Here is a 144,179-nt window from a genome sequence, read left to right on the forward strand (position 1 = left end):
AACATGGACAAACCTAGAAACTGTCATACCTGAGTGAAGTCAGACAAAGAGAAATACCATGTAACATATCTTATAAGTGGAATCTAAAAAGAAATGTTACAAATAAACTTACAAAACAGAAACAGATTTATAGAGAACAAACTTACAGTTACCAGTGGGGAAAAGTGGAAGGAAGTGATAATTAGGAAGTGTGGGACTGACATAACCAACAATTACCTACTGTATAGTACAGGGAACTCTGCTCAATATTATGTAACAACCTAAATGGGAAAAGAGTTTGGAAAAGAATAAATACATGTATAAGCATAACTGAGTCGCTTTGCTGTACACCTGAAAGTAACACAACATTGTCAATCAGCTATACTCCAATATAAAATAAACAGTTAAAAAAAAAAAAACAGTGACATACCATTACACATGCACTAGAATGGCCAAAATCCAGAACACTATGATAACATCAAATGCTGACAAGGGTATAGAGCAACTGGAACTCTCATTCATTGCCATAGGAATACAAAATGGCACAGCTACCCTGGAAGACAGTTTGGAGGTTCCTTACAAAACTAAGCATACTTTTAACATACAATTCAGCAGTCATGCTCTTTGGTATTTACCCAAAGATGTTGAAAAGACTCATGTCCACACAAAAACCTGCACATGGATGTTTATAGCAGCTTTATTCATAAGTCACAAAACCTGGAAGCAACCAAGATGTAGGTGAACAGATAAATAAACTGTGGTCTATCTAAACAATGAAACATTATTTATCTATTTATTTTTTTTAAAAAGCTATCAAGCTATGAAAAGACACAGAGGAAACAAATGTATATAAGTGAAAGAAGCCAGTCTGAAAAGGATACGTATATTATGATTCCAACTGTATCTAGAAAAGGCAGCAAAAGATTCATGGTTGCTAGAAGCCAAGGGGTAGGGAAGGATGAACAGATGGTCACAAAGGGCAGTGAAACTAGACTGCATGACACTATCATGGTAAATACATGTTATTATTAATTTTCCCAAACCTATAGAATGTACAACACCAGCAATGAATTCTAATGTAAACTATGGACTCTTGGGGTAATGATGCCTCAATGTAGGCTCATCAGGGTAACAAATTTACCACTCTGGTAGGAATGTTAATAAAGGGGGGAGGAGGCTGTGTGTGGATGGAGGCAGGGGTTATATAGGAAAACTCTGTACTTTCTGCTCAATTTTGCTCGGAACCTAAAACTGCTTTAAAAAATAAAGTCTAAGTGTTTTTGGCCACATCATGTGGCTTGTGGGGTCTTAGTTCCCAGACCAGGGATTGAACCCAGGCCCTCGGCAGTGAAAGCACAGAGTCCTAACCACTGGACCACCAGGGAATTCCAAATTTTTTAAAAAAATATATAATCATCATTTTCCCTTCCCTAACCCACACCACATATTTAAAAATCTGATCTTTTACTAAGTCCTTGGTTCAAACAATAAGATTCATTTGGGCTTACTGAAGCAGAAAGAAAATTTTTATTTAAATAACTCTTAGCTCATCTACTTCAGTTTTGTAACACTCCAATCAACCCTCTCCATTAAGCTAAAGTGAGCTTTCTAAAATGCGTCCCTGGCACTTCTCTGCTGGTCCAGTGGCTAAGACTCCACGCTCCCAATGCAAGGGGCCTAGGTTTGAGCCCTTGTCAGGGAATTCGATCCCACATGCTGCAACTAAGACCTGGCACAGCCAGATAAATAAATGTTTTAAGTGCATTATTAAAACCCTGCAATAGGTTTCATTTGTTCTTGGGGCAAAGTTTAGACAGTTAGGAGATGCTGTGAGTGCCCTGCTTACCATTGGCTCATCCTGGATATCACCTACAAGCCACTCCCAAACAGGCAATGATTTTATGTCTCTCAGCCTGCCTGAGGATATTCTCAGAGAAGCTAGAGCAGGTCCTCAGGAACAACCTCCAGCCCACAAAGGACAAGAGTGCTGGATAAATGGCCCTTCTTCCTTGCATCATTGTGACAACTAAGGGGCATGCCCTACATGGTCTCTCAGGGGTCTCCAGAGGCCATGAGCTTCAACTGCCCAGAGTAGTACCCTGCAGGTTAACACAACCTTTATAGGCTTTCTTCCTTCTTTGTTTTACTTCCCCATTGCTTTACCATGCTTTTTGGAACCACTTTCCAAATAAACTACTTCCACCCAAACCCTTGCCCCAGTTCCTGCTTTGGGGGCACCCCAACCTAAGATAGTGTCCTTACACTATCTAAAATTCCCTTCATCATTGGGCCCCTGCTTCCTCTTCCAACATTACCCTTTACCACTTCTCAATCCGCACGGTGTTCTCAGGATGCATATAACTTCTTTCAGTTCACTTCATGCTATCACTCTTCTAGGCCTTTACATGTTCGTTCTTCTCCTAGAACACTCTATCTTCTACTCTTCATCTGACTACTACTCAACCCTGAAATATCTGCTTAAATGTCACTTAGTCTAGGAAGCCTTCCTGAGTTTTCAAGTTCATGTTTTGTGTTCCTTCTATCTGCTCCCAAGTCATCCTATTCTTCCCAAATATAGCATTTATTGTATGATTTTGTAAGTTTCCTTAATTTTTCTGCCTCTACCAGAACTCACGACATTTCAGAAGTACTTGCTCCTTACTGCACCAGAACAAACTACCACAGTTCTAGATCCAAAGCAAAACTTTATGATTGGGCCCAGCACATGATAGTTGCCAAAAAATATCTGTGGAAACGGAAAGAATTTGAAACAGTGCTCAAAACAAGTTACAGGGTAACTTAGCCAAACTGTCAGAATACAGTTCAGAGAAGCAGCACAAGGTGCTGTAGCTCAACTTCCTCCTGATTGTCATCTGAGTCCCTCTGAGGAACACAGGATAGACCAACCTCCAACCCCAGAAGTCACAGAAACAGCTTTCAATAACTATGACACAAATTACGTAGATCTATGGATAGCATCACTGTCAAAATAATTTATAATTCATAAACTGATTTACAGTGAGCCTTAATAAGTTAGCAGCAGGCCCTGAAAATCCAATAACAAATTTCTGTAATTTACAACAGATCAAACAGGCTGTATCAGAATAGGTTAACTGCAGCGTCAAACAGCAAAATAAAGTCCACTCAGGCCTGGCAGCTCTCCTTCAAGTGGTGACTCAGTGACTTCAGTCAGCAAGGCAGAGGAGGGAAGAGGGAAGACAGAGAGTGTGAAGGAGCTCATGTCTGATACTTAACTGCCTTTGCCCTGAAGTAAGCACATTCCCTTCCACTTACATTCCTCTGCAAGTACCAGTCACATGTCCCCACCAAGATACAAGCTTAGAGACTTGCTAACGTAGCTCCTGGCTGGGCACCTGCTTTCCAACAACTGTCCTAGGCCACGGAAGAGGAACGCAGAACTTCGGTGGTCACCCAGCTGCCTCTGCCACCTACCACAGGAAACTGAGCTGTAGCTACCGTACCTTCATCATATTAAATGGAGACAGAGTCAAAGATGGACACTGCTAGCTTCTCTCGCAAGGACTCTCACAATATTCTCTACTCTTGTAGATTTCCCTGCCTCTAGTTTCACTCTGTTCTACCCCCACCTCCACTTTCCATTGATCATACAGTTTCCTTTCAGAGTAGTTGCTCTAAATTCAAACCTGCCCCATTTAAATCACACCAATGGCTCTGAAATACTTTTAGGATGAAGTGTACCTTCCTCAGCATGACATCAAAGGCCCACCAAGGACTGGCTTCAGCCTACTCCTCCAATCTTGTCCCCTGCCACCCCCTCTCTCATGCGAGGCTCCAAACCACCTGCAGTTCCCCCAAAGCATCAGGCAACTTCGTGCCTTCGTGCTTGTGCGTCTATCTGAAATGCCCTCTCCCCTTCTCCCAGAGCACACTTATGTTACTCTTCAAGATTCTTCCTCTGTGAATCCACATTCTCCACCCCACCCCAACTATAGTTAACCATTTTTTCCTTTGAGCCACCACTTTTCTTGGCACATATATTAACCATCACTACACTACAACTACTTGCTTTAAACATCTATCCTACCTACTAGACTGTGAACTTCTTAACTTCAGGGCCCAAGTCTTTTCATGTGTTTTCAGAGCCTACAAAATACCCAATATGTACCAGGAGCTCCATAAATGTTTGACTAATGTGTTAATGCACATATACACACGTGAAGGAATCACAAGTCATGCAGAGTGAATCTTGAGGGGTGACATTGTTTTGCTGCTTATAGAAGCCAACAGATGAAGATATTATTTCCAAGCCCATAACTATGCCTCTGGGGCCTCTAATTTCAATGAAGCTTGTGGACTAGCTGCATGAACAATTTCATTCTGATTTCAAATTCAGCTGGGAAGTCAAAACAATATTTTCTCATTTTCACTAACCCTTTTGTACATATTCATAAATTTAAACCAAACATGCAAAACAAACTCAGACACCCAGATGGAACAGCAAGCAGGAGGGGGTTCCTGTCCAGTGAGACACCAGCACAACAGAAAATCTATGTCCAGCCTCAGCAGCTTTCTGTGGATGAAGATGGATTCAAAGTTTGTTTAACTTTTTTATTTTTTTTAATAATTAGAACCAGATGAAAATAGGTGAGGTGGTTTTATTAAAGAACTTTTTATGGAAAAAATGAATATAGTTGGCCATCTGGTATTCACAGGCTCCACATCTTCGGCTAAGGAGGGCCAACAATACTACGTCATTTTATACCAGAGACTTGAACATCCTCAAATTTTGGTATCACTGAGGGTCCTGGGACCATCCCCCCATGGATGATGAGGGACTACTATATTCACACTTTTCCTCAATTAAAATGTCAATATTTATACCAAAAATAGAAGTGTTCTAAGTATCAGAAGACAATGACTTAATATAACCTCTCCTAACCTGCCTATCAAACTTTGATATAAATCATACATCATAGTTTCAATGCTTGAGTCTAACTATATATTCACAGTCCCATCCTACATGGCTCAGTCTGGTTAATTTTATTCACCAGGGAGATGCTAGGAAATAACATTGACCGAGATGTAATATATACCAGGTATTATGTTAGGTGTTTTATATTTATTATATTTTTTTCAATCTCCCCGTGTGTTAGTTGCTCAGTAATGTCCGACTCTTTGCAACCCCGTGGACTGTAGCCTGCCAGGGTCCTCTGTCCATGAAATTCTTTAGGCCAGAATACTGGAGTAGGTTGCCATTTCCTTCTCCAGAGGATCTTCCTGACCCAGGGATGAAACCCAGGGCTCCTGCATTGCAGGCAGATGCTTTACCACCTGAGCTACTAGAACCTGTGAATACCAGATGGCCGACTATATTCATCTTTTCCATAAAATGTTCTTTAATAAAACTACCTCACCTATTTTCATCCGGTTCTTATTATTTAAAAAATTTAAAAATTAAACAAAATTTGAATCTGTCTTCATCCACAGAAAGCTGTTGAGACTGGACATAGTCTACCTTGTTCTATATTTACTATCTTTTTTATCTCCCTAACAACGTCACAAAGAATTCCAGTAAATCTCAGACAGGTTTTAGGCTGCCCAGCACCTGAGCTTGCAAACGTTTGAGGAATTCCCTATCTTAGGAGTCTTGCTGGAGGCAGCTTGACTTCCTCTAAAATGATGGAAAGCCAGTTACTCACTTTCTAAGACTCCCTTACAGCCAGGAAGTTAGCAGGAGACCTATGTCACCAATACAGGAGATGTAAGAGACACAGATTTGATCCCTGGGTCAAGGAGATCCCCTGGAGGAGGGCATGGCAACCCACTCCAGTATTCTTGTCTGGAGAATTCCATGGACAGAGGAGTCTGGCAGCCTACAGTCCATAGCGTCACAGGGAGTCAGACATGACCAAAGTGACTTGGCACGCACGCATGTACCACCTATCAGATAGAGTGATCCAGACTAGAATCAGAAGTTAGTGACCCAGAGAAACAGGAACAATGAAGAATCTCTGCTAATTAAATCCTTACCTGTGGTCACATTGAATAAAGAACCAATAAAGGGATGATATGACAGCCAAAACAATCATCGACCAACACGAACAGTATAGGGAAATCCATTCCAAGGACTGCATAAAAGAGTGGTTTCTTCTCATGTCACTAAACAGGATGAAGACAGTAATAAGCACAAATTCTTACATTTTACCCACACAACATACACTGAAATCCAAAACTATATAACTTGAAAAATAAAGCTCTCATGTGTTTTACCACCATTTAAAAATGTTTTAAAAAATAAATATAAAACTCATATCTCTTACTGCCACAATACTGAGATAGTCAAAAAACACACAAAGTTTGATTCTGTGGGTCACCAAATTACATGTTTAATTCATGGCCTTGCAAGACCTTTTGTGTGATATTCAGGGTACTCTGCATAAAGAATTTAACCCTAAGTACAGGCATACCTCATTCTATTGCACTTTGCTTATTACACTTCACAGATATTATATATATACATATATTTTACAAATTGAAGGTTTGTGGCAACCTGCAATGTCAGAGGATAGTTAAAATTTTTTAGCAATGAAGCATTTTTAATTAAGATATATATAGTGTTTTTAGACATAATGCTATTACATACAATATAGTGTAAATATAACTTTTATATGTACTGAGAAACCAAAAAATGTGTGTGACTCAATTTATTGTGATATCTGCTTTATTGTGGTGGTCTGAAACTGAACCTACAATATCTCCAAGGTATACTGTACTGGAATTGGGAAATATGGTATCATTTGGTCATCTCAGAGCACTCAAAAACCCCATTCACTGAATCCTCCTCATCAACCAAAGCTGCCCTCCCTCTTTGTCCAGTCAGACTTGTTGCAGCCTCTCCTGATGATTCTGTCATTTGAGTGAGGCACTGTGCAAGGAGAAGCATAATCAAATCACACTGTCCCAGGCCTTTGATCAGAAAAGAACACAACATGTGCTGAAAAGCCAACTACAAGGTCAGACTCTGATGCCACTGGTGAAACAGGCTTTGTGCCTGTTATTCAGTTCTTAGAGATGGTTGACTCTGAATATTAGGAGGAAATAGGGATGCTGCTACATAATGAGGCTGGAAAGGGGACTGCTGGATCCAGGAGATCCTTGGGGATAACTCCTAATACTGCCATGATCTCCAACGACCAGAATGAAAAGATACAGATAGGACTGCCGAGGGCTTGGATCCCCAGGAGTGGAGGTCTGGGTCACACCACCACTGTCTGAAGAACATCAGGGGACTTCCCTGGCAGTCCAGCAGTTAAAACTCCGCACTTGGACTGCATGGGGCATGGATTCGATCTCTGGTCAGGGAACTAAGATTCTACATACCATGTAGCCAAAAATTAAAAAAAAAAAAAAAAGAACATCAGTTTGCCAAGATAAAAGGATGTGGAATAGGGGAATGATGAAGTCAAATATTTACTTTGGCCTTGTGACTTGATGCAGCATGTGGAATATAGCATTTATTCACACCTTCTTTCTTGCAATGATATGTGTATATATACATATACATCAGTTCAGTTCAGTTCAGTTCAGTCGCTCAGTCGTGTCCAACTCTTTGTGACCCCATGAATTGCAGCATGCCAGGCTTCTCTGTCCACCACCAACTCCCGGAGTCTACTCAAACCCATGTTCATCGAGTCGGTGATGCCATCCAACCATCTCATCCTCTGTCGTCCCCTTCTCCTCCCGCCACCAATCCTACCCAGCATTAGGGTCTTTTCCAATGAGTCAACCCTTCGCATGAGGTGGCCAAAGTATTGGAGTTTCAGCTTCAACATCAGACCTTCCAATGAACACCCAGGATTGATCTCTTTTAGGGTGGATTGATTGGATCTCCTTGCAGTCCAAGGGACTCTCAAGAGTCTTCTCCAACACCACAGTTCAAAAGCATCAATTCTGCGGCGCTCAGCTTTCTTCACCATCCAACTCTCACATCCATACATGACCACTGGAAAAACCATATGTAAATACATATTTAAATTAATTTTCTCTTTCTCTCTTACTTAGGATATGCTGTTGATGATTAACTTTACAACTCAGCCTATAACATTAAGGAACATTGAGATGGGATCTTGCCAGACCTGAAGAAGGAATGGACATCACCTAGAGATCTTGAATGCGGAGATGAGCAGATGAGACTTTTGCATGAGACTTTGCAGATGAGACTTCCCTTGGGGAAGAAGTGAGAGCATTTTAAATTATACAAATTATAGCTGCATTCAGCTGAATAAGAGAAATTTTTTCTTTTGGAATATAAATGTAGGGAAAAGGAGGTAGGTCACTGTTGGGCTACCAAAGGGATGGACTCCAGTAGGGGATATTTTGGGGATTTTGTTTTTTGAGATTTTTGGTTGTTTTGTTGTTGGGGGGGGGGAGGGTTGTTTGTGGGCTTTTTGTGGGGTCTTTTTTTTTTTTTTTTGGCCATGTGGCATCCGGATCCTCTTCCTATATTTGGAAATTCTCCACTCTTGGGAGTTTGGCTGAATGGGCAGAGCCCACCTCCTACTGCTGACACTGAAAATTACATACTTGATTTCTCAGATTCCTTTACTGCTACAGAGTAGCAGATGACCTAAGTTCTCCAAGCAGACGTGCCTTGCCCCAAACATTAATTTGGAAGTTAGTGACACTAGTTAGAGACTGCAGAGAATCCACTGAATCGGTGCCAGGGCAGGAGGGCAGCAGTCCTGAGAGATGCCACCTAACATTCAGTGTCAGCAGCATCAGTGTCTGGACACTGCTGTCTCCGCTGGACCAGTTCTGTAACATACTTCCCCTGAAGTCCTGGCCCCTGCCTGGCCTCCCCTGTTCCTATGGATTTTCATTTCTCTAGATTTCATGAGTTATCCAATACCATTTTAATAAATCCCTATGGGCTTAACTGTGCAATTAAATATGTAGTTTGTTTCTGTTGTTATAAACTAAGAACTCTGGCTGATACAGGTGGATATTATCTCATTTCCCCCATGTGGAAATCAAAACTTTAGAGAAGCTAAGTGACTTACAAAATAAGATATAACCCAGGAGTGGCAGGGCTGGGTTTGAATCCAGGTGAACTGGTCTCTCTCATCTGTGCTCTTCCCACTGTGGCACACTTTAATATGCAGAACTGAAATATTTCAAATCAAAGACACTGTTAAGTTAATGCAGAGAAAGTCATGCACAATATTTTAAAGGAAGATCAGGAAAAATTACTGTTTTCCAGCAACGTTTTCCAAATTCCACTTATCAGTATCAACCACCAGAGTGGAAAGCCACTGGAATGCAATATTTCCATCCTCTTCAAAACAAACCTGTTTCCTTTCCCTGCCAGAGTGTGCCAGAAAAAAAAAAATGTTCCAAGAAGGCCAAGAAAAAGTCAAAATACAGTATCTTTTTTTCTTCTTGCTATAAAGTAGAAACCATCTTTGAATAATTAATTAATTAATATATAATTAAGGGACATAACTCCAAGGAGACTCAGATTCCTCTCTGCCATTAAACAATTGTGTGAGTTGTACACACTCCAAGTCAACAAGGCCAGCCCTTTCACAAGAACACGGAATTGGCTCCATGCCTGTTTTGATTAGAACAATACCCTGCTTCTTCCTCCCAGAGATCTTTGGACTGGTCGTGTCTCATACAGTGGGCACCCAATAAATGCTTATTGAACAAATACATCTTCGCCATCTGTATATTAAGAGTTCAAAGCCTTGTAACCTGGAGTTCAGTTTTTAAGTACATGGAGGATCTGAAAAATAGAAATTATTTTCACCTCTTTTTGAAGCTTCTTTCATTCACTTTTGTCAATGCCCCAAATTCCATTTCTTTATGTTGTTAGTGCTTAAGAAGATGAACTGGAGGCAAATTAAGCATAACCAACAGGGTCAGACCTTCCTTCTAAAAAGGATTCTAGAAAAGCAGAGAATTCCATGGGACAGGGATGAAAAGCTCTGCCCAGAAGGGAGGGTGTTTTCAGCCTCTATTGCTTGCTCTCAAAGAATATACACTAATAGAATGAGACATGCTATTTTCTTATTTTGTTGTTGCTCTTCAGTCACTATGTTGTATCCTACTCTTTGTGACCCTATGAACTGCAGCATGCCAGGCTCCTCTGTCCTTCACTGTCTGCTGGAGTTTGTTCAAATTCATGTCCATTGAATCAGTGATGCTATCTAACCATCTCATCCTCTGCCACCTACCCTCTTCTCCTTTCGCCTTCAGTCTTTCCCAGCTTCAGGGTCTTTTCCAATTAGTCAGCTCTTTGCATCAGGTGGCCAAAGTACTGGAGCTTCAGTTTCAGCATCAAAAGAAAGACAATGACCTTTCACTCTCAGAGTCTGGGATTCCCTTCTACCTACTCTGGGAAATCATTTAGATCAGATAGACATTTTCATCCCCTCCAGGATCAGTATGCAGTGATTCTGAAAATAAACCTTAGAACTACCCTGTACCACAAACTCCCACTCCTGTTTCTTATCTTTTTAAAAAATCTTCACCTGGAGGCAGAGTGTGGGCAGAATAATGCCTTATTCCTCACATGCTCCCCCACCCCATTTCCTCATCCCAGCGCTTGCAACCTATGAATATGTCACTTCACACAGAAAAAGAGACCTTGAAGATGTGATTATGGTTAAGGATCTTAAAATAGGGAAATTATCCTGGATTATCTGGGTGGGCTCCATTCTATCACAGTAGTCCTTAGAAGTGAGAAATTTTCTTGGCTGTGTTAGAAAGAAGAAAGGGAAGAAGGAGAGATTGGAAGGGTAAGGGAGACTCAGCCTACCATTCCTGGCTTTGAACAGAGAGGTCTCTGGAATAGCCCTCAGCTGACAGTCAGCAAGGATTCAGGGATCACAGTCCTACAACAGCAAGGAACTAAATTCTGCCAACAATCCAAATGAGGAAGGAAACAAGTCCCCCCTTAGTGCCTCTAGAAAGGAACGCAGCCTGTGGACACAAGGATTTTAGCCTGGTGAGAACATGTCAGACTTCTAGAGAACCATAAGATAATGCATCTGTGTTGTTTAAACTGCTAAGTTTGTGGTAATTGGTTACAGCAACGATGGAAAATGAATACAAGACATAAGCCACCACCTGAGATCTAATTGTTCTTTGCCTGTTCAAGTTCACTTTATTTTTATTTTTTTTTTAATAAATTTATTTATTTTAGTTGGGGGCTAATTACTTTACAATATTGTAGTAGTTTTTGCCATACATTGACATGAATCAGCCATGGGTTTACATGTGTTCCCCACCCTGAACCCCCCTCCCACCTCCCTCCCCATCCCATCCCTCTGGGTCATCCCATTGCCCCAGCCCTGAGCATTTGTCTCATGCCTCGAACATGGTATGGTGTTCTGTTTCACATATGATAATTTACATGTTTCAATGCTATTGTCCCGGAACATCCCACCCTCACCTTCTCCCTCAGAGTCCATAAGACTGTTCTATGCATCTGTGTCTCTTATTCTGTCTCGCATATAGGGTTATCGTTACCATCTTTCAAATTCCATATATATGCATTAGTATGCTGTATTGGTGTTTTTCTTTCTGGCTTACTTCACTCTGTATAATGGGCTCCAGTTTCATCCATCTCAATAGAACCGATCCAAATGTATTTTTTTTTAATGGCTGAGTAATATTCCACTGTGTATATGTACCACAGCTTCCTTATCCATTCGTCTGCTGATGGACATCTAGGTTGCTTCCATGTCCTGGCTATTGTAAACAGTGCTGCAATGAACATTGGGGTACACGCGTCTCTTTCAATTCTGGTTTCCTTGGTGTGTATGCCCAGCAGTGGGATTGCTGGGTCATATGGCAGTTCTATTCCCAGTTTTTTAAGGAATCTCCACACTGTTCTCCATAGTGGCTGTCCTAGTTTGCATTCCCACCAAAAGTGTAAGAGGGTTCCCTTTTCTCCACACCCTCTCCAGCATTTATTGCTTGTAGACTTTTGGATAGCAGCCATTCTGACTGGTGTAAAATGGTACCTCATTGTAGTTTTGATTTGCATTTTTCTAATAATGAGTGATGTTGAGCATCTTTTCATGTGTTTGTTAGCCATCTGTATGTCTTCTTTGGAGAAATGTCTGTTTAGTTCTTTGGCCCATTTTTTGATTGGGTCGTTTATTTTTCTGGAATTCAGCTGCAGGAGTTGCTTGTATATTTTTGAGATTAATTGTTTGTCTGTTGCTTTGTTTGCTATTATTTTCTCCCATTCTGAAGGCTGTCTTTTCACCTTGCTTATAGTTTCCTTTGTTGTGCAAAAGCTTTTAATTTTAATTAGGTCCCATTTGTTTATTTTTGCTTTTATTTCCAATATTCTGGGAGGTGGGTCATGGAGGATCCTGCTGTGATTTATGTCGGAGAGTGTTTTGCCTATGTTGTCCTGTAGGAGTTTTATAGTTTCTGGTCTTACATTTATATCTTTAATCCATTTTGAGTTTATTTTTGTGTACGGTGTTAGGAAGTGTTCTAGTTTCATTCTTTTACAAGTGGTTGACCAGTTTTCCCAGCACCACTTGTTAAAGAGATTGTCTTTTCTCCATTGTATATTTTTGCCTCCTTTGTCAAAGATAAGGTGTCCATAGGTGCGTGGATGTATCTCTGGGCTTTCTATTTTGTTCCATTGATCTATATTTCTATCTTTGTGCCAGTACCATACTGTCTTGATGACTGTGGCTTTGTAGTAGAGCCTGAAGTCAGGCAGGTTGATTCCTCCAGTTCCATTCTTCTTTCTCAAGATTGCTTTGGCTATTCGAGGTTTCTTATATTTCCATACAAATTGTGAAATGATTTGTTCTAGTTCTGTGAAAAATATCGTTGGTAGCTTGATAGGGATTGCATTGAATGTATAGATTGCTTTGGGTAGTATACTCATTTTCACTATATTAATTCTTCCAATCCATGAACACAGTATATTTCTCCATCTGTTTGTGTCCTCTTTGATTTCTTTCATCAGTGTTTTATAGTTTTCTATTAAAAAGATCATACATCATGACCAAGTGGGCTTTATCCCAGGAATGCAAGGTTTCTTTAACATCTGCAAATCAATCAATGTAATACACCACATTAACAAATTGAAAGATAAAAACCATATGATTATCTCAATAGATGCAGAAAAAGCCTTTGACAAAATTCAACATCCATTTATGATAAAAACCCTCCAGAAAGCAGGAATAGAAGGAACATACCTCAACATAATAAAAGCTATATATGACAAACCCACAGCAAACATTATCCTCAATGGTGAAAAATTGAAAGCATTTCCCCTAAAGTCAGGAACAAGGCAAGGATGCCCACTTTCACCACTACTATTCAACATAGTTTTGGAAGTTTTGGCCACAGCAATCAGAGCGGAAAAAGAAATAAAAGGAATACAGATAGGAAAAGAAGAAGTAAAACTCTCAGTTTGCAGATGACATGATCCTCTACATAGAAAACCCTAAAGATTCTACCACAAAATTACTAGAGCTAATCAATGAATATAGTAAAGTTGCAGGATATAAAATTAACACACAGAAATCCCTTGCATTCCTATACTCCAATAATGAGAAAACAGAAAGAGAAATTAAGGAAACAATACCATTCACCATTGCCACAAAAAGAATAAAATACTTAGGAATATATCTACCTAAAGAAACAAAAGACTTATATATAGAAAACTATAAAACACTGATGAAAGAAATCAAGTTCACTTTAGAAACAAGGATTCAAGCAAGCCAAGGGAAGTGAGTCAGCTTTTGTTGTTGCTATTATTTGCTTCTTTTCTCATTTGTTTGCCTGACCAGCCCTGCCTGCCTCTGCAGTGAGTGCTAGCATCTTCTTTCCTGTGTGAAATTCCTCCAGAATGAGTGAGCCACCAGGTTGTGGACTGATTAGTATCTGAGCTAACAAAGAAGGCAGTTTCTCCTCAGTGAATTACAGAATGTTGGAACTAGTTAGGGGACAATCCTATTTAGTGAAGTAAACAGATGCCCAGTTAAAATGATTTCCTTGGGGGAATACCTGGTGAGCTATTTCAGACCTGGGACTCTGAAACTAGTCTTCTGGCTTCCAGTTTGGATCATGGTTTCCATCACACTGGTGGTTCAAAGAATCAGCCCTGGATGTGCATAAAATCATGAGGCAGCTTTTAGAAAAAAACAGGGATGCCAGGTCCCCACCTAGGGGATTCTGATTCAATTGGTCAGCAGCAGGGCCTAAATCAGTATTATTTTTTAAAAGCTCCCCTGTTCTAACGTGCTTTACATCAGGCCTCGGAATTTTGGCCCCATCTCAGTGCACACTGAATTCTACTTAAAGGTCCAGATTAATGATAATTAATGTCCAATGTAAGAAAGAGACCAGTACCAGTGTTATTCCTGGTTACATAGGGTTTCACTAGATACAAAGCAAAAGCAAAATGCTTAATTGGATTTCCACATGTTCTTCTCTAAAAGTTCTCTCTTTCCCTGTGCTCATTTACCTTGTGAGAGAGGACTTTGTGCCACCTAGAATGTTTGACAGCTGACTCCATTTCCTGCCTGGGATCCTATGCTATCACTGTATCTTACGCCTCTCCGCGTCTCCCAGAACTAAACTCCCTCCTCAAACCTCAGTCCCAAGGGTTGACAGCCCTCTCCTGATGCTCACCACCTGGCTGCCTGAACCACCTATAACCAACAGAGGACCTTTCCACACTGTGCTGGGCCTGCAGCCAGCCCTCCTCCTCCTCCCCAGAAGGTCTGCTACTGAAACTTGGCCCACGCCAAGATCAGGTTATTGGTGTTCACCAAAGTGGTGGTTGTACACAGATAAAGATTATTAGCAGATGCTTTGATTTTTAAGATTAACATTTGGTTTATCAAAGCTAAATTTTAAAGCCCAGTATTTCTAGTATAAGTCTTGATATTCTAGTTATTAATCAAGCAAAATTCAACAATCATTTTTAAGATGTGCCTTCACAAATTAATTAAATGCCGTTAAAAAGTTTAAAACTGACTTTGTAGATTTAGTATATTCTACTTTTAATTTTTTTTTCTATTAATGAGACCTTCCATTTGGCTCTCAAGTCACTATAATATAATGCCAATTCATCAGATCTTTTGAACCTAATAGAATTATGTTGTAAACTTTTGCACTTTATTGCTTGATTTGAGTTGAGCAAATTCTGTCCACTCTTCTCAGCAAGGCCATAACTCACACATTTTTAAATAGCCTCCTTTGGATTCTACACGGCTCTCCTGGTTTTGTTTGACTCTGTAGTCTTTAGGCTCTGGGCTGACCACCCCACCACCACCACCACCATCATAGGCTAACAGCACCCACACCAATGCCTTGTCTTGTCCTCAATTTTTGACCCTCCTTTAGTGTTAGTTGCTCAGTCATGTCTGACTCTTTGTGACCCCATGCACTGTAGCCCACCAGCTTCCTCTGTCCATGGGATTTTCCAGGCAAGAATACTGGAGTGGGTTGCCATTTCCTTCTCCAGGGGATCTTCACGATCAAGGGATTGAACCCAGGTCACCCATATTGCAGGTAGATTCTTCACCATCTGAGCCACCAGGCTGATGCTAACACCCCTTCCTAGACCAAGTTCCAGTGCTGGGACCCGACCTCTGCATGTTGCTCTTCTTTCCCTGTCTTTATTGCCCTCTCCCTGTTCTTTACCCACACATCAAGTCTCATCTCAGATCCCACCTGCCTTCACCACAGTCCAGGGCGATTCCTCTCTCTTCCACACATGTGCCACCATTGCTGATACTATTCATTTTATGTTACCTTGCACCTCATATTATTGCTAGATAATTTTTCCTGCTTTTTTTTTTTTCCTGTCTTTTCTTACCTAGATTAGAAACTCTTAGAAGGTAACAGCTGTGTTTCAGAGCATTTATATCTCTGCTTCTGGCCTAGCACGGTACCTTGGGCATGACAACAGCTGAGTAAGACCAAGAGAGCATGTGTAAATTCTGCTCCTGCCCAATATGCTATGGATGGTCAATGACAGCTAAGCAGTATTAATTTAAACAAACCCATGGCACGTGAGACCCATGACACATTCTTATCAGGGGATAGCATGTCACTCTGCTTCTCAGATTTCTGGATGCTGATTTACTGACTTCAGCCAGCTAGTAAATTCCAGACAAGCCATATCTGGTACCGATTTTCCATCCTGAAATTACAATGCCTGTAGTTGTTGCAAGCACTTCTGTCTGAGAAATCTCCTGTGTGATTTACTCCTACTGAGCAGAAAATGCTGAATAACATATTTCAGCATGCCTTACTTATGGACAATGAGTATGTGTGGAGAGGCAGGAAATGAGAGAAACAGCTCACAATTCTAGGTTTAGTTTTGTCAGGACTACATGGGAAAACAGACCATATTTTTATCAAAACTAAGTTTGCTGTTCCTTGAAATATGCAGAGGAGCAAAAAATTATCAATAGTTCTGTTTACCTAGAGGAAGAAAATAGGAGAAAACACTCACACGACAAATGAACCACATGTACAACCCAATCCCCAGACCTGAGATGTCTCTGATTTACTGCAGGAAACAGGGGAGTCTCTCAATTCAACTATCGGTCTGGCTGGCTTGGTTTTAATTGAAAGCAGTTGCCCTCTCCCCACCCAGCCCCAAGAATGACTCATCACCTGCCCCCCAGGCCAAGTGTTTTACAAAATATTCTGCATCACCATGGCAACAGTCAAATATCTGCCCTCACTTGGGTGTGGTTAGACTGAATACTACTGCCTTTTTTTTTTTTTTTTTTGGTATCTGTTTGAGTAGTTATAGATTTGAAATAATAATCACAGGAAGAGGCCATTTGGTACAAGAGAACTGTCACCATAGCAGAGCAAGAAGCAAAAAGAAAAGAAGGAGACCCAAAACAACACAATTTTTTATTACCAAAAATAAATAGATAATAACTTTTTAACTTTGTTAACAAAATGTATGTCTCTCCTGTGACATTAGCCACACATAACACTGAACCACCTAAGGAAGATGGGAAATAGAAATAATGATAGTTACTGAGGTTTTACTATGAGGTGCCCTAATCCTCACAGCATCACTTATTTTTATTCCTGTTTTACAGATGCAGAATCTGAGACACTCGGAGATTAAGGTTATACAACAGGTAAGTTACAGAGCAAGGATTCAAACTCGGGAAGTCTGATCTAAGGACCCACCCTCATAACCACTACATCTGATTACCACAGGTTACAGGAGAGGAAGATCCTCACATGTCATCTGGTTGTGTTATTTGTTGGTTTCTTTTGCCAACTAAAGTCAAATTATATCAAGGCTTTGAAGACTAAAACAGGGTGGATTTCTAATTTGTCAGTTAACTGATAAACAAGCAAAAACTGAGGAAGTGGTAGAGTAGAGACCCAGCTGGTAGGATGGACATGTTCCACTCACAGATGCATGGAGAAAGTTCTGTTTGCTGCCAGTCAACCTAAATTCCTCCTTATGCTCCTCCTTATGCTTGGTGTTACCTGCCACAACCAAGGACTCCACCCAGTTTGACCAGGCATCTTACAACCCCCAGCCCACATCACAAGGGGGCTTCTGCTGGGGACGGATCGGCACAACTCCACCGCCATGACTGGAAACACAACCCACAGAACCTATCCTACCAACAGAGAGCCATCAGGGACACACATGACAACCTAATGCCCTGAAGTAACGTCCTCATTTGCCGGGACACCCCGCTCGCTGCTTGAATTGCTTGAACTCAAGAAAGGGCTACTAGCTTTGGGTTCAGAGCCATTATTTGAGAAGATAAAAAGGGAGACAATGACCACATTCATTTAATGCTCAACTAAGAGATCTGGTTGAACCTAAATTCAAATGCCAACTGAGGATTACATGGAATCACTTTTTTTAGGCATTGAAGTAATTTAAGCATTTTGTCATCGTTGGCTAGCAGTTTTGTTAGACCTAATTCAGGTCATTAAAGGTAACATGAAGTTAACTATGGGCTTAATGCTTTATGCTGTGTCATAATGCAAAATGACTATGCCACAGAAGCAGGGGCACTAACCTATTACTGTGAGACCTGTCCTGGGGAGGTCAGCAACCTGTGATTGCCAGAAATTCATCTCACCATCACAGTGCACACCCTACAGCGGGACTGTCCAAGCTCATTACCCATCTCTGCAGTTGACTGCCTCTGGGACTCGGTAAGTTACTTTATTCTCTGTCCCTCAGTTTCATTACTCAAAATAGGGGGATAGTAATAGCTCCTACTTTTTTAAGATGGTTCTGAGGATCAAGGACACTAACTCACACCAGGTGCTTCCTGGACACCCTGCCACATGTTTCAATCTTAGATTTAAGAACTTTGTCGTTCAGTTGAGCTTACTTATTTCCATCTAAGCTCAGTCTGACCCCTGAAATATGCTTTGTTTGGAAGGTCAGTTTGTCTGCTAACTGGGAGTGTGTGCGCACCGGCTCAGTCACTCAGTTGTGTCCAACTCTTTGCTATTCTATGGACGGTAGACTGAGAGGCTTCTCTGTCCATGGGATTCACCAGGCAAGAATACTGGAGTGGGTTGCTATGCCCTCCTCCAGGGGATCTTCCCAACTCAGGGATGGAACCCTCGTCTCCTGCGTCTTCTGCACTGGCAGGCGGATTCTTTACCATTGTGCAACCTGTGAAGCCTATGAACTGGGACGACACTGTATAAGAAGTGGTCTTTCAAATTTTATCAATTTGTCTCTCTTTTGCTCATGTTCAGTTTTTCTAAAGTATTTACAGCCAAAGGGGCCTCCCCAGAATATCGGAGCCCTAACAGGGCAATGCAAGAGCTGCAAGAGATGTGGATTTGATCCCTGGGTTGGGAAGATTCCCTGTAAAAGGAAATGGCAACCCACTCCAGTATTCTTTCTGGGAAAATCCCATGGACACAGGCTCTTGGCAGGCTACAGTCCGTGGGGTCACAAAGAGTCAGACACAGCTGAGCACACACATACATACATTAACAGGGCAAAGTCAAGCACAGTTTCTTTTTAAAATCCTGTAATTCTGATTACAGTCCCAACCAAGCACCTGGATCAAGTTCAAAGGGCAGTGGAGCAGGGCAGGAACAGAGGGGTCAGACGAATTTCATAAAAACAAACCATAAAGCTTCTTTGCTGTGAATCCACTAATGCAAGCATGGCCAGCTCTAAGGAATGGGGCCCAATCCCCATTGTGTTAACTCACAATACACTTCAGTGAGAGGGGTGCAAGCTGCCATCAACATTCCCACATTTCTTCAGAATTCCTACAAAGAATGGATCTAATGATAACGGTCTGGGGGACAGTGTGGGAGGGCATGGGTACCTGCCTGCAGTTTCATTTACAATAGCAAAAAGATTTGTTTTACTTAGTGGCATATTTACTTATTTACTTGCAGGGCCACATTGCAGGTACTCATGAGGACAATGAGGGGCCAATGTCCCCCAAATTGCTCCTTGCTTACTGTCACTTCTCTCATTTCCCACTCTATGGCAAAGTGGCAAATTATTAACACATTAAGAATGTGCATCAATTATGCTTTAAGGGTATTTTGAGAATTTCCTATATTCCCACTCTCCCCTTCCCCACCAAGATCAATGAGGCATCCTGGAATATTTCGAAATTAGGTTTTGTCTAGATGTATTAGAAAAGGGAAAAGGCAGGCCACAGAAATGCTATTTGACCAGAGCCATTCTCCTGATTTTAAGAACTTCCTTTTGAATTTTCAGCTAAATACCCCAATATAACAGGCATGTCTCATCCACTAGCTTGAAATGTTTCTTAAGAATGGCCTAAAACTGCTAAAACTAGTGAGATTATGTATGCTCCAGTTCAGTTACAGGAGTTCTTGGGTGATGGGACTTCTAGTAACTTTGCTTTACTGGGCTTTTGCTTCCCAGCTCCTCTACACAGGAAGGGCTGGACACACAATGACTGTTACTGTTTCTAGGTACGGGTGCTGGTTAAGATGTTCTGCATACCAGGTAGTGGCTAACTCAAATGCCTTGGAGCTGGTAGATGACAAGACAGAGTCCCTGGGGTACATCCCCAACTCAGTTCTGCTTTATTGCTGCTGTGTAGGAAAGGCAGGAGATTTTTAGACATTCCCACATTTTCACAAGAAGCCAGAAATTCAGAGTGTTGTACAAAATCTCCTGATTTTTAAAGTTGGCAAATTACTAAAATGTTTTTCAAGGACAGCATGGATGACCAAAGAGGTAATTCACAATCTCCGACCATAGAAGACACCCTGGAACATTTGCACTTGACCTTTCAAGGTTTGGTGACCCTGGAGCACTCATGATATTATTTTAGTGTCCCATGTTATTATTTGCTTAGGTACCTAAAGACTTGGCTATTGTACATCCATTATCTCATTTCATCCCTCACAATAACACTGATTTAAGGACTAGTACTATTTCCATCCTCAGATGAGAAAACCTAGTCTCAAAGAGTCTGAGTAACTTACCCAAGGTCCCAAAGCAAGTCCACCTTGGGGATCTGTCACGGGGCAGTCATGCCCTCCAGCATGAGGCTCTACTGCACCTTGTGCCTAAAGTTCTTGGAATTCCGCTGAGCCCACTCTCAGACTGGGAGTATTACTACATTCAAATCCCATGTGGCAGGATGTTGACCACTCCAGATACAAAATTTATTTAATTCTTCCCCTTTAGTGAAAGAGTGTTACAGTTTTGCAGTGTTATAGTTTTGCCAACAAATATCTAAAACTAGTCAGTCAAAAAGCTACTGTGAAGCAATTGCATGCTATGCATTCAAATGTCTGAACTTGCAAAATTTGGCACACAGAGTGCTGTGAGAGGCTGCCAAACACAAGGGAGGAATAAGAGGAAAGGTAAACCATGGAGCACTACTGGATTTTTGTTTTCCCATGACAGTAGTGAGAACTGGAGACTGTAAAGGGGGTGGAAAAATCTGTGTGGGATTTTACCAGAGCCAGTTTCCACTTTTTTTTAATTACTTATAACAGTAAATAGTTACCAAGCAACTGTAACCAAGTTACTACATCAGTGGTGAAAATACAATACACACACACACACACACACACACACACATCATCTTTCCAATGAAAGTCCCCTGATTCATTTTCTCCAATCCTTACTATCATCATTCACAGATCTGCAGTAGCTTTGATATCATCATTCCTTCCAGTGAACCAGAGGGAAAGAAACAGTGGTGTGACTGTGGTATGTGTGTGTGTGTGTGAGAGAGAGAGATAAATGGAGCAAGACAGTTAGAAAGGGAGTCAAATATTTTGATCAATTACCGCAGCAGCAGGCTTAGTCACATTAGTTTAGGACAGTCTGATAAATTTTAATAGGATCACTATTATTTGGGGGAAAGTAATTAAAGACTGAGCAGCCTCTGCCATAAAGCAGTGGGGTGAAATGGTTACTCACGAGGGGCTCTAGCACCAGACTGCCAGATTTGGATTCCAATTTCTTTACTTACTAGCTAGGTTTTCCTTTCTTCTTTCATTCTTCCTTTCTTTTTTTTTTTTTGCCTTTTGGTCATGCCACAGGCTTATGGGATCTTAGTTCTCCGACCAGGGATTATACCAGGGCCCTCAGCAGTGAAAGCATGGGGTCCTAACCTCTAGGCCACCAAGGAATTCCCTAGCTAGGTTTTCTTGAATGCATTGCCTAAACTTGATAAGTTTTAGTTCCCTATCTATAAATTGGGAGTAATAGTACACTCTGCATCATAGGGTTGTTGTGAGGATTAAACAAGTTTAAATAGATTAAAAATTTAGAACAGTGGATGGCACATAATTCAGTTCAGTTCAGTCGCTCAGTCGTGTCCGACTCTTTGCAACCCCATGAATTGCAGCACGCCAGGCCTCTCTGTCCATCACCAACTACCGGAGTCTACCCAAACCCATGTTCATTGAGTCGGTGATGCCATCCAACCATCTCATCCTCTGTCGTCCGCTTCTCCTCCCGCCACCAATCCTACCCAGCATTAGGGTCTTTTCCAATGAGTCAACCCTTCGCATGAGGTGGCCAAAGTATTGGAGTTTCAGCTTCAACATCAGACATTCCAATGAACACCCAGGATTGATCTCTTTGAGGATGGATTGATTGGATCTCCTTGCAGTCCAAGGGACTCTCAAGAGTCTTCTCCAACACCACAGTTCAAAAGCATCAATTCTGCGGTGCTCAGCTTTCTTCACCGTCCAACTCTCACATCCATACATGACGACGGGAAAAACCATAGCCTTGACTAGACGGACTTTTGTTGGCAAAGTAATGTCTCTGCTTTTAAATATGCTATCTAGGTTGGCCACAACCTTCCTTCCAAGGAGTAAGCGTCTTTTAATTTCATGGCTGCAGTCACCACCAGCAGTGATTCTGGAGCCCAAAAAATAGTCTGACACTGTTTCCACTGTTTACCCATCTATTTCCCATGGAGTGATGGGACCAGATGCCATGATCTTAGTTTTCTAAACGTTGAGCTTTAAGCCAACTTTTTCACTCTCCTCCGTCACCTTCATCAAGAGGCTCTTTAGTTCTTCTTCACTCTCTGCCATAAGGGTGGTGTCATCCGCATATCTGAGGCTATTGATATTTCTCCCGGCAATCTTGATTCCAGCTTGTGTTTCTTCCAGCCCAGCGTTTCTCATGATGTACTCTGCATATAAGTTAAATAAGCAGGGTGACAATATACAGCCTTGATGTACTCCTTTTCCTATTTGGAACCAGTCTGTTGTTCCATGTCCAGTTCTAACTGTTGCTTCCTGACCTGCATACAGGTTTCTCAAGAGGCAGGTCAGATGGTCTGGTATTCCCATCTCTTTCAGAATTTTCCACAGTTTATTGTGATCCACACAGTCAAAGGCTTTGGCATAGTTAATAAAGCAGAAATAGATGTTTTTCTGGAACTTTCTTGCTTTTTCGATGATCCAGCGGATATTGGCAATTTGATCTCTGGTTCCTCTGCCTTTTCTAAAATCAGCTTGAACATCTGGAAGTTCACAGTTCACGTATTGCTGAAGCCTGGCTTGGAGAATTTTGAGCATTACTTTACTAGCATGTGAGATGAGTGCAATTGTGCGGTAGTTTGAGCATTCTTTGGCATTGCCTTTCTTTGGGATTGGAACGAAAACTGACCTTTTCCAGTCCTGGGGCCACTGCTGAGTTTTCCAAATTTGCTGGCATATCGAGTGCAGCACTTTCACAGCATCACCTTTGAGGATTCGAAATAGCTCAACTGGAATTCCATCACCTCCACTAGCTTTGTTCGTAGTGATGCTTTCTAAGGCCCACTTGACTTCACATTCCAGGATGTCTGGCTCTAGGTGAGTGATCACACCATCGTGATTATCTGGGTCATGAAGATCTTTTTTGTACAGTTCTTCTGTGTATTCTTGCCACCTCTTCTTAATATCTTCTGCTTCTGTTAGGTCCATACCATTTCTGTCCTTTATTGAGCCTATCTTTGCATGAAATGTTCCTTTGGTATCTCTAATTTTCTTGAAGAGATCTCTAGTCTTTCTCTTTCTGTTGTTTTCCTCTATTTCTTTGCACTGATCACTGAGTAAGGCTTTCTTATCTCTCCTTGCTATTCTTTGGAACTCTGCATTCAGATGGGACTATCTTTCCTTTTCTCCTTTGCTTTTCGCTTCTCTTCTCTTCCCAGCTATCTGTAAGGCCTCCTCAGACAGCCATTTTGCTTTTTTGCATTTCTTTTCCATGGGGATTTTCTTGATCCCTGTCTCCTGTACAATGTCACGAACCTCTGTCCATAGTTCATCAGGCACTCTGTCTATCAGGTCTAGTCCCTTAAATCTATTTGTCACTTCCACTGTATACTCATAAGGGATTTGATCTAGGTCATACCTGAATGGTCTAGTGGTTTTCCCTACTTTCTTCGATTTAAGTCTGAATTTGGCAATAAGCAGTTCATGATCTGAGACACAGTCTGCTCCTGGTCTTGTTTTTGCTGACTGTATAGAGCTTCTACATCTTTGGCTGCAAAGAATATAATCAATCTGATTTCGGTGTTGACCATCTGGTGATGTCCACATGTAGAGTCTTCTCTTGTGTTGTTGGAATAGGGTGTTTGCTATTACCAGTGCGTTCTTGTGGCAAAACTCTATTAGCCTTTGCCCTGCTTCATTCTGTACTCCAAGGCCAAACTTGCCTGTTATGCCAGGTGTTTCTTGACTTCCTACTTTTGCATTCCAGTCCCCTATAATGAAAAGGACATCTTTTTTGGGTGTTAGTTCTAGAAGGTCTTGTAGGTCTTCATAGAACCATTCAACTTCAGCTTCTTCGGCGTTACTGGTCAGGGCATAGACTTGGATTACCATGATATTGAATGGTTTGCCTTGGAAACGAACAGAGATCATTCTGTCGTTTTTGAGATGGCATCCAAGTACTGCATTTTGGACTCTTTTGTTGACCATGATGGCTACTCCATTTCTTCTAAGGGATTTTTGCCCACAGTAGTAGATATAATGGTCATCTGAGTTAAATTCACCCATTCCAGTCCATCTTAGTTCGCTGTTTCCTAGAATGTCGACGTTCACTCTTGCCATCTCCTGTTTGACCACTTCCAGTTTGCCTTGATTCATGGACCTAACATTCCAGGTTCCTATGCAATATTGCTCTTTACAGCATCGGACTTTGTGTCTATCACCAGTCACATCCACAGTTGGATATCGTTTTTGCTTTGGCTCCATCCCATCATTCTTTCTGGAGTTATTTCTCCACTGATCTCCATTAGCATATTGGGCACCTACTGACCTGGTGAGTTCATCTTTCAGTGTCCTATCCTTTTGCCTTTTCATACTGTTCATGGGGTTCTCAAGGCAAGAATACTGAAGTGGTTTGCCATGCCCTTCTCCAGTGGACCACAATCTGTCAGACCTCTCCACCATGACCCATCCGTCTTGGGTGGCCCCACTCGGCATGGCTTAGTTTCATTGAGATAGACAAGGCTGTGGTCCGTGTGATCAGATTAGCTAGTTTTCTGTAATTTTAGTTTTAGTGTGTCTGCCCTCTGATGCCCTCTCGCAACACTTACCGTCTTACTTGGGTTTCTCTTACCTTGGGCCTTGGGTAATTCCTCTCGCCGCCGCCCCCGCCGGCCCCAGCCCCCGGCCCGGCCTAGGCCTTGTCGGCCGCCGTCCCCGGTCCCCGGCCCGGCCTAGGCCCTGTCGGCCGCCGCCCCCGGCCCCTGGGTCCCGGCCCGGCCTAGGCCCTCTCGGCCGCCGCCCCCGGCCCCCGGCCCCCGGCCCGGCCCAGCCCCTCTCGGCCGCCGCTCCCGGCCCCCGACCCCCGGCCCCCGGCCGCCGCCCCCGGCCCCCGGCCCCCGGCCCCCGGCCCCCGGCCCGGCCTAGCCCCTCTCGGCCGCCGCCCCCTGCCCCCGGCCCCCGGCCCGGCCTAGGCCCTCTCGGCCGCCGCCCCCGGCCCCCGGCCCGGCCTAGCCCCTCTCGGCTGCGACAGCTCGGCGCAGAAGCGAGGCGGCTGCGACGACTCGGCGCAGAAGCGTGGCCGAGAGGAGCTAGGCCGGGCCGGGGGCCGGGAGCCGGGGGCGGCGGCCGAGAGGGGCTAGGCACATAATTAGAACTCAACAAATACCAACTTTAATGCTATCATCTCTCCCAGTGAAAAACACTGATAACTCAAAAATGCTGACCATTGGTGTTTCTCATCAAGGATGACGTCACCGCTAGTCTGGGAAATTCAAAAGTGAGATGTTCTGTTTTGTCAGGTTTTGGCTTGGTTGTCACAATGATTGGCAAGCACTGCCAACACTCAGTGGGTAGGGTTAGGGTTGAGGTTAGATACTAGATGTTCTACAATTGATGGGTCAGCACAATGGTGAACTGCCTCACATCCTACACAGCTTTATATATCCTCCCAGTCTTCACGTAGGTAAAAAAAAAACAAAAAACTTTGATTATCTGAAAATGAAGCCTAATTCCATTTTACATATAAATGCAAAATATTTTTTTGCACAGCTTAAATATTACTGAATTTTCCAGGAACACAACTATCATGTAAACCGAGTGAAGTTAAACTTCTTCTTGCTCAGACACTTCCCTAAGAATAGTTGTTCAGACCCTTCCAAAGAATAGTTCACATTTTGCAAAATTAGATGACCAACAACAATTTGAGTCATCAGCATACCTGTGTCAGCCAGTATGTGTAGCTATCGGAATCACAGGGCTCCTATGTGTACTTAGGAGATTCCAGCTCCATCATGATGTCTTCCAAGGGAGCTACGTCTGAGCAATTACCTATTGGAATTGATAGCGGGTTTTTTTTCAATTTTTTTGTTTTTTAGTGTGTTATTATAGATTACTTCCCTTTTATTTCTCTTCTACATGACTATTTGAATATCAGATTCTTTTTTTGAGGTTATGCATATAGATGTTATGCATGCATGCATGCTAAATCATTTCAGTCATGTCCAACTCTTTGTGACCCTATGGACTGTAGCCTGACAGGCTCCTCTGACCATGGGATTCTCCAGGCAAGAATACTGGAGTGGGTTGCTATGCCCCCCTCCAGGGGATCTTTCTGACCCAGGGACCAAACCCAACTCTCTTGTGTCTCCTGCATTGGTAGGCAAGTTCTGTACCACTAGTGCCACCTGAGAAGCCCCTAGATGTTATATTAGCTATGAATTTTGTTTCGGGAAAGTAAAGGGAGTAAAAGTATTTGTTATGAACGGGGATGTTGGACCATAAGTGATGGAAGAACCATACTCACAGAGCCCACAATTTAAAGAGAATTCATTAACTGACAGATTATGTAAATAACAAATTCTTTTAATTAGTTGATAGATGTTAAGTATGTCAACTATGTTGGTAATTGATGTAGCAGACAGAATAATGCCCCCTACCAAGATGTCCACATCCTAATCCCCAGAATCTATAAATATGTTAGATAACATAACCAAGGAGAATTAAGATTGCAGGTAGAATTAAGGTTACTAAGGTTACTTAGCTGACTTTAAGCTAGGAATTATTCAAGTGTGCCCAGTGTAGTCACAAAAATCCTTAAAAGTGGAAGAGGGAGGCAGAAGAGTGAGAGTCAAGGAAGATGTGATTATTAAAGAAAGGTACAGACAGATGCAACACTGCTGTCTTTGAAGATGGGAGAAAGGGGCCATGAGCCAAGGAATGCAAGTAGCCTCTAGAAGTTGAAAGGACAAATAAACACATTTTTCCCCTGAAGCCTCTTGAAAGGAACACAGTCCTGTCAACTGAGGAGCCTGCCAGACTACAGCCCAAAGGGTCATGAAGAATTGGAAACAACTGAAACAACTTAGTTCACACAGCTTGCAGGATCTTAGTTCCCTGACTAGGGATTGAACCTGGGCCCCCCACAGTGAAAGCACTGAGTCCTAACCACTGAACTGCTGGGGAATTCTCCATTTGATTTTAATTCAGTGTCCCTCACCAACCCCCACCGCCCCACCCCACCACCTGAAACCAAAACCAAAACCAACAAGCACCTCCTAGCACTTAGTACTCTTCTCTCTTGGTAGTAATTATTTATTTTAGAATATCGATGCTGCCATTGTATTACATTTAACTTACATGTATAGAGACAATTTTTGTACATATATCTCTTAAAATTTTATTTATTTATCTTTGGCTGCACGGGGCCTTCATTGCTGCATGGGCTTTCTCTAGTTGCAGTGAGTAGGGGCTATTCTCTACTTGTGATGTGGAGGTTTCTCATTGGAATAGCTTCTCTTGCTACAGAGCATGGGCTCTAGGGCACATGGGCTTCAGTAGTTGCAGCTCACCCGCTCCAGAGTATGGTTCAGAAGTGTGGCACACAGGTTTAGTTGCCTCTCGGCATGTGGGATCTTTCTGGACCAGGGATCAAACTGGTGTCCCCCGCATTGCAAGGCAGTTTCTTCACCACTGGACCACCAGGGAAGCCCAAGACAATTTTATTTTTTTTAATCAATTTATTTTAATTGGAGGATAATTACTTTACAATATTGTGATGATTTTTGCCATACATTGACATGAATCAGTCACAGGTACACATGTGTCCCTCCATCCTGAATCCCTCCCCCACTCCATCTGTCTGGGTTGTCCCAGAGCACCGACTTTGGGTGCCCTGCTTCATGCAATGAACTCGCACTGCTCATCTATTTTACATATGGTAATATACATGTTCAATGGTATTCTCTCAAATCATCCCACCCTCATCTTCTCCCACTGAGTTCAAAATCTGTTCTTTACAACTGTGTCTCTTTTGCTGCCCTGTATGAGGGCAAATTTTAAGACAAATCTGAAGTTCTTAAAAAGATGAGAAAGAGAATTCCCTGAGTGGTTGGAACTTGGTACTTTCACTGCTAGGGCGGATTCAGTCCATGGTTGGGGAACTAAGATCTTGCAAGTGTGTGGCACAGCCAAAAAAAGAAGAAAAAAGAGAGAGAGAGAGAGAAATAATCTAAAGGTAAGGGGGGAAAGGTAGGGAGAAGAGTAAAATGCAATTATGGTGAACAGGATTAGGAAGAAAGTTGAAAGAGCATGAAAACAAAACAAAAAATACAAAAAGAATAGGAAGAGACATGTGGTGGGAAAACAGCAGGGAGCAAAGTGAAATATCTCTTCCTTCCATCTGTAAGGCTCACTGCCTTTTATTTCTGCCCTTCATCTCCACACACAGAGCAACACTCCTGGTCACAGTGCCCTTTGGCTTCTTTCTGAATCGTGCTGAGTCTTAAGGTTCAATAGGGCTTCCCTGGTGGCTCACATGGTAAAGAATCTGCCTGCAGTGCAGGAGCCACAGTTTGATCCCTGGCTCAGGAAGATCCCTTGAAGAAGGGAATGGCAACCCACTCTAGTATTCTTGCCTGGAGAATCCCAAGGTCGGAGGTGCCTGGCAGGCTGCAATCCATAGGGTGGAAGACAGGGCTGAGTAACACTAATGCTCAGTGGGCCTCTGATGCCCCCTGCAGGTCATCAAGGCTAACTGCTCACTCTCTTCCTCTCTCCTTTAAGGTAATTTATCAAATGGTACTTAATCTTTACTGACAAGATTAAGCACCTGTATCCTGCAATGCAATAGAACAACTACAGGCTTCAAAAAGTGTATGTTTCCAGGAATGATATTGAGATCATGCCTTGGAATTACCCATGTTTATTAAATGAGAGATTTTACAATGATTTATATTGTCAGAACTGAGTTCAAATTCCTGCTCTATAACTGACTAACTGTATGATCCTGGGAAAGTTCATGAATCTCTTGAAGCTATTTCTTCACCTTTAAAGTGAAGATATCAAGACATACTTTATTGGTTGCTATGAGATAATTAAGTGAGATATTATGTACGTAAAGTGCCTCATTCAATATCTAGTACCTGGTAGCTCGCCAATAAGTGGTAGCTTTTATTACCTTATTTTAAAAACAAAAACAAACTTCCCTGGTGGCTCATCTGGTAAAGAATCCACCTGCGATGTGAGAGACCTGGGTTCCATCCCTGAGTTGGGAAGATCCCTTGGAGAAGGGACTAGCTACCCACTCTAGTATTCTGGTCTGGAGAATTCCATGGACTATATAGTCCTTGGGGTCTCAAAGAGTTGGACACAACTGAGCGAGTTTCACTTTCAAAAAGAAAAATAATATGTTAAGATCTCTACATCCATTGTGATGTTAGAAACCAAGGAAATGTAAACGAGAGTCTTAAGTTCTTTATTCTTCTTCCCTCTATCCTCCTCTCTCTCTCCCTCTCCCTGCCCTCTCTTTCTCTCTATGCTAGGGGCTTCCTTTGTGGCTGAGACAGTAAAGAATCTGCCTGCAATGCTGGAGACCCAGGTTCGATCCCTAGGTTGGAAAAATCTCCTGGAGGAGGTAATGGCAACCCACTCCAGTATTCTTGCCTGGAGAATTCCAAGGACAGAGGAGCCTGGAGGGCTACAGTCCATGGAGTCACAAACAGTCAGACACGAATGAGCGACTAACACATTCCATAATAAAGATGGTTATGGTTTCTGTGGTTTCTGCTCTGAAGTGAGAAATTCTACAGGTAGAGCCCTTGCTTCCTGCAGCTGTCAGCTCTCCTGTGAGAAAGCACTATCTTCACTGTGACTCATTTTTCTAGGAGGGCCCTTAGAACTCTAAGTACTTTTGTCTTGCAGCCCTAGAAACTTGGCAGGCCTACAGACTTTTCACACAATAGATTCCTATGCCTTGGAACCTACTTTCTCCGACCTTAATCCCACTGTGGGGTGGGTACAGATACTGCTAATTAGCTACTCTCAATATAGCCACTGGCAAAGTACCCCAAAAGCAACAATTCAGAAATCCATCCCCTCTGCTATTCCATGAGATTTGACGGGTACAAGCACTGCAGTCCAGGTTTCAAGGAGAGCTAGCTAGGATGGCATTTCTGAGCTAGTTTAAACTGCTAAACATACTCTACCATCCTTTAGCATATTTAGTCTTGCCATGGATATAAGAATTGGAGAAAGACAAGAGGAGCATCTTACTTCTCTTTTTTTTTTTTTAATTGGAGGATAATTGCTTTACAATGTTGTATGGGTTTCTGCCATACAACATGGTGAATCAGCCATAGTATACTTATGTTGCTCCCTCCTGAGCTTCCCTTGCACCCCGCACTCCATCCCACCCCTCTAGGTTGTCACAGGGAACTAGGTTGAGTTCCTTGTGTTATACAACAACTTCCCAGTAGCTATCTATTTTACATGTGGTAATGTATATGTTTCAATGCTACTCTCTCAATTTGTCCCACCATCTCCTTCCCCCACTGTGTCCACAAGTCTGTTTCTCAGGGTCTGCCTCTCTATTCCTGCCCTACAAACAGGTTCATCAGTACCATTTTTTCTAGATCCCATACGTGTTATTATACAATATTTATTTTTCTCTTTCTGACTTACTTCACTCTATAACAGGCTCTAGGTTCATCTACCTCACTAGAACTGACTCAAATTCATTCCTTTTTATGGCTAAGTAATATTCCATTGTATATATGTGCCACAACTTCTTTATCCATTCATCTGTTGATGGACATCTAGGTTGCTTCCATGTCCCAGCTATTGCAAATAATGCTGCAATAAATAGTGGGGCTCATGTGTCTTTTTCAGTTATGGTTTTTTCAAGGTATATGCCCAGTAGTGAGACTGCTGAGCCATACTCTTACCCCCCTTTTTACAGAAGAGGGCAGAATCCCCAAGATCTCATTTTATATATTAATATATGTTAGTTCTTATATACCCAATTTAGAAACCAAAAAGATTAAATAATGGAGCAATCTTTCTCTGTGTAAGGCCCAGTAGACTAAATTTTGAAGTTCTTCTAAGCCCCTAATAAGACAGTGGTCATCAGCTAAAGGTACAAACTATTAGGTATTGAGATAAGCATATCTCTTAGCTTACTGAGGAAAATTAGCCTTAAAGTATATTTGGAAATAATGGTGTATAAAATTTTCCTAATTCCTCAAAGGATGTTGCTAATAGACAAAAATTTTACCTACTGACCAGAAATTCAGAAGATTCAGAATGGAAGAATTAAATAGAGTATAATCTATAAACATATTAATCTCTATTTTGTATACTTGACACTAATATAATATTATAAATCAATTATGCTTCAATTTTTTAAAAGTAAATGGAAGAAATGGGTAATTATCTAACTATATTTGTGGCAGACAGAATAGTAGGTCCTGATAGATGTCTACATCTAGTCCCCAGAACCTATGAATATGTCACCCACATGGCAAAAGAAATTTTGTCAGAAGTGATTGCATTAGGGAACTTGAAATGAGACCCTCGGTTGTCTGCATGGGCTCAAGGTGATCACAACAGTCCTTAAGGGTGAAAGAGGCAAGCAGAAAAAGTTAAAGGAGTTGTGAAGACAGACAGGTTGGAATAAGTGAGTGAATAAGTTCAGTTGCTCAGTCATGTCCAATTCTTTGTGACCCCATGGACTGCAGCATGCCAGGCCTCCCTGTCCTTCACCAACTCCCAAAGTCCACTCAAACTCATGTCCATTGAGTCAGTGATGCCATCCAGCCATCTCATCCTCTGTCATCCCCTTTTCCTCCTGACTTCAATCTTTCCCAGCATCAGGTTCTTTTCAAATGATTGCGTTCTTCAAATCAGGTGGCCAAAGTATTGGAGTTTCAGATTCAACATCAGTCCTTCCAATGAATATTCAGGACTGATTTCCTTTAAGATGGACTGGTTTGATCTCCTTGCAGTCCGAGGGACTCTCAAGAGTCTTCTCCAACACCACAGTTCAAAAGCATCAATTCTTTGGTGTTCATCTTTCTTTATTCAACTCTCACATCCATATATAACCACTAGAAAAACCATAGCTTTGACTAGACAGACCTTTGTTGGCAAAGTAATGTCTCTGCTTTTTAATATGCTGTCTAGGTTGGTCATAGCTTTTCTTCTAAGGAGCAAGTGACTTTTAATTTCATGGCTGCAATCACCATCTGCAGTGATTTTGGAACCCCAAAAAATTAAGTCAGCCACTGTTTCCACTGTTTCTCCATCTATTTGCTATGAAGTGATGGGACCGGATGCCATGATCTTAGTTTTCTGAATGTTGAGTTTTAAGCCAACTTTTTCACTCTCCTCTTTCACTTTCATCAAGAGGCTCTTTAGTTCTTCTTCACTTTCTGCCATAAGGGTGGTGTCATCTGCGTATCAGAGGTTATTGATATTTCTCCTGGCAATCTTGATTCCAGCTTGTGCTTCATCCAGCCCGGCATTTTGCATGATATATTCTGCATATAAGTTAAATAAGCAGGGTGACAGTATACAGCCTTGGCGTACTCCTTTTCCTATTTAGAACAAGTCTGTTGTTCTATCTCCAGTTCTGACTGTTGCTTCTTGACTGGCATACAGATTTCTCAGGAGGCAGGTCAGGTGGTCTGGTATTCCCATCTCTTTAAGATTTTCCACAGTTTGTTGTGATCCACACAGTCAAAGGCTTTGGCATAGTCAATAAAGCAAAAGTAGATGTTTTTATGGAACTCTCTTGCTTTTTCAATGATCTAGCGGATGTTGGCAGTTTAGTCTCTGGTTCCTCTGCCTTTTCTAAATCCATCTTGAACATCTGGAAGTTTATGTTTCATGTACTGTTGAAGCCTGGCTTGGAGAATTTTGAATGATATACAGTTGCTGGCTGGGGGCCCAAACCAAGGAATGCAGGCACCCTCTAGAGGCTGGAAAAGGCAAGGAAACAGATTCTCCCCCCAAACCTCCTGTCCTGCTTACATCTCTATTTTAGCTCCATGAGACCCATTTCAAAGTTCTGACCTCCAGAACTACAAGATAATAAATTTATGTCATTTTAGGCCACTATGTTTGTTTGTTTGTTACAGCACCATAGGGACGTATTTTGGCTATTAAAGTTAATGTGCAGTTTGGGTGAGAAAATATTGATCAAGGTGAAAGTGTCAGTCTTTCAGTTGTGTCCAACTCTTTGCGATCCCATGAACTGTAGCCCTCCGGGCTCCTCTGTCCATGGAATTCTCCAGGCAAGAATACTGGATAGGATAGCCATTCCCATCTCCAGGGGATCTTTCCGACCCAGGGATTGAACCTGAGTCTCTTGCTTTGCAGGAGGATTCTTTACTGTGTGAGCCACCAGGGAAGCCCATATTGACCAAAACTGTCGGCAAATTCTGTGATGTTCTTTTTGTGTGTGCTCAGTGGTACTATAAGGGTTTCTTAGGTAGCTCAGTGGTAAAGAATCCTCCTGCCAATGCAGGAGAATCAGGAGATGAAGGTTCAGTCTCTGCATTGGGAAGATCCCCTGGGAAGGAAACGGCAACCCACTCCAGTTTTCTTGCATGGGAAATCCTGTGGACAGAGGAGCCTGGTTGGCTACAGTCCATGAGGTTGCAAGAGTCGGACACTATTTAATGACTAAACCACCACCACCACCGTAGAATTCCCTCCATGAGAACTTATGTACAAATCCATGTCTTAAGGTCTCAGTACCAGAAACAGGTAAGCTGTTTCTAAGCAGAGGGTTATTTTTTTTAACTCTTTTAGAAATACATAATATACATCACATGATACATTTGTCAAAAACCACAGAACTACACAACATAAAGAATGAACCCAAATGTAAATTATGGACTTTTGTTGATGTTAACACTACTGGTTCATCACTTATAACAAATGTACCACTAATGCAAGATGTTAGTAGTAGGAGAAACTGGAGGAGAGGGAGTGTATGGGAACTCTCTGTAGTTTTGGTTCAATTGTTCTGTGAATCTAAAACTTCTCTAAAAGCTAAAGGTCTTTTTTTAAAGTATACATACAATAAAGTGCACACAGAGGAGATTCTGGGAAGATAGCTGCAGCAGCATAGCTTTTCAATCTCTTTGAATCTTCACATTAAAAACAGATAAGCAACTAGAAAGCAAAACTAAACACTATGAATATTCACAATAAAACTTCAGTGGTAAATTATCCCTGTGAATCCCCAGATGAAGGCAAGTGGGGACAAATCAATAATCCAGTGCTGCACAGTATCAGCATCAATATAAGAACAAGGAAGAAATGGGGCAGTGTCTGATGCACTGGAGAACAGAGCTCCAAAACAGCAACAGGTACAGAAGGCACAGGTGAAATGGAGCGTGTAAGGAACACCCATAAAGACTGAGAGGGCTGGGGCAGTCTGGCTCCTATGAACTCTTGGAACTCATGTCCCAGGGCTTCGCTCCAGAAGAGGAGCCCCAGCTGGAGAGAAAATTCAGGGAGTAGAATCAAAATTGAGCAAGGACGAGAGAGAGAGAGAGAGAGAGAGAGAGGCAAGGTCCTGATCAAAGTCCAGGAGAACAGATACTGCAAATCTCAGAAAGCAGGCTTCCTATTTTAATATTATACCAAAACACAGAGGAAGCTCTGGAGGAGTTATAAAAGTGCCCCTGTCTCACTCTAAAGTCCAAGAAAAATACATTAAAGTCAGCAACAAAAAAGGATTTAGGTTGAATGCTCATGAAGTTATTATGTTAAAAAAAAAAAAGACTAAGGAGTAAAATAACACCCCTACAAACAATAGAGTGTCCAGAAAGACATACCCACAAAACATATCAAAACTGTAACCTATCATTTCAAAATGATCTGCAAGATGTTAAGAAGTGGAACATCACATGGAACACTACCAGCATCTTCATAGAGTCCCAAGTGTGCAGGGTGTGTGTGTGTGTGTGTGTGTGTGTGTGTCTCTGTGTGTGTGTTGTTAGACTGTCCTTCTTGGTGTGTAGGAGCTCTTCATACTTAAAATCCTTCATCAGATGTGTTTTTGCAAATACCTCCTTCCACTCTGAGGCTTGCCTTTTCATTATTACTACTGGGATCTTTCAGTTAATAAAAATTCTCAACTATAATGAAGTTCAACTTATCAATATATTTCCTTTATGGTTTGTGATTTTTGTATTTTGTCAAGGAATATTGCCTCTATGGTCATGAAGATCTTCCAGGTTATCTTCTCCGTGGGGAGTTGGGGTTATTCTGAGTGAGGAGATGGCAACCCACTCCAGTATTCTTGCATGGAAAATCCCATGGACAAAGGAGCATGGCAGGCTACAGTCTATGGGGTCATAAAGAGTTGGACACAACTGAGTGACTAAACAACAACAGTCATAAAGATCTTCCAGGCTGCCTTCTAGAAGTTTTACTGTTGTACCTTTCATGTTTATATCTACAATCCATCTGGAATTGATTTTTGTGCATGAGATATAACAGGGTCAAGGCTCTTTTATTTTTCCATCAGCTATCCAATGGATCTAGCACCCTTTGATAAAAAGATCATATTTTCTCTGCCAGGCTGCAGGGACACCTTCATTGTAAATCAGGTGTCCACTTATGTGTGGGTCTGTGTCTATGCACTCTATTTTACTGCATGAGTCTTTTTGTCTATCTCAAACCTAATACACCCAAAACTGAATTCCTGATCTTCTTCCCTAAGCCTGTTCCTCTTACTGTCTGCCCTGTCTCAGCTGTGGGCAATTCGATACTTCCAGTTGCTCAGGCTAAAACCCTTGGTATCACCCTGACTTCTTTCTCTTATATTCCACTTTTAATTCATCAGACCCTACTGCCTTTACGTGCAATTACATCTGGAATAACTACCTCTACCACTCCCACCCTGGTCCAAGCCAACATCACCCTCATCTAGACTACGGCAATAACTTCCTAACTGGTCACCCTGATAAATGGTACCTGATTGGATGTAAGGCATGGGAGAGAAGGAGGAGTCTGTTACCATCCAGGCTTCTGGGTTTGGATGGTGGAAACTGCTTTCCAAAGTGGGAAAGGAAAGAAATTGATTTGGGGGCAGAGGGAAGAAAATCACCCTTTCAGCCTCTTCTCTATCTAACAGAAAAAGTAATACTGTTAAGCTAGCTCATGTAAGTCAGATCATGTCCCTGCTCTACTCATAACCTTCCAATGGTGCCCCATCTCATTCAGTGTAAAAGCCAAAGTCCTTACAATGACCAACAAAGTTCTTTGTAATTTAGCCTTCTAGCCTTCACTGCTGCTGCTGCTAAGTCGCTTCAGTCGTGTCCAACTCTGTGCAACCCCATAGACGGCAGCCCACCAGGCTCCGCCGTCCCTGGGATTCTCCAGGCAAGAATACTGGAGTGGGTTGCCATTTCCTTCTCCAGTGCATGAAAGGGAAAAGTGAAAGTGAATTTGTTCAGTGCGTGTCTGACTCTTAGCGACCCCAGGGACTGTAGCCTACCAGGCTCCTCCGTCCATTTGGGATTTTCCAGGCAAGAGTACTGGAGTGGGGTGCCATTGCACTAGCTCTTTCTACATACTTCACTAACCCTGATGTAGCTACAATAGCCTCTTTGACATGCCTTGAAAAACCAAGCCTACTCCCACCTCAGCCTTTGCATTTGTCATCTTCCCAAATACCTAAATGGTTAGCTCCTTCATTTTCATCAAGTCTTTGTTAAAATATCATCTTTTTAGGGAGGTTTTACCCTGACTAGCCTATTTAATTGTAATCCAATCCCCATTCTGGTACTCCCTATCAGCTTTTTCTACTTTATCTTTTTCCTTAATTCTGATCACCTTCTAACTTTGAACTCAACAAAAGCAATGTTGAGAAAAACCAAGCCAGCATTTTATCATGAGAACCATACAACAGAATCTTCTGAGGAATGCATCATATTAATAACATCCATAAAAGACTTTAAAATATTTTTGTATATTTTTTTCACTGCTCTAAGCCTAGCGCTCAGAAGAGAACCTGATATATAGTAGATGTTTAATAAACACTTTATTGAGTAGACTCAATACATGAATGAATGAATGGACCAAGCACATCTTAAATATTGCCAACATTTAGAGGTTTAATAAAAGGGGATGAACTTTCAAAGGAGACAGAAGAAACAACCAGAGATGGAAAAAGACCTAAGTGAGTCTAATACCCAGACACAAAGGGTATTTCCTGAGTGACGGAGTATCTTTTGTTATTCATAACAAGCCCTTTTCAACCATACCTGAATTTATACTAATGAGGTTAGTGAAGAGTATTACTCAGGGTAGAGACCCTAAATGGCCACCCACTCCAGTATTCTTGCCTGGAGAATCCCAGGAACGGGGGAGCCTGGTAGGCTGTAGTCCATGGGGTCGCTAGGAGTCAGACACGACTGAGCAACTTCACTTTCACTTTTCACTTTCATGCATTGGAGAAGGAAATGGCAACCCACTTCAGTATTCTTGCCTAGAGAATCCCAGGGACAGGGGAGCCTGGTGGGCTGCCGTCTATGGGGTCACACAGAGTCGGACACGACTGAAGCGACTTAGCAGCAGCAGCAGAGACCCTAAATCATCTTTAGAATTGGGGAACCAACTATGTGATTAGAGTTTGGAACTTTCAGTCCACCTGCTGACCTCTTGGGAGGGAGAGGTATTACAGATTGAGTTCAATCACCAGCGACAAATGAGTTAATCAGTTGTGCCTACATAATGAAACCCCAAGTAAAAACTCTGACAGGGTTTGAAGGAGAGTTCAAGTTGGTGAACTTGATGTGCTGGGAGGGCATGGAAGTTCTGTGCCAACCCTCCTCCACCCTCTCATCTCTATCCCAGACCTTGCATTTGGTTGTCTCTGAGTTATATCCTTTATAATAAAATTGTTATGGAAAATATATGCTTTTCTGAGTTTTGTGAATTACTGGATTGCGGCAGGGTGCACAGGGAGAGGGGACCTGAGACTCTCTAAATTTATAATTCAGCCAAGCAGAAGTGGGCACCCCATTTGCAGCCGGTATCTGAAATGTGAGCAGTCTTGTAAGATTAAGCCCTTAATCCAAGGTGTGTACTGACTCCAAGCAGTTGGAGTTTTAATTGAATTAAATTATTGAACACCCAGTTGGTATCAGAAAATTGGAGTATTGATCATTATTTGAAAAAACGAAACAGCCAGTAGGGGACAGAGTCTATCTGAACTCAAACTTTGTACCACAATGTAGTTAAAGAGTAATTAAGTTTGCCAGATCATGCCACATGAAAAGAAAAGAGGGCAAAGGACAGATGTCCCAAAATTTAATGAGAAAGTAAATTATTCCAAGGACTTTCCTGGCAGTCCAGTGGTTAAGATACTGTGCTTCCACTGTACAAGGTGCAGGTTTGAACTCTGGCCAGGGAATTAAGAGCTTGCATGCCACGTGGCACAGCCAAAAAGGTTTAAAAAGAAAGTAAATGACTGCACAAAGAGGAAAATTTCCAGAGACATCCAAATTAAACTTGGATGAGATAATGTTGAGGAAATCAAGAGAAAAGGAAGTTTAAAGGAAAGTAATCAACACTGTTAACTGCTATGAAGAGATTAAATAAGATAAGGCTTGACAAATATCTACTGAATTTAGTAGCTGTGAATAACAATTCAAAGAGTACCTGGGGCCTGAACTTATAATGAGTTGAAAAGTGTGTTTGTTTCTCCCCTTGGGAACTTTGGCTGTGGTAGAAAGAGAAGGGGTAGCAATGGGATAGTGTTATAGGAATGAGGGTTTCTACTGTCATTATTGATTGTTCAATATTGGGTGAAACAGGCTTGAGCAGGTTTAAATGGAAATGGGCCAAAAGTCAGTTCAGTTCAGTTCAGTCTCTCAGTCGTGTCTGACTCTTTGTGACCCCATGGACTGTAGCATGGACTGCAGCACGCCAAGCCTCCCTGTCCATCACCAACTCCTGGAGTCCGCTCAAACTCATGTCCATTGAGTCAGTGATGCCATCCAGCCATCTCATCCTCTGTCATCCCCTTCTCCTCCTGACTTCAATCTTTCCCAGCATCAGGGTCTTTTCAAATGAGTCAGTTCTTCGCATCAGGTGGCCAAAGTATTGGAGTTTCACCTTCAGCATCAGTCCTTCCAGTGAATATTCAGGACTGATTTCCTCTAGGATGGACTGGTTGGATCAGCCAGAAGTGGAGAGTGCTTAATGGTAGGTGCCAGGCCCACAGCTCAAGAGTATGGTCAAAAAATAGGCTGACAAGTTTTTGCTTTTATTTTTATAATTTTTGTGTTGTTAAATTTTCTTAGCATGTACAGTTGATATTTTTCTCTGTATTAAAAAAAAAAAGGTGCCAAAAAAAAGAAAGATCCTTATTTTAAAAACAAACCTTCACCCCCTAGCTGCTGCCCTCTCTCCTACTCAGGGCAAGCTGTCTGAAGAACAGTTTGTTCCTGATTGTATGCATCTATTCACAAGGCTTCCCTGGTGGCTCAGTTGTAAAGAATCAACCTGCAATACAGGAGACTTGGGTTTGATTCCTGGACTGGGAAGATCCCCTGGAGAAGGGAACAGCTACCAACTTCAGTATTCTGGCCTGGAGAATTCCATGGACAGAGGAGCCTGGCGGGCTACAGTCCACGAGTTGCAAAGAGTCAGGCATAGCTGAGCAACTTTCATGTATACATACATTCACTTTCTACTCATCCTCCATGCCCTCCAGTCTAGCCTCCAGCCTCACTTCATCTAAATAGCATTTGTTGAGGTCTCTATGAAGACTTCAGAGAAGGCAATGGCAACCCACCCCAGTACTCTTGTCTGGAAAATCCCATGGATGGAGAAGCCTGGTAGGCTGCAGTCATGGGGTCACGAAGAGTCGGACACGACTGAGCGACTTCACTTTCACTTTTCACTTTCATGCATTGGAGAAGGAAATGGCAACCCACTCCAGTGTTCTTGCCTGGAGAATGCCAGGGACGGCGGAGCCTGGTGGGCTGCCATCTGTGGGGTCGCACAGAGTCGGACACGACTAAAGCAACTTCACGGCAGCAGCAGCTATGAAGACCTACAATAACTTCTAGAACTAACACCCAAAAATGATGTCCTTTTCATTACAGGGGACTGGAATGCAAAAGTAGGAAGTCAAGAAACACCTGGAGTAACAGGCAAATTTGGCCTTGGATTACAGAGTGTACCAGGGCAAAGGCTAATAGAGTTCTGCCAAGAGAACGCACTGGTCATAGCAAACACCCTCTTCCAACAACCCAAGAGAAGACTCTACACATGGACATCACCAGATGGTCAACACCGAAATCAGATTGAGTATATTCTTTGCAGCTAAAGATGGAGAAGCTCTATACAGTCAGCAAAAACAAGACCAGGAGCTGACTGTGGCTCAGATCATGAACTCCTTAGTGCCAAATTCAGACTGAAATTAAAGAAAGAGGGGAAAACCACTAGACCATTCAGGTATGACCTAAATCAAATCCCTTATGACTATACAGTGGAAGTGAGAAATAGATTTAAGGGACTAGATCTGATACACAGAGTGCCTGATGAACTATGGACGGAGGTTCGTGACATTGTACAGGAGACAGGGATCAAGACCATCCCCAAGAAAAAGAAATGCAAAAAAGCAAAATGGCTGTCTGAGGAGGCCTTACAGATAGCTGTGAAAAGAAGAGAAGTGAAAAGCAAAGGAGAAAAGGAAAGATATACCCATTTGAATGCAGAGTTCCAAAGAATAGCAAGGAGAGATAAGAAAGCCTTCCTCAGCGATCAATGCAAAGAAATAGAGGAAAACAATAGAATGGGAAAGTCCAGAGATCTCTTCAAGAAAACTAGAGATATCAAGGGAACATTTCATACAAAGATGGGCTCAATAAAGGACAGAAATGGTATGGAACTACAGAAGTAGAAGATATTAAGAAGAGGTGGCAAGAATACACAGAAGAACTATACAAAAAAGATCTTCATGACCCAGATAATCACGATGGTGTAATCACTCACCTAGAGCCAGACTTCCTGGAATGTGAAGTCAAATGGGCCTTAGGAAGCATCACTAAGAACAAAGCTGGTGGAGGTGATGGAATTCCAGTTGAGCTATTTCAAATCCTGAAACATGATGCTGTGAAAGTGCTTCACTCAATATGCCAGCAAATTTGGAAAACTCAGCAGTGGCCACAGGACTGGAAAATGTTGGTTTTCATTCCAATCCCAAAGAAAGGCAATGCCAAAGAATGCTCAAACTATTGCACAATTGCACTCATCTCACACTCTAGTAAAGTAATGCTCAAAATTCTCCAAGACAGGCTTCAGCAATATGTGAACTGTGAACTTCCAGATTTTCAAGCTGGTTTTAGAAAAGGCAGAGAAACCAGAGATCAAATTGCCAACATCTACTGGATCAACGAAAAAGCAAGAGAGTTCCAGAAAAACATCTATTTCTGCTTTATTGACTATGCCAAAGCCTTTGTGTGGATCACAATAAACTGTGGAAAATTCTGAAAGAGATGGGAATACCAGACCACCTGACCTGCCTCTTGAGAAACTTGTATGCAGGTCAGGAAGCAACAGTTAGAACTGGAAATGGAACAATAGACTGGTTCCAAATAGGAAAAGGAGTACGTCAAGGCTGTATGTTGTCACCCTGCTTATTTAACTTATATGCAGAGTACATCATGAGAAACACTGGGCTGGAAGAAGCACAAGCTGGAATCAAGATTGCCAGGAGAAATATCAATAACCTCAGATATGCAGATGACACCACCCTTGTAGTAGAAAATGAAGAAGAACTAAAGAGCCTCTTGATGAAAGTGAAAGAGGAGAGTGAAAAAGTTGGCTTAGAGCTCAACATTCAGAAAACTAAGATCATGGCATCTGGTCCCATCACTTCACAGCAAATAGATGGAGAAAGAGTGGAAACAGTGTCTGACTTTATTTTTTGGGGCTCCAAAATCACTGCAGATGGTGATTGCAGCAATGATATTAAAAGACGCTTACTCCTTGGAAGGAAAGTTATGACCAACCTAGACAGCATATTAAAAAGCAGAGACATTACTTTGCCAACAAAGGTCCGCTAGTCAAGGCTATGGTTTTTCCAGTAGTCATGTATGGATGTGAGAGTTGGACTATAAAGAAAGCTGAGTGCTGAAAAATTGATGCTTTTGAACTGTGATGTTGAAGAAGACTCTTGAGAGTCCCTTGGACTGCAAGGAGATCCAACCAGTCCATCCTAAAGGAGATCAGTCCTGGGTGTTCATTGGAAGGACTGATGTTGAAGCTGAAACTCCAATACTTTGGCCACCTGATGCTAAGCGCTGACTCATGTGAAAAGACCCTGATGCTGGGAAAAATTGAGGGCGGGAGGAGAAGGGGACAACAGAGGATGAGATGGTTGGATGGCATCACCGACTCAATGGACCTTGGTTTGGGTGGACTCTGGGAGTTAGTGTTGGACAGAGAAGGCTGGTGTGCTGCGGTTTATCAGGTCGCAAAGAGTCAGACATGATTGAGCAACTGAACTGAGTATGTATATAACATCCAGCTAAAGACTAGCAGGGGGGCACTCTTTCTGCCCGCTTCTGATGTCTATGTCAAAAGCTTTCTCTCTTTTGTACTCTAATAAAACTTTATTACACAATAGCTATGAGAAATCAAGCCTTGTCACTGGCCCCAGATTGAATTTTTCTCCTCCAGAGGCCAAGAATTCCGGCATCTTTCATGGCTCAGCAACAACCTTTCAATAGCTAGGAAACAATAGTTGGGAAATAATACTTTCTGGGCTTCCCAGGTGCTCAGAGGTAAAGAATTCGTGGAGACTTGAGTTCAATCCCTGGGTCAGGAAGATACCCTGGAGAAGGAAATGTCAACCCACTCCAGTATTCTTGCCTGGGAAATCCCATGGACAGAGGAGCCTGACGGCTACAGTCCATGGGGTCGCAAAAGAGTTGGACACGACTTAGCAACTGAACAAACAATACCACCTTCTACCCAGCCACCCAAGGTAGAAATCTCCCTTTCCCCCATATGATTAAAATCACTTTAAGAACCACACAACAGGGACTTCCCTGGTGGTTCCAGGTTAAGACTCTACACTCCAAAAGCTGGGGGTCCAGGGTTCAATCCCTGGTCAGGGAACTAGATCCCACATGCTGCAACTAAGAATCTACATTGCAAAAGACCACATGTGCTGCAACTAAGACCAGAAGAAACCAAAATAAATAAATATTAAAACAGACACACACACACACACACACACACAATTCTAGATACTGTATCAAAATAGTAACGATGCAAATGGATTGCATCTACCTGAAAATTAGCCTGCAGTCTGTTTCCAACCTCCCCTCTCACAGTCACCCTTCTCCTGCTATGTACTCTCACCCATCTAGCATCTCATTTTGGTGCACTGTCCTGGGGATAACAATTCAAGAATATATTCTTTCTGAGGAAGAGTCCTATAATAGCAAATCAGAGAGAAATTCAGCAAGAAATATTAAATAAGGCAGCATTTTTATTGTCATCCAGGATACATACGGGCTTCCCTTGTGGCTCAGTCAGTAAAGAATCTGCCTGCAGTGTGGGAGACCTGGGTTGAATCCCTCAGTCAGGAAAACCCCTGGAGGAGGGCATGGCAACCCACTACAGTACTCTTGCCTGAATAATGCCCATGGACAGAAGGAGCCTTGAGGGCTCCAGTCCATGGGGTGGCAAAGAGTCGGACACAACTGAGCGACTAAGCACAGGACACTTAGGCTACGTATAAATGCAAGGTTCAGAATTCAGTTTAAAATTCAAATGTGAAATGGCTATCTATCAGAAGGATACATATTAACATTATCTGAATTGAAAAATTACAGACTTTTTCTAATAGAAAGATTGATTTCCCTGACCGATTTTCCAATGAGGATTGACTTTACCAATTAGTTCATATGGCAAACATTTTCCAAAACTTAAGTGAGCTTAATCTGCAGCCCTAAGATTTTGACAAAAATATAAAGTACATATTCATTATGTAATACACAAAAAATTATAAACCTTACAACTATTTATGAGAAAAAAATTTAATATCAATTTTAAGATGTATGAGAATAAACAATTTTTCAAAATTATTTTAAGGTTATTTTAACAAAAAACAAAAATGTGAAGACAACTGGCTTACAAGATTAACTGAAGAGTATCTGCTAAGTGCATGGGGTATAGTGGTATGGAATAAGGAGAAGTCCAAGGTGATTCCTAGATTTATAACCAGGAAATATAAATTTGAGATTAATCCAAAATTCATGTATGGTCACATAGAGAATTGACAACAGTGCAAATAACTACTGATGAGGGAAATTAACTTTGTCTTCTGTATTTGCAATTGTCTTGTGTATTTGTAATAATTTGCAATTATTGCCTTGTGAATTTATATTTGTAGCAACAAATGCATTTTAGTGTATCTGATTTTACATTTATATATTTTCTCTTTGAATTCTACTTTAAAATTGTTATACATCTTATTGGTTCCCTCATTATATAATAAGTATAATAATAAAAAATTCATGTATGTTCATGGTTCATTAAGGTACCTCTTAAATATTTTCCATTATATTTTATTAATTTTTTTTCTGGCCACACCATGAGGCTTGTGGGATCTTAGTTCTCCAAGCAGGGATCAAACTCTAGGCCGCCAGCAGTGAGAACACTAAGTCCTAACCACTGAACCACCAGGAATTCCCTACTTCATTAAATTTTGGAGGAGATGGTATATATGGTATAGAGGTGGAAAACTTCTCCCTTCTTCCTTTCTGGCTAACCTAATAATTAAATTGACATAAAGCAGATTAACAGGAGAGAAACAAATTTCATGCATAAGAGAGCCCCAAAGATAGGAAACACAAAGATACTCAAGCAATTGAGGCTTATACACTACCCTCAGCTAAGGAGAAGGGGGAAGGGTCTGGGGTTTCAAAAGGGAGGAAGACAATTCACAGGAAGATAAGAGCAAGTGCTTGGTAAGCAACAGTTTGCCATACCATGTAGCTAAGTCTCTCTGATAAAAAGTTATCTTTGGTATTAGCTCTTTTTCTGCCATCAATCTAAATTCTTTTAGGCAGTTAAAGGGAAGGTAAATGCTCTTTCAGAGTCTGTTGGGCCTTATCAATTCAAAATAATTCACATGCCAAAGTGGTATATTTTGGAGTCACATATTCTGCTCCTCCTCAGTAGTGATATTGGAAATTTTGGAGCTCTGTAAAGGTCTTAAAATTTAACTTTCAACAATGTCTAAGGTCCACTATAGCTTACACATTCACATTAATCCTGACTTCTGTTTTATAAAGAGGTCTAAGTTGCAGTTTTTAAAAATGTAATATAAAAGTTAACCAGAGAGGGAGAAAAAAAGTTTACCAGGCAATAAGGCACCCAGTCTAAAGTTAAAAATTAAAGGACTGGCTTGTGGTCCAAGATGCAGTTTGTTAACTGGATTTACCCTTTTACCTTAAAGAACTCTGACCCCACCTCACTCCCTACGAAAATCACCACCAACCACCACAAAAAATATATGAAACAATTTTCAAGATACTGGACATCCACCAGTGAAGAACAGTGATCCCTGAGAGACTGGAAGCAATAAAGAGAGCTGTGCAATTAATTTCAGAGGGTTCCCAGGCTACTGCACAGGGGAGGGGAACTTGGGGAACCTGTTGGAGTCCCTGAGTTGAGGAAGTGCAGCCGAGAGTGTGGGGAACCCAACGTGGCTAGTGTCTGTGGGACAGAGTGCTAGAGAGGAGAGACCTGTACAGAGAAAGAACTCTGGAGATCTGCGGAGGGTATTCAGAGTACTGATTGGTGCCTTTGTGTGAGGAAACTATCGCACAAATGCTGGGGAGAGAACTATTGAGAGAACAAGAGTAAACAGCATTCAGCACTCACAGAGAGCTGGGAAGACAGCCTGTTCCCAACAGCTTATGCTGGGAAACCTCATGATTCATAGGGCATTGGGTAGAGTATTCAACAGTCTTTCTTCAGTAATGGGAAATAATTAGCCCTTGACTAATGGTTCTCAGTGAGGGGAAATTGTGCTCCACTCCCCCAGGCAACGATGTCTATAATATCTAGAGACGTTTTTGATTTGTAAGAACTAGGGGCATGGTGCTACTAGCATTTAGTGGGGAGCCAAGGGCGCTACTAAATATTTGCAGTGACCAGGACAGACCCCCTGACAACAAAGTATTACTTGGTCCAAAATGTCAACAGTGCTGAGGCTGAGAAACCTTGCTATAGACTCAGCACTGCTCTTGTCCTTCCTAACAAATCTTAAAAGCAAGACTCAAAAGGATCATACTGTTTCCAAGTAAATTAACTGCATCCCAGAACAAAGCTCAAGCTTTATAGAAATACAAAACTGTGGTACTTGACAGGGTGAAATTCACAATGTCTGGTATTCAGTTCTTCCTCATTTAACAAAGATTACCAGGCATGCAGAGGTGCAGGAAAAAACAGCCAATCGAAACCAGTCAGAACTGACACAGACATAAGAAGTGGCATAAAATGACATTAAAAGTTATTACACCTAAATTCTATAAATTCTATAGGTTAAGCAGAGATATGGCAGATATAAAAAAAGACCCAAATCAAATTCTTAGACATAAAAGTGACAGTGTCTTAGATGAAAAATACACTGGATGGATTTAATAGCAGATTACATATTTCAGAAGAAAAGATTCATTAACTTGAAAATATAGCAGTATAAACTATCCAAAATGAAACAGAGATAAGAGAATTTTTAATGACACTCAAAAAGAAAAATACATCAATGAGCTGTGAGACAATGTTAAATGGCCTAATATATAAGTACTTGGAGTCCTTAAAAGAAAGGGGAGAGAGGAGAGGACATAAAATATAGCTGAAGAAATAACAGCCAAAAATTTTCCAGATTTGATGAAAACTATTAATCCACAGAGGTAAGAATCCCAATGAGTCCCCAAACACCAGAAATATTAAAAATACATCGAGGTACATCATAACCAAATTGTTTTTTTAAAAAAGACAAGAAGAAAATCTTAGAAGCATCCAGAGAAAAAAAGGCATCTCATATATAGACAAAATTAAGAATAACATCAGATCTCTCATTGGGAATAATGCAAGCAACGCTCAATATTATGTGGCAGTCTGGATGGGAGGGGAGTTTGGGGAAGAATGTATGCATGTATATGTATGACTGAGTCTCTTCAATGTTCACCTGAAACTGTCAAAACATTGTTAATAAGCTATGTGAGTGCTGCTTGCTCATCATGTCCAGCTCTTTGTGACTCCATGGACTGTAGCCTGCCGGGCTCCTTTGTCCATGGGATTCTCCAGGCAAGAATACTGGAGTGGGTTGCCATTTCCTTCTCCAGGGGATCTTCCCAACCCAGGGATCAAACCCACATCTCCTGAGTCTCCTGCAATGGCAGGCAGAGTCTTTATCCAATACAAAATAAAAAGTTTTTTTAAAAAAAGAAATAATGCAAGTGAGAATATAGTAAAGCAGTACCTTAAAAATACTGGGGGGAAAAAAACTGTCAATGCAGAATTCTATACTCAGCAAAAATTTTTCAAAAGTAACAGCAAAATAAAGACATATTCAAACACATGAAAGCTGAAAGAATTCATTACCAAAGTACCCACTAGAAGACCCCCACACTACACACACAGATACATAGTACAAGAATATAAAGGAAGTCCTCAAGCAGAAGAAAATGATACCAGATGGAAATCTGGATCTTCACAAATGAATGAAGAATCCTGGAAATGACAACTACATTGGTAAATGAATAAGATTTTTTTCTTACTATTTAAAATTCTTTGAAAGACAAATGGCTGCCTAAACAAAATAGTAGCAATGTAATGTGAGGGTTTTTAACATTTAAAAAGGTAAAATGCATGATAAAAAAGAGCATAAATGTCATGAGAGAAGAAACAACACTATTGCAAGGCTCTTACAGTAGGAATGGTCCTGCATCTATCAAAGAAATTGAATGTATAGTTAAAAACTTTCCCACAAAGTAAATTCCATGCCCAGGAGGCTTCACTATTGAATTATACCCAACATTTTTGAAAAAAATGCCAATTCTACGCAAGCTCTTCCAGAAAATTGAAAAGGGTAATACTTCCCAACTCATTCTATAAAGCCAGCATTATTCTAATACCACAACTAGAAAAAGATACTATAAGAAAAGATCCTCATGTGGCTTATTCAGGAAAACAAGGTTAGTTTTACATTCAAAAATCAATCGGGGTAGACTTCCCTGGTGATCCAGTGGTTAAGAATCCCCCTGCCAATGCAGAGACACAGGTTTCATCCCTGGATCCCTAGTCTGGGAAGATCTCACATGCCGTGGGGCAACTAAGCCCGCTTGCCACAGCTACTGAAGCCTGTGCACTCTAAGGCCTCCATGCTGCAACTACTGAGCCTGCATGCTGCAACTACTGAAGCCCAAGTGCCTAGAGCCTGTGCTCTGCAACAAGAGAAGCCACTGAGATGAGAAACTCACACATACCACAACAAAGACCCAACGCAGACAAAAATTAATTAAAATTTAAAAATCAATCAAGGTAATTCACAATAATAAATTTAAAAAGAAAAAACACATGATCATCTTAATAGATGCAGAAAAAGCATTTGATTAAATCCAACATCCATTCCTAACAAAAACTCAGCACATGAGGAATTTTAGGTAGGATTTCTCCTTATGTTAATGAGCATCTACAACAAACACATAGCTAACATCATCCTTAATGGTGAAAGACTGAATACTCTCCCCCTAAGATCAGCAACAAGACAAGCATATCTGCTTTCATCACTACTATTCAACATTGTAGTGGAAATCCTAGACAGTGCAATAAAGCAAAAAAAAAAAAAAAAAAAAGAGCTGTCCGGATAGTAAAAGATGAAGTAAAACTCAGATAACATGATCATCTTTGTAAAAAATTTAAGGAATCTATTAAAAACTTACTAGAACTAGTAAATGAATTTAAAGTTTACAGATATAAGATCAATATATTAAAAAGTAATTGTATTTCTATATACAAGCAATGAACAATCAGGGATTGAAATTTTAAATGTTCTTGATAGCATCAATATATATAAACTTCCTTAAGATAAATATGACAAAAGATATATAAAACCTGTACTACAAATTGCAGCTGAGGGAAATTACAGAAGATTTAAATAAATGAAGAAAAATAACTTGTTCACGAGAAGACTCAATTTGCTAAGATATCAATTCAAAACCCCAGCAGATTTTTCATAGATATTGACAAACTTATTCTAAAATTTATATGGAAATGAAAAATATCTAGAATAGCCAAAACAACATTGATAAAGAACAAAGTTGAAAATAATTTCAAGACTAGTCACAACACTTCAGGAATCAAGATGGTATGATGTTAGTATTAAGAAAGGTAACTAGATCAAAGGTACAGAATAGAGAATCTAGACCAATACACAAAAGTGGATAACCAAGGAATTCCCTGGCAGTCCACTGGTTAGGATTCCATGCTTTTACTGTAGAGGGCAAGGGTACAATCCCTGGTCAGGGAACTAAGATTCCAAAAGTTTTCTAGTGTGGCAAAAAAAAATAAAAGGATAATCAATTTTTTGAGGCAGGAGCAAGGACAACTGAATTGAGAAAAGAATGCATTTATTCATATAAAGACTTACGCTCAGAGCAGTTTTATTTGTAATAGAGAAACACTGGAAACTACCTAAATGGTCATTGACAAGTGAATGGGAAAACTGTGGTACATTCAAACAATAAAATACTAATCAATAAAAAGGAATGAATTATTGATACAAGCAACAACATGGATGAATCTCAAAAAAAAAAGAGTATATACTACATGATTCTATTTAAAACTTGAGAAAATGCAAACTAAAGTGACAGCAGATTGGTGTTCACTTAGAGGGTAGGAGGAAGAGTTTACAAAGGACATGAGGAGGAAACTTGTGGGCGCAAGATAAGCTCATTATCTTGATTGCAGTGATGGTTCCATAGGTGTATGTGTTTGTACATGTTAAGTCTCTTCAGTCATGTCAGACTCTTGTGTGACCCTATGGACCATAGCCTGCTAGGCTCCTCTGTCCACGGGATTCCCTAGGCAAGAATACTGAAGTGGGTTGCCATACTCTCCTCCAAGGGATCTTCCCAAACAGTGATTGAACCCACGTCTCTTATGTCTCCTTCATCAGCAGGTGGGTTCTTTACCACCAAGGCCACCTGAGAAGCCCTCATAGGTGTATATGTGTATCAAAATTTACCAATTTGTATACTTTAAATACATGGGGTTTATTATATGTCCCCATTTAACCTCAATAAAGCTGCTTACGATATTAAAGGAGAATGGTGGAAATACTATTAAGTTTCATACAGTTGGCTTATTTCGTTATAGTTCTATCAAAAACAAGGAAGAAAATTTATTCTTTACGTAAGCCACACAAACACCAAAGAAAAACTTTTCCATATCCACAGGCTACCAATTCTATTGCTAGATTGTCACCTTCCCCATCTCCCTCCAAACTTGGCCAGACATTTCATATGTGTTGCCAACATGAATACCTCGGAAAAATACCTGATGAAGGCTCTAGGTCAGAGTGTGGGTGACCGGGCCAAATACATTCTGACTATCTGGCTACTATCTGACATATGCAGAAGTTATACTGAATGTAACTGACCTAGGAGAGCTGTTGGTACCTTTACAATCTTAACAGAGCTGGTCTATTTAGGGGTTTTGATGGATTCTAACTACACTGTAATTTATTTATATATATCCATATATATATATAAATATATATATATCCATATACACTTTTAAGTTATCTGTATAAACTATCTTATTTATTAAGAGAAATCATCTTGATTTATGGGTTTGATTTATAATGTGCCTCTATCTGCATGCACCATGTGGAAAGACAACAGGATACTTTGGGCTCTTGCTGCCAAACAAATATTGAAGCAATTTGTGAGAGTTATTAAAAGAAGTACTATAATTAACAGGACAATTTGGCACCATCCATGCCCTCAGGAAACTGGAGTACTATATTGAAAAGGAGACGACTTAGGCAGTCTGCTAAAATTACAGAACATCAACAGCCGCCCCTTATGTCGAATCATCTTTGGTTTGAGTCATTCTTACATGCTTTATTTCTCAAATTCCCTCTGTCTCATAATGGTATACCTTTGCTGCTACTGCTAAGTCACTTCAGTCGTGTCCAACTCTGTGCGACCCTATAGACAGCAGTCCACCAGACTCCACCGTCCCTAGGATTCTCCAGGCAAGAATACTGGAGTGGGTTGCCATTTCCTTCTCCACTGCATGAAAGGGAAAAGTGAAAGTGAAGTCGCTCAGTCGTGTCCGACTCTTAGCGACCCCATGGACTGTAGCCTACCAGGCTCCTCCGTCCAGGGATTTTCCAGGCAAGAGTACTGGAGTGGGGTGCCATTGCCTTCTCCAGGTATACCTTTACCCCCAGTTAATTTTGTGGGTTTAAAATACTGGACATTCTTCCCTACTGACAAACTGATAGGGAAGCTCACATAATCAAGGAAAACTCTTGTTGTTGTTAAATCACTCAGTCATGTCCAACTCTTTTGTGACCCCATGGACTGTAGCCTGCCTGACTCCTCTGACCATGGGATTTCCCAGGCAAGAATACTGGAGTGGGTTGCCATTTCTTTCAGGGATCTTCACAACCCAGGGATTGAACCCTAGTCTCCTGCATTGGCAGGCAGATTCTTTATCAACTGAGCCACCTGAGAAGCCCCAATCAAGGAAAATATCTGATTTTTATATAAAGATGCTTTAAATAAAAATACTAATTGCTCACAAAAAAAAGTAGACTGAGGATCTCTGAACTTAGACCCAAACCCAAAGCCAAGTTTGTTTATCTCTGATAAATCTCTCCTGATGATTCCTCCAGTCCCACCTTTACTGCCTGAGTAGGTACAGAGCTGTGTTGGCAGAAAAACATTGTGTACGGATGTTCTGGGGGTAAGCAATTCTAGTAACCCCTAAGACTTAAAACTAAGACTGGTATATTGGTAAATATTTAATAAGGTAAGAAAGGAAAGCCCTCAGTTGCAGTATCTGAATGAATACTCCCAATCAGTCAGTTTTAAGCTACCACTGTGATGTGACCAAATGCAATGTTTGGAAGGGGTGCCTAGTATTCCCACCATACAAATGCGACAGAGATAAATAACCTCAAGAGCACATACAACAGCAAAATGTAGTAAAAATAATTAAGCAGTTTTGTTTTTTACATTCTAAAAGAACTAATAATTTATTACAGAGCATAAATCAAACTATTGTTGGTATTTCATTATGTCCCTAAAGAAATATTTAAAAAGAAGTTTCATACACCAGAATTATAACAGCACTTATAATTGTTTGTGGCTATGAAAAGGCAGTCAACATCCACTTAAAACTGTAACCAGTGATGAAATATACTTCAAGAACATAAACAGTTTTTAGTATCTAATACTGTCAGCAGTGAAGCCCACGAACAATTCCCAGGAAATAAAATCCGGGTAATAAAATAAAATCTAACCTTTTTCTTTTCCTTTGTGTTTAGTCTAGTTTCAGTTGCTCACAGGGTGCCCATGTGCAGAGATTTGTACACCAGGCCCTTCAGACCAGAGTTCCTAGTGCAAAAAGGCTGTGCCCTCACACCTCAGCTCCAGAAACCATATTCAGAAGCACTGCAAGCAACACTGCAATTGAAGATAGCTATGGGGCCCAGGGCAGATATGCTGCCCCCTCCCCCACATTGCCTTGAGCAGCAATGAAAGCTTGAGCAGCAAAAGTGGGGGGAGGTGCTTGCCAAGAACCCGCCCCCTCCCTGCTGACAAGAACCCTATGAAGCAGCCAGGCCAAGCACCTATGAGGAAGACCCAAGTACTCTAGAGCTGGAGCTCACACCTCTTCATTTTTTGATTTCCTTTGATTCTGAACCAGGCTTGATCTCCTACTGGCTCCAAGATACCAGGCAGAAGGACCTTTATTGGGGACTGACTCAGGGGTGTTGTAACAATACCTTCATTTTTTAAATACAACTTATTAACTGTAAGTTTGTATCATTTACGTTTTAAATAATGGAAGTGTTTAAGAATTGGCCAGCCAAATTCTTACCATTTTAACGAGTCTGTATAAGCCCCGTTTCAACACATTACTAGTCTGGGGTCATTTTCTTTGTGAGCAGGATACAAGGTAGCCTCAAATAACTTCTAACTTCAGTGACTCCTACTGAAAGAGAAGGTCCTGGTGACAAGTAAAACTTGATACATTCTTTTTAATACAACAACGAGGAAATAAGAGGCCAGGTACAGTTAAAAAGTATACAAAGTGTTACAGGGCTTCCCCCTTGGCTTAGCAGTTAAAGAATCCACCTGTAATACAGGGGACACAGTATACGCAGCTGGATCCCTTGGTCAAGAAGACCCCCTGGAGGAGGAAATGGCAACCCACTCCAGTATTCTTGCCTGGAAAATTTCATGGATAGAGGAGCCTGGCAGGCTACAGTCTTCGGGGGTCACAAAGAGTCAGATAAGACTGAGTCACTAAGCGCAAACCCACCCACGGTGTTAGGTGGTGCGCTGGACTTTGAGCTCAGTTATGTCTCCAGAGCTAAGAGATGACTGCTTCCTTTAGGTGTTGCTACAATTTCTATTTTTGAAAAAGTCAGACTTAAAGACTTTTTTAGCTCTGCTCCCTTAAAGATGTGTGTGCAGGGGTGGGGGTGGGTGGGTAGTCTCCAAGAAAAATATTCTATTCCTACAATCTTCTGTGTGCGCTCCTACCCCCCTGAGGGCTTAAATCAGCTGCCGGCAGTGCAGTGCTAAGTCTCTTCGGTCGTGTCCAACTCTCCTGCGCCCCCATGGACTGTAGCCCACAAGGCTCCTCTGTCCATGGGATTCTTTCTCCAGGCAAGAATACTGGAGTGGGTTGCCTTGCCCTCCTTCAGGGGATCTTCCCAACCCAAGGATGGAACCTGCGTCTCTTACGTTTCCTGCACTGTCAGGCGGGTTCTTTACCACTAGCACCACCAACGGCGGGAGGGAGAGCTGTTAGGAAACAGCACAGAACTTGGCCCTCTAGCAAGAGGGGAGGAAAAGACCAGCGAACCCTCACCAGCAGCGCTTAGGTGCCGGGGCTGAGGGACTGAGCCATAGTCGCGGACCCGCACTTCTGGCCTCCTCGCCCTCCCCATGCCGCGCGGCCGCTGTTGCCGCTCGCCCCTCGCTCCAGTGGCCTTCACAAGTCTTGACAGTTTCCCCGGAAGTGGCTCAGGCGCGGGAGGACAGCTATAGGCTTTACCCGACGTCATGCCTGCCTTCATGCCCCTCCCTCCCACTGCCCCTTCCTCCCAGTGCCCCTCCGAGACACGCGTCCCCTCGCACCGGAGCGCCAGGCTCCGCCCCCACCTCGCCTCAGTTAAAGAGGAAGAGCATGCGTGTGGGTGTCAGCTGGCCCAAGCCAGCTCCCTCACTTCCGAGAGCCATGCTGAGGAGCTGCACCGCGGGACCTCGCTCGCTCTGGGCCCTGTGCGGCCGGCGGGGAGGCGCGCCCCGGCAGCCGACGGACCTGCAATCAGCGCCGGTGAGTCCGGGTAGCCGGAGAGCGAAAATGGGCAGAAGGGTAGGGCTTTTTCGTCAGGAACTAGCCTGTGATAAGGGATATGTTCAGCTGTTTATCCCTTTCCTCAGCCAACTGACCTCAGAATGAAAGCTAACATTAGCTCCAGAAGGTATCAGTATTAACAAGGTCACCGGATCTTTCAGTCTTGAGAGTCAAGCCATAAGAAACTGGACAGGAGGGTGACGCGGTTTTGAGGCAGCGTGCAGGATGCTTGAATCGGGTCAGCAAGTCAAAGTATACCACTACTACTAATAAAGAAGGATTATGACTTAAGCAAGGTCAGCTGCTTAAGAAAACACGTGGTAGAGTTGGATTCTGAACCTAAGTAGTCTGGCAAATAACCATTACCTTATACCCTCAGGAGGATCCGTTTTCTCACTTTTAATACTTGTTACAAGGTTTAAGTGAGACAAGGCAAGTATGTAACAGCGGCGTCTGGCGTTAGTATTAACTAAATATTGTTGTTGTTAAGTCGTTAAGTCCTGCCCAACTCTTGCGACCCCATGGACTATAGCCCGCCAGGCTCCTCTGGCCATGAGATTTCCCAGGCAAGAATACTGGAGTGAGTTGCCATTTCCTTCTCCAGGAGATCTTCCTGATCCAGGGATGGAGCCTGCATCTCCTGCATTGGCTTCTTTACCCCTGAGCCACCAGGGATGCCCTAAATAAATATTGCCTGTTGGAGAACAGTTTCCTCCTCTATATACCCTTAGTACTTTCCCATTGTTTTTGTTGTTCAGTCACTAAGTCGTATCTGACTCTTTGGGACCCCATGGACTGTAGTACACCAGGCTTCCTTGTCCTTCACAATCTCCCTCGGTTTGCTCAGACTCACGTCCATTGAGTCGATGATGCCATCCAACCATTTTATACTCTGTTGCCCCCTTCTCCTCCTGAATCTTTCCCGGGATCAGAGTCTTTTCCAGTGAGTTGACTCTTGCATCAGGTGGCCAAAGTATTGGAGCTTCAGCTTCAGCATCAGTCCTTCCAATGAATATTCAGGGTTAATTTCCTTTAGTATTGATTGGTTTAATCTCCTTGCTGACCAAGGGACTCTCAATAAATAAATATTGCCTGTTCTTATATCCCTGTTTTGATTTATTGATATATTCAATTAATATTAATCGAGCACTAACAATATGCCAGACATCAGTTTCTAATGCTGTAAAGATGAATAAGGAACAACCCTTTCAGAGAGCTCAAGTCTAATTTGGGAGAAAGGAATGCAAGTGCAAAATTTTAAAATATATATACTATGGGAAGTACTAAAGGTCCATAGAGGAGGGAACAACTCTGTTTTGAGCATGAACTAAAAGCTGTTGTACCTTGTTTTTATTTATTTATTGTTTCAACTAAGTCAACTTTTATTTAGGCATTAATATCATAAGTCATTCCCATGTTACAATCTGAAAACACCAATACTAAGAGAACAGAGCACTGGATTCAGATAAATAACTCTTTTAGTAATCATTAAGCACTTGAAAACTTTAAAAACAGGTGCAGGTGGGGGAGAGGCGACTCAGCAGGCTTCCTGAAAGGACAAAGACAAGAACAATATCATTTCACTTCAGTATAGCAACCCAAGATTTCTTTATCTACTACTTTATCTACTAGAAAAAATAAGATTTTCTTTCTTATCATTTTCCACTCAGCAATTAATACAAATATTTGCTGGCTCTCGCCAGCTATATCTAAGGAATATCTAAAGATAATAGTTCATAAGGATATTGAGTTAATTCTAGATAATTCAATTAAATTGTACTGCTTAAATTGTCCTCTCTGAACGAGATCAGTTCTGTGAAAATAATCATTTTAGGCTCTTATAGGACACGCACAAATGGATTCCATTCATGATAGTTAAAACCATTTTAACATCTCTGAAAATGTTAAGTTTAAGAATTTTGAAACAATTGCTATACAGCCACCAGGGAAGTCACTTATTATTTAAGCAGTCTACTTGAATTGAATAATGAAATAATGTTCACCTTGGAAGATTCAAGGTAATTAATAATAATTTACAATAAAATTAGCTTCCCCAATTATTTTGATATTAAAAATAATAAAGATAACTAACATATTAAAATATTCAAGTAATAGTAAATGGTGAAAAATTTCAAGATGAAGTTTTTAGCAAAAAGAAAGGAGAGCCTGGTACCTTTTTATTTATTTGTTTGTTTGTTTATTTTGGTTGCGCTGGGTCTTTGTTGCTGTGTCCGGGCTTTCTTGGGGTTTTTTTCTAGTTGTAGTGAGCAGGGGCTACTCTTGGTTGCAGAGCACATGCTTCTCATTGCAGTGGCTTCTTTTGTTGTGAAGCACAGGCTCTAGTGTATGTAGGCTTCAGTCATTGCAGCACACAGGCTCAGTAGTTGTGGCTCCCAGGCTCTAGCATGGGCTTAGTAGTTGTGATGCACAGGCTTAGTTGCTTCGCAGCATGTGGGATCTTTCTGGACCAGGAATCAAACCCGTGTCCCCTGCATTGACAGGCAGATTCTCATCCACTGTACCACCAGGGAAGTCCAAGGCTGATACTTTTAATCAAAACATTAATTAGTGTTATAATGGGATTCTAATGGTGTTAGCTGTAGGGAATAAATAATAATTGATAAAATGAGGATGTTTTTATTGGTATTATTTCCTTGATTACTTAAATTTTTCACTAGAAGTCTAAAAACTTGTGGTTGAGTATACAGAAGAGCATTAAGTATGGGCTATTTGTAAGAGCAAAGACATCAAAAGAGTATTTTGAAGTTATAGGCTCATTTCCAGGCTTGTGCAGAACATGCTTCTCTTTTCAACTTTGGGTTAAAAAATATCTGCAAGATTGTGGTTGGGAGCCTCCAAATAGGGCTATTCAATATTCATGTTTCTTTCTTCTGGGCCTTTTGTCTTCTGCCAGTTCTTCTCAATTTTCTAGAAACAGGAAATGATACTTCATTCCACTTATCACCATCTTAAGGCATTCAGGATTATCTTGAATAAGTGGTTCAGTTAGTGCCATTTTACTTAAATTCTTTGTTATAAGTGGAAACCTGACTTTGACAAGAAAAAGTGAAAGTCACTCAGTCATGTCCGACTCTTTACAACCCCATGGACTATACAGTCCATGGAATTCTCCAGGCCAAGATACTGGAGTGGGTAGCCTATCCCTTCTCCAGCAGATCTTCCCAACCCAGGAATCGAACTGGGGTCTCCTGCATTGCAGATGGATTCTTTACCAGCTGAGCTACCAGGGAAGCCCATACAAGGATGTCAGCCATAAATGGCTGGCGATTAGGTTCACCATATTTTAACCACCAGACTGTGTGCTGTGTTAGTCACTCAGTTGTGTCTGACTCTTTGCGACCCCATGGACTGTAACCCGCCAGGCTCCTCTGTCCCTGGAATTCTCCAGGCAAGAATACTGGAGTGGGTTGCCATGCCCTTCTCCAGGGGATCTTCCCAATGCAGGGATCCAACCCAGGTCTCCAGCATTGCAGGTGGATTCTTTCTGTCTGAGCCACCAGGGAAGCCTGATCCTCTGCTCTCACAGTCAGAGTGTCCTGGTTGAGGAGATGTGTAACTCGCTTGGCATTAAGTTGCAGACATTCATCAGTTTTATACAGTTCAATAAAATGCTGATGAATAAAGTCATCTGCTGTTGCTTTCAATTCGGGACAGTCTAGACACTCTGCTAGCACACTTAAACCGAGACAATTTGAAGCATCAGCTTGTTCTTTCAAAAAATCAGCACACAAACCTCCCTGGGGTCCAGTGGTTAAGAATCTGCCTGCCAATGCAGGGGACATGGGCTTGATCCCTGCTCAGGAATGATTCCATATGCCGTGGGGTAACTGAACCCATGCTCTGGAGTCCGCAAGCTACAAGTTCTGAACCCACATGCCACAACTATTGAAGCCCAAGCACCCTGGAGCCCATGCTCTGCAACAAGAGAAGCCATCGCAATGAGAAGCCCTGCTTACCTCAACTAAAGAGTAGCCCCCACTAGCTGCAACTAGAGAAAGCCCATATGTAGCAACAAAGACCCAGCACAGCCAAAGAAAGAAATCAACACACATTTTCTTCACAGGTTCAGTCTGGTACTAGTTTGCTGCATCTAACAAAGACTGAACATTGTTGCTATTCACAGAAATTCTCATGGTACAAGCAGATTCCACAAGTTATTTGATAATGTCAGGTGCAGCATCTTTGAGTTCTATTTCAAAGGTCTTTGATTCAAGCATGTGAGTTGTGAGCATTAAGTTTAAAAAAATGAATGGCTGCACCAAGGACAACATGATGAGGAGGTATCTTTCATTCCTGGACCATAAGAATCACATCACACAATGTTTTCTTTCTATTTATGTAGCTTGTCAACAAGGTTCTGTAGTCAGTTTCTCCCAGCATGATTTCAAGTTGACCCTGGATATAAATCCCTGGGAAGACTGTAGATTCAACTATAGTTGAGCAGTGAATTTAAATCACTGTTTCTGAATGTTATTCATGATACCCATGAACCCAGCCAATTTGGCAAATTTCTTCTCACTGGGGCTTCTGTTTACCAAGTACTGAGGCTGAGAGAGGGCCGGTGCAATGCCCTGCTACCCAGCGGGCAAGCAGGCCACTGTGGTAGAACAAGGCCCAACCACCCCTTCAAGCTCTCCAGAGGCAACAACATGGGCTTTACAGCATTTCCCTTAGAACCAGAGCCCAGGCAACTTACTTTTAAAGAATAACGAGTGCAGATCCATTATTAATCCTGTGTCATCACCAACTCAGTGGACATGAACTTGAGCAAACTCCAGGAGATAGTAGAGGACAGAGGAGCCTGGCGTGCTGCAGTCCATGAGGTCATAGAGTCAGACACGACTTAGTGACTGAACCACAACCACCATCTTATACATTGGAAAAGAAAAATGTCCTGTGCTAATCTCACAATAAAGATAGATTCATTTCTTTAATTATATGTTGGTGTCTGGTCGTCTATGTTGAGAATATTTAACAATATTTATGGGCTTTGTAACAGTAATATTCACAGGCTTTACAAATCATGCCTCTTTTGGTTCAGTAACTTAATCTTAAAAGGAGATACATTAAAAAGTTGTAACTTAAGCCCCGCTTGAAACACACATAATCAAACATCTAGCAAGACCTTTCCCCTATTCAGGGCAACAAAAAGTAGTGATTATCCCTAGCATTTATCCCTCAGGCACAGAGTCTGTGCTGTGAATTTATAGATGCCTTTACTTCCAAGTATCACTTAGTTCCCATCTCCTTGAACTGAAACTTTCATTATTTTTATTTCTCACAATATCATAGTGTTCATCTGTCGTCCCAAACTCAACATGCCCCAGACTAAAATTAATGCTTCCGCTCCTACTTTCCGCCTCCTGACATTCACACAAACATTAACAAAAACCTCCTCTTTCTTTTCCTTCTGTCCACTCCAATCTTCAAACCACAAGTCAGGAATTATCCAAAACTCTTCTACTTTCTCTTCCCCCATGATCAGTCAGTCTCTACAACCCTTAGTCCCAATATCCTAGATATCTCTTAAATCTTTTTCATTCATTTCTACCTAGTTCAGCTTCTGACCATATTTCTCCTGGACCTCTGCAACAGTCTTTAACTGGTTTCCTTACCATTGCTTCTCACCTTACAATTCATCCTTTACATCAGAGGGAGCTTTCTAAAACCTCAGTTCATGTTACTGCTTTGCTTAAAACTCCCTACGGCACTCCATAATGGAAAAAAAGTACTTTGCCACTCAATTGGCATGTATTCTTCATGATTCTTTAAAGACTCCTTTTCTTTAAATAGCTTCATCCTAGGCAATAACACCTACAAAATCAAAGTGTGATGCACTATTTATGTACTTTTATAATATTCATTTAAAAATACATGTGTTATTGTTGTTGTGCCACCTAAAATCATCTTTCCTATTGACCTTTTGAAACATTAACCTAGAAGATGAAATCTAAGCTTTCGTTAAACCCAAAGAGCCACTATAGTGTCACCCCTCTTCTGTTTTGCCATCCCCATCTTGCTACTGTTCTCTTTGTACCTTTCAGCCATAAAGACTGAAATCCTAGCAGTTCCCCATATTTCTCTGCCTTTTGCTTGGAGCAGCCTTCCTGTTGTCTTTAGTGAACTTTTCATCCTTTAGAAACCACCTATATCTGTTCTCATCTTTTTGAAGTTTTCCCTAAAAGTCGCTTCTTCTGTGTCTGTATCTACTGTTGTAGCATTTTTCACACTCAAGACTACAAGCACTTGAGGACAGGGTCTAAGTCTTCTCTGTTTATGTTACCTGTACCTGGCCCAGAACTAGAGCATATAGTAGGGCTCAAAAAAGTTTGTTGCAGGACTTCCCTGGCACTCCAGTGGCTAAGATTCCACACTTCCACTGCAGAGGACGTAGGTTCAATCCCTGGTTGGGGAACTAAGATCCCACATGCCATACAGTGTGGCCCTAAAAGGGAAAAAAAAAAGTTTGTTACATTCAGCTGAATCCCCTCAGACTTCAAAGTTAAAATCAGATAGGAGAAACTCCCAAACTCATTCTACGAGGCCACCGTCACCCTGATACCAAAATCAGACAAAGATGCTACAAAAAAAGAAAATTACAGGCCAATATCACTGATGAACTTTGATGCAAAAATCCTAAACAGAATTGAACAACACATTTAAAAGATCATATATCGTGATCAAGTGAGCTTTATTCCAGGGATGCAAGGATTCTTCAGTATATACAAATCAATGTGATATACTATATTAACAGGTTGAAAGATAAAAACCAGATGATCATCTCAACAGATGCAGAGAAAGCTTTTGATAAAATTTAACACCCATTTATCATAAAAAAAAAAAACCTCTCCAGAAAGTAGGCATGGAAGGAAAATATTCAACATAATAAAGGCCATATACAGCAAACTCAGAGCAAACATTATTCTCAACAATGAAAACCTGAAAATATTTCCTCTAAAATCAGGAACAAGACAAGAGTGCCCACTCATGCCACTATTATTCAACATAGTTTGGGAAGTTCTGGCTGCTTCTCAATCAGAGAAGAAAAAGAAGTAAAAGAAATCCAGATTAGAAAAAAAGAAGTAAAACTCTTACTGTTTGCAGATGAAATAAGACTATACATAGAAAACCATACGGATGCCACCAGAAAATTACTGGAGCTAATCAATGAATATTAATATTGAATAGTAATATTGCAGGATATAAAATTAACACACAGAATTCCCTTGCATTCCTATACACTAACAATGAAAAACCAGAAAGATAAATTAAGGAAACAATCCTATTCACCATTGCAACTAAAAGAATAAAATACCTAGGAAAATCTACCTAAAGAGACAAAAGACCAGTATGCAGAAAATTAACAAATAGTGATGAAAAAAAATCAAAGATGACACAAACAGATGGAGAGATATATCATGTTCTTGGATTGGAAGATTCAATATTGTGAAAATGACTATGCCACCCAAAGCAATCTATAAATTCAATGCAATTCCTATCAAACTACCAATGATATTTTTCACAGAACTAGGACAAATAATTTCACAATTTGTATGGAAACACAAAAGACTTTGGATAGCCAAAGTAATCCTGAGACTGAAGAATGAACCTGGAGGAATCAACCTTCCTGACTTCAAACTATACAACAAAGCTACAGTCATCAGGACAGTATGGTATTGGAACAAAAACAAATATAGACCGATGGAACAAGATAGAAAGCCCAGAGATGAATCCACCCACCTATAGGCACCTTATCTTTGACAAAGGAGGCAAGAATATACAATTGAGAAGAGACAATATCTTCAATAAGTGGTGCTGGGAAAACTGGACAGCTACATGCAAAACACTGAAATTAAAATACTTCCTAACACCATACACAAAAATAAACTCAAAAGGGATTAAAGACCTATATGTAAGACTAGAAACTATAAAACTCTTAGAGGAAAACATAGGCAGAACACTCTCTGACACAAATCACAGCAAGATCCTCTATGACCCACTTCCTAGAGTAAAGGAAATAAAAACAAAAATAAATAGGACCTACTTAAACTTAAAAGCTTTTGCACAGTGAAGGAAACTATAAACAAGGTGAAAAGACAGCCCTCAGAATGGAAGAAAACAATGGCAAATGAAACAACTGACAAAGGATTAATCTCTAAAATACATAAACAGCTATTGCAGCTCCATACCAGAAAAACAATCCAATCAAAAAGTGGGCAGAAGACCTGAAGAGCTTTTTTCCAAAGAAGACATACAGATGGCTAATAAACACGTGAAAAGATGCTCAACATTGCTCATTATTAAAGAAATGCAAATCAGAATTACAATGAGGTATCACCTTTCACCAGTCAGAATGGCCATCAAAAAAATCTACAAACAGTAAATGCTAGAGAGGGTGTGGAGAAAAGGAACCCTCTTGCACTGTTGACGGAATGTGAATTGATATAGACACTATGGAGAACAGTATGGAGGTTCCCTAAAAAAACTAGGAATAAAACTACCATATGACCCAGCAATCAGGCATATACCCTGAAGGAAACCATAACTGAAAAAGACACATGTACCGTAATGTTGACTGTAGCACCATTTACAATAGCAGGACATGGAAGCAACCTTGGTGTCCCTCAACAGATGAATGGATAAAGAAGCTGTGGTACATGTAACAATGGAATATTACTTAGCTATAAAAAGGAATGTATTTGAGTCAGTTCTAATGAGGTAGATGAACCTAGAGCTTATTATACAGAGTGAAGTAAGTCAGAAAGAGAAAAACAAATATGTAATAACACACATAGATGAAATCTAGAAAGATGATACTGATGAACCTATTTGCAGGGCAGCCAAGGAGACAGACATAAAGAACAGACTTGTGGACACAGTAGAGAAAGGAGAGGATGAGATGAATTGAGAATAACATTGCAACATATATATTATCATATGTAAAATAGATAGTGGGAATTTGCTATAAGATTCATGGAGCTCAAATCCATGCTCTGTGACAGCCTAGAGGGATGGGATGGGGTGGGAGGTGGAAGGGAGGTTCAAGAGAGAGGGAACATATGTATAACTATGGCTGATTCATGTTGATCTATGGCAGAAACCAACACAATATTATAAAGTAATTATCCTCCAATTAAAAATAAATATTTTAAAAAGTCAGGTGGGAGAGCCCAGGATCAAGGGAGTCATTCTAATTCCTAAAAGTCTTCTATTATCTCTATTGTACTGGTCCATAAAAGAATGCTAGAACTGATCAAACCTAGAGTTTCCTATTTTGAATGAAAGCTATAGATGAGGTAAACCCAAATTCACAACTCCAAAGCTTACACATCCTATTCTATCTCTCAATTGACAAGTATTGGTCAATACACACTAATTTGTGACTAATTGTGTCTGTTATGTTACTTCCAGAATTTACGTACTTTAAAAACTACACAGTTGGAACTAAATTCTAAGGAAATAATCCAAACTAGAGAAAATAAATAAATAAATAAATTTATTAAAAAAAAAAAAAAACAAAGTAGAGAAAATACCATATTCATGATGTTCCAATGGTCCTTTTCATTTAAAGCAGCAAAAGATTGGAAACAATTTACATGTACAATTTAAATGGTTGAGTAAATTATCGTATATCATTTTAAAAGACTATTTTTCTGCTGTTGAAAATGGTGATAACAGATTAAGGACATGAGAAAGTCAACACTAAAGAATTTTAAGTGATGAGGTAGAAGAAAAATTATATTTCTTACTGAGATTACAAGTATACTAAGAAAAGTTACAAAAACTTGGAGGAAATATATCAAAATTTTACCATTAGTTACATTAAAATGAAGAGATTATAAGTGGGTTAAAGTTTTTTTGTTTTTCTTTTCTTTCCTTACCAAATTTTTTGAGCTGAAAATCTGAAGGGACAAGCCAATCCAAAACCATAGGGAAAAAAAAAAAAAACAAAGGTACAAGTACTGGGCTAGGGAGTGGAATACTCTCAATCTTACTCGTATTTCCCCTCATGAAGTCAAGACTTTTTATAGCTAGGAAGTTTTTAGTTCCATAGAGTTCTTAAGACAGGCTCCCTAAATTCTTACCATTTGACCAGGACCCAACCCTGAGGTCAGCAGAAGCCTGTTTGGATGGTTATTCCATCACAGTAAGTGTACCTCCCTGTACCCTGGGTGTTGTCCAAGTGTTATAGATACTTTGAATCTGAATGACTTGATAAGGGTGACTGGAAGTAGAATACTACAGAGGTGATAGCTTCTGCAATCTTAATGTTCTAGGATTTCTGCACAAGTCACAATAACTGATTTTCCTTTGTGGTACCTGTGGACATTTGCTTTATTCAGCTCCTTTGTAGGTGACACTTTGTCCCTCATCCTCCAGGGCCCCTGTACCTTTCCACCTGCTGTGTAGGCACTGGTGTGGTAGCAGTGCTGAGCGCTACAGGGAAATAGCACTGGTGGAAGCTGTAGTTATTGTGACGCCAAGAACTTTTCTCCTCCAACCTCCTCCTCCTCTTTCTTTGTGTTGTCTTTCTGTTCTCTTTCTGAAAGAACATTTAGCTCTTTCACCAACTTTGTTGCATAGTTCAGAAACCTGGGGCTTCCCTGGTGGCTCAGATGGTAAAGCGTCTGCCTGCAATGTGGGAGACCCGGGTTCGATCCCTGGGTTAGGAAGATCCTCTGGAGAAGGAAATGGCAACCCACTCCAGTACTCCTGTCTGGAAAATCCCATGGACAGAGGAGTCTGGCAGGCTACAGTCCATGGGGTCGCAAAGAGTCAGACACGACTGAGCGAGTTCACTTTTTCAGAAACCTGGGATTAGCTCTGGTGTTTTCCTCTTCCCTCACTCTCCTTTATCCAAATAGTCACCAGTTCTGCTTCATGCACTCATAGTTTTTCAGCTGAGTTACTCCAATAGCTTCCAGACAAGACCCTCTAATTCCAATCTTGAAATCACTCTCACTATCTTTCATATTATGACCAAATCTGATCTTGTCACTCCCTTGTTTAAAATCCCACCAAGAGCACTGCAGATGCAATTCAAACCAGTTAACTTAGTGTGGAAGCGTCTCACAGTCAGACCCTTGCTCCTCCCCTTGTACTGAAATAATGCCAAACTTCCTTGAGGCCTTGTTTCTTTTATTTATTTAACTTATTTGTTGACTGCATGGGTCTTCGTTGCAGCACATAGGGCTTCTCTTAGTTCTAGCGTACTATTGCAGGGCTTCTCATTGCAGTCCACTGTCATAGTTGCCCCTCAGCATGTGGGTTCTTAGTTCCCCAACCAGGGATCAAACCCAAGTCCCCTGCATTAGAAGGCAGACTCTTAACCACTGGACACCAGGTAAGTCCTGAGCCCTTAGTTTCATCATCTGTAAAATGGGGATATAATTAGTACATACTTCATATGGTTGTTGTAAGGCCCTCAAAACTGTTCCATGTCTTCTTGCCTTTGCACACAATATTCCTTTGCCTACAATACTCTTTCTATCTGGCTGATTTCTGCTTGTCTAATTGAATCTAGTGAAGATTCAAGTCAAAGGACCCCCTCCCTGATTACCCAATCTGAGATGAATCTCTCTCCCCTGTGCTCTGGCTTCCTGTGTGTTTCCCACTGGTAGCACCTTTTACATAGAGAAAAGTTGTCTGACCTTCATCTTTCTTTATCACTAGTTTCTGGCTCACCTGTGCTTCATTAAGGTTTGAGAAAAAGAAGGGGCTCTACAGACCTGGGCTTAATACCAACTCTACCACTATCTAGTTGGATCACTTTGAGCAAATCATTTATCCTCTCAGTCTCCCATTTCTCCTAAGGAGGGAGGAACAGGTGATGCTAGAAATTTGTTTCCACTTCAAAATGAAAAGCTTTGGGGGAGGGAAAAGCAGTAAGATAGTCTTAGAAAATAGAATATGTTATGAAATAGGACATACCTTCCTTTACTCTCCTTTTTCTCCTTTTAGAGGTTGTTTTCTACTGAGAAAGTCATTCATAAGGACTGTGCTCTCCCCAACCCCAGCTGGAGCAAGGACTTAAGACTCCTTTTTGACCAGTTTATGAAGAAATGTGAAGACAGCTCCTGGGAACGTTTGCCTTCATATAAACGTATATCTACTCAAAAGAGTGAAGACTTCAAAACCTATTTCCTTGGTAGGAACAGCTACTTTCCCATATAGAATACTTAAATATCAAACATAAAACTAAGAACAGATTGAAGCACTAGTTATCACTTGAAAAAGGAAGGAGGAGAAGGCAAGGGGGTTGCTATATTCCCCAGTTTTATAAGCCAGAAATCTCAATAAATTTTGCAGGTTGTAGGAGAGCATAAAGTCTATTGCCATTAATAAGACTGTCCCCACCATGGCATCATCATCAGCATTAGCAGGAAGGGGCCGCAGAAAGCCTCCACCCTCCCACATTCTCATCACCTTTCCGTCTTGAGGCTGTCATTGCTAATCTTAATTTACTATTTGTCCCAGTATGTGGCTCTGTCCCCCTAGGAAGCTCAGAACACTCAAGTCACCCCCTCATCTCACAGACTCTAAACTCCCATGGCAAACCACCCCACCTCCAACACACACACATTGCACTTCCTGTCCTGTGTGTGTGTTTTAATTAATAGATTTTTTTTGGTAGTAGTTTCAGGTCTATAGTGAAAAGAGTGGAAAGCGCAGAGTTCTCAAATATCCCTTACTTCCCTCTGCCAGGTTCCCATTTATTAATATCTTGCAGTAGTAAAGTATATTTGTTATGATGATGAGACTGTATTGATAACATGAACTTAAGTCCATAGTTTACATCAGGGCTCATTCTTTGTGTAATACTTTATGAAGTTTGACAAATGTATAATGACATGTATCATACTGAATAGTTCCACTGCCTTAAAAATTCACTGTGTTCCTTCTGTTCATCTCTCCCTCCTCCCTCCAAACCCTTGGCAACCACTGATCTTTTCACTCTCTCCATGATTTTTCCTCTTCCAAAATACATACAGTATGTAGCCTTTTCAGATTGTTTTCTTTCACTTAATAATATGCATTTTTAAGGTATATTTATTTATTTTTTCCATAGTACTTATCTCCATAAGACAATGCTTTGTGTTTTTTTACTGGTTTATCGCTCACCACTAGAGTGTTTGCCTCATAAGGGCAGAGATTTTTGTATGTTTTATTCCTCACTATATCTCCAGTGCTTAGAATAGTACCTGGTACAGAGTAAGAGCCTTATACAAACTTGTAGGAAGAAGAGAAATAAGAAGGGAGGGAGGAAACACACACCAGGGAACGTGCTTAAGATGCTGTACTTGGTTTTTTGTTTCTTTTTTTTGCCTAAAATCTCTGCCCTTCTGGAGTAATGAGAGACAAACCACTAAATAATGAAACCAAAGTAAGTCAGATGGTAATACATGCTGTGAAAAAATAGATGCACTTTAATAACAAAAAAAAGAGATTCCTCATATAGGAATTGGGAGGAACAATGTACGGCCACCTTTTCTACCCATTGCTTTTTATTAAAAAAAAAAAAAATGGAAGTTTATTAGCACATATACCTCATATATACCTGGAAGATACCCAGGAGAAAGTAGTGAGTAACTCCCCTAGATGGTCTAAGCCACTGGGTTAAATACCATTTCAACTAAAGACAAAAGAAAAGTGTTGGGGATAGGAGGCAGTATGGGGAGATTACCAGGAATAGATGTAAGTTGTTGCTTTCTGCCTTGAAAAGATTATCTTGCGACACAGAGTTGTCTTTCTCTTACTGATTCAGAGAAGGAGATTTCCTTTATATGTAAATTTCTGAGGTTGTTGATATTCCTCCCTGTAAAAAGTTAACCTCAGTTGTTTTGTAGTAGAAAGTTGGGAGTTTCCCTGGTGGCTCAGTTGGTAAAGAATCTGCCTCCAATGGGGGAGACCTGGGTTTGATCCCTGGGTTGGAAAGAGTCCTTGGAGAAGGGAACAGCTATACACTCCAGTATTCTGGCCTGGAGAATATCATGGACTGTATAGTCCAGTTCAGTTCAGTTCAGTCACTCAGTCGTGTCCGACTCTTTGCAACCCCCTGGACTGCAGCACGCCAGGCTTCCCTGTCCATCACCAACTCCCGGAGTTTACCCAAACTAATGTCCATTGAGTCGGTGATGCCATCCAACCATCTCATCCTCTGTCGTCTCCTTCTCCTCCTGCCTTCAGTCTTTCCCAGCATCACAGTCTTTTCAAATAAATCAGCTCTTCTCATCAGGTGGCCAAAGTACTGGAGTTTCAGCTTCAACATCAGTCCTTCTAATTCAGGACTGATTTCCTTTAGGATGGACTGGTTGGATCTCCTTGGAACTCTCAAGAGTCTTCTTCAACACCACAGTTGAAAAGCATCAATTCTTCAGTGCTCAGCTTTCTTTATAGTCCAACTCTCATATCCATACATGACTAGTGGAAAAACCATAGGCTTGACTAGACAGACCTTTGTTAGCAAAGTAATGTCTCTGCTTTTTAATATGCTGTCTAGGTTGGTCATACCTTTTCTTCCAAGGAGGAACCATCTTTTAATTTCATGGCTGCAGTCACCATCTGCAGTGATTTTGGAGTCAAAAAAAATTAAGTCTACCACTGTTTCCACTGTTTCTCCATCTGTTTGCTATGAAGTGATGGGACCGGATGCCATGATCTTTGTTTTCTGAATGTTGAGCTTTAAGCCAACTTTTTCACTCTCCACTTTCACTTTCATCAAGAGGCTCTTTAGTTCTTCCCTCTCTGCCATAAGTGTGGCATCTGGTCATCTGCATATCTGAGGTTATTGGTATTTCTCCCGGCAATCTTAATTCCAGCTTGTGCTTCATCCAGCCCAGCCTTTCTCATGATGTACTCTGCATATAAGTTAAATAAGCAGGGTGACAATATACAGCCTTGATGTACTCCTTTTCCTATTTAGAACCAGTCTATTGTTCCATGTCCAGTTCTAACTGTTGCTTCCTGACCTGCATACAGATTTCTCAAGAGGCAGGTAAGGAGGTCTGGTATGCCCATCTCTTTAAGAATTTTCCACAGTTTGTTGTGATCCACACAGTCAAAGGCTTTGGCATAGTCAATAAAGCAGAAATAGATATTTTCTGGAACTCTTTTCTTTTTTCGATGATCCAGCAGATGTTGGCAATTTGATCTCTGGTTCCTCTGCCTTTTCTAAAACCAGCTTGAACATCTGGAAGAACACGGTTCATGTACACAACTGAGTGACTTTCACTATAGTCTTAACCTTTCTCTGCCTTCTCTTGCTTTCTACTTTAAACCTTACAGCCAGTCTTCTGGACTTAATTTGAATCCCTCCAATTATGGCAGAAAGCAAAGAAGAACTAAAGAGCCTCTTAATGAAAGTGAAAGAGGAGAGAGAAAAAGTTGGCTTAAAGCTCAACATTCATAAAACTAAGATCATGGCATGTGGTCCCATCACCTCATGGGAAATAGATGGGGAAACAGTGCAAACAGTGTCAGATTTTATTTTGGGGGGCTCCAGAATCACTGCTGATGGTGATTGCAGCCATGAAATTAAAAGACGCTTACTCCTTGGAAGGAAAGTTATGACCAACCTAGATAGCATATTGAAAAGCAGAGACATTACTCTGCCAACAAAGGTCCATCTAGTCAAGGCTATGGTTTTTCCAGTAGTCATGTATGGACGTGAGAGTTGGACAGTGGAGAAAGCTGTCATGCCCATGTCACCTTCTCCTCTCGCCTTCAATCTTTCCTAGCATCAGGGTCTTTTCAAATGAGTCAGTTCTTCGCATCAAGTGGCCAAAATATTGGAGTTTCAGCTTCAGCATCAGTCCTTCCAATGAATATTCAGGACTAATTTCCTTTAGGATGAACTGGCTGGATCTTCTTACAGTCCAAGGGGCTCTCAAGAGTCTTCTCTAACACCACAGTTGAAAAGCATCAATTCTTCGGTGCTCAGCTTTCTTTATAGTCCAACTCTCACATCCATACATGGCTACTGGAAAGACCATAGCCTTGACTAGATGGACCTTTGTGGGCAAAGTAATGTCTATGCTTTTTAATATGCTGTCTAGGTTGATCCACAACAAACTGTGGAAAATTCTTTAAGAGATGGGAATACCAGACCACCTGACCTGCCTCCTGAGAAATCTGTATGTAGGTCAAGAAGCAACAGTTAGAGCTGGACATGGAACAACAGACTGGTTCCAAATTGGGAAAGAAGTATGTCAAGGCTCCAAAGTCACTACAGATGGTGACTGCAGCCATGAAATTAAAAGACACTGGCTCCTTGGAAGAAAAGTTATGACCGACCTAGACAGCATATTAAAAAACAGAGACATTACTTTGCTAACATGGGTCTGTCTAGTCAAAGCTATGGTTTTTCCAGTAGTCAAGTATGGATATAAGAGTTGGACTATAAAGAGGGTTGAGTGCTGAAGAATGGATGCTTTGAACTGTGGTATTTGAGAAGATTCTTGAGAGTCCCTTTAACTGCAAGGAGATACAACCAGTCCATCCTAAAGGAAATCAGTCCTGAATATTCATTGGAAGAACTGATGCTGAAGCTGAAACTCCAATACTCTCGCCACCTGATGCAAAGAACTGACTCATTTGAAAAGACCCTGATGCTGGGAAAGATTGAAGGCAGGAGGAGAAGGGGACGACAGAGGATGACATGGTTGTATGACATCATCAACTCAATGGACATGAGTTTGAGTGGACTCCAGGAGTTGGTGATGGACAGGGAGGCCTGGCATGCTGCAGTTCGTAGGGTCGCAAAGAGTCAGACACAACTAAGCAACTGAACTGACTAGGTTGATTATGACTTTTCTTCCAAGGAGCAAGCATCTTTTAATTTCATGGCTGCAGTCACCATCTGCAGTGATTTTGGAGCCAAAAAAAATTAAGTCTGTCACTGTTTCCATTGTTTCTCCATCTGTTTGCCATGAAGTGATGGGACCAGATGCCATGTTCTTTGTTTTCTGAATGTTGAGCTTTAAGCCAACTTTTTCACTCTCCTCTTTCACATTCTTCAAGAGGCTCTTTAGTTCTTCTTCACTTTCTACCATAAGTGTGGTGTTATCTGCATATCTAAGATTATTGATATTTCCCCTGGCAATCTGGATTCCAGCTTGTGTTTCATCCAGCCCGACATTTCTCATGATGTACTCTGCATATAAGTTAAATAAGCAGGGTGACAATATACAGCATTGACATACTCCTTTACTGATTTGGAACCAGTCTGTTGTTCTGTGTCCAGTTCTAACTGTTGCTTCTTGACCTGCATACAGATTTCTCAGGAGGCAGGTCAGGTCTGGTATTCCCATCTCTTTAAGAATTTTCCACAGTTTGTTGTGATCCACACAGTCAAAGGCTTTGACATAGTCAGTAAAGCACAAGTAGATGTTTTTCTGGAACTCTATTGCTGACACTGTGAAAGTGCTGCACTCAATATGCCAGCAAATATGGAAAACTCAGCAGTGGCCACAGGACTGGAAAAGGTCAGTTTTCATTCCAATCCCAAAGAAAGGCAATGCCAAAGAATGCTCAAACTATCACACAATTGCACTCATCTCACATGCTAGTAAAGTAATGTTCAAAATTCTCCAAGCCAGGCTTCAGCAATACGTGAACCGTGAACTTCCAGATGTTCAAGCTGGTTTTAGAAAAGGCAGAGGAACCAGAAATCAAATTGCCAACATCCACTGTATCATCAAAAAAGCAAGAGAGTTCCATAAAACATCTATTTCTGCTTTATTGACTATGCCAAAGCCTTTGACTGTGTGGATCACAATAAACTATGGAAAATTCTTAAAGAGATGGGGATACCAGACCACCTGACCTGCCTCTTGAGAAACCTGTATGCAGGACAGGAAGCAACAGTTAGAACTGGACATGAAACAACAGACTGGTTCCAATAGGAAAAAGAGTACATCAAGAGTTCATCATGAGAAATGCTGGGCTGGAGGAAGCACAAGCTGGAATCAAGATTGCCAGGAGAAATATCAATAACCTCAGATATGCAGATGACACCACCCTTATGGAAGAAAATGAAGAAGAACTAAAGAGCCTCTTGATGAAAGTGAAAGAGGAAAGTGAAAAAGTTGGCTTAAAGCTCAACATTCAGAAAACTAAGATCATGGCATCTGGTCCCATCACTTCATGGCAGATAGATGGGGAAACAATGGAAACCATGGCTGACTTAATTTTTCTGGGCTCCAAAATCACTGCAGATGGTGATTGCAGCCATGAAATTAAAAGACACACTCCTTGGAAGGAAAGTTATGACCAACCTAGATAGCATATTATAAAGCAGAAACATTACTTTGCCAACAAAGGTCCATCTAGTCAAGCCTATGATTTTTCCAGTGGTCAGGTATGGATGTGAGAATTGGACTATAAAGAAGGCTGAGTGACGAAGAATTGATGCTTTTGAACTGTGTTGTGGAGAAGACTCTTGAGAGTCCCTTGGACTGCAAGGACATCCAACCAGTCCATCCTAAAGGAGATCAGTCCTGGGTGTTCATTGGAAGGACTGATGTTGAAGCTAAAACTCCAATACTTTGGCCACCTGATGGGAAGGGCTGACTCATTGGAAAAGACCCTGATGCTGGGAAAGATTGAGAGCAGGAGGAGAAGGGGACGACAGAGGATGAGATGGTTGGATGGCACCATCAACTCGATGGACATGGGTTTGGGTAGACTCCAGGAGATGGTGATGGACAGGGAGGCCTGACGTGCTGCAGTTCGTGGGGTCTCAAAGAGTCGGACACGACTGAGCGACTGAACTGAACTGAACTGATTGCTTTTTCGATAATCCAGTGGATGTTGGCAATTTGATCTCTGGTTCCTCTGCCTTTTCAAAATCCAGCTTGAATATCTGGAAGTTCACAGTTCATGTACCTTTGAAGCCTGGGTTGGAGAATTTTGAGCATTACTTTGCTAGCGTGTGAGATAAGTGCAATTGTGCAGTAGTTTGAGCATTCTTTGGCATTGCCTTTCTTTGAGATTGGAATGAAAACTGACCTTTTCCAGTCCTGTGGCCACTGTTGAGTTTTCCAAGTTTGCTGGCATATCGAGTGCAGCACTTTCACAGCATCATCTTTCAGGATTTGAAATAGCTCAACTGGAATTCCATCACCTCCACCAGCTTTGTTTGTAATGATGCTTCCTAAGGCCCACTTCACGTTCATTCTAGGATGTCTGGCCCTAGTTGAGTGATCACACCATTGTGATTATCTGGGTCGTGAAGATCTTTTTTGTATAGTTCTGTGTATTCTTGCCACTTCTTCTTAATATCTTCTGCTTCTGTTAGGTCCATACCATTTCTGTCCTTTATTGTGCCCATCTTTGCATGAAAAGTTCCCTTGGTATCTCTAATTTTCTTGAAGAGATCTCTGCTGCTGCTGCTGCTGCTGCTGCTAAGTCGCTTCAGTCGTGTCCAACTCTGTGCAACCCCATAGACGGCAGCCCACCAGGCTCTGCCGTCCCAGGGATTCTCCAGGCAAGAATACTGGAGTGGGTTGCCATTTCCTTCTCCAGTGCATGAAAGGGAAAAGTGAAATTGAAGTTGCTCAGTCGTGTCTGACTCTTAGCGACCCCATGGACTGTAGCCTACCAGACTCCTCCGTCCATGGGATTTTCCAGGCAAGAGTACTGGAGTGGGGTGCCATTGCCTTCTCCGGAAGAGATCTCTAGTCTTGCCCATTCTATTGTTTTCCTCTATTTCTTTGCATTGACCACAAAGGAAGGATTTCTTGTCTCTCCTTGCTATTCTTTGGAACTCTGCATTCAAATGGGTATATCTTTCCTTTTCTCCTTTGCCTTTAGCTTCTCTTCTTTTCACGGCTATCTGTAAGGCCTCCTCAGACAACAATTTTGCCTTTCTGCCTTTCTTTTTCTTGGGGATAATCTTGATTACTGCCTCCTGTACACTGTCACGAACCTTCGTCCATAGTTCTTCAGGCACTCTATTAGATCTAATCCCTTGAATCTATTTTTCACTTCCACTGTATAATCGTAAGGGATTTGATTTAGGTCATACCTGGTTGGTCTAGTGGTTTTCCCTACTTTCTTCAATTTAAGTCCTAATTTGGCAATAAGGAGCTCATAATCTGAGCCACAGTCAGCTCCTGGTCTTGTTTTTGCTGACCTTATAGAGCTTCTCCATCTTAGGCTGCAAAGAAAATAATCAGTCTGATTTCAGTATTTACCAACTGGTGATGTCCATGTGTAGAGTCTTCTCTTGTGTTGTTGGAAGAGGGTGTTTGCTATGACCAGTGAGTTCTCTTGGCAAAACTCTATTACCCTTGCCCTGCTTCATTCTGTACTCCAAGACCGAATTTGCCTGTTACTCCAGGTGTTTCCCGACTTCCTACTTTTGCATTCCAGTCCCCTATAATAAAAAGAACATCTTTTCTGGATGTTAGTTCTAGAAGGTCTTGTGGCTCTTCATAGAATAGTTCAACTTCCGCTTCTTCAGTATTAGTGGTTGGGGCATAGACTTGGATTACTGTGATATTGAACGGTTTGCCTTGGAAATGAACAGAGATCATTCTGTTGTTTTTGAGATTCCATCCAAGTACTGCATTTTGGACTCTTTTGTTGACCATGATGGCTACTCCATTTCTTCTAAGGGATTCTTTCCCACAGTTAAATTCACCCATTCCTGTCCATCTTAGCTCACTGATTCCTAAAATGTTGACGTTCACTCTTACCATCTCCTGTTTGACCACTTCCAATTTGCCTTGATTCATGGACTTAACATTCCCGGTTCCTATGCAATATTGCTCTTTACAGCATCAGACTACTTCCATCACCAGTCCCATCCACAACTGGGTGTTGTTTTTGCTTTGGCTCTGTCTCTCCATTCTTTCTGGAGTTATTTCTCCACTGATCTCCAGTAGCATATTGGTATGTGTGTGTGTGTGCATATAAATATATATATATATGCCTAAAACGTATACATTCCTTGTTTTTAGAGACAGCCTTTTTGGTTTCTTATTCGCAACACCCTTTGTATGTTCATTCAGCAACTATCTGTTGAGAAATCTGTGCTCTACAAAGCATATTCCTGAAACAAGCCTGAGTGCACAGATAGGGTTCCTGACTTCATGAAGTTTATACAGATACTTCTCATTTTACTCATTACCTTTTAATCATGTAAACATATCTTTAGGGAGACATTTGGGGATTGTGATGTTTTGGGGTTGTTTTCTTTTTTCTTTTGGCCATGCTGTGCGACTTGCCATATCTTAGTTTCCCAACCAGGATTAGAACCCATGCCACCTGCAGTGGGAGCAGAGAGCCCAAACCACTGGACATCCAGGGAATTCCCATGATGCTTGTTTGTTTGTTTAATGACCTCAAGTAGGCCCTTAATGTCCTGGCCATCGTTATTTCATTTTTCCCTTGCCTACTCACTCTCCTGCTCTCCTGGATGACTGTTTCCTACCTTCTTTTTCTCAAGCCTTACTCTTAGCTGCTCTTGTCTCCTGTTTCATAGAAAATCAAAGCAATCAGAAGAGAATTTCCAAACAACCCCTGCTTCTTCCCTGTATCTGTGCCTGATGTTCTGCTTTGTCCTGTGGTGAAGGAACTGACCATACTCTTATGAGAGGTCAAGCTGTCCATGTGTGCACTATATCCCTTTGGCCTACTTAAGGACATCCCTTCTCTGCTACATCTTTCTCATCAGCATACAGACATGCCACATCTCGGTTTCTTTCTTCCTATTCTCTCTTAAACCCTCTCCAGGAAGACTCTCACTCACACCACTCCATCAGAACTACTGTCACCAGTGACCTTCATGTTGCTAACCAGTGACCTCACTTAGCTTTTGGCACAGCTGACGACTCCTTTCTCCTTGAACTTGACTTCCAAGACACCACATTCTTCTACTTCACTGCCTCTTGCCTTTTAGTTTCTTTTGCCAGTTCCTCCTTGTCCTCAAACTTAATGTTAGGGTGCCCCATGTCTCCAACCTTAGTACTCCTTGCTTCACTATACTCTGTTGGTAATCTCATTCAGTCACATGGGTTTAGAGGCCATCCAAAAGATAACTTCCTAATCTAATGGTTGAAATTTAGTGAGTGGGTTCAAATTCTGCTTCCACAATTTAAAGCTGTGTTACCTTGGGCAAGTTACTTTACCTTTCCTTGCCTCAGTTTCCTCATGGCATTTGCTGAGCACTTCAGTATTTGCTGAAGGAATGAAACAAAAGTAAAACCACCTTTACCAAGAAAAATGGTAATTTATAAGTTTCTTTATAGAACTACCAGTATAGAGAGAAATAAGAATTAACTATTTTACAAATGAGGGGGAAATTTAGCAGTTTGTAGTACTAATTCCATTCTAACTATTGATCACATCACACAATTAATTGAATATACTTAATCAGTGCAGTCTGGCTTCTATGCTAGTAGCTCTACTGAAATCTCTTCACTTAATCCACTAGCAACCTAATTGTCAAATTTGATGGGCATTTTTCAGTCCTTACTGTGCTGGATCTAGCTATTAATTTCATTTTCCTTGAAATGTTTTGTCTGTTGGCTTTCACAAACCTCTCTGAGCAATTTTCCCTTTCTCCTTCTATCCACTCCCTAAATATCAGTGGTTTCCAAGGTTCAGTTCCCACATGTTTCTGCTCATCCTTTCATCCAACCTAACTACCCTCTCTTGCCTGAAACTTGAGCCTCTCAGACTAGGGAGGAGTTTGAGGTCCTCTCTTCTACCCACACTTGCTTTCAAATCATTACTTCCTCTGCTTCTTAGGAAACCCCCATTCCTTTTGAGGTTTATACCTTCTGACTTTATCACCCTCAACTTCCTCCTCTTGTAGCTGTCATCTACCAACCTCTCCCTCATATGTTGAGGATTTTAGCACCTGGTTAACTGTCTTCCTCTCTACCCAGTTCCATACACCATTCTCGGCAACCCAGTATCCCAACATCATGGCTACTCGGTTTATTTACCTCCTCATAAACTTTCTTTTGCACAGCCCCAGCAACACGCTCCTGTAGACATCTTGAGACTTTTCATCTTCAGAAAATGCACAACCTTTAAATTCACACATTTAGACATCCTTTTTTGGACTACAGCCTTTTTCCTACCAGCTTACTTGTGCAAAGGCCCCACAGAAAAAATTATTTGGCCTCATTAAGACCGTCATCTCATCGAGTCCTCTACTTTCTCATTATCTCCATAGCCCTCTTTTATCTGAACTTCTGTAGCGTCCTTGTGTGGGATAATCCCAGCCCTGGATGAATCCAGCCATCTGCCACCACTTATTTGCACAGGCCCTCACATAGCTGGAGAAAATCACCCCTGGACTCAGGAAAGTTTGGTGGTTGTGATTGGATAGTGTTTCAGTGATCTTCTCACTCATTTTTTTTTTTATAGGCTCTCTTTTTTTGAATTTTTATTTATTCAGTTTTGGTTATGCTGGGTCTTCGTTGCTGTGTGTGCTTTTATCTAGTTGAGGTATGGGCTTTTCTCATTGCAGCAAGCAGGGGCTACTCTTTGTTGCAGTGTGCAGGCTTCTCTTGTTGCAGAGCACAGGCTCTACGGCCCACAGGGTTCACTATTTGCAGAGTGTGGGCTCAGTAGTTGTGGTTCCTGGCTCTAGATCACAGGCTCAATAATTGTGGCACACGGGCTTAGTTACTCCTCAGCATGTGGGATCTTCCCCAACCAGGGATCAAACCTGTGCGCCCTGCATTGGCTGCTGCTGCTGCTAAGTCACTTCAGTCATGTCCGACTCTGTGCGATCCCATAGATGGCAGCCCACCAGGCTCCGCCGTCCCCAGGCTTCTCCAGGCAAGAATACTGGAGTGGGTTGCCATTTCCTTCTCCAAGCAGGTGGATTCTTTTACCAGTGAGCCACCAGGGAAGCCCCCTCACTCGTCCTTCTTATTGGCCTCCTTTCATCCCACTGGCAGAGAGATTCTGAATGCAAATTTGATCATGTTACTCTTCTGCTACCTTCAGTGTTATCCCATGTATTAAAAGACCAGCTCTTCTCAGATTTTAACATGAATGTAAAGCACCTGGGAATCTTGTTAAATTGTAGGTTCAGCTTCAGTAGGTCAGGAGTAGAGCCCAAGAACCTACATTTCTAACAGACTTTCCCACTGTCTTTTTTCCCCCATTTTTATGAGGTAACCTCAATGTTTAGTAATCTAGGCCAGAAGTTTTGAAATCCTAAGTAAAAATTAGAAAGGTTTGAGGCTTATCTTATCCTGAAGTCCCAGAATGTCAGAGTTGGGACAAACGTTAGGGGTCATTTAGATTTATCTACTCGCTGTATGGATAAAGTATGGAGAAAGGAGCAAATTCTAGGCCAGAGCTAAGTCACAAAAACTTTTCCGACTCCCAGGACAAGATTTTTTCTACTGTGCCATGAGACTGATCCTCAATTTTCTTTGGCCCTTCAAATCATTCAATTTCTGAACAACTGCTAGAGTGAACATAGTGTGTGCCTATGTTCCAGTTGTTGAGCACATGGAGTCCAAAAGACAGGGTGTCTGCTGCCAGATGCTCAAGGCATAAATAACAGGCCCTCTCTTGTCCTCCCCACTTCTCCCAGATCTTCTCATCTCATATCCTTTTCCAAGTTTGTAAATGTAAATTTTGTAGCAATAAAGGAAACAGCATTATACATAGCAAATCATGATGAGCTGTAAAAGAAAGCTGACAGTTTTGGGAATTAAATCTTAAAATGGATATGAAAGAACAAATATGCCCTTCCCTCAGAGCAGTAGTTTTTAGTCTTTATTTTGAAGTTACCTACATTTTGACTCACAACCCAGAACACACAACTTGTGCACAGTTGTATAACTGAAAAAAAAAATATCTAAATGAGTACACTAGTACTTATTCAGGACGTATGTGAAGCATGAAGTTTTTTTTTAAAGTTTCTTTTTAAAGTCTTACAACCCACTAATTTGATTTCATGAACCATAATGGTTCTGACCCTGAGTTTGGGACTCACGCACCATAATCACATTGAATATTGGGTTGAACTGGCTCAGTTTCTGATTCAGTATGATATCTATCTTCTGCTCAGGTTCACCTCATGTCTGCAAGGAAAATTCTCTACTATTACATTCCTCACTTTCTTTAAATCTCATTTAAACTGCACTTATTTGAAGAAGGATTTCTATCTATACTTTATTATATTATTCCATATTCCCTTCACATTTATGTACTGTCTTTCCTGATTGCCATGTGTTAGTACTTTGTTTTGATTTCATTTATTTTTTACTGTGTCCCCACTTAGACCAATTCCACAGGAGCAAATATCCTATATTCTGTTTCTTTGGAACTCTCCCAGCCCCTTGGATTTTGCACCTGGTTGGCATTTTAATCAATCATTCATTGACCTGTGATTCTCGCAGGGAACAGATATTTGTCTCTGACGTGGTGTTTTTCTCACACCTGTTTCTCATGTCCCCATCCATCTGATTGCCCTGCAGACCCACAGCTTGTGCAAGAAGAACGACTATCACAGGTCCAGCTCTTCACCAGATGCTTTGAGGATGGCCTGGGCTTTGAATATGTGATATTCAATAATAATGATGAGAAAAGGACAGTTTGCTTGTTTCAAGGAGGTCCTTATCTGCAAGGAGTACCTGGGTAAGAATGATAGCCTAGAAATGATCTAAGAGAGTATCTTACAATATAGCCTTGTATCAATGGACTACAATAAAGGCATTCAAGTGTTAATATATATATATATATATATATATATATTTACTGACATGGATATATATATATATAGAGAGAGAGAGAGATGCAAATTATTGAATGACAAAAGCATAGGAGATAGTGCAGGCGTGTAATTTTAGAGAGTATCATTAACATGTTAATAATGGTTTGTCACTAGATGGCCTTATAAACTTCCCTGAAGGTGGCTCAGCAGTAAAGAATCTGCCTGCAATGCAGGAGATGTGGGCTTGATCCCTGGGTCAGGAAGATCCCCTGGAGGAGGGCATGGCAACCCACTCTAGTATTCTTGTCTGGAGAATCCCATGGATAAATGAGCCTGGTGGGCTACAGTCCATGGGGTCACAAAGAGTCAGACACAACTGAGCGACTTAGCAACATTCATCTAGATGTATGTCCAGGAGTGGGATTGCTGGATCATATGGTAACTCTATTTTCAGTTTTCTAAGGATCCTCCGTACTGTTCTCCGTAGTGGCTGTACCAACTTGCATACCCCCCAACAGTATAGGAGAGTTCCCTTCTCTGACCTAGCAACAGCAGCAGATGGCCTTATAATCCTTAGTTTCTTTTTCTTCTGTTTGTCTGCATTTCCTAAATTTGTAAACAGTGATGTATATAGTTAGTTTGATAAAAACATAAATGTCCTAAATTGCATTTTACCTTTTGCTTACTTGTGACCTGATTATTATTAGGTTCTAGCTTTGTTACAAATACTATAGTATTATGCTATGAACAAAACAAAAGTGAGAAGAACATGAATATAATATGATATTTAGTACCTTGAACATGAGCTATTAAATAAGTAGAACTTTCAGAAATAAATTATATGGGATGCTTGGATAATTTTTGTCTCTGAAGGGGCTGTTCTCAGAACTTCTGAATACCTTTCTTGTTTCCTCCTGTTGTACCTAGATTCCTTCATGGAGGTGCCATTGCAACAATGATAGATGCTGCTCTTGGTACGTGTGCAGCTGCAGCTATACCTGATGGAACTGTCATGACTGCAAATCTCAACATCAATTTTAAAAGGTAAATTCATGGGTATTCTTTACTTCTTAGGTATCATAAGTTGGATTCCCCAGCATCAGACCCTGAGAAAAGGATTTCTGTTCAAGAAAGAAAGTACTCCCAGAGGAAACTAGCTAGGGCATGGGAGAAGGAGAGGGAATGAAGTCACCCAAAGTTAGGCTCTCAGTCTGGCAAAGGGTAGCTTCATCCTGAACATGCAAAGAATTCCAGAGTGAAATATGTGCCTTGGGATTGTCCCTACCTCAGGCAAGGGAGCTGGAGTCTTCATATTCTCTCACACATTCATCATAGGAAAAGAGCTACCCTAGGACCATAAATTCCCAAGTACTTCTCGCTCACAGTCTTCGAGAAGAGCAGGCTCTAAGAAAAGTATCCAAAAAACAAAGGGAAAAAAGGATCGAAAGGAATCTGAGTGAAGCATGAAATACCACTACATAACAAAACATAAGTTTTATATAACATTACACAAAGAAATAAAAGGGTAGCAAGAAAAGTTTGGTAGCCATCAAAAACAAAGCTCAGCATGATCTTATTTAATTCTTCAATTATGCAGCTATACCTCTACAGTCAATCAAATATTATGGATACTGGCATAAGCATAGAGAAGGAGACCAATAGGGCAGAACAGAGTTTAAAAACAGAGGTTAGTAGAGAAGATCTCCAAATAAGGTTCTGAGGGTTATTATTTCACACAGTAGGAAGCATGTAGGTAACAAAACATCTCCATATTATATCCCAGAGAGTTGGATGGCTTCTGTGGCAGTCATCAGGGAGCCATGCTTCATAGATTATGGGTTTATTTACTGTAAGTAATACTTATCCAGGCATGTCCTATTCAGGGCATTCTATAGAAAAAGACTCTTCCCCCTAGCATGTATCATTAGTTTATTTCAAGGATCAGCATAACTTTTTCTACAAACCTTTTATGCTTTATGGGCCATACAGTCTCTGCAACTACTCAACTCTGCCAGCATAGCACAAAAGTAACCATAGACAGTACATAAATAAATGAGTATAGCTGTGTTCCAATAAAATTTTATTTTTAAAACAGGTAGCTGGCCAATGAGACATACTTTGCCAACTCCTGGTCTAATTACCTGCAGGCCCAGTGAGAAAAAATTAGTCAGAGTCACTTGCCTCCTGAGAGTGTTTCTCTTTGCTCCCCACAAGACACACACACACACATACAGGGTCATTTGCCTCCTGGGAGTGTTTCTCTTTGCTTCCCACAACACACACACACACTGAAAAATTGGAGGCCAGCTGCTTTAACTTCCTCTTCCCCAACTGCCAATAATAGTAACTTCAAAATAAAAATAACTTACACAAGATGGAAACTTATGTGAAAGAAATCTAGTATGGCAGCTCCAGAGATGCAAACTCTCCCTAGCTCATCTTTTCACAGTTCAGAGTGGCAATAAGAGCGGTCATCACATGTCCTCACAGCAGGATTGAGGAATAGGAATAGAGCTGTTTTCTCTCTTTCAAACAGACTTCCTGTAAGTACTGCACAACGCACCCATTTAATCTCATTAGCATTAAAGGAGATTGAGAAAGTGGTTCCTTAACTGCTATCACTGTCACCCCAATTAAATTTAGTGTCATCAACTAACACAACTATAGACATTTTTTAAAATTTTATTTACTTTTGGTCTTGGTTGCTGCACGAGGGCTTTCTCTTGTTGTGGCAAGCAGGGAGCTACTCTTTAGTTGCAATATGCAGGCCTCTCATTGCAATGGCTTCTCTTGTTGCAGAGCATGGGCTATGGGACACACAGGCTTCAGTAAATTGTGGCTTATGAGCTTAGCTTCTCTGGGGGCATGTGGAATCTTCCCAGACCAGGTATAGAACCCATGTCCTTTGCATTGGCAGGTAGATTCTTAACCACTGGACCACCTGAAAGTCCACAACTATAGACATATTAATAAATCCACACATAAATAATACAATATAAATTATTTTAAACACTAAAGCATTAATTAAAAACATAATTGGATTTAACTAAACATGAAATTAGTTTCTTCTAATTATCAAATTATCTCAGTGATTACAAATCTTATTATTTCATCTACACTTAATCTTGCATTTCCCATGTGGCACTAGTGGTAAAGAACCTGCCTGCCAATGTAGAAGACATAAAAGACATGGGTTCGATCCCTGGATTGGGAAGATCCCCTGGAGGAGGGCATGGCAACTCACTCCAGTATTCACACCTAGAGAAGCCCATGGACAGAGGAGCCTGGCAGGCTGCAGTCCATAGAGTTGCAAAGAGTTGGACACAACTGAAGTGACTTAGCACACATGCACATTCCCATTTGCACAGAATTTTTTAAGTTTGATGTATTCCCTTTTTTTTATATTTTGTTGTCTCTGTCTTTGGTGTCATATCCAAGAAATCATTGCTGAACCAACATCATGAAGCTTTCTCCCAAAGTTTTCTTCTAGGAGTTTTATAGTTTTAGGTCTTTCATATAGGTCTTCAGTCCTTTTCACATTATTTTTTTATATGTGGTTTAAGGTAAGAGTCTAACTTAATTCTTCTACTTGTGGATATCCAGTTTTCCCAGCATTTTTTTAAGAGACTGTCCTTTCCACATTAAGTGGTTTTGGTCACTTATAGAAAATCATTTGACCATATATGTGAAGGTTTATTTCTAGGCTTTCTATTCTATTCCACTGATCTATATAGTCTGTCTTTAGCCAGTACCATGCTGTCTTGATTATTGTACTTTTGTAATGTGTTTTGAAATCAAGAAGTGTGAGATTTCCAACTTTTTCCTTCTTTTTCAAGATTGTTTTGGCTCTTTGGAGTACCTTGAGATTCACGTAAACTTTAGGTGGATTTTTCTTTTTCTACAAAAAATGTCATTGAGGAGAGAACAAAATGGTGGAGAAGCAGGTGAACGTGGAGTACGTCTCTTTCCACGGATACATCAGGAATACACCTTCAGACACAGAAGTGCATGCAGAACACCAGCTGAGAGCAGATAGGAGTACTTGACCAGCAGAAAAGAATATACAGAACCACGCAAAACTTGGTAGGATAAAGGAACTAGGGGGAAAAACAGGAATGTTAGTAAGACTGGACCTGCCCTTGGTGGGTGGTGGAACTGAGGCAGGGGTCCAATCCCCACATTGGGGCAATTGTCTGAGTCAGAGGAGGAACATTTAAGGCTGAGAGTGAGACAGCTGATTTGTGGCAGCCTAAATGGAATGAGAATCAGACAGTCCTTGCCACAGCCATACATACCCCAGATGGGGACGCAAGTCCCCTGGAAGGCGCAGAGGCTGGGAGCTGGAGTTGAGGGATTTTGGAGCAATCCCAGGGCGAGGGCTGCTATTGACTGTGGAGAGACAGATCGAGGGGAGGTGAGGAAGGAAACTGTGGTAGGAAATACCTATGGAGGAAAGCTGGCAGCCATGGAAGCAAGGTGATACTGCTGAGTCACGCATAGCAGGTGGAGCCATCACTATTGCCTCTCTCTCCTCATACGCCAGCATTGGCAGCTGAACAATAGAGAGGCTGGCCCATCAAACACCTGATGCACTGAACTACAGAGTAAGACCCCACCCAGGGTGCTCCTTTAAGTGAGTGATGTGCCAAACTACAGAGTAGGACCCCAGACAAGTGGGCCCCTCTGTGCCTGATGCACTGAACAACAGAGAAGAGCCCCAGGAAAGGGAGCAAGCACTCTAAGTGCCTGAACGGGTGGAGCTACAGAGAAAGATTGGCCAAAGAGGCCCTCTGATTGCCAGCTACAAGAGGCTCAAAACAAGACTCTGAGAGTGCCATAACTCCTGTGGCGGAGGCAGTTCATGTCCCTGCACACTTGGCACCACCAGGGTCCCCACAAGCCAAGCAGCTGCGCCACCTTCATGCCCAACTCTCACTGGGGCAGAGCTGCCACAGACAAAAAAGTCTTGCATCTATGCTCACAGAGTTGCTTCGGTCCTATCCAACTCTTTGCGACCCTGTGGACTGTGGCCTAGCTGGCTTCTTTGTCAGGGGAGGTTCTCCAACCAAGAATACTGGAGCATATTGGCCAATACCGGTTGCCATACCCTTCTAGAGCACTATATTTCCTGCTGCCCTAGCTGCCAATTCCCCTGAGTACCTGGTGCCAGAACCCCTGTGACCCAAGCAGCTGCACAATCTCCACACCTGGCCCTCACAGGGGCAAACCCAAGTCCTCCAGGCAGCCTCAGGAGCAAACCCCAGTGGACGACCCACATGTAGAGGTGGAAATAAAACCACAATTGAAACCCAGAGGCAGTGTGGCTACAGAAGAAGACCCCAAACCTTCCCACCAGATGTTCAAGCTGCAGATTAAATCCACACGATCAACTAGGCAGACTCTGTGTCTATGGAATATGTAAAAGGACACTGAGATCTCCCACAAAAGAAAATGCACTAGTTCTGATAGCTGTAGACATCGGAGGCAAGAACACACAGGAGTAGGACCAGATTAGAATCTGAGCTGCCCCCACAGCAGGTCCAGAGATCAGCACAGTGTTGGAGGGCATCCTACTGGGGTGAGGTGAACTGTGACTCCCAGAGAGGGAAAGAACTCTGACGCCAGGGACTCAAGAAAAACATTTATTATTCTTCTGTTTTGACTTCTTCTGTAGATTCTTCCGGATTTTTTTTTCTTTTTTTCTCCCTCTGTCGTAGTTGTCAATTTCATTGGCATTATGAAATCTAATTAAGCTTTTGAGCTTTTTTTTCCCCCTCAGTCATATTTTTATTGTTGTTTTAAACCTCTGACTCTATGTTGGGCTTTTGCAGTTCTGGGGAGTTTTCCTTTTCTTTTCTCTTTTTTTAATTTCAATTTTTCATTTTTTAAACCTATTACTATTTTTCTACATGTATTCCTTTTTTGCTTTTCCTACTGTTCTTTTCCCCTTGCAGTTCAGTTCAGTTCAGTCGCTCAGTCGTGTCCAAATCTTTGCGACCCCATGGACAGCAGCATGACAGGCCTCCCTGTCCATCACCAACTCCCAGATATTACTCAACCTCATGTCCATTGAGTTGGTGATACCATCCAACCATCTCATCCTCTGTCATCCTCTTCTCCTCCTGCCTCCAATCGTTCCCAGTATCAGGGTCTTTTCAAATGAGTCAATTTTTCGCATCAGATGCCAAAGTACTGGAGTTTCAGCTTCAACATCAGTCCTTCCAATGAATATTCAGGACTGATTTCCTTTAGGATGGACTGATGGATCTCCTTGCAGTCCAAAACACTCTCAAGAGTCTTCTCCAACACCACAGTTCAAAAGCATCAATTCTTCAGCACTCAACTTTCTTTATAGTCCAACTCTCACATCCATACATGACTACTGGAAAAACCATAGGCTTGACTAGATGGACCTTTGTTGGCAAAGTAATGTCTCTGCTTTTTAATATGCTATCTAGGTTGGTCATAACTTTTCTTCCAAGGAACAAGCGTCTTTTGATTTCATGGCTGCAATCACCATCTGCAGTGATTTTGGAGCCCCCCCAAAATAAAACCTATCACTGTTTCCATTGTTTCCCCATCTATTTGTCATGAAGTGATGGGACCAGATGCCATGATCTTAGTTTTATGAATGTTGAGCTTTAAGCCAACTTTTTCACTCTCCTCTTTCACTTTCATCAAGAGTCTATTTAGTTCTACTTCGCTTTCTGTCATAAGGGTGGTGTCATCTGCATATCTAAGATTATTGATGTTTCTCCCAGCAATCTGGATTCCATCTTGTGCTTCATCCAGCCTAGCATTTCTCATTATGTACTCTGCATATAAGTTAAATAAGCAGGGTGACAATATACAGCCTTGACATACTCCTTTCCTGACTTGGAATCAGTCTGTTAGTTCCATGTCCAGTTCTAACTGTTGCTTCTTGACCTGCACACAGATTTCTCAGGAGGCAGGTCAGGTGGTCTGGTATTCCCATCTCTTTCAGAATTTTCCATAGTTTGTGGTGATCCACACAGTCAAAGACTTTGGCATAGTCAATAAAGCACAAGTAAATGTTTTTCTGGAACTCTCTTGCTTTTTTGATAATCCAACGGATGTTGGCAATTTGATCCCTGGTTCCTCTGCCTTTTCAAAATCCAGCTTGAACATCTGGAAGTTCACAGTTCACATACTGTTGAAGCCTGGCTTGGAGAATTTTGAGCATTACTTTGCTTGTGTGTGAGATAAGTGCAATTGTGCTGTAGTTAGATCATTCTTTGGCATTGCCTTTCTTTGGGATTGGAATGAAAACTGATCTTTTCCAGTCCTGTGGCCACTGCTGAGTTTTCCAAATTTGCTGGCATATTGAGTGCAGCACTTTCACAGCATCATCTTTTAGGATTTGAAATAGCTCAACTGGAATTCCATCACCTCCACTAGCTTTGTTTGTAGTGATGCTTCCTAAGGCCCACTTAACTTCTCATTACAGCATGTCTGGCTCTAGTTGAGTGATCACACCATTGTGATTATCTGGGTCATGAAGATCTTCTTTGTATAATTCTTCTGTGTATTCTTGCCACTGCTTCTTGATATCTTCTGCTTCTGTTAGATCCATACCATTTCTGTCCTTTATTGAGCCCATCTTTGCATGAAATGTTCCCTTGATATCTCTAATTTTCTTGAAGAGATCTCTAGTCTTTCCCATTCTATTGTTTTCCTCTATTTCTTTCCACTGATCACTGAGGAAGGCTTTCTTGTCTCTCCTTCCTATTCTGTGGAACTCTGCACTCAAATAGGTATATCTTTCTTTTTCTCCTTTGCTTTTTGCTTCCCTTCTTTTCACAGCTATTTGTAAGGCCTCCTCAGACAGCCATTTTGCTTTTCTGCAATTCTTTTTCTTGGGAATGGTCTTTATCCTTGTCTCCCGTACAATGTCACAAACCTCTGTCCATAGTTCATCAGGCACTCTATCAGATCTAATCCCTTGAATCTATTTGTCACTTCCACTGTATAATCATTAAAGGATTTGATTTAGGTCATACCTGAATGGTCTAGTGGTTTTCCCTACTTTCTTCAATTTAAGTCTGAATTTGGCAATAAGGAGTTCATGATCTGAGCTGCAGTCAGTTCCTGGTCTTGTTTTTGCTGACTGTATAGAGCTTCTCCATCTTTAGCTGCAAAGAATATAATCAATCTGATTTCAATATTGACCATCTGGTGAAAACAAAACTAACAAATTGACCCAGTGAACAAAGGAAACCAAAAATTATATCTACCAATTAAGAACAAAACTAACTAAAACACAAACTGGAAAACAAAACTAAAGCAAGGTGCCAATTGGGGGATAAAGCAATGAAAACAAAACTAACAAATTTGTTGAGAGGAAAGGAAAGAAAGAATAGATATGCAAAAGTTAGTTTTGTTCTTAACTGGTAGGTATAATTTTTGGTTTCCTTTGTTCACTGGGTCAGTCTATAGACTTTATTTTTGTTGGACTGTTTTGATTTTGCTTATGGGTGTATATGTATATGTGTATATTCAGTTACACTTTTTATTGTTGTTTAAACCTCTGTCTTTACGTTGGGCTTTTGCAGTTCTATGGAGTTTTTTTTTTCTTTTCTCTCTTTTATAATTTTAATTTTTAATGTTTTTAAACTTGTTATATTTTTTCTACATTTATTCCTTTGTTTGCCTTTCCTACTGTTCTTTTCCCCTTGCAGTTAATCTTTAATGTATATAAATATTCTTCATATACCTCTGTTTAACTTTGCATATCTATTCTTTCTTATTTCTTTTCTTTCTTTCCTTTCCTCTCAACATATTTGTTAGTTTTGTTTTCATTGCTTTATTCCCCACTTGGCACCTTGCTTTAGTTTTGTTTTCCAGTTTGTGCTTTAGTTAGCTTTGTTCTTAACAGGTAAATACAATTTTTTATTTCATTTGTTCTCTAGGTCAATCTACTGTACTGTATTTTTATGTACTGTTTTGACTTTGCTTTTGGGTATATATGTATATGTGTATATTCCATTATTTTAATTATTATTTGCCTGATTTTGTAACTGCCATTTGTCTGGGGTTCATCTTTGGTTTCTCATTTTTGGGTATTTGTTTTAATCTCACTTAATGCCATAACAAACCACTTGTGGAGTCTTCATTCCTGACCAGAGATCAAACCCTGAGCCTTTGGAGTGGGAGCACTGACTCCAAGACCCTAGACTCCCAGAGAACTAACCCTAGGGAGTATCAAATAGTGAGAGCTCACACAAAGGAAACCACTTGAATATAAGACCCAGCATCACCCAACCACCAGTAGCACCCTGTGCAGGATGCCTCATCTAAACAATAAACAAAACAAAAATATAAACCCAATCATCAGTAGACAGGATTACCACCTCACTCAGCCTTGTCCATCAGAGGGAAAACAAACAAACAAACAAAAAACTCAGCACAAATCTCACCCTGTACAAAGCTTACACAAACCACTGGACCAACCTTAGAAAGGCAGAAACCAAAAGGAAGGAAGAATTTGGCCTTGAAGCCTGGGAAAAGGAGACCTCAAACATGATAAAAAAAAAAAATGTGAAAAGGCACAGATATACTACATAAATGAAGGAAAGGGTAGAAACACAGAAGTCCAAATAAATGAAGAGGAAATAGGCAAACTACCTGAAAAAGAATTCAGGATAATGATAGTAAAGATGATCAAAAGCCTTGAAAACACAATGGAGAAAAATGCCATTGACATTTTAATGGGAATTGCCCTGAATCTGAAGATTGCTTTGGGTAGTAATGACGTCTTAAAAATATTGACTCTTCATTATCAGAGAAATGCAAATCAAAACCACAGTGAGGTATCATCTCATGCCGGTCAGAATGGCTGCTATCAAAAAGTCTACAAACAATAAATGCTGGAGAGGGTGCAGAGAAAAAGGAACCATCTTACACTGTTGGTTGGTGGGAATGCAAACTAGTACAGCCACTATGGAGAACAGTGTGGAGATTACTTAAAAAACTGGAAATAGAACTGCCATACGACCCAGCAATCCCATTGCTGGGCATATACACCGAGGAAACAAGAATTGAAAGACACATGTGTACCCCAGTGTTCATCACAGCACTGTTTACAATAGCCAGGACATGGAAGCAACCTAGATGTCCATCGGCAGACGAATGGATAAGAAACCTGTGGTACATATACACAATGGAATATTACTCAGCTGTTAAAAAGAATGCATTTGAATCAGTTCTAATGAGGTAGATGAAACTGGAGCCTATTATACAGAGCAAAGTAAGTCAGAAAGAAAAACACCAATACAGTATATTAACGCATATATGTGGAATTTAGAAAGATGGTAATGATGACCCTATACGCGAGACAGCAAAAGAGACACAGATGTAAAGAACAGACTTTTGGACTCTGTGGGAGAAGGCAAGGGTGGGATGATTTGAGAGAATAGCATTGAAACATGTATATTATCATATGTGAAATAGATCGCCAGTCCAGGTTCGATGCATGAGACAGGGTGCTCAGGGCTGGTGCACTGGGATGACCCTGAGGGGTGGGATGGGGAACACATGTACACCCATGACTGATTCATTGAATGTATGGCAAAAACCACCACAATATTGTAAAGTAGTTAGCCTCCAATTAAAATAAATATATATATATGAAATAGAATCTTCTAATGTACATGAGATTTGTGTCTTTAATTTCTTAGTCTTTTGTCTCCTTGATTAAGGTTATTCCTAAGTATTTTATTCTTATTGATGCTGTTTTTAATGAAAGTGTGTTCTCAATTTCCTTTTTAGATTGTTCATGGTTCATGTATAAAAATGCAATTGATTTTTATGTTGATTTTGTATCCTGCAACTTTGCTGAATTTGTTCATTAGTTCTAACAGTTCTTCTGTGGAATCTTTGGGAGTTTCTATAGATAAGACCATTTCACCTGTGAACAGAGATTATGTACTTCTTCCTTTCTGATTTGTATGCCTTTTCTTTCTTTTTCTTGCCTAACTTACTTGGACTAGATTTCTAGTACTTTGTTGAATAGAAATGGTAAAAGTAAGCATCTTTGTCTTCTTCCAAATCTTAAAGGAAAAGTATCAGTCTTTAAACCATTGTCTATGGTATTAGCTATAGGCTCTTCATATGTGGCCTTTATGATATTGAGATAGTTTCTTCTTATTCCTGGTTGTACCTTAGATTTTTAACCCCTCACCCAGATTGTCACTGTACCTCATTCTCTTGTTTAACCCTATGTCTCATCAACCACCTCTCTGTCTCACTTGAGTGAGCCAAATTAAAGTTAGAATAAATTTGTCGAATTCTACCCAAAAGCAAAATGTGATTTTGATAGCAGTTATGTTGACTTTAAAGATTAATTTGGGAGAAATTATCATCCTAACATGTAGCCAATATTTTATATCATTTGTGACTAAAAATTAGATCCTAGAAATGGCTTTCCTAACATGATAAATAATATATTTTAAATTAAATTTTTAGTATTTTTCCTTGTTTCACAGTTTTTAAAATATTTTTCTATGTTTACATAAAGGTGAAGAATACAGTACAACCTCACTTGTCAAAAAAGGGGGGTTTCATTTGGAAACAAGTTCAGCAGAGTACTTATTTGGATTACAGTTTAGCACAACAAGTGTTTGTGTGTTGAGCACATGCAACTTGCCAGGTCTTATACCTATTCCTTGTCTCGTCCAACAAACTATTCATATAAATCAGTTACTTTGTTATTTGTTTGTTATTCACAATTGGAAAATGTACTGAAAATAAGTTTTACCTGAAGTCACATGGATAGAGAGAATACAACCAGGGTTAGAACTCAAGTCTTCTAAGTCTGGTACTTGTCACTACAATGCACAACCTCCATTCTCTTCTGATGATTAAAGATCAGAATAAAGCATTAGTTTATATAAGTAGTCTAGAAGTTGATATTTATCAGACCCTGTATTTTAGTATGAAGTTGTTAGATTCATAATAATAATAGTAACAATAAAAAAAAAAAAACATGCTTAATCAATTGATGGCCCTCTGGGATGCTAGAGACAACCACCTGGGATTAAAATTTAATTGAAGATAATTTATAGTGTCAGTTTCAGGTGTCTTAATCTACCCTTCTGCTTCTAACAAGCAAAACTACTTCCTTCTTTTTATATTGGCTGTGCTGGTCTTCGTTGATGTGTGGGCTTTTCTCTAGTTGTGGTGAGCTGGGGCTGCTCTCTAGCTACGGTGGGCAGGCTTCTCACTGCAGTGGCTTCTCTGGTTGCTGAGCACAGGCTCTAGGGCACATGGACTCAGTAGTTGTGGTTTCCAGGCCCTAGAGCACTGGCTCAATAGTTGTGGCGCACAGGCTGAGTTGCTCCACGGCATGTGGGATCTTCCTGATACCCGGAATTGAACCCTTGTCTCCTATATTGGCAGGTGGATTCTTTACCACTGAGACACCAGGGAAACTTGCAAAACTGCTTCTTAATCATCCCAAATACTTTTCAGCCCCCTGATCCAAATGTCACACTTAATTTATTTCCTTGTGCTTAGTACATTAAGATAACTAGACAAAGAAGCTAATGAGTAGTGGTGACTAGGCAGCCAAAAGGATTAAGATCTCAACATTTCTATAACCCATTCATAGTATATTGGTTGGGAAGTTCTAGATTAGACTTATTCATGCAACATAGCAGACCAGAAATTCTGAAGGGCATTCCTCATTGAGAACAACTAGATCCTGTGCCAAAATGTAAGGAAATAAACCATCATAAGTGAGAATGAGCAGAAACAATAAACAATGGACTTGGACCCTCAGGGGCTTAAGATATCATGATAATTAGATATATAGTATAAAATAATTATGTATGAGATGTTTAAAGAAATAAAAGATGAAATCACAAAAAGAGAAAGCAACACAAAGCTATAAAAATTAACAGGTTTGCCACAGAACCTAAAACTTATAGAAATGAAAACATCATTGTTTAAAAACAGGAGCATCTCAGCAGATAGATTAAAAGGCTATTTAAACAAAGCTGAAAGTGAACAGAAATAAAGCTGAAAAAATCAAACTGAATTCAGAGCAAATAGAAAAAGAAATGAAAAACAAGAGAGGTTAAACTAAGAGGACAAGTGAAAAGCCTTAATGTGCTGTGGTTGGAGTCTAGAAGACAGTAGAGTGGAAAAGATCTAGTATTCGAAGAGATAATGAGTGAGTATATTCTAGAACTGAAGAAAATTATGAGCCGTAGATACAGAAAGTACAGCTTACATCAAGAAATATAAATATAAATAAATCTGTATCTTCAGAAATTACAGAATACTAAAGGCAAAATGATCTGAAAGCAGTCAGAGATAAAAGACAGGATTCTCATAACAGAGTAGTCCTGCCTCTTAGAAGCAGTGTACTTCTTTTCAGCAATAGTGCATGTGAGAAGATAACAAAATATCTTCAGAGTGCTAAAAGAAACATGTAGCTTAGAATCATGCTCTTGGCAAAACTAAAATTCAAAAATGAGGACAAAATAAAGCCATTTTTACTTAAACAAAAATGGGAAACACTTACAAACAACAGGACAATACCTAGGGAACTTCTAAGGAATATACTTCAGAAAGAAGAAAAGTAATACCACCAGATAGGAGGATGAAAGAAAGAATAATGAGCAAATATATCAGTAAATATGTTGATAATATAAATCTCCACAAAATCTATATGTAAGTAGTAATAATGGCTATATTCTGGGGATTTCAAAAAAGGACAGCTAAAATACTGAATAAAAATAGTATGGGGACTTCCTTGATGGTCCAGTGGTTAAGACTTTGAGCTCCCAGTGGAGGGGGAATGGGTTCAATCCCTGGTTGGGAAACTAAGATACCACATGCTGTGTCTAATAAATGAATAAAATTTAAAAAGCATTTTAAAAAATAGTATGTAGTTTGGGGAGGGGGTAAACATCGGAGAAGGTAATGGCACCCCACTCCAGTACTCTTGCCTGGAAAATCCCATGGACGGAGGAGCCTGGTGGGCTGCAGTCCATGGGGTCGCTAAGAGTCGGACACGACTGAGCGATTTCACTTTCACTTTTCACTTTCATGCATTGGAGAAGGAAATGGCAACCCACTCCAGTGTTCTTGCCTGGAGAATCCCAGGGACGGCGGAGCCTGGTGGGCTGCCATCTATGGGGTCACACAGAGTCGGACACGACTGAAGCGACTTAGCAGCAGCAGCAGCAAACATGGGTGAACATAATTAATCTTTGTATTTTTCAGTGGCAGAAGTGATTAAAATAATAATTTAAAAAATGAGTGTATATAGTTAAAGCCTAACCAGTAGAAGAGTAAAAACCAAATAACTATATAAATAAATAGAAATTTTTAATTTTTTGAAAAGCAAGGAAGGGAGGGGAAGCATCATTAGCATCAAATAGAGTACCAAAATAAGATGGTAGAAATAGCTCTTAATGAAACATTAAGTACACTAACTATAAATGGACCAAACCATCAGTTTAAAGAAAGAAATTATAAATTTGACTTTTACAATACAAAAATCTATAAACTGTTTATATGAGACATATCTAAAACACGACACAGAAAATGGAAGGAAAAACATGCTAGGCAAAAGGTAGCCAATAGAAAGTGGAGTAGCCAGGGAAATAATAAATTATCAAAAATTAATATTGGGGGTAGAGGAGACTACTTCATAATAATGAGATTCAATTCAATAATGGATAGTAACAATTCTAATCCAGTATGTATATAATAAAATAACTTTAAAGTTAGTAGATTCATAGGAATAAATTAATCTATTTTCATAGTGGGAGATTCCAGCAAGCTGTTCTCAATTATTAACCAATCAAACAAAAAAAATAGAAAAAAATTTAAACACCTCAAGATAACAAGTATGATTTATTGGACATATGTTGAACCCTATATTCAGTAATTAGAGAAAAATATACTTTCTGCTTAGGCATTCTTGGAAAATTTACAAAAACCAATCAGGATTAGTCCATAGATCAAATCTCAATATATTGTAAAGAATCAAGATATTATAGGCCAAGTTCTCTGTACATTAAACTCTCTCTCTCTGTGAAGTCACTCAGTCGTGTCCGATTCTTTGCGACCCCGTGGACTGTAGCCTACTGGGCTCCTCCATCCATGGGATTCTCCAGGCAAGAATACTGGAGTGGGTTGCCATTTCCTTCTCCAGGGGATCTTCCCGACCCAGGGATCAAACCCGGGTCTCCCACACTTCAGGCAGACACTTTAACCTCTGAGCCACCAGGGAAGCCCTGGTACATTAAACTAGAAGTCAAAAATACGGACTTTTTTTTTAATGTAGTAAATTAGTTGGGATAGCACTAGGTACAATTACAACCCTTAACATTTTACCTAATTAAATCAATAGACTTTTTGTTTGCATTGTCTTATGTGTGAAAGTTAGTAAAGGACTCACCCCTGAAATGATTCAAAGACCTGGACTCCTTCCTGGGTGTGGCTTCTCTATCCTCTTAGGGCCTCAATGACTTCTTTCTTCAATTATTCAGGCTTTCTGAACCTTTTTTTTTTGTCAACTTCAGTAACTTTTTTCTTTGCAACTTTTTCCATTTCATCTGAGTTTTCAAATTTATTAACATGAAGTTATTGATAGTGTTCTCAATTTTTCTTACCTCAGTTAAGTACTTAGTTGTCCTTTTTGGTCCCAATTCAGTCAGTTGAGTTCAGTCACTCAGTCATGTCTGACTCTTTGCGACGCTATGTACAATAACATGCCAGGCTTCCCTGTCCATCACCAACTCCCGGAGCTTACTCAAACTCATGTCCATCGAGTTGGTGATGCCATCCAACCATCTCATTCTCTGTTCTCCCCTTCTCCTCCTGCCTTCAATCTTTCCCAGCATCAGGGTCTTTTCCCATGAATCAGCTCTTCCCATCAGGTGGCCAAAGTATTGGACCTTCAGCTTCAGCATCAGTCCTTCCAATGAATATTCAGGACTGATTTCCTTTAGGATGGACTGGTTGGATCTCCTTGCAGTCCAAGGGACTCTCAAGAGTCTTCTCCAACATCACAGTTCAAAAGCATCAGTTGTTCAGCGCTCAGCTATCTTTATAGTCACATCCATACATGACTCCTGGAAAAACCATAGTTTTGACTAGATGGAACTTTGTTGGTAAAGTAATGTCTCTGCTTTTTAATATGCTGTCTAGGTTGGTCATAACTTTTCTTCCAAGGAACAAGCGTCTTTTAATTTCATGGGTGCAGTCACCATCTGCAGTGATTTTGGAGCCCCCCCAAAATAAAGTCTGACACTGTTTCCATTGTTTCCCCATCTATTTGCCATGAAGTGATGGGACCAGATGCCATGATCTTAGTTTTATGAATGTTGAGCTTTAAGCCAACTTTTTCACTTTCCTCTTTCAGTTTCATCAAGAGGCAGTTTACTTCTTTGCTTTCTGCCATACTGCTGCTAAGTCGCTTCAGTCGTGTCCAACTCTGTGCGACCCCATAGACGGCAGCCCACCAGGCTCTGCCATCCCTGAGATTCTCCAGGCAAGAACACTGGAGTGGGTTGCCATTTCCTTCTCCAATACATGAAAGTGAAAAGTTAAAGCGAAGTCGCGAAGTCGTGTCTGACCCCTAGCGTCCTCATGGACTGCAGCCCACCAGGCTCCTCCGTCCATTGGGATTTTCCAGGCAAGAGTACTGGAGTGGGGTGCCATTGCCTTCTCTGAGGGTGGTATCATCTGCATATCTGAGGTTATTGATATTTCTCCCAGCAATCTTGATTTCAGCTTGTGCTTCATCCAGCCTGGCATTTCGCATGATGTATTCTGCATATAAGTTAAATAAGCAGGGTGATAATATACAGCCTTGATGTACTCCTTTCCCAATTTGGAACCAGTCTGTTGTTCCATGTCAAGTTCTAACTGTTGCTTCTTGACCTGCATACAGATTTCTCAGGAGGCAGATCAGGTGGTCTGGCATTCCCATTTCTTTAAGAATTTGCTACAGTTTGCTGTGATCCACACAGTCAAAGGCTTTGGCGTAGTCAATAAAGCAGAAGCCTGGTGGGCTGACATCTATGAGGTCGCACAGAGTTGGACACGACTGAAGCAACTTAGCAACAGCAGCAGATGTTTTTCTGCTTTATTTCTGCTTTATTTATTTATGCTCTCTCTGTTTTCTTGATCTATTTGTCAGATGTACCATTTAGCTTTTTACGCCTCTCTGTTGTATATGTATGTTTTCTCTTTTATTTCTAAAATTTGCTTGTATCTCTATTATCTTTCTTTTTGCTTCTAACACACCTCTAAGTAAGTTGTCTAATAAAACTGAATAAGTAAAATGATATGAAGCCTGTCTTTTATGCCAATCAAGCTTAAATATTAGTTGCATTAAGAAAATTATATTCTATAAACAGTTATATTATTTTGTATTTCTCCTTTCTCTTATTTCTCTTATTAAACAAGGAACTTTTCATTCTAAGGGACAGACCTCTTAATTCACAATAGCTCAGGGAAAAAAGGAACGTATTGGCTTGCATGGTGGAGAAGACAGGTATGTCTAGGTGCAGGCATTCAATGATGCCATTAGGAATCTGTGCCTGTGTCTCAGCCACACTTTCCTTTCTCCATCCTTGGGTAGCCTTTCCCAATTTAGTGCCACAGCTAACATGCAGGCGTGTATCTTGCAAGCCTAGCAACTCAAGCAGAAAAAGAACCCAGCCCCAAGGGCTCCAGCACAAGTTCCAGGATTGAGAGTCTCAGCTCATGCTCATATGCACAACCAGTCACTGTGGGGGTGTGGGGGATAAGAGTCAGCTGTCAACCCTAGTTAACATACATGGGTTAAAAATGGGGCTGATTCCCAAAAGAAAAGGGAGTGTTGGTGTGTAGGTGAGTGGTGAGAGGTAGAACAGATGGATAAATGAAAGGAGCAATGTTAGTAGGAAAGGGAGATGCTGAGCAGGCAAGAACACCTAATGTCCCCTGGGTCGTAGTAAATACTGGATTGGCAAAGCTCAGTTTTTTCATCAAGAAGTTCAGGAAAAGCTAATGGGAGCAAAAACTGGACAGAAGGGTAATCAGAGTGTTCATTTCCTTTCCACATGGAGTAGTTCCTTCATCCATATGATGGTACTACAGGAACAGAAAACACATCTCCCTGCTCTACTTTGTGTTTCTACCAACTAAAATTTTACCTTTAAAGAGATAAAGCTTTTCACTACAACACTTTATCTCTAAGACTCCCAGAGTTGACTGTAGCCAGTAGACACATATAGCTATACAAATTTAAATATAAATTAATTGAAACTAAACTAATTTAAAGATTTAGTTTCTCATTCACAATAGCCATATTTTGAATGCTCAGTAGCCATCTCTGGCAACCATGTTGGACAGCTCAGCTGTGGCTCATCATTTCTGTCATCACTTACAGTTCTGTTGGACAGCTCTGACTTAGCACATTAAGCTAATACCAGCAATTTGTTATTCAGTGTCTTTCTAGTGACAGTTATTCTAACACGGATTGGGTGAGAAATTTTGATTATGACAGAGAAAATGAGAGAAGCTGACTAGGACCATTCCATGGTCCTCTTTTCATTTCTTTAAAGGATTTCAGCTCCCTTCAGATGTGACAGTCCCTGCCATCACAGAGCTGAAATCCCTGGTGATCTCTTTGAACATAACCCACAACAGCAGCCTGGGACTGGATGCCCAGGAGCCACCTGAGCGCGGTTGTGCTTGGGAGCAAGGAAGTGTGAGCGGCTGGTGATGTCAGCCCCACTTCAGGAACAGTTTATCTAAGACACTCAGTACCCACTGATACCCAAGTGTCATAAATTTCCACCCCTGTCACGCACTTGATCATCTCTCAGTGTTACATAAATCTGATAAAAACTGATTTTTTTTCCTTTTTCGTTCTGCAGACCTGTTCCTCTTTGTTCTGTTGTTGTGATAAATAGCCAACTTGATAAACTTGAGGGGAGGAAGTTGTTTCTTTCCTGTAATGTTCGAAGTGTTGATGAGAAGACTCTGTACTCAGAGGCAACAGGTAAGAAGCTGCAACTTTCTATTTTAAGTTTGGTTTCAGCTCTTTTGGGTTTTTTTGTTTGGGGAGGGGTGGGGTTGGTTTGGTTTGGTTTGGTTTTTTAACCCATGCATGCCCAGAAATTCTTAATTCCCTGTCATGCAGAGAACAAGCTATTCTTATTCATTGTTTGCCAATATCTCTCAAAATTATAGTCATGTGCCTTTTGACCCATTTTCAGGATTTTATTCCAAAGGTGTACTAACATGTGTGCAACATTACAACGTGTGTAAGGTTGCTCTGTTGTTGTCTAGTTGCTAAGTCTTATCTGACTCAACTGGGACCCCATGGACCCCCTGCCAGGCTCCTCTGTCCATGGGATTCTCCAGGCAAGAATACTGGAATAGGTTGCCATTTCCTTCTCCAGGGGATCTTCCCAACCCAGGGATTGAAGTCACATCTCCTGCTTGGCAGGTGGATCCTTTACCACTGAGCCACCTGGGAAGCCCCTGAGGTTGCTCTAGAGTTCTAGTATTTGTGCTGCTCATGCAGTGTTATTTGACCTAGCCGAAGATTGGCCAAACATAGATATCTATCAATAGGAGACTAGGTAAAGAGACTACAGTTCATCCATATACTATATTGTGTGTGCCATAAAAATTATTGTTGAAGAAAATGGCAACCAACTCCAGCATTCTTGCCTAGGAAATCCCATGGACTACAGGGAGGCTACAGTCAGGCTACTGGCAGGCTACAGTCCATGGGGTCACAAAGAGTCGGACACAACTGAGCAATTAAACAATAAATAAGAATAAGGGAATTCTTTTGGTATGATATGGAGCTATATGTCATTACTATATACTGAACAAAAATACAAGATACAGGACAGTGAATGTATTTATGCTATCATAAGTGCAGAAAAAATAGAAAGGTTCTTCCCATTCTCTTCCCTTTTTCTTCTTCCTTCCATTTCACCCCTTCTTAAATATTTATTCTTCTTAAATATTTCTAAAGCTATTAGGGAGAGTGGGGGTGGGGCATGGTAGGCTCAGGGGTGAGGGCAGGGCCATGGGGAGGGACAGCTACAACAGCCCATCGCTGTCTAGGAACCTGAGTGGAGTAAAGGATGTCGGCACAGGGCAGTGGCCCAGCACTGGATGTCAGAGTCCAAGTAGGAGAAGGAAAGAGTTCATGTGGGGAGCAGCATGGATGTCGGAGCCCACAGGGAAAGGGTGGCATCTGCACAGGCTGGGAACCAGGTTTCTCACATCAGAGGAGTTCCAGATATGGAAAAAGGGCAAATGAGAATGAACCCGATGGTCCTGGATTGGAGTTGGAGATATTGGACATGCATATTTTCTGTCTTTTGCTCTTGCAAATACTGTTGTAATCAGTAACTTTGTATATTGTCAGCTCTCACAGGGCCCTTGCAAGTGATGGGTCCTGGAAGCCTCATCTTCAATAGCTTCAGACTTAGAAAAGTTAATTTAGATATCCAATACTTTTTGTTTGTTTTTTTTCTTTGTATTTTAATGGAGCTCAGATTCACATGTTTGGGTTAGTCAGAATCCTTGATGTAGGATATATACAGTCATTATTAGTATTTACATGAAAGGTGATCTTTTACTTACTCATTCACTAACGTATTTATTTTTTCTAATTTAATAACAAACATCTTGAAATTTTCAATCAAACAAGAACCAGAATCTTAATAATATTATATCCCTACCTAATTACTTTTCCCCATCTCATCCTTCTATTTTTCCTTCAGAAGTAACTGTGATCTCGAATTTTGTGATTTTCATTCCTTTACACCTTATTTTTTTAAGTTTTATTAAGAATATATGTGTGCCTAAGTACTATATTGTTGAGGTGTTTGTTTTTGAACTTTGTAGAAAAGAGATTGTACTGTATGTGCTTTTCTGGGATTTGATTTTTTTTTCCCCCACTCAGCTTCATTTAACTCAAGTTCACACATGTTGGTTCTGTAGCCTGTTCATTTACTGCAGTATAATATTCCATTGTGTGACTATACCACAATGAATTTATCTCCTCCTCTAATGGTGGAAGTCTGAGTATTATGAATGGGGCTACTATGAACATTCTTATTCATGTCTTCTGCTGGTATATATGGGCAAGAGCTTGGCCTATACTTAGGAGTGGAATTTCTGGGTTGTGGGGTGTAAGAGTGTTCAGCCTTACAGAGGAATCCCAGATTATTTTCTCAAGCTGTAACAAATTACATTCCCACCAGCAATAGATGAGATTCTCTTGATCCCTATCTTTTCTAGCAATTGATAAAATCAAACTTCTTGATTTTTGCCAATCAAATTGTTGTAAAATTGTATATCAGTGTGATCTTAAGTTGCATTTTCCTGATACATTTATTAATTATATTTGTCTCCCATTCTGCAAAATTCATATTTGTTCAGCCTCTTTTATTGTTTTTTCTCACTTTTTTAAATTGGTTTATAGGAATTCTTTATCTATATTTTTATTAAACTAATCTTTTTGTTGACTATATAAGCTGCGCATATCTCCTAGAATATATAAGTTGCCTTTTATTTGCTATGTTATCTTTTTATGAACAGAAGTTTTTGATGTAAATGTAGTCACATTTATTAAATTTTTTCCTTTACAGTTAATGCTTTTGTGTCTTGTTTAAGAAATTCATTTTTTCCTTAAGTGTCAGCTTTTGCAGGAATGATGGATAAAAGAAGCAGGAGGAAGATCTGAATAATCTGAATCCACAGTTAATTTAAACCCCATTCCAGGCTGTGGTTTGTGCTTCCTGTCTCACTAAACCTTTCAGTATCATAAAGGTACCAGATGGCTCAGTTGTAATTTTACTTCCTTTCACCTTCTTGACTATCTCTAATGGAAGTGGTAAAGAACCATGAAATGACCAAAAGGTAGATGACTTGGTTACCCAGGAGATGCTAATACAGTACTGTGATAGTCAAAAGTTGATTCTTAATTTAGCTGAAAAATGAGAGTACGCAGATATCCTGAGAGTACCAGTATGAATCAAAGTGCTTTTCTGTGTATTTATATATTTATATTTATAATAATATATATATTTCTACTTAGAGAAGTTTCATCAGGTTAAAGTCAGTTGACTTATAATCATCTCCTTCTGTTTTGTTTAGGTTTATTTATAAAGCTGGATCCTGAAAAAAGTTTAACATAAAAGAGCTTCTGGTGAATTCCATAACAGTCTGTGTAAAGCTGCCCCTCCTCCGGAAGAAGCAGTTGTCTCCAGTCCTGCTCTTGTCATCCACTGTTGAATCCCCATCAGGCAAAACCTGCTAACACGGACCTTCCTAAATAAGTCTTTTGAATTCAATTCCAGGAGCTCCATTTCTACCTTCCAAACTTTTTAACACAGAGACACTCCCTGAGAGAGTATCAGCAATTCTTTCTGTCTCCTTAGGATGAGTGTCTGGTTCTCCTAAAATCTGAATAGGCTCCTTAAGCTTGCTCAGGCATGATGTCTGATCCATTACAGACTACAGGAAAAATTCATGCTGAAACTTTTACCACAAACTTGGAAATGCCAGAAAACTGAAGAAAGGAATGAATATGTGGGTACATGAGTGTGTGTGTGTGTGTGTGTGTGTGTGTGTGTGTGGTGTGTATGCATTATAAATTACAAAACTAGCTTTGTTGTATCTAAACAAATCTTCTAGGCTACAGTAGGAAACACAAACAGTTTCTATAGAATCAGACCCTTCACCTCTGTTGTCTTGGAGTCTAAGGATTAAACTACTGTACCATTTTAACATGACTGTGTTATTATCTCTTACCAGTAGCATGGTTTATCATCACTGGTTTATCATCATTTCTGTTTTTTACAAGCTGCCTGGCCTGTGGTCTTTTGTTATAGAAGTCCAAATGGATTAAGACACTTAGGAAATGAATACAGGCTCCTAAGTGTATTCATTTCCTAAGTGTCTTAATCCATTTGGACTTCTATAACAAAAGACCACAGGCCAGGTAGCTTGTAAAAAACAGAAATTTATTGCTCACAGTTAAAATGGAAAGTCCCAAGGTCAGGATGCCAGTGTGTTCACCTTCTGATGTGGGCCCACTTACTAGTTCATATCTGGTACTTTCTCACCATGTCCTTACATGGTGGAAGGAGCTAGAAATCTCTCTGGATCTTTTTTATAAGGACACTAATCGCATTCTTGAAGGCTTCACCTTAAGCACTTCCCAAAAGCCCTGCCTACTGATACCATCATATTAGGCATTAGGACTTCAACATATGAATTGGGCCAGCCCAGGGTGGGGCGACCTAAACATTCAGACCATAGCATTAGGGCTGCCATCACAAAGTACCACACACTAGGTGGCTTAGAACAACAGAAACTCATTGTCTCATGGGTCTGGAGACTATAAATCCAAAATCAAGGTATCAGCAAAGCTGTGCTCTGAAGGTCTAGGGAAGGGACAGTTCTATGCTCTCTCCTAGCTTCTGGTTGCCTCATGCATCCTTTGGCTTGTAGGTGCATCACACCACCTTCAAATGGCATTCTCATGTGTGTCTTTGTATCATTTTCCCTCTGTCCATGTTTTCCCTTTTTGTAAGGATACCAGTCATGTTGGTAGGGTCCACCTTAACAACCTAGTTTTAATTTGATTACCTCTATAAAGACCATATTTCCAAATAAGGTCACATTATGAGGTACTGGGAGGGTTAGGACTTCACCATACCTTACTAGGGGCAGGGGACACAATTCAAACCATAACAGAACTTTAGACAAGAATAAAAGTAAATTGAGAAACTAATGTTCTAGAAAATATATTCTGCTTCCAGTAGATTGAGTTGAATCTATTGCAGGCAATGGATTCTTTGGGCTTCAGTTTCTTGCTTGTTTTCTCCTTATTGAAAGTTTAGGCTGAACTGAGATCACCATTTTTGAAGGTCAAACTGGTTCAGTATTGACAATTTCCTATGGCTCAACCTAATAACTTAGAAATATCTTTGTGGGGGCTTCCCCAGTGGCTTCCCTGGTGGCTCAGTCATGAAGAATCTGCCTGCCAATGCAGGAGATATGGGTTTGATCTCACATTCCTCAGAGCAGTTAAGGCCATGTGCCATAACCATTGAGCCTGTGCTCTAGAGCCCAGGAGCTGCAATTATTGAGTCAATGCACCACAACTACTGAAGCCCACATGCTCTAGAGCCCATGTTCCACAACAGGAGAAGCCAGCACATTGAAATGAAGAGTAGCTCCTGCTCACCAGAACTAGAGAAAGTCCTCACACCAATGAAGACCCAGCATAACCAAAAATAAATAAATAAATAAAATTTTTGAAAAAAGAAATATCCTTGTGGTACCCTAGCCAGTCATCCTTCCACAGGCACAGGATCAGCTGGACTCCTCTACTTCCAGGGCCAACTGATCCTGGGATGGCCAAGTCTCCTGTCCTAGAAGCTCTGTCTCTAGGGCCCACCTGCAGTCCCCAAACTCCAAGAAAAGCCCCAGCAGATGACTCACTGCAGAGGCGAGGCTGGTAGTTTCATCTCCCTGGAAACTCAGAGAGAGCTTGCGAAAGTGTCAGGAAAGTGCCTGGGCTTGCAGCTCTGCAGTTTACATGTCTGGCAACAACCACCCTTTCTTCCCAGTCTTCCTTCCATCTAATCCTAGGACTACAGAGACAGTGGGCTTTTATGACAGCTCTGTCTCACAGTTTGCTTTCAAGGACACTGGGCATGTTAAAAATATGAAGCTGAAGGAACAAGCCAGCACTGCCATCTACTTTCACTTAATTAGTACAATTTAGACAGTGAAAGTACTTAATCATTTGGTCAGACTTATAAAACTGCTACAGGCTTCCCAGGTGGTGCTAGTGGTAAAGAACCTGCCTGCCAATGCAGAAAACATAAGAGATGAGAGTTGGATCCCTGGGTCAGGAAGATCCCCTGGAGGAGGGCATGGCAATCCACTCCAGTGTTCTTGCCTGGAGAATCCCATAGACAAGAGGAGCCTGCCAGGCTTCAGTCCATAGGGTCGCTAGGGTCAGACACAACTGAAGCAACTTCGCATGCACACACAAAACTGCTACAACACACCAGACCTTCATCCAAGGGGAAAGAAGCTAACAGGAAGAATGCCAAATGACTGGTTTCTCTTCTTTCTATCGAATATGCTCACACCTCCGTTTCTAGCCATTGTGCAGTTTTAGTTCTGACACTGCTTCGTCTATGTCCAAGGAACATGGCAGCATATGAGTGAGACTACACCAAATAACTAAGGGAAAAGCTCAGTAGCTGTTAACACAGGGTTTCCCCCATAGCCAGTGAGGGCAAAATGGGTTCCCTGTTTTGCAACAGACTGTTCCTAGGCTTGACCAAGCCCTGGCATTCTTGCCCTTATCAGATTTTTACTTTGATAAATACATAAGATTGGCAAAAGGTGGCTCAACATGAAGAAGGAATGAGGTAACAGCACAACTGTTGCAACCTTCACTCTGTTACTAGCTTGCTGTGTAACCCATGCAGTTGTTCCTCACTGCCCATTTCCCCTCTACACTGGATGGAAAATAACATTTTGAATGAAGATTAGGAATAGATGCTGGTCAGTCTTAAAATATCCTTGAACTATCAGTGCAAACATAACAAGGCAGTGAGTTTTTGCTCTTAACCCCATGCTTCTAAATGTCTAAGAAGCATAATAAGAAGATAGTCATGTACAGAAATACATTATTGGAGAAATAAAAAATAATGGAAAATAAAGGTAACTTTTTTCCTGTAATTGGAAAGTGGATGGAAACAAAGGGAAGTCAAGAAAAACTCTTTATTAAGCAACTTCCTGTCTTCTGTGTTGCCCACCCCATTACCTTCTCAGGACCCTGACATTCCCTCTACCCTAGGGAGCTGTAAAGTCAAATTGATGTTCCACTAATAACCAGCCATCATGGAGCCCTAGCAAAACATATTTTTCAGTGCCAACTATAATGGTAGGAACAAGGTAATCTCTTTCAAATTTATATCACTGAAAATAAACCATGGACTTTCCCTCTCAGGAAGGGTTCAAATTTCTTCTGATAGTATTCTTGGTCTTGCACTACTATGATCAACACAGAATTGCAGAATTGGCTCATTCTTCTTTAGTGTAGATTTAAAATTAGGTGGACTGCAGACAAAGGTGCCACAAGAAAAAAACACCAAAGAATTAATATCCTTTTTGAATATGGTTACAAACATTCCCAACATGACAGAAGTAAACTGAATTTCAACAGCACATTTAAAAGATTATATACACCATGACCACGGGGGTTTATCCCAGAAACACAATAATAGTTCAACATAAGAAAATCAGTCAGTGTAGTACACCACATTAATAAAACAAAGGCATAAAACTACATGATCATCTCAATAGATGCAGAAAAGTCATTTGACAAAATTCAATATCTTTTCATGACAAATATACCAAAAAACAGGAATAGAAAATAACTTTATTAACATAGTAAAGGGCACCTATGAAAAATCCACAGCTAGTATCATACTCAATAGTGAAAGACTGAAAGCTTTCCCCTTAAACTCAGAATCAAACAAACAAAAAAGGATTACCAGTTTTACTACTGCTATTCTATGTAAAACCGAAGTCCTAGGCAGTAATTGAACAAGAAAAATAAAAGGCATCCAAATTGGAAAGGAAGAAGTAAAGCTATTTTTAGATGACATGGGTTTACACATAGACAATGCCAAAGAAGCTACCAAAAAACTAGCTATATCTAATGAATTCAGCAAAGTTACAGCATACAAGACTTCATATAAATTTTAAACTTTTGTGCGTCAAAGGACATTATCAAGAAAGTGGAAAGGCAACCTATAGAATGGGAGAAAATATTTACAAATTATGTATCTGATAAGGGTTTAGTACCCGGAATATATAAAGAATTCTTAAAACTCAACCCCAAAAGCCCACAATTTAAAAATGAGCAAAGCACTTGAATAAACATTTCTCCAAAGAAGGAATACAAATTTCCAACAAACACAAGAAAGATGTTCAACATCATTGTTCATTAGGGAATTTCATATCAAAACTGCACTTCATACTCACTGAGATGACTATAATTTTTTAATGGGAAATGTGTCAACCAGAATGTGAAGAAATGGGACCCCTCCTATATGTTGGTCAGAATATGAAAAGGTGCTGCTGTTATGGAAAAGTTTGATGGTTCCTCAAAAGGTTAAGCACAGAATGACCCAGCAATTCTACTCTCAGGTATGTGTTCAAGAAAAATAGAAACATGTCCACACAAACTTATACACAAAAGTTTATAGCTGCATTATTCATAACAGCCAAAGGTGGAAAAAAAAAAACCACCCAAAGGGAAAATAACAAATGTTGGCAAGGATGTGGAGAAATTATAACCCTCATACGATGGGAAAATAAAATAATGCAACCACTATGGAAAACAGTTTGGCAGTTCATCAAAAAGCTAAACATAAAAATTACCATATGACACCGTTTCCAAAGAAATTGAAAAGAGACACTCTACAGCCATCAGAGAAGAAAAAGAAATAAAAGGAATCTTGATTAGAAAAGAAGTAAAACTCGCACTTTTTGCAGAAGACATGTTTCCTTACACAGAAACCTCTAAAGATGCCACCAGAAAATTATTAGTGCTAATCAATTAATTAAAGTCGCAGGACATAAAATTAATACACAGAAATTCCTTGTATATTTATACACTAACAATGAAAAATTGGAAAGAGAAATCAAGGAAACAATCCCATAAGCCATTGCAACAAAAAGAATAAAATATTTAGAATAAACTTACCTAAAGAAACAAAAGTTCAATTAAGTTCAGTCGCTCAGGCGCATCTGACTCTTTGCGACCCCATGAACTGCAGCACGTCAGGCTTCTCTGTCCTTCACCAACTCCCAGAGTTTACCCAAACTCATGTCCATTGAGTCGGTGATGCCATCCAACCATCTCATCCTCTGTTGTCCTCTTCTCCTCCCACCTTCAGTCTTTCTCAGCATCAGGGTCTTTTCCAGTGAGTCAACTCTTCGTATCAGGTTGACAAAGTATTGGAGTTTCAGCTTCAACTTCAGTCCTTCCAATGAACACCCAGGACTGATCTCCTTTAGGATGGACTGGTTGGATCTCCTTGCAGCCCAAGGGACTCTCAAGAGTCTTCTCCAACATCACAGTTCAAAAGCATCAATTCTTTGGTGCTCAGCTTTCTTTATTCAACTCTCATATCCATATATAACTACTGGAAAAACCATAGCTTTGACTAGACAGACCTTTGTTAGCAAAGTAATGGCTCTGCTTTTTAATATGCCGTCTAGGTTGGTCATAGTTTTTCTTCCAAGGAGCGTCTTTTAATTTTATGGCTGCAGGCACCATCTGCAGTGATTTTGGAGCCCAAGGAAATAAAGCCTGTCACGGTTTCCATTGTTTCTCCATCTATTTGCCATGAAGTGATGAGACCAGATGACATGATCTTAGTTTTTTGAATGTTGAGTTTTAAGCCAGCTTTTTCACTCTCCTCATTTACTTCTTAATTAATGAACATTAATGGTTCTGGAACTGTTTAGTCAATTGGGTGTCTTCATTTTGTGCAAAATGTGGCAGTAAAAAAAAAAAGTAGTGATACATATACACAATGGAATATTACTCAGCTATAAAAACAAATGTATTTGAATCGGTTCTAGTGAGGTGGATGAACCTAAAGCCTATTATACAAAATGAAGTAAGTCAGAGAGAGAAAAATAAATATCATATATTAATGCATATATATATGGAATCTAGAAAGACTGTACTGATATATCCATCTACAGGGCAGCAATGGAGATGCAGACGTAGAGAACAGACTTTTGGACACAGTGGGAGAGAGAGAAGGTGGGATGATTTGAGAGAGTATCGTTGAAACATATACACTACCATATGTAAAGTAGATAGCCAGTGGGAAATTGCAGAATGACACAGGAAATCCAAAGCCTGTGACAACCTAGAGGAGTGGGATGGGGAGGAAAGTGGGATGGAGGTTCAAGAGGGAAGGGACACACATATATACCTATGGCTGATTCATGTTGATGTATGGCAGAAACCATCACAATATTGTAAAGTAAGTATCCTCCAATTTAAAACAAAAGACTGCAAAAAGATAAAATTTAATTTTAAAAAAGAAAGACTCTACAGGACTTATTGTTCATTGCAATATTTTTAAATTTTATTAATATTATTATTATTTTCAGCTGTGTCAGGTCTGAGCTGCAGTGTGCAGGCTTCTCTCTAGTTGTGGCCCATGGGCTCACTACTTGTGGCACAGGGGCTTTGTTGCCCCTCGGCATGTGGGATCTTAGTTCCCTGACCAGGGATCCAACCCGAATCCCCCACACTGGAAGGCAGATTCTTAACCACTGGACCTCCAGGGAAGTCCCCCACTGCGGTATTTTTCAAACTGCCAAAAGGAAGAAAACCAAGTGCCCATCAGCAGATAAATGGGTAAACAAAATCCATAAAACAGAATATTATTCAGGCATAAAAAGAAGGAAATTCTGATACATGCTACAACGTGAATGAACCTTGAAAACATGCTAAGAAAATATGCCAGACACAAGAGGACAAATATTATATGATTCCACTTGTATGAATTATCTAGAGTAGGCAAATTCATAGAGACAGAAAACAGATTAGAGGTTAAAAGGGGGCTGGAAAGAGTGAGGAATAGAGAGTTATTGTTTAATAGGCACAGAATTTCTGTTTGGGATGATCAAAACATTTTGGAAATAGTGGTGATAGTTACACAATATTGTGGATGTAATTAATGCCATGAGTTGTACACTTGAAAGTGATTAAAATGGCTGGTTTATGTTATATATATATATATATATAATATATATACCACAACTTTTAAAATTTAATATAACATATAGAAAGCATTGAATTATACACTTTACTGTGTGAACTGTATGTTAAATAAATGTTATATCAATAAAGCTGTTAAAAAAAAAAAAGGTAATACTAACAATGCAAGCACATGTCCCCCCCACCCCCCACCCCACTATCCCAAAGTATAGCATTCCTATGAAACCTTTCATAAGCTGAAATAAGGTAAAGGGAAGAAACAGTTTCCTAAGGACACACCTTGCTGGTAAGTTGACACAAAGCACAGATGCTCACAGACACGATTCAAAGCTGTGGTGGCTTGATGCTAAGATGCTGAAGATGCTGAAATTCCCTGGGAAGGAGTTGATGGTGCCACTCAGGGTGTCTCTGGGTACCTGCTGCCTCTAAAAGACTCACTGCAAAACAAATCCTGAATGCTATTTTAGCTTTTCAACTTTTTTCATAAAAGCAAAACTCCTCTTCAGATTTCTTTCAGTTAGTGAAAACAGGTACTAACATAGGTCTTTTGTAAAATCAAAGTTGAGTAAAGCAAATTTTTGAAAAGCAAACAAAAGAAAACAGCAGAGCCATCACTCATATTACCAGGAGTCCTTTGTCAGTCACATTACAAGAGTGAAACAATGACTGATGTATTTGATTTCGTTGATCTCACTTAAAATACTATTACAATAAGGAGTTTCTAGTAAAAGCAAAAACATGATTTGTATTTGTATTTAAGATTGGCAGGAGAAATATCAATAACCTCAGATATGCAGATAACACCACCCTTATGGCAGAAAGCGAAGAAGACCTAAAGAGCCTCTTGATGAAAGTGAAAGAGGAGAGTGAAAAAGTTGGCTTAAAGCTCAACATTCAGAAAACTAAGATCGTGGCATCTGGTCCCATCACTTTATGGCAAATAGATGGGCAAACAGTGGAAACAGTGAGAGACTTTATTTTGGGGGGGGCTCCAAAATCACTGCAGATGGTGATTGCACCCATGAAATTAAAAGATGCTTACTCCTTGGAAGGAAGGTTATGACCAACCTAGATAGCATATTAAAAAGCAGAGACATTACTTTGCCAACAAAGTCCGTCTCGTCAAGGCTATGATTTTTCCAGTAGTCGTGTACGGATGTGAGAGTTGGACTATAAAGAAAGCTGAGCACCGAAGAATTGATGCTTTTGAACTGTGGTGTTGGAGAAGACTCTTGAGAGTCCCTTGGACTGCAAGGAGATCCAACCAGTCCATCCGAAAGGAGATCAGTCCAGAGTGTTTATTGGAAGGTCTGATGTTGAAGCTGAAACTCCAATACTTTGGCCTCCTCATGAGAAGAGCTGACTCATTTGAAAAGACCCTGATGCTGGGAAAGATTGAGGGCAGGAGGAGAAGGGGATTGCAGAGGATGAGATGGTTGGACGGCATCACGGACTCAATGGACATGAGTTTGGGTGGGCTCCAGGAGCTGATGTTGACAGGGAGGCCTGGCGTGCTGCAGCTCATGGGGTCGCAATGAGTAACACACGACTGAGCGACTGAACTGAACTGATGATTTGTATTGATACCAAATAAATTATTTTAATTGTTTAAAAATTAAATGGGCTGGAAAATGTATCAATTTTGTGTTTGTGCTGTGTTTATTTTGCAAATCTTCTTTAATTTATTGCTCAGAGGAAATCAAAATTGCCCAAGCAAGAGAGTTTTCATTTTCTTCTACTCCTTCTCAGCCAGGTTCTTCCTAGGCTACAGTCATTCTCAATAGCAGAACATTTTTAAACTCATTCAACTTATCTTTGACCCTCAAAAACCGTTCAGTACAATGATCTGAATCTTACCAAATTGCCTAATAATCTGACAAAGTGATAGAAACCAGAAAGTTTTCCCATTCGTGTCTTAATCTCAAAATCTTAATAAAACTACCTAATCTTTTTCCCTGAAGGAAAAGTATTACAAAATAGATACAAACTGTTCTTTTCTTTTTTTTGGTAACACCTTTATGAAACACTATTTAGTCAATTCTGTTATGAAAACAGGGCGGAGGTCAGCAAATTTTATCCAAAGGAACCAGAGGATAAATATTTTAGGCTCCTTGGCCATACAATCTGTCACAGCTATTCAGCTGTGACATTGTGGCTCCAAAGCAGTTACAGATAATAAAAGTAGCCTCCCTTATCCATAGGGGATACTTTCAAAGACCCCCAATAGATGCCTGAAACCTCAGATAGTGCTGAACCCTATATATCATATGTTTCTTCCTCTACATATATACCTGTGATAAAGTTGGGGCTTCCCTGGTAGATCAGCTGGTAAAGAATCCACTTGCAACACAGGAGACCCCGGTTCGATTCCTGGATCAGGAAGATTGCCTGCATAGGCTACCCATTCCAGTATTCTTGCCTGGAGAATTTCATGGACAGAGGAGCCTGGCAGGCTACAGTCCACCGGGTCACAGAGAGTTGGACATGGCTGAGCGACCTTCACTCACATCATTATGATAAAGTTTAACTTATAAATTAGGCACAGTAAGAGAACAATAATAACTAACAATAAAATAGAATAACTATAACAATATACTGTAATAGTTATGTGAATGTGATAGCTCTCTCTCACAATAGCTGATTGTACAAACTTAATGCCTTTTCCATCTCAACTAAGCATGTCCCTTGCACTCTGGCCATAACTTTCACAGTCTGAGGTGCAACAACAAACTAGCACAAATTTCTTTGTCCTTCTTCACAACTTCATGACAGAAGATGAAGTTCTTCATGGATAGAAGAATCCTTACCATCCTTCTTAGCAACTTCAGCATATGATTTTTTTCTTTCCTTTTTAAGTTGAGAACTTTCACCTTTTCACTTAAAGGAGGCATTATCTCTTTGGGAATTCTCTTGGACATATTTGAATTGCCAGTATCTTGTGCTCTGGGTGCTCAGTCATGTCCAATTCTTTGCGACCTCATGGACTGTATATAGCCCGCCAGCCTCCTCTGTCCATGGGATTTTTCAGGTAAGAATACTGGAGTGGGTTGCCATCTCCTCCTCCATGGTGTGCTTTGGGGATATTCTTAAATAAAATAAGAGTTACTGGAACACAAGAACTATGATATCATGGCAGTGGATCGATAGGGATGAGGTAGGAGATAGATGGGCATCTGGGCTGGACAGCTGCTGTTTGTCAAATGGAGTAAAATTGAAGCTTTATTCTCACTCAGACACTCCAAAGAGGAAGCTAATGGCAGAAGCTGAGCTCTGCTGAAGTAAAGAGATAAGATGACCATTCTGGAGGTCAAGAAAACTTCCCTGTCTGCACATTCCCAAGAAGGCTCCTTAGGGGTCAAGAGGACACGACCTTGTTATAAGTGTGGACATGCACCCACAGACCTCTGTATGGGATTCATCTTATTAAACAGTTGCACATGCATCTTGGGGAGGGTCTTAGGACCAATCAGGTGTGAAAAAAGAAACAAGATAACTGGCCAAATGTAAACAAAGGCCCCAGAAAGACTGTCCTATATAGGTGATTAAAATCACTTCTTTACTGCACTCCTTCTCCTCACTAGAATGCCCACAACTTTTGTCTCTGCCTTGCTTCTGTCTTAAATAAACTGTTTCTCTGCTCTCCTACATGTTATGATGGACCTCTAAAGAATAAAGTTTCTACCTGCTTTTATAGTATTGGCCTCCTTGAAACACTCTTGCTTTCAAATGGGGGAAAGAGCCAGGGCCACTTTGCTTCTGGCCTCTAGTCTCTGGTGGCCTGGTGGCTAGGATTTCTGGTTTTCATCTTGGTCAGTTCAGTTCAGTTGCTCAGTTGTGTCCGACTTTGCGACCCCATGAACTGCAGCACGCCAGGCCTCCCTGTCCATCACCAACTCCCGGAGTTTACCCAAACCCATGTCCATCGAGTCGGTGATGCCATCCAACCATCTCATCCTCTGTCGTCCCCTTCTCTGCCTGTCCTCAATCCTTCCCAGCATCAGGGTCTTTTCCAATGAGTCAACTCTTCACATGAGGTGGCCAAAGTATTGGAGTTTCAGCTTCAACATCAGTCCTTCCAATGAACACCCAGGACTGATCTCCTTTAGGATGGACTGGTTGGATCTCCTTGCAGTCCAAGGGACTCTCAAGAGTCTTCTCCAACACCACAGTTCAAAAGCATCAATTCTTCGGCACTCAGCTTTCCTCACAGTCCAACTCTCACATCCATACATGACTACTGGAAAAATCATAGGCTTGACTAGGTGGACCTTTGTTGGCAAAGTAATGTCTCTGCTTTTTAATATGCTATCTAGGTTGGTCATAACCTTCCTTCTAAGAAGTAAACGTCTTTTAATTTCATGGCTGCAATCACCATCAGCAGTGATTTTGGAGCCCCCCAAAATAAAGTCTGACACTGTTTTCACTGTTTCCCCATCTATTTGCCATGAAGTGATGGGACCAGTTGCCAGGATCTTAGTTTTTTGAATGTTGAGCTTTAAGACAACTTTGTCACTTTCCTCTCTCACTTTCATCAAGAGGCTTTTTAGTTCCTCTTCACTTTCTGCCATAAGGGTGGTGTCATCTGCATATCTGAGGTTATTGATATTTCTCCCGGCAATCTTGATTCCAGCTTGTGCTTCTTCCAGCCCAGCGTTTCTCATGATGTACTCTGCATATAAGTTAAATAAACAGGATGACAATATACAGCCCTGACATACTCCTTTTCCTATTTGGAACCAGTCTGTTGTTCCATGTCCAGCTCTAACTGTTGCTTCCTGACCTGCATACAGGTTTCTCAAGAGACCAATCAGGGGACTGGCTAAGATGGTGGAGGAATAGGATGGGGAGACCACTCTCTCCCCCACAAATTCATTGAAAGAACATCTGAACGCTGAGCAAACTTCACAAAATGACTTCTGAACGCTGGCAAAGGACATCAGGCATCCAGAAAAGCAGTCCATTTTCTTTGAAAGGAGGTAGGACAAAATATAAAAGATAAAAAGAAAGACAAAATAGTTAGGGACAGAGACCCATTCCGGGGAGGGAGTCATAAAAGAGGAGAAGTGTCCAAACACCAGGAAACCCTCTAACCAGCAGGTTTGGGGGACGTTTTCGAATCTCGGAGGGCAACATAACCAGGAGGAAAAATAAATAAATAAAACCCACAGATTATGTGCCTAAAGGCAACTCCCAGCAGAGAAATAGCCCAGACTCTCGCATCCGCCACCAGCAAGTGGGGGTTGAATGGAGAGGAGTGGGCGGCATTGCTTAGGGTAAGGACAGGGCCCAAATGCCCTGAGGGCAATCTGAGGGAGCTAACGTGAGAAAGCAACCTAAACTGTGAGATAGCCAGAGAGAGAACTATCCCGCAAAAAGCCCAAATCTAAGGCACTGCCAGCCCGCTCACAGAACAAAGGACTGAGCAATACCAGAGAAGAGCTAGCCGGCTGCGAACTGCCCCATCCCCCGCCCGACGCAGTGGGCAGGTGGGGCCAGCCAGAGCTGGAAAAGGGCAAACTCAGCCCCAGAGAGCAAAGACTTCTTGAGATTGCGGATGGTTGACATCCTCCAGGAGGGTCGCAGCCAGAGACCAGCACCCCAGAACTGACACAAGGCACACCAGAGCGGGGCGCACCCAGAAACCTAGGCTGAGACCAGGGAGGTGATAAGTCGCACCTCGCTCGCCAAACACCTGGCTGCCTGAGCTGCTCTGATCGGGGATTGGCACAAACCGCGGGGCCAACCGAGTCTGCGCCTTTGTGGAGTACCCGAGAACTTGAACCTGAGCGGCTCTGACCTGGGAAGTGCACGCATCTCACGGCCCACTCCCTGGCAGAATAACCTGAAGCCTGAGCAGGGTAGACTGGGAAAGCACACACGGTGTGAGTGGGGGCAAACCCAGTGCGGCTGAGACACTGAGAGTTCTCCACACACAAGCCAGTGATATTAGTTTGCAGTGTTCCTCCCTCCCCACAGCACGACTGAACAAGTGAACCTAAAGAGACCACCTCCATCCCCTTGTGTCAGGGCGGAAATTAGACACTGAAAAGACCCGCAAACAGAAGCTAAATAAACAGAGGGAACCGCTTGGGAAGTGACAGGTGCAACAGATTAAAATCCCTGTAGTTAACACCGACTACTTTGAAAGGGGCCTATAGATCTTGAAAAGTATAAGCAGGAACAAAGAACTATCTGAAACTAAACTGACCCCACACTGCCCGTAACAGCTCCAGAGAAAGTCCTGGATATATTTTTACTATTATCATTTTTTTAAATTTTTTTCTTTTTTCTTTAAGTCCTCTATTACAACTTTAATTTTCATTTTTATAACCCACTATAACCTCGCAAAAAAAAAGACCCTATTTTTAAAGCAAACTGCATATATATATATCTTATACTTTATGTGATTTTGGTTTTTTTTTTAATATTGTATTTTTTTAAGAGTCTAACCTCTACTATAGATTTTTAATCTTTGTTTTATACTATTTGATATCAATTTTGTACATTCAAGAACTCAATCTTTAGTACCCATTTTTACTCAGGAGTGTGATTACTGGCTTGATTACTCTCTCCCCCTTTTGACTCTCTTTCTTCTCCCCCAGGGCACCTCTATCTCCTCCCTCCTCCTTCTCTTCTCAACCCAATTCTGTGAATCTCTGTGGGTGTTCTGGACACCGGAGAACACTTAGGGAACAGAGTACTGCCCAGATCTCTCTCTCCTCTTGATTCCCCCCTTTCTCCTCATGCTCACCTCTATCTCCTTCCTCCCTCCTCTCTATGTAACTCCGTGAACCTCTCTGAGGGTTCCAGACTGTAGAGAGCACATAGGGAAGTGTTTACTGGCTAGATTGCTCTCTCCATGTTTGAGTCCCCCTCTTCTCCTCCTGGTCACCTCTATCTCCCTCCTCCCTCTTCACCTCTCCATGTAACTCGGTGAACCTCTCTGGGTATCCCTCACTGTGGAGAATCGTTTCACCATTAACCTAGAAGTTTTATTATCAGTGCTGTATGGATGGAGAAGTCTTGAGGCTACTGCAAGAATAAGTCTGAAAACCAGAGGCAGGAGGCTTAAGCCCAAAACCTGAGAACACCAGAGCACTCCTGACTTCAGGGAACATTAACTAATATGAGATCATCCAAAAGCCTCCATACCTACATTGAAACCAAGCTCCACCCAAGAGCCAATAAGTTCCAGAGCAAGACATGCCATGCAAATTCTCCAGCAATGCAGGAACATAGCCCTGAGCATCAATATACAGGCTGCCCAAAGTCACACCAAATCCATAGACATCTCAAAACTCACTACTGGATACTCCATTGCACTCCAGAGAGAAGAAATCCGGCTCCACCCACCAGAACACCAACACAAGCTTCCATAACCAGGAAACCTTGACAAGCCAATCATCCAGCCCCACCCACAGGGAGGAACCTCCACAATAAAGAACTTCAAACTACCAGAATACAGAAAGGCCACCCCAAACACAGCAATCTAAACAAGATGAAAAGGCAGAGAAATACTCAGCAAGTAAAGGAAAATGATAAATGCCCACCAAACCAAACAAAAGAGGAAGAGATAGGGAATCTACCTGAAAAAGAATTTAGAATGATGATAATAAAAATGGTCCAAAATCTTGAAAACAAAATGGAGTTACAGATAAATAGCCTGGAGACAAGGATTGAGAAGATGCAAGAAATGTTTAACAAGGACCAAGAAGAAATTTTAAAAAGTCAATATGTAATGAATAATGAAATAAAGGAGATCAAAAACACTCTGGAAGGAACCAACAGTAGAATAACGGAGGCAGAAGATAGGATAAGTGAGGTAGAAGATAGAATGGTGGAAATAAATGAAGCAAGGTGGAAAAAAGAAAAAAGAATCAAAAGAAATGAGGAAAACCTCAGGGACCTCTGGGACAATATGAAATGCCCCAACATTCGAATCAGAGGAGTCCCATAAGAAGAAGACAAAAGGCCATGAAAAAATACTTGAGGAGATAATAGTTGAAAATTTCCCTAAAATGGGGAAGGAAATAGTCATACAAGTCCAAGAAACCCAGAGAGTCCCAAACAGGATAAACCCAAGGCAAAACACCCCAAGACACATAATAATCAAATTAACAAAGATCAAACACAAAGAACAAATATTAAAAGCAGCAAGGGAAAAACAACAAATAACACACAAGGGGATTCCTATAAGGATAACAGCTGATCTTTCAATAGAAACTCTTCAGGCCAGAAGGGAATGGCAGGACATACTTAAAGTGATGAAAGAGAATAACCTACAACCCAGATTACTGTACCCAGCAAGGATCTCATTCAGATATGAAGGATAATTCAAAAGCTTTACAGACAAGCAAAAGCTGAGAGAATTCAGCACCGCCAAACAAGATCTCCCACAAATGCTAAAGGATCTTCTCCAGACAGGAAACACAGAAAGGGTGTATGAACATGAACTCAGAACAACAAAGTAAATGGCAACGGGAACATACTTATCAATAATTACCTTAAATGTAAATGGGTTGAATGCCCCAACCAAAAGACAAAGACTGGCTGAATGGATACAAAAACAAGACCCCTATATATGCTGTCTACAAGAGACCCACCTCAAAACAAGGGACACATACAGACTGAAAGTGAAGGGCTGGAAAAAAATATTTCACACAAATGGAGACCAAAAGAAAGCAGGAGTTGCAATACTCATTTCAGATAAAATAGACTTTAAAATAAAGGCTGTGAAAAGAGACAAAGAAGGACACTACATAATGATCAAAGGATCAATCCAAGAAGAAGATATAACAATTATAAATATATATGCACCCAGCATAGGAGTACCACAATATGTAAGGCAAATGCTAACAAGTATGAAAGGGGAAATTAACAATAACACAGTAATACTGGGAGACTTTAATACCCCACTCACACCTACGGATAGATCAACTAAACAGAAAATTAACAAGGAAACACAAACTTTAAATGATACAATAGACCAGCTAGAGTTAATTGATATCTACAGAACATTTCACCCCAAAACAATCAATTTCACCTTTTTCTCAAGTGCACATGGAACATTCTCCAGGATAGATCACATCCTGGGCCATAAATCTAACCTTGGTAAATTCAAAAACATTGAAATAATTCCAATCATCTTCTCTTACCACAGTGCAGTAAGACTAGATCTCAATTACAGGAAAAAAACTATTAAAAATTCCAACATATGGAGGCTAAACAACACGCTTCTGAATAACCAACAAATCACAGAAGAAATCAAAAAAGAAATCAAAATATGCATAGAAATGAATGAAAATGAAAACACAACAACCCAAAACCTATGGAACACTGTAAAAGCAGTGCTAAGGGGAAGGTTCATAGCAATACAGGCATACCTCAAGAAACAAGAAAAAAATCAAATAAATAACCTAACTCTACACCTAAAGCAACTAGAGAAGGAAGAAATGAAGAACCCCAGGGTTAGTAGAAGGAAAGAAATCTTAAAAATTAGGGCAGAAATAAATGCAAAAGAAACAAAAGAGACCATAGCAAAAATCAACAAAATTAAAAGCTGGTTTTTTGAGAAGATAAACAAAATTGACAAACCATTAGCCAGACTCATCAAGAAATAAAGGTAGAAGAATCAAATCAAGAGGCAGGTCAGGTGGTCTGGTATTCCCATCTCTTTCAGAATTTTCATCCTGGTAGTTGTTGTTATTTAGTCGCTCAGTCATGCTGAACTCTTTGAGACTCCATGGATTGTAGCACACCAGGCTTCCCTGTCCTTCGCCATCGCCCAGATTTTGCTCAAACTCATGTCCATTGAGTCAGTGATGCCATCCAACCATCTCATCCTCTGTCGTCCCCTTCTCCTCCAGCCTGCAATCTTTCCCAGCATTAGAGTCTTTTCCAATGAGTCAGCTCTTCGCATCAGGTGGCCAAAATATTGGAGCTTCAGCTTCAGCATCAGTCCTTTCAATGAATATTCAGGGTTGATTTCTTTTAGGATGGACTGCTATGATCTCCCAAGGGACTCTCAAGAGTCTTCTCCAGCTCCACAGTCAGAAAGCATCAATTCTGCTGCACTCAGTCTTCTTTATGGTCCAACCCTCACATCCATACATAACTACTGGAAAAACCATAGCTTTGACTATACAGATCCATGTTACCTGTGTCCAATTCCTGGGCAGGGAAATAAGACCTCTTTTCAGGACCACTCACTGCTGCCTCTCCGAGATCATTTGGTGCTGAAACCTAGGAGTTCAAGCTAAACTGTAAGTCAGAGCCTGGTAGGCTGCCGTCTATGGGGTCGCACAGAGCCGGACACGACTGACGCAGCAGCTCCCCAAACTGTTGGCTGGATACTCTTAACTTTCTCTCTCCCATGCTTCTGTGATTTTCTTTCCCACTTTACTTGCACAGCTAGGTTTCTAATAGCTTTACCCAATGCTTTAATACCCTCTCGGGGAAGGACTCTCTGTACTGTTGCTACTGCCAAACCCGTTGTTGTCAATATCAAATAATTGGCCTTGACTCCTGTGGTATTTTCCATTGCAGCCAACTCCAATTACTCCAGAGTTCCCCCCTTCACTCCAGGACTTGGCAGCCTGTATACTGTAACAGACTACTTACTGGGCTGGCCACTTCCAAGCAGCCTGCCTCCCAGGCATTATATGTTGTCTATAAAAAAATTTAGAGGAAAACTTTGCAACCACTCTGCACTGGTCTGAATGTCCTCTCCAGATATCAAAAGAGGATATCTTGTGCAAGGTACCAAGAACAACCTGAGATAATTTGGTTAGAAATCAGCAGGGGTGTAGCGGGTACTCCAAGTCCTGTCCAGCAATAAGGTCGAAAGGAATTCAGGAGATACTCTGAGTCCATTTCTTGTGCCTCCTGAATGTATTCAGGACGCTAGATTACATTTTTAGAAGAACTCTTTGCTCTCGGTGGCAGGTTGAGACGCAGGAGACATGAGTTCAATTTCTGAGTTGAGAAGATCCCCTGGAGGAGGAAATGGCAACCCACTCCAATATTCTTGCCTGAAGAATCCCATAGACAGAGGAGCCTGGCAGGTTACAGCCAATAGGATTATAAAGAGTCAGACATGACTGAGCAACTGAGTACAAACATGTGTAGATTACTCAACATGGGAGGATCTTTTTCTAAGCCAGAAGAAACATCTCTAGAGTGTGTCCTTAAGAAGTGGAAACTTTTTTCTGTTATAGTGCCTGGCCTTTACATATATTGGGGATGGAAAAATGGCCTGAAAATTGATCTCTTACAATTAGATCTTTATTACCACAGGATGGGAAAATGAACTGGAGTTCCCTTGTGTTCAAGACTTTATGCCCCTTATCATAATCCTGCTCTATGTGGCTCTCATACTCAAAAACCTGAGGAATCAGAAAATCTCTCCTAACATTCTAAATGATTCCATTTTAACTTCTCCTAACTCTGAGAGGGGAACCAAGCTTCCCCCACTCGTGAAAGTTCTGTACTCCTCCAGATTCTTCTGATCAAACTAAGACCCCCAGCTCCCCAGAGGTACAGTCCCTGCAGGGATGCCATTTTATTAGCCAGTCTGCCCCTGTTACCAGGGTCAATTTGAGCACTATTTAGTCTATATTTTAGCTAGGAAACTATGACTACAGAAAGGAAAGATGATTTTTTTTGACAGGATGACCACAATATTCTTTAGATTCCAGAGAAAACTGGTTAAAATAAAACTTTGTCTTGAAGTTGCAAAACTGGTCCTCTTTGCATGTGCAATCAGAAAAAGCTAGCTTTTGATACTGTTCTTATTTTTTTTTTCCAGTTTCTCCTTTTATTTTATTTTTTTAAATTAGTTTATTTATCTATTTTTTAACTTTACAATATTGTATTTGTTTTGCCATACATTGACATGAATCCACCAGGGGTGTACATGTTTTCCCCTTCCAGGACCCCCCTCCCACCTCCCTCTCCATGATACTGTTCTTGTTTCGTTCTGCTGTTGGCCACACAGTATGTGGGACCTTTGTTTCCTGACCTTTGTTGAACCTGCACCCTCTGCACTGGAAGTGTGAAGTCTTAACCACTGGACCACCTGGCAAGTCCCAGAAAAAGCTAGCTTTTGACATACTTTTTCAGAATTCTGACGCTGAAAGAACAAGAAGATGCCTAGGAAAAAACTTCAAGTTAACTCTTACATGTCCTTGAGATACAAACATAGCCCACTTTGCCTGAGACTTCAGCCTTTGGTTGCTTAGTGAAACCTCAAGTCAAAGAGGCAGTGGGGAGTAGGGGAGAGAGGAAAAGAGACATTTTAAATTTCAACTAGAAAACTGTGATATCTCTCTCTGTCTGTATTTACATATGTCTCAGTACGTGTCTTTGTCTTTGAATAATATTGCTAAGGTTAATTTGTAAATAAGCTCTATTCAATTGGCTTAAAAGAAAAGTAAGCACTCACAAATCAAGCAATTCTAAATACAATAGAGAAACTGAAGATTCTTGGACTTGTTAGACATATGCCTTGTATTACATTGAGAAAAGAAATTGTGCCTTGGGAAAATGCATGTTTTTTGAAGTTATAGAATATGTTCTTGAGTTTGCTAATCAAAAATTTCCAATATGACAAATAGTTCATAATTGCTTTTATATTGGTTTTCGCTAGCAATTAAGGTTTTTTAAGGGTTAAAAATTATAATATGTAATCAAAGCCACTGAAGTGACAAGGGAAGCATTTCAGAGTGTAAAGCAGGTAAGACATATGTTTTTGGTGAGAGAAGATATAAAGACTGGAGATATCTTGTTGAAGGAAATGAGAATAATTTTTTTCTAGAGCTGACTGTATATGGATGGGAAAAAAAATAGGACAAGGTAATATAGATCCAGAAAGTAATAAAAGGTTTGTACAAAAGGACCACTGGGAAAAGAATTTTGTATGTGGTCAGGACTTTCTAAGATTAATTAGGGCTAGATTGAATTTAATTAGGTAAATAAACTTTGTGATTAATAGTAAGCTGGTACCAGACTTAAATTTGGCTTTCTCTCTGTTAAGAGAACAAAGTTTTCTTGGGATGCTGCTTTTGATAGCAGGCTGCATGAATTTCTTTGCCTTTAAGTAATTTATGCTTGCTTTAAAATTTTTTGTTATTTTGGTTATCAGGTAAATAAAAAAAGACTGTCTCCTGATATGTACAGGAATCTCAAAATATTTTGAAAACCTCTAAAAAACGTTCTGTCTAAAAGAGAAATCCACCTAGACAAAATCTGATGGCAGGCCTTTGACATGGCTTTCTTGCCCTTGGGAATTTAGTCTGAGACTCCATCTGAGGAATTATACCAGAATCAGCATAGAAGAGCCTATGCAGTCAATAGACCAAACTTATTTTAAAAACAAATTAGCCTTGGCTGTGTTTGGTAAAAAAAAAAAAAAAGTGGGATAATTTTAGAAAAAAAATGTGTTTCACTGAATATTAAATTCTAATTTTATTAATTAAAGTCTATGTTAGTAAGACTCACTTTTCAATAGTTCCTTGCTGTTACGTTATACTGTTACAAGATTTAATTAAATTATTAAAGGAACATTCTAAGTTTGATTCTATTTGGGGTAAGATCAGATACTCCATGATCTACAACCAGGAGATGAACACTGGGGTATGATTATTTCAATTTAAAGGAACATTCAAGACCTTACCAAGGATAACTAATCTAGTAACACTAGAAAATTGGGATAAATGCCTTATGAACAATGCTAATGTATACAATTTTCCTTAAAGATAAGGATTAGTATGAAACAGACTAAGCCAGACAAACTGGGGATATACTACACTGCACCTAATGAAAGATCTTAAAGTCATGCTTACAAGCTTGCTAATACTGCTGGCTATATTATTTCTTTTTTTTTTTTTTGCCTGTTTTACAAAATTATTATTTCTTACATTACCAAATATGTGACTGAGCCTCTAATAAAATGATGGTCTATAGTCCCACACAAAATCAATGATTGTAATAGTATAACTATAGATATGGGAAGAAGCAACAAGAGGGAATATTTTCCTGGACCTTAAGAGACTAGTAAGACAGGTTGTCCAGAGATTTCTGGGTACTGCTAACAAGTCCTAGTCCAATAATAGCATATCGAGTGGCCCCTTGGCAAAATCTTCATCAGACCTGGGAATGAACATTCCTAGCACCATGGGACAAAATGAACATAAAATACATCACCCAAACCATGGTCAAATTTATGGCCATGACAGAACCCTGCTGACTGAAAACTAACACTTGCCATCTGTTTCTGCAAAGATTAAATCAGGAATGGCTGCAGCTGCGAAACTTCAACATCCCCCGAACAGAGTTTAGAGTAGAGGTCAGGAATGAGACACTCTGTACTCTGAAAAAAACTGACAGAACAAGCCTTCAGATAGTTAGATACTTTTAGGTAAGGATTTTTATGAGCCCAAATTCTTGCATCTTCTCATACCCGGAGAAACACTAAAATTATTAACAGTGACAACTGCTTTGGTTTATGTGTTAATACCACATCAAAGGTTAAAACCTACTTGGATGAAACTAAACAATTGGCTACAAGTCTCCTCAAAGTGCCAGGTCTAGATTGGGATTCAGGCTTCTGGACTATTGTTAAGATACAGCCATAGATGTCAGTTGTTTTTTGTCTGCCCATCATCCCTTCCTCTCTTGTCTTCCGGTAAAGGAGCTCTGCTGACTTGGCAGACAGCCCTTCTGGGTTACATGTGATTTTATGGGGGAGGGGACCAATCACACCTCTGACCAGCTTCAGTCACCTGTGTGTACATTGTATAGACATGTTTATGAGTGTGAACGCTTGTATGAGTGTGAGTGTGCATGTGAATGTTGGGGGGGGGCATGCCTAGTATGTTTGAGTGTATGCACGTGCTTCTGTGTGTATGTGTTTGCAGGCCTCTGCAGGCACGAAAGAACCAGGTAACTCTGGTACTGTAGTTCCCAGAGATGGGGGTGGGGAGTAAAGCACAGGGATTCACGGTGTCTAGGAGCCAGGCCAACCTAGCCCAGCAGAGGGCGCTGTGAAGGAAGCAAGTCTTTCTCTGCACCGAGGATCTCTACATCAAAACTGTTACAACACTGTTCTTTGCTAACGGGGCCACCAAGGCACAGTGGTCATGCCGGGTGTCCACTGCCAAGCACCCAGCTGTGGATAAGAGAGGAGGCCACATCTCAAGCTCCCAAGGGAGGGCCAGGAACTACAGCAGTAGGAAGGAAGGGACCTCCCAATGGGCTCTTTCTCTATCTTAATAGACAGAACCTAGGGCAGAACTGCTTGAACCACCTGACTTCAAAGATGGAATCCATGGTCAGGCCAGTTTAATATGAAACTTAATCTTTTCACAGCACTCAAAGAATGGAATGCCAGTGTTTCCCCTCGGCCACCCAGAAGTATGAAGATAGAACCATATCAGCCCCCAAGAAAGGAAGAATCAGTTTTTTTAGATGCTAACCATTCTGGCAGAGAACTCCAAGAAAAGAGGAAAGAATTCAGACAAAGAAGACAAAGAATTCAGAAGACCTGCCATCTAGGTCTGAGGACTAATTGGGAAGAGGGGAGGTGGAGAAGGTGGCTATGGTGGAGAGGGTGGATATGGGATGGTGGGTGGCAGGGGAAACTGCCCAACACATGTGAGGCCTCCTTGTCTGGGAAGCACCAAGGTTGGGGGTGGAGGTGGGAGAGTCTTGGCAGAGGCTTCCCTGTGAGGGACAGTGTTCAAGACCTCCTCTGGGAGTCACTTAGGAGCCAAAGCACCTAGTGAGCATCTTGCACCCCCTGCCCCCAAGGCTGTCAGTAGTTCCTCCTGGGGACTGAAAAGGACTTGCCCTCATGGCACTCACCCCACCCACACTCCTCCAGGACTGAGCAGCTGGAGAGATACCCACCAGGGCCAAAGGACATGATTCCATAACCGTGATTATTCTATGTGGACACACACCATCCTAAGGATGCCCGTGGCCCTGAGGACAGGAGTCCCGGGCACCTAGCAGCTATTGGTGATGCCACCATCACCTATACTCTGAGGGCCCATGAACTTGGCCCCTGAGTCATTTCAACAGTTAGTGAAATCCTGTTTCAGAGTTTTCAGGAAAGAAAGGGCTCAGGTATCCTGGGAATGAGTGTTAGACATTTAACATACTTTTTAAAAGGAATGTGACCTTACTTTGTGCCCAAAGCTGGGAAAGCAGATGTGACTGTCCATTGGTTTTGAAAGAACCACCTCTCAAGAAACTGTCTGGGTTTGGGAAAGAAGGGATTCCAGGTGCTGGCCTGGCCATGCCTCTGAGCCCACTCTGAGCATGAGCACACGCATGCACACACACACTGTCAGGATTTGTCACTTTCTGAGCTTTAGCGGTCCTGCCTCTCTCTGCCTCTTTGCGTTTCACAGTCCCAACTGAGCAGCAAAGGGGAACACTCACATTTCTGGGAGGAGCTTAGGTTCCCCTCCACTGGCCTAGTTCCCTGACCCTATACTCTTCCAGGACCCCCTCCTTCAGCACAGGGATCACACCAAGCAGCAGCACTTGGAGCCAGGGCCTGCCGATCAGCTCATCTGGACACCAGGTTCCTTGCCACAGCACTGCCTTACCTGTGTTATTCTTCTACCAGGTGGACATCCCACCAGCCCACCACTCCAGTTCCCTCTGGACAGAGGACGTAGCAACTACTGCTTTTACCTCCACCCAGGGCCCCAGGCTTGGGGAGAACAGGCTTTTCTCCTGTCTCGCCCAGTCTGAAGCTGACCTTCCCTGTAACACTTTGCACCCAGAGCAAAAACCAAGAACCTTAGAAACTGGATAAAGCAAAATCCTGAAGCAGCATAGAGCCAAATGATTCATCAGTTTCAACATGTGACAGTTGTTTTCCTTTCCAAAGGGCCCACCATGGGCACCGAGTATAAAATGAATCTCAGGAAGGTCCCTCTGAGAGGAAGCCAGGAAAAGATGGCTGATCTAGGAATACTCAGAGAGAAGAAAGCTGGAGCAGACAAACAAGAAACTCCTGGAAGAGCAATGTAAGAAAGGCTCAGGAGTGAGCTTAGAATCAGATGGCATGATCAGCAGCCTGCAGGACAAGATCCAATCAGAGATGTCAAGTTTGGCTCATGCAAATTTTTTTAAGATTTATTTATTTTTAATTGAAGGATAATTTGCTTTACAATATTGTGTTGGTTTCTGCCATACATCAATATGAATCAGCCATAGGTGTACATATGTCCCCTCCCTCTTGAACCTCCCTCCCACCTCCCACCCCATCTCACCCCTATAGATTGTCACAGTGGCTCCTGAAAAATTTTTATACATTAGTTGCAACATTATGAGGTTTAATATAATAAAAGACTGGATTTGCAGAATCCCTGGGTGGCACAGTGGGCAAGAATTCGCCTGGCAATGCAGGGGATATGGGTTCAATCCCTGGTCTGGGAAGATTCCTCATGCTGCAGAGCAACTAAGCCCATGTGCCACAACTACTGAGCCCACATTCTAGAGCCCGAGAGCCACAACAACTGAGACTGTGTGCCACAACTACTGAACCTATGTGCTGCAACTACTGAAGCCCATGCACCTATAGCCTGTGCTCTTCAACAAGAGAAGCCACCGCAGTGAGAAGTCTGTGCACCACAACGAAGAGTAGCCCCCACTGGCCACAACTAGAGAAAGCCTGAGCAAAGCAATGAAGACCCAGCGCAGCCAAAAATAAATTAATTTTCTAAAACCTACTTAAAAGGTCTGGATTTGTGCTGGCTTTGGGGGAAAATGTGAAAAGCTGGCAACTGGGCCTGGGTTCTATTATGGCAACTCTCGAATGGAACATGGCCAGGGCAGCGCCCTCTAGGGTCCCTTGAGTTTGCCCATCACTTTTTGCTGTGCACAATGGTTCCTGCCCAGCCTGCCCCCTGATGCTTAACTCATGAGAAGATCAAGAAACCAACATCTCTGAGGGCAGGGCTAGCCTGAGAAGGAATCTGGAGATTAACCATGAACTGACAGGGAGGTGTGCAGCCCTCCAGGAGGTGCCCTGTGTGAGCCTACAGGGCCAAGTCTTCAGGAGGGATTTGAGTTTGCAGTGGATGAAATAGCAATGGCATCTAGGAAGGCTATTAGGGAAGTTCTTTGCTCATCTAGAAAGGCCAACAGGGGGTTATCTCAGACAGAACCCTTCCAAAGTGCTGGGAATCCCCCATCCTGGCAGGGAGCCAGCCAGCCCTGCTGCTATCAGGAGAGGTCCACAGCCTGTCCCGAACGATCTGAGAAGGCTTCCAGTGCCCCTCAAGCTGAGGAAGACTTTGTAAGATTTCTAGAAATGTTATAATTTTCCTCTTAAATATCTTGAAACAACACAAAAATCTTTAACAAACAAACAAATAAAAAAACATGTCTTATGAACTTGCTTGCCAGGCAGCAAGGAAGGAGGGCAGCCTGGGAAAATGAAGTACTATTGCCTCTTGGTCTTTTGAGGGAAGGGAACTGAAAAAGAGGCAAGTGGTTGCAGGTTTACATTTGGGAGGACCCAGGGCCAAGAAAGGATCTGATCAACCTACCTCGGACTTGTTTACCTGGGTTGCTTCACCCCAAGCCAAAGAAATTTCTGGTTCAGTGGTGTGCTGGAGCCAGTGCTTACCAGCTTCCAAGAACCGACTGAGCACACCTTTTCCCAACCTCATAGTCAGGGTCAGTGGCCTCATATTGGTAGCTTGAGATTAGCCACCATAGGAATATTTACACATGACATGTCCCCAGAAGCATAGCCTGGGCCTGACCTGACATGGGGTGCACAGGAGAACCAACTGTGGTGTGCCAATAAGCGGTAAGGGATTAGCAACTCCTAGCAGAGAGTGTGTGAAACTGTTAGTTGCTCAGTCACGTCTGACTCTTAGCAACCCCATGGACTGTAGCCCACCAGGCTCCTCTGTCCATGGAATTCTCCAGGCAAGAATGCTGGAGTAGGTAGTCGTTCCCTTCTCCAGGGGATCTTTCCAACCCAGGGATTGAAAGGAGACCCTGGGTCTCTGCATTGCAGGCAGATTCTTTACCACCTGAGCCACCAAGGAAGCCCCCTAGCAGGGAGTTCAGTTCACTCATTCAGTCGCATCTGACTCTTTGAGGCCCCATGGACTACAGCACACCAGGTTCCCTGTCCATCACCAAATCCCAGAGCCTGCTCTAATTCATGTCCATCAAGTCAGTGACACCATCCAACCATCTCATCCTCTGTCGTCCCCTGCTCCTCCCGCCTTCAATCTTTCCCAGCATCAGGATCTTTTCAAATGAGTCAGCTCTTCACATCAGGTGGCCAAAGTATTGGAGCTTCAGCTTCGGCATCAGTCGTTCCAATGAATATTCAGGACTAATTTCCTTTAGGATGGACTAGTTGGATCTCCTTGCAGTCCAAGGGACTCTCAAGAGTCTTCTCCAACACCACAGTTCAAAAGCATCAATTCTTTGGCCCTCAGCTTTCTTTATGGTTCAACTCTTACATCCATACATGATTACTGGAAAAATCATAGCCTTGACTAGATGGACCTTTGTTGGCAAAGTAATGTCTCTGCTTTCTAATAGGCTATCTAGGTTCGTCATAGCTTTTGTTCCAAGGAGCAGGTGTCTTTTAATGGCTACAATCACCATCTGCAGTGATTTTGGAGCCCAAGAAAATAAAGTCTGTCACTGTTTCCATTGTTTCCCCATCTATTTGCCATGAAGTGATGGGACCGGATGCCATGATCTTAGTTTTTTGAATGTTGAGTTTTAGGCCATCTTTTTTACTCTCCTCTTTCACTTTCATCAAGACGCTCTTCAGTTTCTCTTTGCTTACTGGCATAAGGGTGGTGTCATCTGCATATCTGAGGTTATTGATATTGTGAGACGAATGCAATTGTGTGGTAGTTTGCACATTTTTTGGCATTGCCTTTCTCTGGGATTGGAATGAAAACTGACCTTTTCCAGGCCTGTGGCCACTGCTGAGTTTTCCAAATGGGAGGGGAACTCTAATTGGTAGTATTTGCCAGTTTCATTTATACAACAGAAGCTAGAAAATGCTAATTAGAGTTCTCCTCCCCGCTATGCTGTTCTTAGTCACTCAGTCACATCCGACTATTTGCAACCCCATTGACTGTAGCCTGCTAGGCTCCTCTGTCCATGGGATTCTCCAGGCAAGAATACTGGTGGGTAGCCATCTCCTTCTCCAGGGGATCTTCAACAACCCAGGGATTGAACCCAGGTCTCCCGCATTTCAGGCAGATTTTTTACTGGCTGAGCCACTAGGGAAGCCCAAGAATACTGGAATGGGTAGCCATTCCCTTCTCCAGAGGAACTTCGAAACCCAGGGATCAAACTGGGGTCTCCTGCATTGCAGGCAGATTCTTTACCAGCTGAGCTATACAGCAAGCCCCTCTCCTCCCTGCTAAGAGGTGTTAGTCCCTTACCACTTACTAGCACACAACAGCTGGTTCTTTTGTGCACACCCTGCCAGGTCAGGCCTCCTCTATGCTTCTGGGGACATGTCATATCTCAGTCAGAAAAGCCTCCAAACTCAATATTCCCGTACAAGGTCCCAAACAGGAATGCAGGAGGCAGACAGCAAGCTAAATAAGAATCCAACAGGAGTTCTGAATTACTCTGACCCTTCACTGACTTCCCTCTGTTTTCTAATTGCTTATGCTGAGAATCCAGGTCTGGAGAAAAGCTTTTTCTCTGGTCTGAGTGTTCTTTGTTCTCTCTGAGCTGAGTTCACATAGAAGGAAAAAGGCTGTGGCCAGACCCTACGTTCAAGGCACTAGCCAAGCACCTTTCCACCTCGCTGGATAGCTGAATTCCAGCATGGGAAGTGCTCTGTGTTGCAGAAAGAATCCACAAGATGTATGAAATAGTGGGAAAGGAGTTCAAAGGGAGAAGAGTGCTTTCTCCACAATCTTAATTTTTCTCTTCCTAGATGGCCTTGGACAACCAACACCTTCCATCCTACACGAGCCATCAGAATTCAACACCTCATGTACAATTTTGCCATCACCATAGATATTTTCCTCAAATATCTTTCCTTCTAGTTACTCTCCATCTGTCATACCCTTGATCTCATTATATCTTCTCTTAAATATCACAGCCATTGCCAGATCTTCATTTTTTTAAAAAATTTTCTCTCTCCTCCCTCTCAGCTGGGAAATGAAGGCTAAGCATCTCAACCACTGTCCTTCAATTTCCCTGTATTCCCCTGGACCACGTTGTCTAGTTGAACCTTGGAAATGATCAATTCACAGAAAATAAAAGTTATACAAGAAAGAAAATGTAACTATGGCATATGGCAAGGCTGAGAACAAAATTTACATAATCATAGTGATGTCAGGTTTTGAAAGTTAATTTAATCAAAAGCTGCAAAACAACTAAAGTAGGAAGGTGCTTATAGGAAAAATTTCCTGTGTTTTCCCTTTGCTCACACACACACACTCTAATGTCCGATGTGTGGGGTTTTCCTCCTCACCAGGCAATTCTCTATGACACCAGATGGATGCTCCATAATTCAATTCTGATACTAACCAAAGTTATCACAGACCCCATGGGTTAAAGGTTCAGTCCCACAAGACTGCCCCACCTCAAATGCCAGTCATCACGTTACTCACAACTTCTGTCTGACTTGGCTACAAATCAGATCTTCCCATGACCACTCCTCCCCTTAGATTTGATCATTTATTAGAACAGTTTATCAAATTCAGGAACAGTTTTACATTTATTGGCTTATGATTTATTAAAGGGTATTATGAAAGATACAGATGAACAGTCAGATGAAGAGATATGTAGAGCAAGATTTGGAAGGATCCTGCAAAGGGTCGGACAAGGCTGAGCGACTGAACTGAACTGAGCATAGGAAGTGAAGTGTGGCAACCTGGAAGCTCTCCAAACCATTCTCATACTTCTGGGGTTTTTATGGAGGCCTCTCAACTGATAAATGATCCACCTGCAATGCGGGAGACCTGGGTTCGATCCCTGGATTGGGAAGATCCTGTGGAGAAGGGAACAGCTACCCACTCCAGTATTCTGGCCTGGAGAATTCCATGGGCTGTATAGTCTATGGGGCTGCAAAGAGTCAGACGCGACTGAGCAACTTTCACTTTCATCATGTAAGGATGATGAATCATTAACTCAGTCTCCAACCTCCTTCCCTTCCTGAAAGATGGGAGGTGAGACTGAAAATTCCAAGCTTCTAACCAAGGCTTGGTCTTTCCGGTAACCAGCCCCCATCCTGAAGCTCTCTGGAGCCCACTCAGAGTCACCTCATTAAAACAAAAGATGCTCCTATCACCCAGGAAATTTCAAGGGATTTAGGAGCTCTGTGTCAGGAACCAGACAGTGAACCCAGGCAATGAAACAAGGATTTCCTTTCCCAGATTCAGCTACTGATTCTTCTTGGGACACAGCCCCTGCCTTCTTCTCCCAGGGCAACCTTCCTGGGATCAGCTCCCAGCCTCCAACACTGCCCCCACCCCATGAATCCTTCTCCTCCCTGCTCCCTTTTCCTCTGCCTCCTCTTCAGTCTGTCTACGTTTTTTAAAAAGTATTTATTTGGTTCTCCAGGTCTTAGTTGCAGCATGTGGGATCTAGTTCCCTGACCAGGGATTGAACCCAGTCCCCCTGCATTGGGAACACAGAGTCCTAGCCATGGGACACCAGGGAAGTCCCCCGTCTACCCTTTCTAAGATTCCTCTTTTCTCTCCTGTCTCCTCCTCAAGGCTCATCTTCAAAATCAAGTATTGAACATAGAGGCTGGCAGCTTTGACAGACCTTGTTGGCAAAGTAATGTTTCTGCTTTTCAATATGCTGTCTAGGTTGGTAATTTTTCCAGTAGTCATGCATGGATATGAGAGTTGGACCATAAAGAAAGCTGAGCCCAGAAGAATTGATGCTTTTGAAGTGTGGTTTTGGAGAAGACTCTTGAGAGTCCCTTGGACTGCAGGGAGATCAAACCAGTCAATCCTGAAGGAAATCAACCTGAATATTCATTGGAAGGACTGATGCTGAAGCTGCAACTCTAATATTTTGACCACCTGATGCAAAGAACTGACTCATTGGAAAAGACCCAGATGCTGGGAAAGATTGAAGGCGGGAGGAGAAGGGGATGAGAGAAGATAAAATGGTTGGATGGAATCATCGACTCAATGAACATGAGTTCGAGTAAGCTCTGGGAATTTGTGATGGACAGGGAAGCCTGGCATGCTGCAGTTCATGGGGGTCTCAAAGAGTTGCACACGACTGAGCAACTGAACTGAACTGAACCAAACATAGAGGCTGGCAGACGGAATGAAGGAATGTTCAGGATCGCAGAGGCCTGGGGCAAGCCAGAGGGCACAGGGCATCTACTCCAGCCCATGGATGCTACACAGGGATGAAGATGCCCTGTTGCCAGATCTTTCCACTTATCTGGAGGTCTGTGGCCTTCTGCTCTCTATGAAACTCCTTGTTTTTAAATGTTGGCAACTAGTTCAAATATTTATGGTTAGACCCAGAAACTGAATCAATCAAAAAACTGAGTTCCCCCAGTCCTTGAAGAAGTTTCATTCAAACCTTGACAAGAGATGAGGAAAATACTTATATTCTAGTCTTCTAGGGCAGCTAACTACAGAAGGAAGGTGGGATAAATTTCCATGTTTATTCTGTTGAATTAAAATCTGGGACTTTTAGTTGAGAGTTGGAAGTTTTAATTCAGTAGAAGAAATACCACCACCAAAAAGAGTTCGCACCCTTGCAGACTGAGCACCTCTTCCCCACTCCCATACTCAGAGCTGGCTCTTTCCTAGATTTGTCATTGACAAAACCTCTGCTGCCCTGCTCCCCATCTCACTCCCAGAACTGTCTGCTGCCAAAACTCCATCAACATAAACAGATTCTCCATCAACAACCTCCAGTCAAGGATCAGACCTCCCTTTCCTTTCTGGGAGTATTATTGGGTTCTTCCCAGAAAAGCTCCAGGGCAACTCTCTGAAGTTTCATATACACTAGACTATTTCATTAATTACTCTTTTGCTCCTTTAACAAATATTTCTGAACTGAGGCTTGCTCCACATTCATGCCCAAGCAGCACCTGCCTCTCCCCAAGGGCAGGATGGGGCTCTGCACCAGCTAGAAGCCCCAAGCATCTGTGGGTATTGCATCAAACCAGCCCAGCCTTGCCCAGTCATCTGTGGTGGCAGCTTGCTAATAAAAGCCTGAGACAGAGAGGAGAGAGGCTTGTCTGAGAGGCGGCTGCACCGACAGCACCAAGAAGCAGCTGGAAAGCATTCTCTGGCCTCGCTGCTACAGCCCTGCAGCTCAGCACTCAGTCATGCTACGGAGAGGCTTCCAGGCGGCAATGATACTGGGTCACTATGGAGCTCTTCCTGATGCTACCCACCTCCTGCCCAGATTCAACCCTGCCTCAGCCTTCGGGTCCTCCAAGGAGTCCCTGGTGAGTAAGTTCTCAGTTCAACCAAATGCACAGTGCTTCTGGAGCCCAAGGGTATAGTTATTGTTGTTGTTGTTGTTATTGTTCCGTCGCTAAGTCATGATTCTTTGCAACCCCATGGACTGTAGCCCACCAGGCTCCTCTGTCTATGGGACTCTTCAAACAAGAATACTGGAGCAAGCTGCCATTTCCTTCTCCAAGGATCTTCCCAACCCAAGGATCGAACCCAAGCTTCTTCATTGCAGGTGGACTCTTTACCGTCTGAGCCACCACAGGGACCAACCCAAATCTCCTCTTCCTAGATCATGGCCAGGGCAGGTGAGCAGCTTGTTGGGAGCTATTTGATTTGGCAAAGGAAACCAAGTAGTCCAGATCCCAAACTAAGACCACCAGGTTACTTTCCTCCTGATCTGAATCTTGTGTAGCCACCAATCACTTTCCTTCTACAGGGCTCAGACTGTTGGGACATCCCCAGACAAAGGATGCTGTGTGTGGCCTTTGCAAACATTGGGCCTGTTGCCCATGGTTGCAGTTGGTGCATAAGCATCTGGTGCCACAGAGGACTCCTCTTCATTCCATAGAAGGTACAGCACCACTGCGGGTGCCCAAAACATGTTTCAAAAGAGCCCCCACTCCCCACCTCCCCATTGTTACTCACTTCAGGGTGAGGACAGCTGTGGACAGAGCTGAAGTAGCCCCTGAGGTGAGTAACAGTGGTTCTCACCTGTGGTCCCACTCCCAGCCTTCCCCCCACCCAAGGTAGACAATTGCTCAGGATGAGCTCTGAGCTTCCCAGGTGGCATTAGTGATAAAGAACCCACCTGCCATGCAGGAGACAAAAAAGACACAGGTTCAATCCCTGGGTTCGATCCCCTGGAGGAAGACACAGCAACCCACCCCAGTATTCTTGCCTGGAGAATTCCATGGACAGGGAGCCTGGAGGGCTACGGTCCATGGTGTCGCAAAGAGTCAGACACAACTGAAGCAACTTAGCACACACAGAAAGAGCTCTCGTCCAACCATCAGCTCATATGATCATAAGTTTGGCAACCTTAGCCATATTTCCTCAGTTTTCCCATCTGTACAGTGAGGCTAATACTAGCCATTCTCAGCCTCAAAGAACAGCTCCAGATGGTTTTCATTTTTTTTCTTGTTTGGCTGCATTGGGTCTTAGTTGTGGCACATGGGATCTTCTTAGTGACATGCAGGATCTTTCATTCCGGCACTCCGACTCTCTAGTTGTGGTGCAGGCTCAGTACTGCTGCACACAGGCTTAGTTGCTCCTCAGCATGTGGGATTTTAGTTCCCTGATCAGGGATTGAACCTTCAACCCCTCCATTGCAAGGCAGATCCTTAATCACTGGACCAGCAGGGAAGTCCCTTCGCAGGTTTTAAAACAGGGCAGTTATACTGCACCATCACAGAGCTGCTGCCTCTAATTGTCAGCCCCAATGCCTTTCCTTCCCTTCCTTTGCACATTGCTAGCTTGATAGCTCACTTGGTAAAGAATCCACTTGCAATGCGAGAGACCCAGGTTTGATTCCTAGGTCAGGAAGATCCGCTGGAGAAGGGATAGGCTACCCACTCCAGTATTCATGGGCTTCCCTTGTGACTCAGCTGGTAAAGAATCCACCTTCAATGTGGGAGAACTGGGTTCGATCCCTGGGTTGGGAAGATCCGCTGGAGAAGGGAAAGGCTACCCACTCCAGTATTCTGGCCTGGAGAATTCCATGGACTGTATAGTCCATGGGGTTGCAAAGAGTCGGACATGACTGAGAGACTTTCACTTTTCCCCTTGCCTGGTCACACTCAGGAGTCCCCAAGGGCCATTTCCCTCAACACTGACAGAAGGGATGAACCCAGGACCTGGGTTACATTACGTACAGGTCCCACAGCCCAAACCACAGCTTACCTTCCAGAAAGCTGTCTAGTCTCCCCAATCTTTCCTGCCCAGGTCTCAATATTCTGTCAAGAGATGACAGAGAGGAAGAATTACTCCCTCCCCAATGCCAGCTGGGGTCCAGACATGCTGAGCCTGTATCATGAATTTCTGGAGAAGACCAAGACCAATGGCTGGGTCAGAATACCTTCCTTCAGGTCCAACAGAGACCACCTCCAGGGGTTCAAGCTCCCACCACAGTTTTCGGTTAACTCAGGTAAGGCCTGGCCTGAGAGCAGCACTTGGCACGCACATGCCCCAGCCCACTGGGATCAGTTCAGCCAGCCCCTTTCCCCACTGCCAGAGACTCTTCAGGAGGAAATTCACAAGCTCTCTGCCAGTTCTCAGCCAGAAGTTCTTTCTGGCAAGTCCACCCCTCATGCTGCAGCCCCAGGCACATGGATGAGGAAAGCGTCCTCTCAGCCCCCGCTGCCTACTCCTCTCCTCCTGGAGGATGAGAGCATGCCCTGGCAACCGCCTCTGTTCCCAGCCCAGAGCGCACCCACCAGAGAACTGCTGACTCAGCTCCCCACCCATCTGCCTTCTCACCAGGGATGCTTGCCTTACTGTCAAGCATTACCCCAAGTCCTCCTCCCCACCCCACAAAGGTCTGAGGACTCCCCCTTGCCCACTGTAGACCTTCCACACCATCCCTGTTCTGCTAGGCCCAGAGACTCCTGAAACACCCACAGGTCAGAGCGATAGAGCTTTCCACTTTGATCTCTCTGCATGTGCATGGACATGGACGGGTTAACATGTCTCTCACTCACATAAGCATTCTTCCAGCCAAGTGCCAACTAGAGGGTCCATTCAGTTTATGGAAAAAATAAAGTTGCATCAAAAATTTTTGAAGACTTTGGTTTTCATCCAAGAAGGATATGTTTCTTATAGTCGCCTTGAGGAAAAAAACAATCAGAACTTTGTGGGATTCATTTGCACTTGTTTTTCTGTTCCGTATTGTTATTTTGAAAGGTATGTGAATTAAATGCCTTACATTTTAATTTTCAATGTTTAAGGTCTCTTAAAGTCTGACTTGTCTCTGATCCTACATCTACTCTCAGCCAGGGAACTTCATAAATGTTTCTTCCTCAAGATTCAGGGCTTCCGGAGGACAGGGCTGTGTCCCCCTCAGACCTAGGGCTCCAGAGGACAGGGCTGTGTCCCCTCAGACCCAGGGTTCCAGAGGACAGGGCTGTGTCCCCTCAGACCGAAGACCTTGAGGACAGGTTAGTGCCTCACTCTCCAGTTGTAGACTCCCCAAGAGCAGAGCCCGTGTGTCCTCTGGTTCTCTCCTTAACGGTGTGCCAGAGGCCAGCTCCATCTCTGCTGCTGAATGACTGACCCTTCCTCCTGACTGGCTCCCCTGCCCTCACATAATCCCTCTGTCAGCTGTGTCACTGCCCATCTCTCCCCAGACAAAGGCGACAGGCGCCTCTTCACCAGGTGTATTGAAAGGCAAGGACAAGGCTACGAGTATGTCATCTTTTTCCAACCATCCGAGAAGAAGTCTATCTGTCTTTTCCAACCAGGCCCCTACCTGGAGGGGCCCCCAGGGTAAGATAACAGGCTAACCCATGGGGGGACATCTTTGGTTGCTTCCTGGGTTTGGCCAAGGGGGTGGATTGGGCTCAGCCAGCCTCTGAGCTTTGTACCTCTCTCTAAGGAGTTGGGTGGAGAGGGGGAAGCACTGGGTTTCAGTCTTGCAGTGTCAGATGTGGAAGGATATTCTGTCATCTGGTTCAGTCCCCACTGGGCAGATAAGAGACAGTCTCCTTATTCCAGGCCTAGGGATTTTTCAGTAAGAAGGGGCCTTAGAAGCCACTCTGAGAAGGGTATAGTGGACTCAGAAGATGACAAGATCTGGAGTTAAGTGCCAGGCTTCCAGTCCTGCTCTGCCACTGCTTGTATGAAGACCCCAAGCAAGCAATTTAACCTCTGTCTCCTGGCCTTCAGTCTCCTGGAAAAGAAAATGGCAACCCACTCCAGTATTCTTGCCTGGAAAATCCCATGGACAGAGGAGCCTGGTGGGCTACAGTCCATGGGGTCACAAAGAGTTGGACATGACTGAAATGACTTAGCATGTATGCACTTCAGTCTTCTTACCTAAATCTTGGGGCAGTAATATCTACCTCCCAGAATAGCTAAGAGATATGATATTAAGGGCCTGTGTGTACGTACTCATAAACCATAAAGCACAATACAGCTATCAGGCTATCTCCCAAACTTCACCTTTGCCCAGTGGGCAAACTGAGGTGCACAGAGGTAAGTTATCTTGCCCAAGGTAGCACAGGTAGTTAAGGTCAGATCCAGGACTCTAACCCAGGAGGTGGGACTCCAAGTCCACTGCTTCTTCTGTACTCCACTGCCTCCAAACTGGGAAGAGACCCAGGAAAGAACTCACACTGGGCGTAAATACATTCAAACTGGACATAAATACACACTCAGACGGGCCCTGAGCCTCTTGCTTAAGGACCCTGTGTTACCAGGTCCACGTTTGTCTGTCTTCTCCATCTCTGTTCCTGCTGTAGACAGCCACTGAAGGCTAACTGTGGGGTCAGAATTTGTTAAAGCGAGAGGAGAGAGGAGAGGGAAGGAGAAACTTAAGGGTCCCAAGACCTGAGAGAGACTGAGTTGCAGTTAAACAGAATTCAAAGAGATTATTAGATGTCAGCACCTCTGCAGGCCACGGATTCCGACTGTAGCCCTTTCGTCACCTTGGCCATCCTGAAGGTATCTTCCATGGGGACTTCCACACGAGTGCCTGAAGACACTGGGGGACTAGGTCAGAGCTCTACCCAGGCCACGAGTCCCCTCCCTTATGAAGAGGAAAACCCCCCAAAGAGGCAGGGATAGGGTGGAATGTGGCCTTTTACTTAGGGGCTCATAGAGGTAGGGCTGGAAAGGCAGAAGAGGACCACTCAACACTGAGGCCAGAAGATTGAGGGGATCCAAGAAGGGATCAGCACTGAATTAGAAACACCCAGGTCAGTCTATCTCCTGTGTAAGGAAAAATCTTATTCTTCCCTGCTGTTTTTCTCTCCTATGAGCCTCCTTCACTCTCATACAAAACACTTCCCTTCTGACACTTCGGTCACAAAATGTCTGGAAGCTCTCCCAACACCAAGCAATTCTCTGTGACACCAACTGGGGGGTCCTACAATAGAACTCCATTCTGACACCGTCTACCTGGATATAGTGTCAGACCCCACAGGTTAAAGGCTCAGTCCCACAAGACTGATTCCACCCTTCTTCAGATGCCAATTGCAAGTGTAGGTCCCCAGGTTACCTACAATTTCTGATCTGGCAGTAACTGTTGGTTCCCAGCACCCTTTCCTCTGGTTGGATGAATTTACTAGAACCATTCACAGAACTCAAAGAAACACTTACTTATGTTTACTAGTTTATTGAAGATATGGTAAAGGATGAAGAGGCTTCCCTAGTAGCTCAGTTAGTAAAGAATCTGCCTGCAGTACAGGAGACCCAGATTCAATCCCTGGGTGGGAAAGATCCCCTGGAGAAGGAAATGGCAATCCACTCCAGTGTACTTGCCTGGAAAATCCTGTGGACAGAGGAGCCTGGCAGGCTACAGTCCATGGGGTCGCAAAGAGTCAGACACAACTGAGTGACTAAACCACCACCAAAGGATGAACATCCAGATGGAAGAAGTCTATAAGAGAAGGTCTGGGAACACATCCTGAGTGCAAGAGCTTCTGTTCTTATGAAGTTATGGTGCATCACCCTCCTAGTGTGGATGTGTTCGCCAACCCATACTAACAGGAATTCTTATGGAGGCTTCAACACATAGGTATGATCCATCATTAACTTCATTTTCAGCCCTTCTCCCTTCTCAACAGAACTAGAGGTTGTGGGGGCAGGACTGAAAATTCCAAGCTTCTAATCATGGCTTGGTCTTTCTGGTAACCAGCCCTCAACCAGGAACCCACCCAGAGTCACCTTGTTAGAGCAAGAAACATTCCTATCACACAGGAAATTATGAGGGTTTCAGGAGCTCTGTGCCAGGACCCAGAGGCAGAGACCAAGATCCTCTGGAGAAGGCATAGGCTACCCACTCTAGTACTCCTGGGCTTCCCTTGACTCAGATGGTAAAGAATCTGCCTGCAAAGCAGTAGACCTGGGTTCAATCCCTGGGTTGGGAAGATCCTCTGGAGGAGGCCACGGCAACTCACTCCAGTATTCTTGCCTGGAGAATCCCCGTGAGCAGAGGAGCCTGGTGGGCTACAGTCCATGGGGTCGCAAAGAGTCTGGCACAACTAAGCGACTAAGTACAGAACAGCATATATACATATTCTATTATCTTACAAGTACCCGTCCAGCCCCAAGGCAATGAGGCAGGGTAGAATAACTGACCAAGAGCTACCCTGAAGCATCTTCACACTTGCCACTGGGTCCTGGGCCCTGGACAAAGAGGGAAGAGCAGGCTTACTGTTCTTCGGCTACAACTCTTCCCCTATTTCAAACCATGTGGGAAGGTAAGTGGCTAGAGGTGTATGTAAAGTTTTATAGACATTACCTCATTTGATCTGATGGGACACAGATTATTTTTATTCACAATTCACAGTGAGAAAACTAAGGCTCAGAAAGGTTTAGCAACGTGCACAAGATCAAACAGGTAGCGAAGGTGGAGCAAGGAGTCAGACCAGGTGGGTGCGGCTGCATGGCCCCCGGTACTTTCCACCAAAGAGAGCAGAAGCAGGGGTGTGGGAACCCCACTGGTGGCAGGCACAGCAGGGTAACCCGTGATGGCACAGCAGGGAAGCTGACCTGGTCTGTGGAGAATCGGGGTCACAATGTTGAAAGTCAGAAACTGGAATCTCTTTCAAATTATCTGCTTTGTAAAACTCGGTGCCTTTCTATTTTCCCCAACTTAACCAGCAATGGAGCTTTGGCATGAAGAAAGTCAGGTTACACAAGTGAGAACAAGAATTTGTACCCTTTAAATAAAGCAAGTGTTTGCAGCAACTACTGAACCTGGCTCTCAGCTTTCCACAGGCAGTGCTGCTCGGGAGTCCATCTTGTCATCACGAATAGGTCCTAGATCAAGTTTCATGGTTACCCATCTAGAAAATGTGGGCTCAACACTGGCCATAGTGACTGGTGAGGTGAGAGCCACCCAAGGTCACAGTTTAGAGACTAAAGCCCAAAAGTTCAGAGATTTTTCCATCCCCTGAAGGAGTGTACCTTTCCAAACTAGGGTAATTGCTACCAGCAATTAGATGATGAATCAAAAAAAAAAGGTTCTTCCATTCATTCTATCAGAAAAAAAATTTTTTCCTGGTGAAATACAATAATGGTATCAGTGGTTGCTAACACAGGCTGTAGTAACATGGAAGAAAAACCAGCTGATTTTGACTGGTTTGATCAGACAGGATCCAGATCCATTTCCTTTCTTTTCCTTGGGAAAGATGGAAGTGGTGGTGGGTGGTTTCTGTCCCTGGCCTTACTCCCTGCCCCCTCCCCCAGGTTTGCTCACGGAGGGTCCCTGGCAGCCTTGATAGATGAGACCTTTGCTAAAACTGCTTTCCTGTCTGGAGAGGGGCTGTTAACACTAAATTTTAACATCAGGTTCAAAAAGTAAGTATGGGGTATTTCCCTGGCAGTCCAGTGGTTAATACACCTCACTTCCAATGCAGAGGGTGTGGGTTCAATCCCTGGTCAGAGAACTAAGACCCCACCTGCTACATGGTGTGGCCAAAAAATTAAACAAACAAAAAAAATTCAGATTATTTTTTTTAAAAAGTAAGTACAGATATTTGGGGTGTTGGCCATTGAGGGGGCAGTTGGGGTGCAGAAGACCTGTCATGCTCCTTCCCCAGCCACACAGTCTGTTGGTCCCCCGGCCAGATCAGAATCTCTGCCATGCAACTCCAGTTGCTGGCAGATGGGCCCTGACCCGGGAGCCACTTAAGTCCTTGAGACAAGGTAAGATGAAGAGAAGTATGGGGGAGGACAGAGAGGTGAGGGGCAGGGCCCAGGGGCTTACATGACCAAGGGCTAAGCCACCTCCTCTCCCAGCTTGATTCCCCTGGGCTCTCTGGCTGTGCTGAATGTCAATGTGGAAAAGATCGAAGACCAGAAGATATACCTGTCCTGTGTCACCCAAAGCAGAGACCAGCAGACAGTTTACGCTAAGGCCTCAGGTAAAGAGGACCTCAGCCCCAGCCCCTGGCCCTGTCCTGCTGGCACTATGCCCGGAACAAACAGAAGGGGGAATGCTAAGGATCCAATCACAAGGTGGGCTCCAGCTTTTTAGAGTGAGATTGGGACCTGCTGTACACACAGCCTAGTGAGGAAAAACCGAATTAGGACTTTCTTTTTTCCTGTATATGTGTGGCCCAGCATGTCTCACAAAGACAGGACCCAGGGACTGAGTAACTGGGTACCAAAGCTCTGAACACCCCATCAGCTCCTGCCATCCATGCTCTGGCCCCTGCCATTTGGCTCACCCTTCTCTTGCAGGCACTTTCCTCCAGATGCAGCTGGAAGAGGATTCATCTCAACGCTAGACACAGTGCCTTCAACAGAGCCTACAGACAACCACCTTGCCTACCGGGGACCCACCACAGAGCCAGGAGGGGTGCCCAGGAAGTAACGGGTGAAGTGAGGGAGGGGGTGCTTTCCTTGCATAAATAAAGTCTCACAGCCCTGTTCTCAGTCCAAGACGCTCCTGTAGTTGAAACTCAAAATTCTCCCAGGGCCTCCTACATACCCACTTTCCCATTCAGCACCAAGAGAAGTGGTGTACTGAGACCTGCCAGGCGCTGGTGAGGTGCCAGGGACACAGTGATGAAAGACAAGGCCCTTGGTCTCAGCATGCACAGCACTGGGTGGGTAGCAGAGCACCACATCAGCTCCTCCCACCCCACTGAGGCCCCGGTTATGACACAAAGGGAGGAGGGATCAATTTTGCTCTAGGAAGGCAATCAGAGGTTTTCTAAAGGAAGCTGTGCTTGAACTGAGTCTCAAAAGTTAAGTGGTGTCCACCAGGCAGGCAAGGAAGAGGAGGATATTCTCAACAGGGGGCTAGTCCGGGCAAAGACATAGTGACTTTGGAGAACAGCAAGGTGTTGAGTGGGGCAGGAGTTTAGGGAAAGAGAAGGGGGCAGGGCAGGTGCAGGCCATGGAAGGCGCCTTAAACTGTGCAATGGAGCTTGAACTTTGTCTTGTAGGCAACAGGGACCCTTTAAAGGATTTGGGCTGGGGCATGGCATAAAGTTTTGTTTTTTGGAAAGATGACTCTGGTGACAATAAGAGGTCAGCAAGACTGAAGGTGGGAGCACTGGTTAGGAGACCCCTGTGGGGCTCCAAACAAGAGATAGTAAGGACCTAACATGGTTCAAAGTGATGAAGATGAGAG

The 144,179-nt window shown here is 41.8% G+C and overlaps 2 protein-coding genes, 1 long non-coding RNA gene, 1 other non-coding gene and 1 pseudogene across 6 annotated transcripts; 3 read left to right on the top strand and 2 right to left on the bottom strand.

Moving 5' to 3' along the window:
• Positions 1-1,291: 1,291 nt before the first annotated feature.
• TRNAE-UUC (transfer RNA glutamic acid (anticodon UUC)) lies at positions 1,292-1,364 on the bottom strand. The gene has a single exon. It is a non-coding gene; the product is annotated as a tRNA-Glu (tRNA).
• A 15,984-nt stretch (positions 1,365-17,348) lies between these two features.
• Positions 17,349-42,858, top strand: LOC145506380 (uncharacterized). The gene is made up of 2 exons (XR_014053835.1): positions 17,349-18,165; positions 40,332-42,858. It is a non-coding gene; the product is annotated as an uncharacterized LOC145506380 (long non-coding RNA).
• Positions 42,859-54,406: 11,548 nt separating this feature from the next.
• On the top strand, positions 54,407-103,360 carry THEM4 (thioesterase superfamily member 4). 2 transcript variants are annotated; one of them, XM_081490872.1, is made up of 6 exons: positions 54,721-54,837; positions 66,841-67,027; positions 80,337-80,496; positions 81,500-81,616; positions 99,478-99,602; positions 102,728-103,360. In XM_081490872.1, exons 1-6 carry the CDS (start codon positions 54,739-54,741, stop codon positions 102,766-102,768), a joined length of 729 nt encoding a protein of 242 aa, XP_081346998.1. In that variant the 5' UTR covers positions 54,721-54,738; the 3' UTR covers positions 102,769-103,360. The 2 variants fall into 2 exon arrangements, with proteins under 2 accessions (XP_081346999.1, XP_081346998.1); XM_081490873.1 differs by lacking the exon at positions 66,841-67,027 and having other exon boundaries at positions 54,407-54,837.
• Positions 57,585-59,259, bottom strand: LOC145506373 (kelch-like protein 7; annotated as a pseudogene).
• A 31,282-nt stretch (positions 103,361-134,642) lies between the features above and the next one.
• Positions 134,643-143,482, top strand: THEM5 (thioesterase superfamily member 5). 2 transcript variants are annotated; one of them, XM_081490874.1, is made up of 6 exons: positions 134,643-134,868; positions 136,820-137,021; positions 138,220-138,358; positions 142,286-142,396; positions 142,838-142,962; positions 143,282-143,482. In XM_081490874.1, the coding sequence occupies exons 1-6, from the start codon at positions 134,746-134,748 to the stop codon at positions 143,326-143,328; spliced, it is 747 nt and encodes a 248-aa protein (XP_081347000.1). In that variant the 5' UTR covers positions 134,643-134,745; the 3' UTR covers positions 143,329-143,482. The 2 variants fall into 2 exon arrangements, with proteins under 2 accessions (XP_081347000.1, XP_081347001.1); XM_081490875.1 differs by lacking the exon at positions 142,838-142,962 and having other exon boundaries at positions 134,660-134,868.
• The last annotated feature ends 697 nt before the right edge of the window (positions 143,483-144,179 follow it).

This window comes from Giraffa tippelskirchi, chromosome 5 (assembly GCF_054371585.1).
Source record: "Giraffa tippelskirchi isolate mGirTip1 chromosome 5, T2T-mGirTip1v1.2.pri, whole genome shotgun sequence".
Lineage (NCBI taxonomy): Eukaryota > Metazoa > Chordata > Mammalia > Artiodactyla > Giraffidae > Giraffa > Giraffa tippelskirchi.

What these genes read in the sequence shown, in the direction of transcription:
- THEM5 (XM_081490874.1), top strand. Translation starts at nt 134,746, where the DNA reads ATGCTACGGAGAGGCTTCCAGGCGGCAATGATACTGGGTCACTATGGA. An exon ending in ACAGTTTTCGGTTAACTCAG is followed by an intron (nt 137,022 to 138,219) that starts GTAAGGCCTGGC and finishes ATCTCTCCCCAG; the next exon opens with ACAAAGGCGACAGGCGCCTC. An exon ending in AGTTTACGCTAAGGCCTCAG is followed by an intron (nt 142,963 to 143,281) that starts GTAAAGAGGACC and finishes CTTCTCTTGCAG; the next exon opens with GCACTTTCCTCCAGATGCAG.
- THEM4 (XM_081490872.1), top strand. Translation starts at nt 54,739, where the DNA reads ATGCTGAGGAGCTGCACCGCGGGACCTCGCTCGCTCTGGGCCCTGTGC. An exon ending in TATCTGCAAGGAGTACCTGG is followed by an intron (nt 80,497 to 81,499) that starts GTAAGAATGATA and finishes TGTTGTACCTAG; the next exon opens with ATTCCTTCATGGAGGTGCCA. An exon ending in CTCAACATCAATTTTAAAAG is followed by an intron (nt 81,617 to 99,477) that starts GTAAATTCATGG and finishes TTCGTTCTGCAG; the next exon opens with ACCTGTTCCTCTTTGTTCTG.